This window comes from Pteropus medius, unplaced genomic scaffold (genome assembly GCF_902729225.1).
Source record: "Pteropus medius unplaced genomic scaffold, Ma_sr-lr_union100, whole genome shotgun sequence".
Taxonomy (NCBI): domain Eukaryota; kingdom Metazoa; phylum Chordata; class Mammalia; order Chiroptera; family Pteropodidae; genus Pteropus; species Pteropus medius.
Genome location: NW_024344378.1, coordinates 7,120,021 through 7,259,621, shown reverse-complemented (window position 1 = coordinate 7,259,621; position 139,601 = coordinate 7,120,021). Strand labels below are relative to the sequence as shown.

At 46.4% G+C, this 139,601-nt stretch overlaps 1 long non-coding RNA gene across 2 annotated transcripts; it reads right to left on the bottom strand.

The window, feature by feature from the left end:
• Window positions 1–71,333: 71,333 nt before the first annotated feature.
• LOC120609035 (uncharacterized) lies at window positions 71,334–134,099 on the bottom strand. Of its 2 annotated transcripts, XR_005654629.1 has the most exons (5): window positions 134,007–134,099; window positions 132,517–132,631; window positions 126,563–127,052; window positions 84,239–84,302; window positions 71,334–72,328 (listed from the first exon to the last, which is right to left on the bottom strand). It is a non-coding gene; the product is annotated as an uncharacterized LOC120609035 (long non-coding RNA). The 2 variants fall into 2 exon arrangements; XR_005654628.1 differs by lacking the exon at window positions 132,517–132,631 and having other exon boundaries at window positions 71,337–72,328.
• Between the last annotated feature and the right edge of the window lie 5,502 nt (window positions 134,100–139,601).

The window sequence follows — 139,601 nt, the reverse complement described above, 5'->3', positions numbered from 1 at the left end:
GTTTTATAATTGGGAAAAAAAAAATCTCAAACCTTAAAATTTTAAAAATAAACACAAACAACATTAAGAAGGTATAAATTTGGATTCTAAATGTTAAAATGGTTGTCTTGGCTTCCAGAAACAGAAATCTCAAGCAAAAATTGCATTGAAATCAAGGCTATTCATTGGCTAACAGTCTAATAAGGTCTAAGAAGGGCAAAGGTGAGGCATAGTTCAGTCAGGGCTCCGGCTCTGTTCTCTGCCATGTTCTTTGTCCTGATCTCATTTGCAGACATTATCCTCTAGCTGCCAGCAAAATGGCTGCCACAGCCCTGGGCCTCGTATAGACGACAATGTCAAGATGAAGAGGGCCCATTACTTCTGGTAGCTCTTTACTATGAGCAAGCAAGTTCTTTCCCAGAAGCTCTCAGAAAAGTTCCTCTCAATGTCTCATTGGCCCATTTCTAAACCAATCCATGTGGCATTTAATCCTGTGTTCCAGAGCCATTTGCTAGACAGGGTTTGGATTTATCCCTAGAAAATAAGGCCCACCCCTGGAATTCAGAGTGGGATCGGCTTCTGCTTAAGTACATTGGCTGAGAAGGGAAGGGGTGGACACAAGAACAAAAACTGGGGTCGAGTTGGGAGGTTTAAGTGGGTGCTAGATAAGCAATAATGCCCACTGTAGGCCCAAGTACCTAATCCCCCAGAACCCATCCATTGCAATAACCTCATCCCAACTTCTCCACTCCCTCCCCTTCATAAATACCTCCCTAATCAATATATTCATGTGAAATTAGGTGTCATACTGATTAAAATCAAGAGAGACATAACTTGTGTTTAATGTCACCTATCCCACAGAATATTTCATTGCAATCGTTCAGCATTTTGAATTAATACTAACTTAAATCTACTTTAAGTCTTATTTCATATCGACAGTCTTTTTTTCTTTTGTCAATTCTTAAAACAGCCTGCACTATGAGATATATTTTTCCCTAAGAAAAAATAAAGTTTATTATTGTTATTTTTTCATCTTTTTACATAATCCTTGCATTCTTAGTAAGGATGAAATTGCTCAGAGGCAAGCAAGAAGAAGAAAGATAAAACGTATATCAAAAGATCTAAAAACTACATGCCTCTTCTAGGTAGTCAAGTAAGAACTAATTGAATCAGAGAATATTGTGATAGACATATAGATGATTTATTTTCATTGTTATTTCATTTTAAATTTATTATTAATTTCATAAATGTATTGGCATGGAAAACTTAAAAATATAACTTTGATAGAGATAAACTATATTAGAATAAAGAAGAATGAATACTTTTTTAATCCCTAGGAGATTATAATGGTACCAATACAGCATTTGGCAAAAAAAAATGACTTGTGAATGCATAACACAATTGAAAGTCTAAACACAAAACCATTGGAATGATCTTGATTTGAAGGTAAGAGGATTAGAGACATGTAAATAACTCAAGCCTCAATAGTTGAACACTGAGATTACTGCTTATGGTGAAGATGTGTAGCCACTCGAGGGATTATTCTCTATTTGGAATTTCTTTCCATGTTGGATTTAGTTCCTTACTTTTACATCTTAGCATCTGAATCCTAAATTCCATCCTAGCAGGGGGAACAGAGATAATGATGCAGATGTTCTCCGTAAACCTGATGAATTTAGTTGCCAAAGGAGGCTGTAGAAAGACAGCTTTTCCTGCCAGCACCTTGGTGCAGGCCTATCCCTTCCACTCAGTCATTTGCTGATATTTGTGTTCAAGCACTGTGCTGGGGCTACAAGAGTAAACAGATGAAAAAGGTCTTCTGACCTTCATGGAGTTGCCACTCCACTGAGGTGCCAAGTATTAAGCTTGTAACCACATGAGCCAAACCATGACAAGTACTATGAAGGAAAATACTAGGCTCTCTGGGAAGGCATAACAGAGGAAATTATTTTACTTAGATGGTCAAGGAGAAACTTTCTGAAAAAGTATATATCTGCTAAGATGAAAAGATGGGTAGAAATTAGTCAACAAGTTAGGGAGAGAACATTCCAGGCAGAAGAAATAACATGACAAAAGGCATTTGACATCATCTAGGAACTGAAAGAAAGGGAATAAGACTAGAGCGGAATGAAGGAGAGGAGAAGGGATATGGCCTATGGAAGAAAGACGAGAAACAGCCAGGTTATGCATGTCCCTTTAAGACCTGCTGAGGATTTTTTGTTTCTGTTTGAACAGAAGAAAAAGGTAAGGAAGAGGTGATGAACATTTTATAAGGGCAACTAACTGCTCAAAGGGGAGTAAGTTGTAGGAAAGGAAAGAGTTCAAGAGAGACCAATTAGAGAGTTATGGCAATGCTTCAGTCGAGAGATGATGCTGGCTTGGATAGGGGGATTCTGGTAGGCGTAGAAAGAAGAGGCAGACAGCAAGGGTTTGGGGGTTTTTTGTTTGTCTGGTTTTTGTTTTTGTTTTTTTTCTGAGTTAGGATGAATAGAACTTGTATTAAATTATGAAGGTGAGGAAAAGAAAAGTTTAAAGGATAAGTCAGCTGGATTATGTTCATCCAAAGCTGAGATTTTATCAGACACATGCAATGGAAGGAGAGTTGGGTAAGTGATGGAAATGATGAATCAGCCATGGACTCTAAGCTGGATAGGAAAATAAAGACAGACGGGACAGATGGCTATAGAGAAGGCTGAGTTGTTTATGGATGAGTCTCCATGAGGTTGAAGAGCTACTGCAAAGATGGCTGTCCCTAATCAAGAAACCAGCAGAATAAGTCATAACTAAAAGGTAGAATGTGTGAATTAGCAATTCAGTATTGCTTTTCTGCTCCCCATGTCCTCAAAATAACAAGAAAATGCTTCTGGATGCCTTGAAGGTTTCTGGGCAGTGTCTGCCACCTACACACAAGACAGTGACATATCAGAGTGCAGGGAGGATTTAAACAAGAGAAGCACTTAAGTGAAAGAGAAGACAAATCAACTTCTAAAATCCTTTCCACAGGCATTAGTGCAATAGATTCTTGCATAACAAGGCCTCGTTTCCCAGTTGTGCCAAGTGTCCATTGGCATGCTCTAACTCATGATCTTGGAGCTACTCTTTGCGTTAAAGCAATTTGATTTAATTTAAACAAAATACATGAAATGTACTTGAAGAGTAGTGAAACAATAGAAGACCCTCAGATATAAGTAAACTATAGTATTTAGTGAAAAATGAAATTAGTTTTATATTTGCACTATCCACAACAACTTGGTACAGTTGCTTACAAAAGAAAACCATATAGAGTTAAGTTTGTCTATTTCATTTTTTAAAGCATTAGCTTTTTAATTTTTAAAGAAAATCTTTAAGGAAACAAATATTTGTATGACTATGAAGAAGATTCATAAAAAATTTCCAAAAACTAATTTCTATAGAGACTATTTTTGGCCAGTATTGATCAAAATGTAATCTAGAGAAAGATTTAACTAATTAAAAACATGCTGCTGTTGTCAATTTTCTTATTATATCTCGGCATTGAAAGAATTTGAAAGGAAAATACTTTAAAATACTGTACACAGAGAAGAAAGCATAGGAACTAAACTCATGGACTTTGGACTTAAAAAGGATTTCATGAATTTGACCTCAAAGGCAAGGGAAGTAAAAGCAAAAAATAAATGAATGGGACTACATCAAACTAAAAAGCTTCTGCACAGCAAAAGAAACCATCAACAAGGTAAAGAGACAATTATTGGAATGGGAAAATATATTGGCAAGCAACGCCTCTGATAAGGGCCTAATATCCAAATTATACAAAAAACTCATACAACTCAATAACAACAACAAAAACAAAAAACAATCCAGTTAAAAAATGGGCAGAGAACCTGAACAGACATTTCTCCCAAGAAGACACACAAATGGCCAACAAACATATGAAAGGATGCTCGACATCGCTAGCTATTAGGGAAATGCAAATCAAAACCACAATGAGATACCATCTCACACCTGTTAGAATAGCTATTATCAAGAGGACAAGTAAAAACAAGTGTTAGATACAATGGAGAGGAAAAGGAACCCTCATACACTGCTGGTGGGACTGCAAATTGGTGCAGCCACTATGGAAAACAATATGGAGGTTCCTCAAAAAACTAAGAATTGATCTACCATATGATCCAACAATCCCTCTACTGGATTTTACACCCAAATACTTGAAAACATGTATCCAAAAAGTTATTTGCACACCAATGATGATAGCATTATTCATGGTGGCCAGGACATGGAAGCAACTGAAGTGTCCTACGATAGATGATTGGAAAAAGAAGCTGTGGTACATATGTACAATGGAATATTACTCAGCCATAAGAAGAGATGAAATACTGCCATTTGCAACAACAGGGATGGACCTTGAGATAATCATGTTAAGCAAAATAAGCCAGACAGGAAAAGTTGAAAACCACATGATATCACTTATATGTGGGATATAAAACTGAAAGCAACAAACAAATAGAGACTAATGGACATGGACAATAGACTAGTGGTTACCAGAGGCTGGAGGGGAGGGAGGAGGCAGTTAGGGTAAAAGAGTGACAGAAAGAAATCTAACTATGGGTGGTCACAATATGTACATGACTTATTGTTGAACTGTGCACTTGAAACTTACTGGATTTCATTAACAAATATCACCATAATAAATAAATACATTAAATACTGTATGAATCTTGATAGTACTTTTAAGAGACAGTGAAACTCATGATATTGGTGATAGCAATTTACATAATGAAATAAAATATACTATTTTCTATGACAATAATTGATCCTATACAACCTAATCCTATCAAAATGCTATCTATGAAACACGATACGTTAAACTCATGTTAGATCGTGATTGCATGAACATGATATATTAAATTCATGGTTCATTTCCAATCTAAGTATTGCTTTAAGAATTTAATTGGCACTATCGGTTGCTTCAACCTCAGCCAAACGTAATGTTTCCATTTTGAAATTAATTGAAAAACGTCCTAAGAACTACAATGTCCCCAGAAGTTTCTCTAATTAGTCATTACTCTCCAAAGAACACAAATTATGTGACTGTCTTGATTATAACAACATAATTAGTAATTTACTTAAATGGATCCAAGAACATTAACTTATGGACTAAACATAATTTATAAATTATGTATGACTTCATTACTTATCCTAATCATAAGCTCATGGAAAGAGCACCCGGACATACACAAAAACAGTTTAATTCAGTCATCTTTTATATTTTACCATAACTTTACATACATATAGATATTTTGTCATCATATAGAGGTGTATTTATCAAGGAAGGAGAAGAGGCTATGTGTTAATAGTTTGTTAGCTGGATGTATAACATTTAAATAATACTCGGACATACAGATGAACCTCCATTGGGACTCTTGCTGCAAATATGAGAATTGTGCCTGGTGAGGAGACTGGAAACGTAAGAGTTCAGAGGACTGAAGGCCCATCCATGTAGATGTTGAAGTTTCCCTCATGTGAATAATAGTAGGAGTGACATAATGGTAAATGTGATCCAGAAACTAACGTGACAGGTGGTAATGACCAGGAGATGTGACCTGGTAATGACCAGGTCACTGTGAGACAGTGGGGTGGAAAAATCTACAGGTGTGAGCCTCCGTGGAGCCCAAGGGGGAAGAGGAGGGGTGGACATTAACCAGGAGGACACCAACACCACCTTCCTATAGGAGGTATACAGGGTATAAAAATACATGTCTCCTTGAGGGGGTCACAGGAAAGCTAAGTTTGGGTTAAGGCAAAGACTTGAGAGCAATATTTGAAGAAAAATACATAAAAGAATGTGCCGGTCACAGAGCAAGTGCTCCAGAAGGCACAGTGAAAGGGACTGCCAAGGAAGAAAGGGATGAAGGCTTGCGTCGGGGGAGAAGGGTACAGAGAAGCTTGGAAATAAGAATTCAGTTTATTAAAAGTGATTATTTCCGCTTTGAATGACGCAACCGCACTGACAGATCCAGCGCATCCAGTCCCAATGGAGTCTTAGGGGAAGGGAACACCTGGACCTAACACAGCTGTGGCCTGGAAGCGAAGCCCTTCCTGGGACTGAAATTTAAGACTGGCCCTCTGCCAGCAGCCAGCACTGGCAGGGGCCACGAGCATATCCGTGGTTGGCAGCAGTGAGCACAAAACACCTGGTTCTTCGTGGCCAGTTAATCCAGGCAGTTCTCATTGGCATCCCAGGAGGTGGGAGCAAGCCGCCTCGTGACCTGAGGACAGCACTCTGGGTGGATTAGCCCTGGGCAGAGGCCACAGCCTTTTAAAGACCATGCTGATTATCTGGTGGGAGTTGGTATCTATCTCGTCATGTTTAAGAAGGGGCAGAAACCAGCTCCATGTTTCACACGCAATTGTCATTTTCATACCAATTTTCATATCCAGAGCTGCCTCTCGCGCTCTAAACCCTAACATTTCCAGCTCTGGCACCGCCAGGAGATCAGTTTTGGCAGCTTCCTTTCACTATCTGGTCAACAGTATATGTTGATGAAAATTGCACGTTTTTGCCTTATTGTTTTGTAAAAATGAGTAGAAAATGGAAAACTGGATGAACTGATACCAGTGATTTTAAAAAGTTAATCCCATTTAGACACAGATGGAAACCATTAAAAGCACAGCAAACAGAATCTCTGATCTCTATCGGCCGTTCACTGGACTTTAACCAGTTACTCATGTGTTTAGTTGCAAAATAAAAGAACAAAATTAAGTTTAAAAGGCGGCAAAATACCACCAAGGACTGTCGGAAAAAATGATTGTGATCGAGGATTTTGTAACATTTTTAGCTTTCTGAGAACAGAACAGCCCTTTATAACATTGGATACATTGTTCAACTTCCAAGCATTCAGTCATCTCAATGTTTTGAGGTGCATGTCTTACAAGGAGGTGGAGGCTGCCTGCGCAGAGATTCCGAATGGAAACCTCTCTCCTGGAGCACAATGACTCCAAGGCGACAGCAGAGGAAAACGGCAGAGAAGGCAACCGACAGTTGCTGTGCATTTACTGTGTGCGACGCCCATACCAGGGGCTTTTTTCCTATGGACTCCAAACTACCCTTCAAACCAATCGTTAAAAAGAGTCTTAGCCAGCTTTTCTACATGGCCGGCATACCATGAATAATAATAATAATATTAGTAATAATAAGGCTACTAATAATAATGATAAAAATAGCACGTATTCATTGCATGTGAACTCTGTGCTCGACGCATGCTAAGCATTTTCTATGGCTGACCTCACTGAATCCTCACAAGAACCCTACAAGTTAGAGTTTTACAGATGAGCCAGCTGAAGCTAAAAGAGCTTAAAGAAATCCCCAAGATCAGGGGTGGGAAGCACTGGAATGGAAGCACAGGAAGTCTGACCCCATGTCCACATGTCCACACCCTATGTCCACACCCCATGGTCCAGAAGTGGGTTACACATGGCAACAGAGGAAAACAGGAGCTTCAGGTGGCTGGCCAGCAAGAGGATGGTCACTTCTGGAGGCAGCTTGGTACAGCAGAACAGTAGAGCTTGAGTCAGATAATACCCATCTCGGAGTACTGTTGGAAGCATTATTTGACGCTGAGGCCCAATCACCATTCTCTCTTTCCAAAGCAGATTTCTCGATATTTTCCAGAGACAACTGGGGTGGTTTGGCCACTCCCACAGACATTTGCGCTTCTCTCTCATCTTCCAGTCAGCTTGCCTCCTCCACCATGTCCTACAAGGTCCTCTCTTTTTCATTCTTTTCCCCTGCTTAGCTGTGCCTTATACTGCCAACACCACCTACAAACAATGCTAAAGCTTAGCCCTCAGGAATACAGAGGTGGCAGATATCTGATGGGGAGTTAAGAAGCAGTTATTTGCAGCTGGATTCCTTTGGTCATGATATAGCAGATCTGGGCTAGGTTCAGCCAGATATGCCTCGGGTGTGTCCACACTGGCTCCACACATAGACCATTGGTAGCCTAACCTACAGCCACACCCTGGCCCTACTAATTTGCTGGCAGGTATCGGGCAATCATGGGCTTTAGGAAAGACTCTACAGGATGAACCTCGATTTCCCCAAGCTCGGTGTGATTGACTTAGGAACGGGCATGTACTGCAAGCCTGGTCAAGGAGTCATGAGAAGTCCGCTGGAGGCTCCAGGGATGCAAGGAAGAAATGTCCACTACTGGGGACAGAGGAAAGCTTGGGGTTGCAGCAACCATCATACACCCCTTAGTGACAAGTATGAGGTTAGAAGCCAACATGCTGAAGTTGATAGAGCAAGAAGATGAAATGAGCCTGGGTCCTCAAGAAAGTTTTGGAAGTAGATTAACCAACCCTGGAACTCCTTATAACCATATTTCTTATTGTGTGAGACTTAAAGTCCTTTTGAGGCTCCATCCAACGTTCTTCAGTCGTATCCAGTATCACATGCAGCTGAAAGCACCCCGATACAACAGCCCGGGAGCATCTGGTGGTCCTGGTCCACAACGGGATTGTACCAGGTCCAAATCTACACCAGACTGGGGTGTCCTGGGAGTCTCAGTTACTAACGCCCCAGACCTGTGGGCAAAATGAAAGTGACTAAGGAGAAAGTTATATCATGAACTAACCCTGGGGCTGGAAAAAGTGTCAAAGCGCTCTCCAATCAAACCTAATTGAAGACAACAGCTATTTAATCTAAATTTACAATATAATCAGCCTTCTGGTTAGCTAATTATAATTAAATTAGATTGGCAGTGTATTTCATAAATGCTGATTAAAAGCACCAAAAGAGAAGGCTGCATTGTGAAACTGCCGTGTCTGTTCACTCCCTGTGAGAGCCGAGTGTGAAAGGCAGCTCCCTGGGCTCTAAATTTGGAGACCTAGGTTTTAGTCCTGCCTCTGCTCAAACTGGCTGTGTGACTTCAGGCAAGTCATTTAGCCCCTCTGAGTCTCTCTGTCTTTCTGTCTGTAGGAATCCAAACAAATACGAAGCAACATCATTGATTCATTTTGCCCCTTCTTGAACATCATGTAACTAAAATCATATACAATTCATGTCTTGTGTATCTACTTAGAAAACTACTACAATTTTTAGGGTGTTTTATCGCTCCCCAAATGAGCCCTAGCTAAAAAAGATTTTGACCGTTCAAGAATTAAACAACCCTGGGGGCACCAGGATCGCACGGGCAGGAGGTTGGCTTCTGCAAGCCGTACAGCCTCTAAGTAGGTGCAGCCTCTAAATAGGACACACTTCCCAACATTCAATTTACATGCAGCCCAGGAGATGACGCTTGGCAGTCAAGGAGAAATCTCCAAGGGCGTGGAGTCAAGGCCCTAAAGAACAATGGGCAGGGACCTCCTTCCAGAAGTCAGAATGAGGTCTCTTTTAGAAACGCTCTGCCCGTGGTTCCACTGCCTCAGTGCCTGCCCCGCAGAAGCTCACGACTGCCAGGAGCCAGGAGCTGCTCTATCTGCCATTCTTACCCTTTCTGAACACAAGTTTCTATCGTGGTCATGCTGTTTCTGCTCTACCTCTCGTACTAAGTTTGGAGGTGGGGGGAGTTACATAACTTTTCCTTTGAGTTTATATGTCACCAAAACAAGAGCAGCCATATGCGAACTCGAGAGAGGACAGCACGTCCTCGGCTTTGAGCTGGACACAATGACCTGAGAGGTCTTTGGGTTATCTCTGGGGGTGGAGAGGAAGAAAGGTGCACACAGATATCTAGCCTGTCACCAAGGATTCATGACCCGCTTCAGGAGTGTGGAGTTGTCAGTAGGGAGCAGCAGCTGCCCTACCAGGGGCCATACTTCCCAGCCCACCTGCATTTTTTTAAATTGAGGCGAAATTCATATAACACAAAATTGATGTTTTAAAGTGTACCATTCAGTGGCATTTAGTATATTCACAATGTTGTACAGCCACCCCCTAGAACAAATCCCAAAACATATTCATTACCCTAAAGAAAATTCTATACCTATTCATCAATTTCTCCCCATTCCCCACTTTTCCTAGCCTCTGGCACCCACCCATCTGTTTTCTGTCTCTATGGATTTACCTATGATGGATATTTCTTATAAAAGGAATCACTCATATGTGGCCTTTTATGCTTGGCTTCTTTCACTCAGTGTAATGTTTTCCAAGTTCATTTGTGTTGTAACATAGAACAGTTCTTCATTCCTTTTTGATGACTGAATAATATTCTGTTGTATGAATATTCCACAACTTGTTTATTCATTTTTCTGTTGATGGACATTGAGCCGTTTCCACTTTTTTGGCTATTGGGAATAATGCTGCTATGAACATTCGTGTGTAAGCATTTGTTTGAACATATGTTTTCCATTCTTTTGGGTATACACCACTAGGAGTGGAAGTGCTGGGTCATACAGTAATTCTATGTTTAACTTTTTGGGGAACCACTACATTGTTTTCCACAGCATCAGCCCCCATGCATTTTAGGGATTAAAACACATTCTCACCAATAGCAAGTGAGTGGAAGGAACCTTTGTCACATCTGGGCAGACATGCTTCCCACGATCTCTGACCACTTGTGGCTGAGCGTGGGGAATTCAGAGGTCATATGAGAGAAGGACCCACGAGATGGTTTCTGGATGAAGGCTGCCTGACCAGGGACACCCACACGCCGTGACGTGAACAAGAAATAAACTTCTGCTGTGTGAAGCCACTAAGGTTTCAGGGCTTATCTGTCACAGCGGCTGGCAGTATCTTCACGAATACATCGCTCGAGTTCCATCTTTCACTTCCAGCCTCCTCGTAGAGTTCAGCCTGTACGATGCACTCTACATGTCCACTGGCCTATATCAAAAACCAGACTCATCTAGACAGGGCTATGGTGATTGCAGGGATCAGAAACCACTCAAACTAACTGAAGCAAAATAAGTGTCTATTCCAAGGCTACTGAGATCTCATAGACTTTGGAGAGAGGAAACAAAGTACATCCAAGTTCATGCAAACAATCAGAGACATAGCAGAAGGGGTGGGAGACAAGAGTCCCTAGTAGCACCAGTCAATGGGGGCATCACAAAGATGCAAGTAGAGAACTTTTTTTGTTTCAGTTTTTTCCTGAGTTACTGTTTTTAGGTACATTGGACATGAAACCTCCAGTTTTGCTACGTGTTTGATACTTGTTTCCAGGCAAACTCTAGCCCCCGGGCTCCATTCATCTTTCGATTTCCATGAGAAGCCAAAGCAAGTTCTATCTCCACCTCTCCATCCAGGGCCCCTGGGGTGTCTGGTGTCTGCTTCTCTCTGGTGACCGTGCCATGCTCGGCACCACAGACTGCCATCTTCTGCTTGCTTCTCCTCTCCCGGGCTTGGCTTCCCACGGGAGATGGTCCGGCCCTCATTCCTGCATATCCAGACCTCACTGGCTTCCTTGTTGCCTCTGAAATATGAGGTTGCACATGGTCCACCCCCATCTGCCACCTGGAAACATTGCTTGTGTGGCTGGTTCTCTTTTCAGTGACCGTTTATCTCATCTCTGCAGGGAGAAGGCGGGGCCACCGTTTCATGCCTGGGTCAGAACCTGGCTCTCCTACCTATCAGTCTGTCATCTCAAGCAAGTGATTGAATATCCTTGAACCTCAGCTTCCCCATCTATCAAATGGGTAGAATCTACCTCAGTGATTTTGCAAATATTATATATACATTTACATATATATTATATATATATGTATAATATTTAAAGACAATGGAAGCAAAGTGCCTAGTAGGGTTCCTGATACACAGTAAAAGCTCTCAATTCTTATGGTCCTAACTCCCTCCTCAGGCCAGCAGGTGCTTGGTGAGCAGCAGATGGGATCAGTGTGTCAGTCTCGTTCCCAGAGCTTCAGGGGCTCAGGATCAGATGAGAAGCTTTGGGAAATCGTCCTGGTCCCTCTCCTATGCAACTGGATCAGAATCCCAGGATGGTGCGTGGGAATCTGAGATTCTAATAATCGGTCAGCTTTGACACCCTCGGGGAGACCCCACCAGGCTGGTAGGCCACCTCCAGGAGGAAAAAGGGAGAAAATACCAATCTACTAAAGCGGTCATCCCCCTCCAGTCACGAGAGTCCCCCCTCTCTCGCTGAAGCCCTTGCTCAGGAGCCTGTCCACGGATCGGCAGCTGTCTCCTTCCAAGCCCTCTTCACTACCAGACTCTGGAGTGTGTTCATTTGTCACCATCTGTCTCCCCAACTCCTTGATACCCCTGGTAGTGCCAAGCACATAGTAGGTGGTAAGTACATCTGGTGAATAAAGGAATGAACCAGCCTCTGTTGAATCTCCTTTTCCCATTTCTTAACAAGATCTTGGGCAGATTCCAGAACTTTTGGATCTCTTTCCTTATTAAAACTCAGTCCAGTCCGGTTTAGAACTCTAATCTCTTATCTGATTCCAAGGTCACCTCTTCCCCATCACAGTCAGGCTTGCGGCTCTGGGGACTTGAGTGGGAATGGGCAGTCTGCTTCCCACCTCCTTCCCTCACCTGCAGCTGAAAGTGAAGGGGCGCTGGGTCTGCCTTCGAGAAAACCTCTCCTTCTCCAGCTTGCCAGGGGTTGGGGCTGGGGGTCAGGGGAGAGGGCAGAGGTCTCTGAATGTAGCTGGTGCATGACAGTCCTCTCTGTTTGCCTAGCTAATTCTTACTGAGGGTTACTTCCAGATGATAGTGCCTTGTGGGTGCAGGCATGAGCTCCCCTGGCTCCAAGGGGGCCTCCACTCCATTTCCCTGAATGAGTGATCTGGTTCCACTCCATCACACATCTAAGATGCCCCTGCTGGCAGTTCAGTTCACAGCTTCTTGCTGCTGGGGACCTTTTGCCTGGGGGCAGCCACCTCCCACCTTGTCCCCTGGACACCTGAGAAACTCACGCACATGGGTATTCAGGGCACACATGGGTAGATAGGTGCCTGCCTTAGCCCTGCCACTTCTCTCCAGCCCTCTTCTCCCCAGCTCAGTGAGGCCCCTCTGGAGATCAACACGTCCAGGGCCTGGGCACTACCTGATCGGGATGGAGTACCAGGCTCCCCTTCTCTACGGGTTTCTTTGGCAGGCACCCCAATCCCTCTCTACAGGTTTCTTTTGCAACCTTTCCCCATTGCTGGGCTGGGCGGCACAATGAGGGGAGCAGCACAAAGCAGCAGGCCCCCCTTCTCACATATCCACATGGAGGAAGAAAAGAAATAGTCCGCCCTCACACGGTCCAGAGTGACGCCCTGTCCTCATCAGCCTCAGGCCCAGAGGGCAAGTTCTACGTTACAGCCTGTCCAACAACCAAGCACTTTGTGATCTGATCAAAGCTTCCAGGACTGGAGGCTCTGCCAAGTGCAATGAGCCCACGGACCTTGTGAAAGCCAGGCTCCTAACAGGGCAATAAAAAGAACATTATTAATTCCTCCCTCCCTAGCTTCCTTCTTTACTCCTCCAGGGGCTGGAAGAAAGAGGCCCTTAAGAAGGGGGCAGCATCTTCCCTTCTCCAGGTGGCTAGAAGGTCAACATGATGGACATGATGGCTGAAGTAGACTCTACATGATAAAGATGCCAGAGCAACAGATCAGGAGTCTGCGTTCCTGACAATCACAGAACTGCCTTTCCAACCCTGGGCTATTTGTCTCTGGTTCATTTACATGAGGGAGAAACATCTTATCTTGTTCAACCAATCCTTTCAAGCCTTCGGCCTCTCACAGCCAAACTGCATGCTGATAATCTGGCTCTAAAGCTTGAGGCCTAATCTTTTTTGGAAAAATTATTTTCTTGAGATAATCAATATTGAAAGATGAGTAGAAGGGAAATAAATGACTTTGGCATTATGATTTGATATTCATCAAACATGCTTGTGTACTACTTAAATGATCTCTCTGACCACGGGTGGTGCCATCTCATGCTTCAGAGAAACCTCGGAGGTGTCAACGTCAGTAGAACTCAGGGAAGAATTTGATTTCCAAGATCCACTAGCTGTGTAGCCTTGAGCAAGCTACCCAACCTTTCTGAACTTTAGTTTCCTGTTTTATTAGATAAGGATAATGATGTCTGTCCTCAGAAGTTCACCTAACAAATTTTTATTGTGCATCTACTATCTGCATGACATATGCTGGAGATGCCATGGAGAAGAAGATAGACAAGGCCTTGACCTTCATGGGGCTTGAAGTCCAGTGATGGAGAGATGATAAAGAAAGCAAATAAACAAGCAAACAAAAGAAGCACAGTAAACGGTTCACCGTAACAGAGGATAACAGAGTGTGGGAGCACTGAGAACTGGGGAATCATCCCCTCTGAGGCCTGAAAGAATAACCCTATGTAAAGCTCTGCGTACACTCACCTCACCGGAAGCTGCCACACCTGCTCCCCTCAGAGGGGAGGGAGCCTGTCATTAGTGAAGCTCAAGTGCCCCCCGCACCTCCCAAAGCAGTTTGTGCACGGCTCCTACCAAGGTAATCCAATCTGTGTACTTCCTGCCCATTTGATGATGGAAGGAGGAGGATGGACAGACAGAAAGCCTCATACCAACTGCCAGCAGAGAAAGTTATTGGCTGCAGACCCTGCCTGGCACAGACCCTCTATGGAGCTGGCTTTGTCCCTTTACATAACGGGCACCACCTGGGTCCCAGGAAAGGCAATTGGCATCAATTAGTTCTCACTGAGCCCAAGCTGGCATGGCACCCTGGCTCCCCTCCCAGGTAGTGGCGCTGGAAGCCGCCAGCTCCTGAGCTGTGTGTCTTTTACTCCTAACGACCTTCATTGGTGACCTCTTCCCAGTCAGGAAGGGCCTACCAGGCCCACAGCTGCCACCATCGTGAGAAAACCATTCTCGGAGCTAAGTGACCAGACCCTATCTGCTGCTATGTGTCTGGAGGGGCCAAATATGTGCACTGAGGACAAGGTGAGCAACAGAAGGACTCTGAAAAGTCCATTTCTGGCTTTTGTCCTTCAACTTTCATTCAGTATAGAAAAATAAGCAGTCTAGAATTGGCGGTATTGCATAGTACCTAAGTGGGTCTCATGAAGGCAGACATATCGAAGAGATCAAATCCCTCCTTAGCTGTTTGCAATTGCCTGGCCTTTGGCAAGATACTTAATCTCCCTAAGCCTTGGCTACCCCATCTTTATGGGCTCAGTAATCATGGTATCTACCTCAGATTTGGGGAAAGGAGCAAATAAAATGTAAACACATTTAGGAAATGTTCAATGTATGTTTGCTATGACCCATCTTCTTCACTCAACAAATGTCTTTGAGCATCTAATATATGTGAGGCCCTGTTCCAGGCTCTATAAATGCAAAGACAAAAACAAAGCTGAAAGGACTTTCGAAAGTCATCTTATCTGGTGACCATCCATTTTTTTGAACTGCAACGCATCTACACTGAGCAGAAGACCCTGTAATCTACCTACCCCCCTGTAGCACTTATCCTTTGCCATGTAACAAACTACCCTGAAACCTAGTGACTTTTAGTGATAAACATTTCTACTTTCTCATGACTCGATATGTTGTCTGGGCAATTCTTCTCTTCTGGGCCAGCCTGCCCAGAGCTGGTGGGCCAGGTTGGCCCCATGCACAGGTCCTGGGCCTTGGCTGAATGTCTGCAGCTACTCTCCATGGTCTCTCAACCTCTAAGAGGCTGTAGTGTGCTTGTTCACTAGGTACCAGAAGGTCCCACAGTAAGAGAAGGCAAGTTCCAACTCACAAGCTCTTTCCCAGACTCTGCCTGTGACACATTAGCTATCGTTCCATTGGCCAAAGCAAGTCACAAGGCCAAGGCCAGAGTGTGAATGTGAAGGGATCATCGAAGGTCATGGAACAAGGGAAGCAAGAACAAATGGTAGCCACCACTGCCACAGTCAGCCCGCTGAGCCATTCCCACTTTCCAGAGGACAAAGAATTTGATGATAAAGAATTAGGGAAGGAATATATGGAAACCACATAGTATGTACTTCAGCGGTCTCCAAATGTGTTTGATCACATAATATCCTTGTATTAGTCAGCTTGGACTGCCATAACAGAATATCACAGACTGGGGGGCTTAAACAACAGAAATTTATTTCTCATAGTCCTGGAGGCAGGAAGTCCAAGATTGGGGTGCCAGCATGACGGAGTTCTAGTGAGACCTCTCTTCCTGGCTTTCAGATGGCCACCTTCCCCATGTGGGCTCATATGGCCTTTCCTCTGTGTGTCCACAGGGAGAGAGGCAGACAGAGAGGCAGGCAGACAGACAGACAGACAGACAGACAGATGGAGAACTCTCTCTCTTTCTTCCTAAAAGCCCTAATTCCAAATACAGTCACAGTGGGGTTAGGGCTTCGACATATAAATTTGTTAGGAGACTAGGGGCACAAATCAGTCCATTGCAATTCCTAATTTTTTAAAAATTTTGTGTCTCCAATATAAGCATATATATGTACACATTATATACATGTCCCATTAAATAGAAATTTTAAGTACATGGGTTAAGATGAAAAGTAATACTTAAATGTTAATTTGACATTTCTTTACTAGTCATAACTAATATTCCAAGGTACAGTATACACAAAGAGTGAGCTTCATTGTTAATGACAGTGGATGTAAATCCGTTTTTCAAGGGACCTTCTTAATAATTTTAATTTGGGGAAGCAAAGGGACTGACTTCTTGTCAGAGCTCATTTTTACCTCATAATGTGCCAATACAGAGTTCATACTAGCCACGTCAGCTCTGCTCATTTCTTGTGTTTTACTGGGACTTGCACTATTAGTGTTATTATCTTTAATTCTTATTCTCCCCACAATAATCTACTGAAACCATTTTTCCATTTTGTAAGAACTGGAAAACTAGATTGTGTAATTTGTAAATCTATTAACCAAGCGCACATAGACCATACTACCTCAGATTCCCCTGAGAGTTGATACGTAGGTGATGCTACCACCATTGGCCCTCACATTATAGAGCCCTTGAGGGCCCACCTGGGCCATGGGTGACATAGGACCCTCTGACATACCCCGCTAGTGAAGCTACTCGTGCCGAATCTGCCCATCTGAATTGTAAAAAACTAGGAAAGTATAATTGCTTTCTTATATTTTGGGCCCTAAAATTCCACTATTTTCCTCACAGCCCAGGAGTCTGTTAGGCAGCCCACTTAGAGAGCACTGATTTGCTTTGTCAAAGACAAATATGAGGTTTTGCATGTGACGTGAAAATTTAAAACAATCCTTATATCCAACGTCAGTAACAGCTGAACAGCTCACGTGAAGTATCTGGAGAGGGCGGTTTGGTCTTATATAAAATTGAGAATGCATGGGATCGTGGGCCTTCTGCCTGTAAGAAACTAAGAAAGGGTTCATATTTGCAGCAGTGTGTGGCCCTCCAGGAGCACATGGGCCCCTCGCCACTCCCTCCCCAGACCGTGCACTGGGCTTTAGGACTCCAGCTCTATGTGGTATTAGTTTCCTGCAGCTGTCATAACAGATTACCACAAACTTGGTGGCTCAAAACAACAGAAGCTTATTCTCTCATAGTTCTGGAGGCCAGACGTCCAAAATCAAGGTGTCAGCAGGACCACGCTCCCTTTGAAGGTTCTACGGGAGGATCCTTCCTTGACTAGTTTCTGGTGTTGTCAGTATTCCTTGGCTTGTGTCACTCTGCAACGCGTTTACATTGCCCTTTCCTCCACGTGTCTGTCTTCCCTGTGTGTCCTTTATCCGGACATTTGTCATCGGATTTAGGGCCTACTCAAATAACTCAGGATGATGTCCTCATTTCAAAACTCTTAATTACGTCTGCAAAGACCCCATTTCCAAATAAGTTCATGTTTGTAGATTTAAGGGTCACCATTCTACCCGCTGCACACATCCTCTGCACGATGTTAATGGGTGAAATGGGGCCCAGAAGGAGACTCGGGGCCACGGGGTGAAGCAGCTTCTGTCTTTCCTTCTCGCATGGCCGTGCAGGGCTTCTCCGAACACCATGCGTCACCACAGAAGACTTCCTCCTGCAAAGAAGCACTTCCTCATCGCCTTTCACAATCAACTCATGTTTTCTGATGTGAAGGAAATAGGTCTAAGACTCGAAAAAGCAATTTCCTGCCTTTTAAGGACCATTAATGCTCCTCCCTCCCGTCTTTCCACTATCTTTCCATGCGTTTCTTCTCCTCTAGGACTCGTCCAAGCATTCTCTAGATAACTAGCAGCCTGGTTTCTGATCTCAGGGGAAGGAAGAGACCATCTGGGGTTTTACCAGCGGGCACAATAGCGCAAAGCCGGGCCAGCCCCAGAGGTAGAGAGCTCTTGCCTAAAAAGGAAGAGTGGACTGTGGAGATTTCTTCCCGGCCTCACAGTCAAACCACTTTCAAGTTTAACTGGGTATTTACTGTCCTTTCAGGGTTGTAGTATTTAGCAAATAAGAATGTAGGATGCCCAACTGAATTTGTATTTTGGAAAGAATGAGTAGTTTTTAAGTATATGTATGTCCCATGCAATCTCTTAAAATCTACTCAAAATGCAAAACAGTATTTCAAACATGCTTACATTTTTTAAATATTCACTGTTTACCTGAAATTCAAATTTAACTGAATACCCTGCATTTTACCTGTGAACCCTACCTATGAGCTTCCCTCTCTTCCTTCTTTCCTTCCAAAAAACCTTTGTTATGAACCTACTCTCTGCACAGTCCTATAATAAAAAGGCACCAATAAAGCATAATGCTTTCCCTGAAGGTAGTCACAGCACGGGGAACAAATGCCTTTCACACAATGCGATCTATCCCCACCCTGATAAATGTTTGGCTTGTTTGAGGAACATGAAGGAAGAAACCATCTTGAATGGGGTAGAGCTGGATGGTGAAGGAAAAGAGTTTGGGGGAAGCACAGGTGTGGGGGGCTCTTGAGCGCCACCTCCATGGACAGGTGCGAAGCAATGGAAAGGGGTTCAGGCTGGGGACAGCGTGCAGGAAGGCAGAGCAAGAGGAAGACAGGCGCTGCTTTGGGAGTGTAGAAGTTCCGCTGCGGCCAGGTTGGTGACGCAGGAGCTGTGTCCGTAGGGGTGCTGGTGGCGCTGATGTCAGGAGGGAAGGCCCAAAAGCTTGTTTGGAGTCGAGTGTGAAGGTCGCTGTACACTCTGCAGAGGAGTTGGGGCTTCCTTCGATGGGTCTTGGGAGGCTGAATATACAAATGGACAATGCCAGACCAAAGATGACGGTAAAACTGCCCACAGGCTCTGCAGCAACCTGCCCAAGAAGCCAAACCACAGCCTCTGCAGCAATCTGGCCACAAAGGTCAATGTCAGCCAGCTTCCCTATTTTTTGCCCCTGCTTCTAGCTCAGGACCAAGCACATAAAATGACCCACTTCTAGTTATGGGCCTCCAGCTCCCCACCAACCACCTCCAACCAGGACACACCTGGAAGTCCTCCTTTTGCTGCCTGTAAACTTCTCCACTCTCCTGCCTGCCTTTGAGTTTTGGCTCTGAATAAATATCTTGTTTGTTCTCATTCAAGTTGCCTTCATTTATTTACTCAGTATAGACTATATGTATTGCTTTTTAAGAAAAAGAGAAGCCATTGGGAGTAGTTAGGCCTGTGGAAACTGATACCTGGTTATTGGTGCTAATATAACCACAAATAGCAGTGGCATCCTGAGCTAGAAACAACTGCTTTGTGAGATCCTTTGCAATATACGCGTGCGTGCGCGCACATGCACCCACCCACCCACCCACACACACACACACACACACACACACACAAGCAATTTTTTAATGTTTATATTCACCTGAACAACCCAAATTCTTATATACTCTAAAAAAAGACTTTGAATCTTTACAGTTTAAAAACGAGAATATTGTGTCGTTAAAGTTGCCCTTAAATTTTCTTTTTGGTTTAATATTTCATTTTCCCTTGTGGTAGACTGCATCATTGACTTCAATTTGTCACCCTTGCCTGTATCCACACCCTCAGCCATGTGACTCTGCGGCACCTCTCACCAAATGGGTGAGGCCCCTAATGTTGAATTTAGCCATGTGACCTGCTTTGGCCAATGGGATATTAGTAGATGTGACTCAAGACTTGAAACAAGCTACTCTCTGGGGCTTTAGGCTCTTGTGTGTTGAGCTCTCCACAAGGACATGCTCAATCTATCCTGCTCGTCACAAGAGGATGAGAGTGAGGTGCAGCTGAGCCACCCCCAGCCAAGCACAGTCTAAATTAGACAACCCCCAGCTGGCCCATAGACAGAGAGTTAAATAAATGGTTATTTTTCGATGCCTCTGGGATTTCATTTGCCGCATAGTACTTTTGTACCAATACTTGACTATCACACTCCTTGATTTCAGAATTTCAAGAAATTTTTCATTTCCATGAAAATGTCATTCTTAATAGCAAATCCTATTGGTCGCCTACCCAAATCCATGCCCCCTGCCATTCTTTCCTGTTGTTAGAGCTTTGATTTATATTTTCAGGAGTTCACCTTCTGTGCAACCCAGAGAAGTGCTCAGAAGAGGTATCCTCTTCAGTCTCGGGGGGCAAATCTGGATTAATCTAAGCCAATTGTACTTTGGTGGCAATTTGTTTCGGAGAGAGCATATAACAGTTATGACCAATCAAATGTGAGAAGTTTGCGAAGGGCTTTCTGGAAAGGCTTCTCCCTTCTGCAAAAGAAACTTATGAGATGATGCGTCATTTTTTTGTATGCCAATAGACTTTTGGAACTGCCGCCACCATCTTGAGAGTATGAGAGTGATGAGGACAAATCAACCTTCTGAGACCAGATTGAGAAGGGCGTGAATCCCAGATGTCACTGAGGAGCCACCCTACAGAGAGCCTTTGAGTTGCCCTAATTCAGGGCTACTTGTTACGTGCCCTCGTCATTTAGGCCGAGGGTCCCCAATCCCTGGGCTGTGGACGAGTACTGGTCCTTGGCCTGTTAGGAACCGGGCCGCACAGTAGGAGGTGAGCGGCAGGTGAGCAAGTGAAGCTTCATCTGTATCTGCAGCCGCTCCCCAGCGCTAGCTAGCAGCACCGCCTCAGCTCACCTCAGATCGTCAGGCATTAGATGCTCATAGGAGCACCAGTCCCTGGTGCCAGAAAGGTTGGAGACCACTGGTTTAGGCCACATTTTCTCAGTTTCTGTTCCTTACAGCTACATTCTTCTTGATTCAGATACTTCCTCAAAAGAAGGAAATTCAAGCTAAGGAGGTAGATATGTTGATTTCTTTTTCTTCACTCTGTTTGCATCATTGGGGTAAGGCCTCTCACAAAATAAAAACAGGCTTAAAAATGTTAGCTCCCGTGGATGCCTCCCAGATCTGATATTGGCTACAACATGACCTGAAATGACTTCTGACTTCATCACCGTGCCTCCGTGATGTCTTGCAAAGTGATGTGAGGACCCTTTGCAGACAACATCAGAACCTGGGCTGATTGGTAAATGCAAGAATAACCTCAGCAAGCATCAGGTTCCTTAGTGGGGACCACTCCTTCCAGAGAGAGGCTCCCAGGGTCTACTACCCTTATGTGACCAGGGTGAAATGGGCCTTTTGTAGGTAGGGGCAGCTAAGTTATAAAAAGCAAATTCAATCCACAAGAAAGATCTTTCGCCAGCAGGAGTATGTGTTAACATTTGCTCTGTTGATACATTTCACTTTGGTCGGTAGGTAGCATCTTCAGAAAACATATTAAATTGTCATTAGAATATTTAATTTTAATTAAGTGAAATAAATTAGATTTTATTTTAAATTATTTTATTTTTTATTTTAAATTATGCTGATAATTTAGGTTATTTGACAATTCCATCCCACCCCCTTCCTCCCACGCTGTGCTCAGCAGAAAATAGCTCATGCCAAATTATCACTCGCTTTGTTAAAACAAAATTTCAGGCCACTCTCTGGACTTGCCAAAATTTCTCCTGAGCCTGGGCCACTGTGCTCGTGCTAGTGCGCTCGCTCGCGCGCTCTCTCTCTCTCTCTCTCTCTCAATCTCTTCTCTCTCTCTCTTCGTTCCCTCTCTCTTCCTCCTGGTAATGACTTCATTTGTCTGTAGCTAGATGAGGCAAACTTCTCATCATCCAGCGAAGCAAAATCCGAGTGTCCATCCCTCTCCAAAGCCTTGCCTGGGTCCCCGAGGCAACCCTGCACCAGAGGTGGCTGAAGTCAGACGTGGACCGGGATCCGGCTCTGTCTCTCATCGCTAGGTGACTTCAGCAGAGGAGCCAGCTTTTCTGAGCCAAGTCTCAGCTTTCTCGCACGGAGAATGTGCTCACAGTTGCCCCGGCTCAAGCTTGTGGGAGAATGAGAGGCGCTCGCGTGAGAGGCCCTGGCACCAAGTAAGGGCTCAACGCCGTCGGGCGCTTGCTCCCGGAAACCTCCCTGCAGAATCACAATGCTCTGTAGCCAGAAGGGGCTTCAAAATGGCTCCCCTTGACCTGCATACAAACGAATCACCTGGGAACCCTGTCAAAACGCAGGCTCTGACTCAGGAGTTCAGGGCGGCGCCTGAGACTTTTGTGCGCTTCTTCCAAGTTCCACAGTGTTGCAGAGGCTGCTGGCCCCAGAACGAAGCTTTGAACAGCAAGGCTGTGCGAGACACTGAGCTCCTGCTTGCTCTGCAGAAGGGGGTGGGGGACAGGGCAGGCCTGGGAAGGGGTGTGCCCAGCTCAAGGAGATTCAGAAAGCTGTTGAGAGAGGCAGCACAGGACACAGACCTCCGGGCGGAGTTTTAAGGAGAGAATGACTTTTTAAAGCAATCCTCGTCTGAGATCACCGTATGAAGTTTATGCACTGTGACTCCATTTTCCCTGCCGAGAGCCAATGGTCTGTTTCCTGAGTGAAGGAAGCTTTATTCCTGACTCTGACAGGAGTGCGGGTGAGATGGACATTGTCAAGAGCAAAAGCACTGGGCTGAACCGAGTGCTGTTCGACGGGGGGGGTGGGGGGTGGGGACAATAATAGAAACATGCTGTCACCTCAGGGCCTCGGGCATAAAACATGGCTCAGAAGGAACGGCCATGGGTTTTTACTCTTCTCATTACAGCCTAAAAAAAGTCAAAGTTTTCAGGAAATGGGGAGAGGGTGCAGGAAGAGTAAATTGCTTTTCCAACATAAGACAATTACCAGGTTTCCAACATTGGAGGAATAACCACGACTCACTCCTCTTGGGGAGACATCCAGGCTGATGCAACTCCACTGTGTGGCAAGCTGAGATGGATCCCGTAGCTTTCCTAAGGATAGTCCAGAGTTCCTCCTTAAGAGGACGTGTCCATCATATCCCGCCATTTATAGCACTACCCAAATGCCTATCGACTGCCACTGTACGCTCTACTTCTTTGCCCCAACACCTGACCTTCTCTCTCCTTTGACTCATCCAAAGCTCATCCCATGATCCTCGGTACAGCTAGAAAGGAACCAGCTCAAGAAGACTACAGCACCCCTATTCACGGAAAGTGCTAGAATCTACTGTACCCTGAATGCAATCCTTCTGAGAAGGCATGACTCCGTCCTAAGGTCTGATACTTAATCTTCCATGTTCCATGAGCCCTACCAACCAGGGCTTTCCATCAGCTGCTGGGAGGAAGAAGAAATGGAAACAATCTGCCAGATGTCACTTATGTCCAAAAGGCTACAAGAGCCCAGAGGTACAAGTACCTGAGAAAAATAGATCAATTCTTCAGCATTATAACCACCACTATTCCAGCAATTCTTTTCATTTTCTATCAAAGCTCAACCAGCAAACTCCCACGGGTCTCTGTGCCGTCTGCTGGAAATAAAGAGACAAATAAGACAGATAGCCCTTGTCCTCGGAAAGTTGATAATCTAGTAGGAGGAAAAAGGGATGATACAACTAACTAAGACACAAGGTGAAGAACGCCTCCAGCTCTACAAAGGGCAGGAAAATTTCTAAAGAAGGGGAACCTGGGCCTAGAAGCAGAGGATCGCCCTTCAGGCAATTTTTCAGACTTCATTTCATGGTCTTGCATTCTCAGCTTTCCCAGGGATGTCTCAAATATGAGACATGTCATCTAGCTTAAATAGTAAATGCACAGGGAACACTTAATCTTCCATGTATCTAGGCAGTCCTCTGCTTTTATAAATATGACATGTATATAGAAGTAGAGCACAAGACTTACATATTGTACGTAGTTTTTCCATACCAAACTGCACTGTACGGTTGGTCAGGTTGTGCACTATACAAGGGCACCTGGTCAAGGGGGTAAGTGGAGGCTGAAACCCACCCATGCATTCTGGTACAGAGTTGTTACATATCCCCCCAAAAAAAAAAAAAAAAAAAAAAGTGAAGTCCTTTTTTTCTGCTTTGTATAAGACAGCATATTGGCTAGTAGTGCCCCTGATCCCGAGAGGTTAAAAAATATTTTAAAATTCCAATCAAAACACTTATAGCATTTTCTTTCATGTTGTTCTTTTCCTTTACCATTGAGTCTACAGTAGACCCACTTAAATTCAATGAACATGCAACTGAGACCAAAGATTGGCCACTTTGGCCAATGATTTTCGTCTTCGAAGCAAGTGTATTAAGCACCCAAGAACTATGCTGATGGCGATCTCAGCTATTAGCGCTATCTCTTACTTTTTTTCTTTTCCATTCATTTTTTTTAAAAGAACATGGGCAAAATGCAATCAAATTTTCAAATAGTTACACATGCACTATTGAACAAAAATGGCGACCGCTAACAACGAACTATTGGCTTGCAGGGAGCGTCATCTTGGGGCCGCTCAAATGATTTTTTCAGTAGCTGGTATGTGACAGTCTAAATTTGTTCTAAAAAGGCACATTAGCGGTGTCAATGTATACTATACTTATCTGATCACACAGTAAGGACAGCTTCTAATACTCGTATTAAACATTAGGTGGACAGACTCCTGCTTAATGCTAAGAATTCTTGCAACCTCCCCATCAGGTACAACCCCTAACACTTCAGTCCCTTCTCTGCCTTCTCAGGTGGCCTCCTGTGTCTACCTCCTATACTTCCTACTTCTCCAGACTTTGATATAGTGTAGAGTTCCAAACCAGCCTGGGCCGTCAGTCCGGCTAAATCAATTCCAGTCCATCCATTCAATAGACTACTCTGCAGTGACTAGAAATAAGGCTGAGAGTAAAAGACTTCAAAGACTAGAAGACACTACAGATTGTCAGCTGAGTCTAATAACCCATCTACTGAACACCTACTATGTGCAGACACTACGCCAGGCCTAAGGAAAGAGCAAATAGAAATGCAATTTTGTCCCTGGCCCTGGCCCCAAGAACGAGACAAACATAAATATTCTAACAACTGCAGAGGAGAAGGAAGTGCCGAGAGAAGCAGAAGCAACGTGGCTGGGAATAAAGACAGAGATTCTCTGTGGCCAGAGGGACGGGGTAGGCTTCCTGGAGGAGGTGGCAATTAATCTGGGGCAGTCCAGAGGGGCCGTTCCAGACCAGGAGAACGGCTTGAGCAAAGATGGAGAAGCAAACGAAAAACAGGCTTGTGTGCGGAGAGAGGAGAAGCTGGCACCCAGAATGCCGGGGTGGAGGGGCGGGTAGAGGGAGAGGTGGGCAGGAGAGCTGGGAGGTTGGAGCTGGCAGGGGAGACAGCAGTTGGGCCTGAGAGTGCTGAGTGCCAGGTGGAGAGGTCCACTTAATTCTGTGGACACTGAAAGGTTTTGAGTCGGGGCAAAAGTCTCAGAGCTATGTCTGAGACTCGTGTTGATGACTATCTAGTTTGTAAAGGTCCGTGTCACCTCCCCAAAACATCAAAGGGCCTGTGGAGTAGGAGCTGGCATGAAAGGCAGAGAAGCGCTTGGTGACAAAGCCGTTGACACTGGCTTTACGGAGGATATAGCAGGACAGCAAGGCTGGACACTGGGGAATGTGGTCTGCTGGGGTCTGACGTGGCCTTTCTCTCAAAGAATCGGCTCCCTGCTCACCCTGAGCCTGGATGAGAATTTCCACCTCCTTGGCCTGGACCCTCTGCGCTTGTCCACTGGGAATTAATTGTTCTAGATGACTCAGCTCAGCTGCCCCAAAACCAACCCCAGAATCAGCCCTCTAGTCATCCTGTGACAGGTAACATGGAAAAGGCAGTCCAGGACTTCAGGCAGAAACATTAAGAGGCACACGAAAGAGCTTCGGCATCGCTCGCTTAAAAACAACAACAGAAAGCAGACTTCCTGTTGCCTTGCTGAAGAGGAAGTTTTCTGGAACTTTCATTCTTTCTGGCCCCAGTGCTGGCTCCTCTCTCCCCCAGGAACTTGCAACTTCGCTCCTGGGTGAAAGTGTCCCTGTGCACAGTTGGCACCAGCCACATCCAGCTTTTTAATAGCTGATGCCAGCCAACCTTCTCTCCCCGTTTCCAGCCCCGAGAGGACTGCAGAGATTAATTAGAGAGAAGCTGTCTGCAAGAAGGCAGCCACATTAGGAGTCTCCTGAGAGCAAGGCCCTGTCTAATTCAGCCACTCATCCCATAAATACTCGTCGAGTGTGCCAGAAGCTCTTCCGGGTAACAGGGCAGCGTGCATGTGGCATGGGCTCTGGGGCAAGACTGCCCGGCTTCCTCTCTGGGCTCCACAGCTTACAAGCTGTGTGACCTTGGGCCAGTTACTTAGCCTCTCTGAGTCTTAAAGATAATAATATTACCTACGTCATAGTGGTTTGAGGATTAAATTATACATAAATTTCCGAAAACAAAGAATGAGAACATATACCCACACAAAACTGAAACACAAATGTTCATAACAGCCCCAAAGTAGAAACAACCCGAATGTTCACCAGCTGATGATGGATAAATAAAATGTGATACAACCATACAACAAAAGGTTCTTCGGCAATAAAAAGGAATGAAGAACTGACAAATGCCACAATAAGGAGGAGCCTCGAGAGTGTTACGCTACATGAAGCCAGTCATGAAGAACCACCTGTTGTATAATTTCGTTTATATGAAATATCCAGAACAGGGAAATCTATAGAGAAGGAAAGCAAATCAGTAGTTGTCTGGGGCTGGGGAAGGGGCGTGTGGGAGCGACTGCGAATGGGCACAGTACGGTTTTCCTTTCAGAGAAACGAAAATGTTCTAAAATTGTGATGACGGTTATACAAATCCGTGACTATGCTCAAATGTATTGACTTGTACACTTTGAATGGAATGGTATGTAAATTGTATCTCAATAAAGCTGTTTCTAAAATGTCAGAACAATGCCTGGTATTATTCGGTGCTGGAAAAATAGGAATAAAGAAGACGAGCAGACTCTCTGCTTCAGGGAGCTGGCGTTCAGGGAACTCACTCTGCCGCCCACACCACCTGGCCCTCTGCTGGTACGGGGCTGACGTTCGCCATCGCCTGTTAGGCTGGACGTCTCTACGAAGTCCGCCCATGTCACTCTGCGTGAAGGTGGGACTTGCGATGTCTGGCCGGGGCTGTCTGCCTGTCCATTCCTGTCTCTTAACAAAGTTCACCCATTCATGGCCCACGTGGCCAAACTACCAGTTTTGCTTCCACATTTTCTCAACTGCTGACCTGGCTTTGCCTCAGGCTCTCAGAGGTCCTTGACCCCCTCAATTTTCATCTCCACCCTCAGACTTGACATTGCATTTGCTTCTCTGGCGTGGACCTTCCGCTCTCGGGAACAGGTCCTGGGCTCCCACCCTGGGGATAGGATGGTGCCAGCGGAACGGGGCCATCTCGTTCTCAGGTCATTGCCAAGGTTCCAAGTGCACCAGTTCTTGGAACTCAGAAGTCACCAGAGGGACTCTGAGTGCAGAGGCAAGTGAAGAAGAGACCTTATTCCCCGGGAGTCACACCCAGGTTCACATGACAGGGCGACAAAGATGCATTTCCAGAGAGGCTCCGGGGAGCTGGGGTGGCAGGACTGCTCTTCCAGGACAGCAAGGCACTGCTTCCGGCCCCATCCAACCCAGCTTCGCATGCAGGATGACCAACGTAGCCCAGCTTGCCAGGGACATCCTCAGCTTCAAAACTCCAGGTCCCACCTCCTGGGAAGCCCCTCGGTCCCAGGCAAACGGAAACGCTCTGTCACTCTGGTTCCACAGCTCAGTAGAAGGGGAGATCTCCCACCAGTGTCCCACAGGAACCCCAGGAACCACGTCCCCTCTTCCCCTCTTCCCTCTCCGCCTCCTCCTCTGTTTACAGACAGGGTGGAAACCATCAGATTAAAGATAGAAGGCAAGAGCTGGGACTCAGGTCACAATCACCCGGGACTGGGGAGCCCCTGTTACAGCCATGGGCTGCAGGACAGCCCACGGCGCCCACGCCGCCAGCCCAGCAGTCCTGAGGGGAGAGGGCGCTGGCTTCAGGAATGAGGTGAAGAGGGAGAGGCCAGAGTGGCAACTGCATTCTGAGGGAGGGCCTGGGAGAGGGTGTCCAACCTCGCCAGAGCCCCTGGCCAGCTCCCAGCCCGTCTGCAACTGCCACCTGTGCCCTTGTGGCCCCTGGTCTGTGCCTCTGTGTCACATACTTGCCTGGGTGACAGCAGACATCTACCTCCCTGCACAGGAGGCCAGAGGCTGGAAAGAAGCTGGTAGAACAGAGATAGGCAGCCATAGCTGTGGACAGAGGCCATCGCGGCCATCACGGCCATCACTGCTGACCCCCAGCACTGTGGGTTTGGGAATCAAAAACAACACACACGAGAGCTAGACAGCAAAGAGCCACCAAGGAGTAGCCTCTTCCATCTCTCCCTGTGGCTGTTTACGTGGCCAGTCTCTCCACTTGGGAGAGCCAGGTCACAGAGTGTGAATTCACATGAGCCAGAACTACAGGACCCGCACCCAGGAGAGGATCAGGGTTCCAGGTGCCAAGGAGCAGAAAGGCCACCTCTGTGACTACTGGGTGGGGTCTTTGTCATCACTCGGAAGAGGGGTCAGGCAGGAGGAAGGGGAGCTTTCCTAGCTCCCGAAGGGTCACACGGCCTCTGTCACTTCCTTCTCTGTCCCTCCTTCCTCCCTACAGTCCAACAGGGGAGGCTGGACACACTGAGTGCAGCTGACTGGCACCATGGGCCTGGGATGGAGCCCTTCTCATTGGTGCTTCAGACATGAGGGTGGGGTGGGGAGCAAATGCCAGACATCGGGTCCCAGGCAGTGTGCCAGAGACAAGAGGAGGGCCTGGTTCTCACAGCGAGTGAGAGAGAGGGAAGATGAAAAGTTGGGGGGTCAAAACAGGAGTGAAGAGAGTCAGGACCCAAAAGATCTGAGAGCAGATGTGGGGGTGGGGGGTGTATGGAGGGAGGCAGGTAGGCTCTAACTAGATTGCTGGTGTGTATGGCACCCCCAGCTTAGTCAACAGCACCACACACCAAGGAGGGGCTTCTTTGAGGTTCTCGGAACTTTTCTTTAGTAATTAACTAGTCATCGACACTATAGTATAAAGTCCCACAATCGGGTTACCAGGTCCTTTCCTCCGAAGCTGTAGGTGTCACCAACCCTAAGTGCTTTTGGAGAGCAGGTCTTTGGGGCCTAGGGCCTCTGGGTGGTATGTTAGGGATGGGGAGCTCTGGGCAGCCAGGACATGTGGTGGGAGAGATGGGCTGCTGAGAGGTGCCATCTTCACCTCTTCTCATCCGATTGTCCCTCCCTGCTCCCGAAGCTGGAATGCCTGTGCCCAGCACTTCCTGGCCCTGAGACCACCCTAACAAGGATGAAGTGTCTCGACAGCCTGAGTAACGCCAGCCCCCAGGGCTGGGGTGGAGTCCTGCTGTCCACAGGCTTACGGCTGTACCACCAGGTTACTCTAGGAGTCAGAACCCTCATGTGGACCCCCAGTTGGCCCAGCATGGAGGACAAGGTTCCTGCCTCAGTTTCCCTGCCCAGCGCTTCATTGCTTCACAAACCCTGAGCCCAGCTCTGATTCCCATCTGCTTAGTTGGAGACTTAATACTCTGCTTGAGTTTTTCCAGCCCCTTCCCTAGAGTCTGGAGCTTGTTTCCCAGGTCGCCTAGAGCTTGCTGTTGGAGCCTGGGCAGAAGGCCATTCGGTCGGCACACCCACCCCATTCCCCTGGGTCCTGGAGCCTTCGCCCTTGCTGTGAGCCTGTCGGCCAGTATGGCTATGGCCCCAGTTGGTCTCACACTTGAGCTTGTGTTTCTTTCCCTTTTCTTTCCGTAGTCATTCAATTGACTGGAAGGTGTGGTCCAGTGGCTAAACACATGGTCATGGCCTTACTGAGGGCAGAGAGGAGCCAAAGAGAACAGAGGCAAGACATGTCCCATGACCCCAGGGAGGCAGGCGCCGCTGCTCAAAGGAGCCAGGGCATGAAGAGAGGTGGGAAGGGCATCTGGGAAGAGGCTCCACGCAAATACAAACACAAATAGAAAACAAAAAGCATTGCATGTCGGTTAAGTGTCCAAGCTACGGAGTCAGACTGTCCAAGTTCAAATAACCTGTGGGATCTTCAGATAAGGAACAGGAACAAGCATGCATTTTTCCCCTCCCTGGGGCCAGGTCCTATACTAGATCTTCATATACCATACCTCATCCTACCCACCCAGCAGCCTAAAAAAGGGAGCATGCGATTCGACCCAACAAAACAATAACCAAGCCTCAGTCACTGGCCATGAGCTCTTCCTGAGCATTTGGTATAGGGACACGCAAGGCCCAGAAGGAAAACTAGATCAGGATTGGCATTCGGCGACAGCTCCAACACAAGGACCCAGGCCCATCAGCATGGACAGGTGTCGCCCTTTTCTAAGGCTGAGGGGTTGTGAGCATCTGAAGACTACTGCGCTTTCTCCCTCCAGAACAAGGGAAGCTACTTCCAGGTACGAAGCAGGAGCATCCATCCTCGTTTGCCATCAACGGGGAGGCCAAACGCTGAGCTCAGATTCGGGTTAGAGACTCCACATCCTTATTTTCTAAATGCAGCCCATTCACTGCTCAGTCACAATAACCAGTGGGGTGGGGTTCTGGAATGATCTGCTTGGCTCTCTACAAATGGCCGTTTGCCATGGCAACGTGTACTGCAGAGACTCTGAGTCTGCTCAGATGGGAATCGGCTCTGCAGGGACAGTCCGGGCTTCCCTCCCCTCACTGTGTGGGAGCAGGCTACTCCTGCGACGTGTGCGGGCGGGGCGGGGCGAACCCCAGCGCTCCCCCATTTCCCTCCTTCGTGGGAGCTCACATTTCCCTGCTTTCTTTCTCCAAGAGGTTCAGATCGAGGACCGATGGATGTGAAAACAAAACACAGCAGAGCCTTTCTGAGAATTCGCCTGCCACAGAGTCTTTCTCTGTCCCGCCCCCAACAGTGGTTCCTACAAAGATAAAAACAGACACAGCCCTGCCCCCCAGAGCCCCAGGGAGGCCAGGGCTGTGGCAGCTCAGCTGAGTGTGGCCCCAAAGAGCAGGCGCAGGGCGAGGCGGAGGCCTGGGAAGCTAAGGGGGTGGAGTCCACCCCCACCCCAAACTCGTTTCTCTGCAGTTCTCCCCAACTCACAATGGCCAAGCCCATTCTTCCGCTGCTTCGGGCCAAACCTTGGACCCACACTCGTCTCTTTCTCTCGCACCTCACTTGTCAGTAATTCCTCTGGACTCTAACCTTCAAAACAGGGTCACTTCCTACCTCTTCCTACCACCCCTACTGCCTCTTAACCGACCTCCCTGTGTCCCCCTCATCCAAACCCCTTCCTGCATCCCAGACCTGTCCATGGAGCAACAAGATCAAGTCACTGAGTTTAAATGAAACTTTGTCCTCCTCTGCTCCAAACGCGTCAGAGCTCCTCCTCTTACTCGGAGGTGAGGTCACCTCCTCGGCTTCCGAGGCCCAGTGTAGTCCTGGTCCCTGCTTCCACTAGACCCCTGCCACCGCCAGCCCCCCACCCGGTCAGTCATCCTACCACTCTTACTGTCCCTCCTCTGATGTCCCCTCTTCTGAGAGGTCTTCCCCAAAACACAAAGGACAGCCCTCAGCAGTTGGCGCCCTCCAGAGGTGGCTCATCTGCCTCACCCGAGGTCACGCCTCCTCCCCAACCAAAATTGTGGGGACATAAAGACCTGGCCCTCTCGCCCCATCCCATCTCAGAACGTCCCGTGGGATCGGGGAAGGCCTCGATTGAGCCGGCATCACAGCTCAGCTGCTCCCTCTACCCGATCCTGCTTCCTCCCCTTCCCTCTGGCAGGCCCAGAGCAAATCACCTGACAAGACCCAGGGCAGCATCAGGCCTCGTGGAACTGCTTTAACATCCCTCCACGTGGGACTCTTTCGCCACACTGACGGCGTTCCGATCCCAGTGTCAGCCTTCACCAGCCATATAACTCTGGGCACATTGTACAGATGGGTTTCCCCATCTGTACAATTGGGTGATGATAGTATCTTCCTCGACATTTCTGCAAACCCCTCCGGCATCCCAGCCCCAGGCCTCCCCACACGTTGTATTCCCAACCTCACCCCCGCTCTGATCCCGCCCCTGAATTCCTGTTTTCTGCTCTGCCTTCTGTGGCTGGTTCTTTGTGCTCACATGGTCCCTGCCCAACCATAGGGGCACAGATGCCACCCCAGTCCTGAGCAGGCAGCAGTTTGCACTGGTGGTTTGGAAACACAAAAGGTAGATGGATCCACAAAACAGGTTTAAAATTAAATCTTGGATGTGTCCACTTGCAAAAGAACCCAGCCCCGTCACCTGCTCCTACCAGGCTGCTCAGGTTTCTCTTTTGTTCCTGGCTGCTTTAAAACTTCAAAAAGATCTCCTCATTTTATTGTGCAGAGTAGCTCAGCTGTCTCCAGAACCCCTCTGCGGGTCCACCACGGCGCATTCTCATAAAGCACCCCATGTGCCGTGGTTCCACTCCCTTGTCCCTCAGTAATAACACACATCCGCTTCCTCCTGCCGGTGGTCTGCATGCCACGCCCTCCCCCCTAGAAAGGCAGGCATCCTAGAGTCGGCTTGGCATTTTTTACAACAGTATTTTTTTCCTTTATGTGGAGCTGGATCTGCCTTGATCAGCCCTGTTCTCTCACCTGGCCTCCTCTACCTGCTCCTCTAGCCCACGGGGGTTGGAGGCGGGTCTGGAAGGAGGACATGCTGGCCCAAGTGGGGACTGGACTTGTTTCTGAACTGGCCTCTCTAACACAATGCTTAAGACCATTCCAGGGACGACAGTCACAGCCCCGACGAGTTAAGTCAACTGTTTCACCTGAACAACCCGGCATGCGGCGTGGGGGTGCAGGATGGACTGCAGAGTTCCCAGAGGTGTGACATTCCTGATCCTTCACTCCAGGATACAGAAAGCATTGGGTCTGCTGGAAGCACAGGCCACATAGCAGCTGCCCTCCCAGAACGCCGTGGCCCGGCCCTGGGGATTGCACACACCTTCTGACACCTTGCCTTGCTTTTTCCTTTGAAATAGGTTAAGTGCCCAGCTGGCAAGCCCCTGGGGAGTGACAAGGAGAGGAACGGAAGGGCGGCTGGCAAGGGGTCAGGAATAAAAGCTGACTGGCCCAAGCAAAGACAGGCCACACGTGGCGCCCTCCCCACGGCCACCATCAGGCCGCCTTCTGTTCGGCGGGCTTCCTCCTGCTGCTCTGGGTCCTGGCTTCCCCGGGAGCTTTTCACCCTCCGTTAGCCACCATCTGGCGGTGCCATTGAGAGCCTGGAGGGTGGCCAGGAGCTGGCACAGGCTAAGCATGGAGATTTGCTGGCCTCTGTGCTAGGCCTGGCTCTGGGGACCTCAGCTTTCTCCTGATTCGATGACGGGGGAGGGTTCCAGCTGCACCGAGAGTGGCCTCCCAGGACCCACATATGGGCGGCTGAGGGAGGAAGCCACGTGGCCGGGCAGTGTTGTTAAACGTAGCGCATTAGGGTTTATCAGTAAGATGCTGCTTGGCTGGCAAGAACACGCCTGCCCCCACAGGAGCAGCCACCAGAAGTACCAATGGCTCTGGGAAGACTCTTAGAGCCCGGCACCCTTTCTCAGACCTCAGAGGCCCCCTCTGTGCTTGAGGGGCCTCTGGGAAAATCTGGAGGGTGTGTCGGCCACTGAACCCGAGGCCTTGCATCCCAGCCTCCCCAGGGCCAAGACACAGGCGAGGCCAGGTCACTCCACTGGCAGGCAGCTGTCCCCAAAGCTGGATTCTGAAAACAGACCACACTAAGGGCAAACTTTGTAAAGGCCTAAAGAGTAAGTAGTTTAGGCTCCACAGGCCAAGAGGCAAGGTTGAGGATATTGTGTAGATACTTGTATAAATATTTAAAATTTAGTGACTTAAAATGTAAAAACAAAACAAAACAAAAAAAACATTTTTAATTCACAGGCCACACAAAAACAGGTGGTGGGCCAGATTTGGGGGATCCCTGGACCAAAGTCCCCTAGGCAGGAAGCCAGGAGAAGAGGCCGCCTACAGCTCTCCTCCAAGGCAGAGCTCTCGCATGTGGAACCTACGCAGGCTGGGGGGTAGCCAAGCCCACCTGTGCACACCTACCACTGTCATGACACCTTTCTTGGGGAACTAGACCTGCCCATGTGTGTCAGTCTCTCCACTGCCCTGCTACCTGTGACATGCTGAGACTTCTCTCCCCGTTTAGATCCCACTTGGTCCCACAGACCTCTGAGATGCAATGTGGGCATCCTGACACCTAAAGGCCCTTACTTGCGATGTTGCTCCCTACCCTATAGATTGCTGAGGCCTCGAGCTCTGCTTAGGGGCCTAATGCCCCCTTTCCCCGTGCCATGTGCCGGGCTTAGTTTGTCTCCCCAACACTCTCTCCCTTAGTTGATTCTCTCCCTGTAAACTCCTCAGTCCACCAGGCAAACACTCTTCTGATGGGCACCTGTGCCAAGCCCAGCCACATCTGAATCTACAGAGGTGCATGCTGGGACCCTCACCTACTACACTGTATCACCAACCCCACCCCATCTTACAGGGAAAACTAGCAGGCGGCAGCCTACTAGTTTTGGAACACCTGGCTTGGGTTAGACACCTCACCACAGGACCTTGGAGCCTGTCACTCAGCCTTACTCCACCCCACCTTCCCACCTGTAAAATTCAGTGAGCACTACACCCAGCTTGGGTGCCCGTAAAGCAGGCACTGCACGTGGCATACAGCACGTAGAGCATGGCACGTGTATCATCCTCCTTAGCTGCTTAGTGGATCTGCACATGAAATTGAAGCCAGGAAACGGGATGATGATAAGCCGTGGAGATGATGGTGGAGAGGTTCCAGCTGCACCGAGAGTGGCCACAGGAGGCAGACTGCGGCCGCTCCGAGCTGCCGAGGAGGGAGGACGAGTAAGGCTGGGGTGAGGACGACCTCACCTCTTTTCTCGGGGCAGTGCCCACAGGTCTGTTGCACAAAGCTGGGGGCGGATGGGGGGACCATCAGACTGCCTGTCACGAGGTGAGACATCAAGACTGAGCTCTGTATCCAGTGTCCTCGTGACCTCCTCCGCCTCTGAGTGGGGACACACTTTCCTGTAGCTGCACCTGGCCAACGGCTTCCCACCAACCTATCTTTGGCTGAGATGGCTTTGGCTGCAAGTGACACCTGAGTCAACCTGGCTTAAATGATACAGGTTTACATTCTACATAATGAGAAGCCTAGAGAGAGAATGCTCCAGCGTGGGTTCCCAGCTCCGTAATGTCTGTCACATCCTCTGAGGGTCTGTCGTGGGCCTTCCCTCATTTGCTGCAGGACAGCTGCTGCAGGCATCGCTCCCCAAACAGCTGTATCCCCACGTTTGCGGGGAGGGACTACTTACCTAAATCAAGTCCCCAGGAGACTTTCCTCAAGTCCCATTGGCCAGAACTGGGTCACGTGCCCTGCCTACAGGTAGTGGTTGGCAAAGGGGAGCGAGCTGGGCTGCCGGCAGATCCCCCATTGAGTACACGGCACCCCATACCTGAGCACAGTGGGGGTTCTGCTGGAAGGAAGATGGTGGGAGTGGACGTTCAGTTGGAAACCCACCAAGCTGCCAGGCCTCGGAAGTTTTGTTTTGTTTTGTTTTGTTTTGTTTTGTTTTGTTTTGTTTTTTAGCTTCTGCACTATTTTTAACTAGAAATATTATACTGTCAAAACCAATGAGTCACCGTGCCCTTCTGACTGAAGCCTGGTGGATTATCAGTACTCCCGTCCAAATTCCCAGGGAGACACAGATGCCTGGAAGAGGTAAGGCAAGGAAACGTGAGGCTGCCCTTGGAAGGGTTTGGTGTCGTCACGCCAGGAGCTGGGACACTGGGTTTATGGAGAGGGGCTGGGCTGGGGACGCATGTGTAGGAATATGGTAATTAATGGCTTCTGTTCATTTGCAATATGAAAGGTACTCCATTAATACATGGGAGAAACAGTTCATAGAACATTAAGGGAAAAACAGTTTGAATTGTCCAGATACTTCAGGGGCAGCCCCGACAGGGAGAGGAGCCTTCTCTTGACCCCTACTGGTTACTGAAATAGTTCAAAAAACATGGGAACATCTGGCCAGGGACAGGTTGGTAGCATTCCAACACTAGATGAGCCCATAGCTCAGCCTCGGTTTCCTCATTTGTTAAATCGGCAATTGGCATCCACGGTCAAGATCCTTGCCACTCTGATCCCATGTGACTTCAACCTTGAGCCACGAGTGACAAAATGATAAACAGGACCCAGAGGCCTGAAACCAGCAGCTCCCCAGATACTGGTAATTTCCTACGAAATGACAGAAATGGTGCAGCGGTGGCGACGGTGATGATGATGGTGACACATAGCACGCCGAGCACTTGCGATAAGCCCATGCCTCATCCTCTTGTGTTACCTTATTTAATTTCCTCAAAAAATCCATGGAATACTCATATTATCCCCATGTACCAAATGAAGAAACGGAGGCGTAGGGAGTCTCCTGCCTGTGTTCACCTATTATGGACAGAACTGTATCTCTAGAATTCCTATGTTAGTATCCTAACCCCCAGTGTGAGTATATTTGGACACGGGGCCTTTAAAGAGGTAACTAAGCTTAAAGGAGGTCACAAAGAGTGAGGCCCTAATCGGACATGACTGGTGTCCTTGTAAGAAGAGGAAGAGCCATCAGGGATGCACTTAACACAGAGGAGAGGCCATGTGCGGACTATGAGAAGGTGGCCATCTGCAAGCCAAAGAGAGGAGCCCCAAGAGAAACTACACCCGCTGACACCTTGATCTTGGATGTTCAGCCTCCAGAACTGTGAGAGAATAAATAAAACACCAAGCCTCCCAGTCTTGGTATTTTGTTACGGCCGCCTGAGCTAGATAACGTATCACCCAATGGCAAAGCCGACCTGGGAACCAGACCCATGTTCTTAAGGGTCTTGTCATCTATGATTCGACCCTTTAATTGGAGAGGCAGGCGGCAAACACCCTGATGGTTGGGTCTGTGTGAGCAAAGTGCGCAGATGGCCAGATCCACTCCCTCCCTCCTTACTCTACACGATGAAAGACAGTCCATTTGGAACTCACCAAGACCCATATTTGGGGTGGGAATGGTCCCAGGGAAATATGGGCCAGAGTTCAGTAGGTGGCCAGAACCATCTGGGTTATACGCAGAGCTGGGTCATGCCTAAAATGGCTGTGGGCACCAGAGAGATTTTGGTCAAAGATTTTAAATGGTATCACCATCTGCTTCCCAGGGAACAGTCTTGCAAGCTGCCCAAATCAAACAGACCTGGTTGTAAATCCTGCTTTCCCCAGGTATGGGTCCTTGGGCCCGTCGCTTCACCCTCTGAACCTTAGTTTCCCCATATGTCACATGGAGATAATTATTCTGACTGCAGCAGTGCTGTGAGGATGAACAAGTTAATGCGTGGGAAACTGCTTCACAGATGGTCTTAATTCAGTAACATCTACCCCGAGGGACCACCTGAAACCCCCTTAGCTTCATCAAAGCAAAACCCGCTGTTACAAGTGTCCTGGCAGGCAGCCGCCAGGCCTTTCGGAAAGGAGCCGGGCATAAATTATAGATCACAGCCATCATCGGATCAGCTGCTGTTCTGGTTCTTGCCTCCCTGTGGGACGGGTTCCAGGCTAGCTCATGCCCCTGGGACTCTGCTACCCCCACAGTGCCTACCTCTTGCCCCCAGCATTCCTTCTCCCCAAAGACTAAATGCTCCTTGGGCTGGGGTTGAGGGGACCCAGAAGGACTCCCTGAAAGCTGCCCTCCCATTGGCCTCTAAGTCTTGGAGCTGGCCACCGCCCAAGTCCCAACCCCAGCCCCGATGAGCACACCCACTCCATCCTGCATCCCCCAGGAAAGGCTCCATCTCAGAAGGCCCCAGAAGAGGGGCAGAATGCCCTGGGGGAATTTCGTGTTTAAGATCGGGAGGCTACAAGAAGCCAAAGTAAAAGCATCCCTGTTTTCATCAGTGGGGTCTGCCTGCCTGACGGAACTCGGTGAGATTCCTTTGCTCCTGTGGCCTCCCGCCCTCCCCACCACCACTCACACACATTTCACCCACTTGCGCACTGGGCTTTCTCTCCCTTCCCCAGTCCCTCCCCAAGGAACCCCCAGCCAAGGCAGGCTGAGCAAACAGCCCATGGGTAGGTGACATCCAGGTCCAAGTGATTCTCTACCTGGGAAATCATTCTCCTACTGGAAGAGTATGGGCCCTGGAGCCAGATGGCCAGGACTCCAAACAAGCAAGCTCTGCCGGGTGACTTTGAACAAGTTACTCTCTCCCTAAGCTCCATCATCCACGTCTGTAAAAATGGAGATGACGATAATACTCACGCCACTGGGGTTGTTGTGGGGATTAAATGAGATAATGCATAAAACAAGTAGCACAGAGCTGGCAGGGAGCAAGCTCGAAATAGGTTAGTGAGCCATGATGCAGAGCAGGGCACGAAATGCAGGGGGCTGGGAGCGAGGGCTCCTACAAGTCTGTGGCCTGGCACCTTGCTTCCCTCACCGATAATATGGGCGGGAAAAACGGACACATATAAGAAGCCCTGACCACCCAACATTGGCAGTAGTCTTCATAAAAGAAAGGAAGATGCAGGGTCCAGCCTGCAGAGGGCGCAGTTGCTGGTTTGGCTCCACTTCCTCAATTCATTCTCATTCTCATCGGAAACGCTGAGGCTCCTCAGTGGGTTCCTGCATGGCATCCCCATCACAGAGCTGTGCGGGGACCAGATGAGATGCGGAAGAGAGAAGGCTTTGTAAACTCCAGTGGACCGGACCGCTCAAAAGATGCTGCTCACGATCAGGATGGTTATTATTAAGACCTGTGTGTCTTTCTCTACATTTCCCACCCCAGTTCACTCCTAACAAGCTGAAAAAGCTCTCCAGGTATTTAAAGTCTCTATTACACATGCTCAGTTGCCACTTGATTGTCTGGCTTCATATTTTTGTATTTGAGAAAAAGAAAGCAAAATTATCTAAAACTTGCATTGGTAATAAAGTACTCTGTAGCAAGACCCATTCACTTCGCGTCCATTTTAATTTTTTAAACGGAGATCACGAATCACCAACCACCGCCTTCAGTGAATTCAATTGTGAGGAAAATTAGGAAACGGCTTGAATTTTAATCAATATTTGCCTTGGCCATGAGAAAAAAAGGTTCCTTCTTCGGCCTGTCTCTAATCAAGACCGTTAATTATCTTGGTTACATGCTAGCAAATTAATTATGAACTAATGAAGTTAAAGGAGGTCATTTGTTAAGGAAAACTGATTCCATATTGTTAGCTCTGGGGGATTAAATGGAAAACCACTGTCGTGAAAACAGCTTTAGAAATTAGACTTGATAGTTGATTTGTGAGGTTGCCAGGCTGAAAGGATGAACAACAAAGGCGCCCGCAGCATCCCACGGGGGGCCCACAGGACTCCGGCTCGCGGACACCATCAGGCCTCGCAAAGATCAGAAGGCAGGATCCTCGGGCTTGGTCAGGAGTTGGTTATCAAAGTCAGAGCAGACAAGCCTCACGGGCTGAGTGACCGACTTCCGTGCCCTCCTATCCTCAAGCCAGGCCTGCAATGCAGGGAAAAAGACCAGAATGAGCTTCTGGTGTGAAAGTGCATTCAGGGCCTTCACTGCTGCGCTAAGTGACACAGAAACTACTAGTCGCCTACCGACATCCATTCCCTCTTTCTTCCCTAAACACGGAACCCTTGTTTAATTCAAGGTGGCAATGTGCCCAGGTAGAAAATGGCATTTCCCAGCCTCCCCTGAGCCTGCGTGACTAAATTCTGGTCAATGAAACGAGAGCAGAGGTTGCTGGGTATGATTTCTAAAGAGACTTACAGCCATGCCACCCTGAACGTGCCTGATCCCAGAAGCTAAGCAGGGTCAGGTCTGGTTAGTACTTGGATGGGAGACCTAGGAAGACAGGTGCTGTAGGTGTTAAAAAAAAAAAAAGATTTCTGAAGAGAAAGTTGGAGAGCACATTTTCGTCCCTTCCTTCTTCCTCTTTTTCCTGACTGGAATGCAGATGTGACGACTAGAGCTCCCACAGGCTTGGAGCAGAGGATGAAGCTTGAGGATGAAAGCCACTCACTAACGATGACAAAGCAGAAAGGCAGCAGGAACCGGGCCCTCCCCCCCGCCCCCCCGATTGCTGTGGAGGCCCCACGAGCCCCATAACACCTCCCCCTGGACATCTACGTAAGAAGGAAAACAAAACACCTGAGGTGACATGTCTGAGCCACCTCAGACACTGGGGGAGGCTGTCTCTTTGCTCAGAATTTAATAGTACTTCTAACTCATGCAGCGAGAGATATGGCTGCTTCAGTATTAATGGTGGGTAGCCCCAAAGGTTTGATTCTCCTGAAGTTTGTCAGGCTGGAAGAAGAAACAACTATTTATGAAGGGGAAACCCCCTGTGGGCAGGGGGAGCAGACATCTGGCCATGATGACTCCTCCCAACACATTCTGGGCACACTGACCCTGCTCACCCTCCTCTCACTGGCTTAGAACATTCCAGTTCCCCTGAGGTTCAAGCCCATTTTACCTATGTGTTCAGACAGACAGGACCCACGAAGCCTTGAGCTTAGGTGGGAGTTTAGCTTCCAGGGCCTGCACCTCCTGTACGTCTCATCCTTGTCCTGCTCTGCTGGGAAGGTCTCCCTCTGAGGCCACTGACCAGTGAGGTGACCTCTTTCTAAGTCCCAGAAGTCTGTCCGTCTGCCTCTTAGAGAGTCAGGCCAGAAATGGCTGCTGTCAGGACACCCTCTACCCACCGCAGTGCTGGGAGCCTGGGGGCACACCAAGTCCCCATCTCCCAGGTAACAGCCACACTCAACAGGGAGGGCGGAAGAGAAGCCAGAGTGGAGCCTGGGAGCTCAGGCCCGGAGCCCTTTGGGCCTCTCACCAACCCCACCGCCACCTGCTCCGATTCCCAGGCAGAGTTTCTAATCCCTTGGAACCTCAGTTCACCCTCTCAAAAACGAGTATATCAGTGCCTTGTAGCATCGTTGTGGGGCTTAAATAGCCCCCCTGTGGCTCCATTTCCTCCTTTCTAAAGGGGATAAGAATGTCTCTCCTCCTAGATTTTCAGTGAGGATAAAATCAGCTACCATCCGGAGGCTTGCAGCAACAGCTTACACCATCTTTCATGGTTTAGTGAGTGGACTAGGCTCAGCAGGGCGGTTCTCTCTTGGAGTCTCATGTCCTCACAGTCAGGTATCAGCTAGAGCTGCAGCCACCTGAAGGCCTGGCTGAGCCAGGTGCTGAAATAGCCGACTGTGGGTGGGCTTGCTGGTGAGGGTGGGGCTGCTTTAGACAAGTGGTCAGGGAGGGCTTTTCTGAAGAGGTGACATTTTCGCTGAGGCCTCAATGGTGCAGAGACAGCCATGCCAATGCCTGGGAGAAACCTGTCTCCAGGTGAGGAAACAGTGATTATGAAGGCCATGATTCTAGAAGGATCTCTGCTGGAAGATCTGAGTCCCCTGGGCAGGTAAACCAAACTGGCCAGTGAGTGAATGAGGCAGCCGACGCTCTCTGCCTTGGGAGTGAGCTCTGCAGAACGAAAAGGAAACGCAGCGATGAGGTGAGTGTGTGGAAAGCCGGCCTCGCACGAGGCTCGGGAAAATGGGACTGGGGCCCGGATCCCCCTGCATCCGGAAAGCCGCCTCACTTGGGCAGGGCCTTCTAACTGAATTAGGCTATTTCCCCAGTCTTCAAGTTTTATTATCTCCAGCAGCGACAAGTCAGTGACAGCTTACTCCAGCATAAATAGCGCCCTACCGCAGACAGAATGCAAGATGACAAGCCGCCTTTCGTGAAGCCAGCCCGGCAGGTGCCCAAAACACCCCTCTTTTTGACATGAACAGCTGCGCTGATGTGAGTTTACCTATCAGATTAAAAATAATTTGCTAAATATCACAGTTAAGTTATTTCTAAGTGGCTTCAGTTACTGTGATAAGATGCAGGGCTGAGTTAACAGTGAGGTGCGTCTAGATAGCAAAGCAGGTATCTGAAGCAGAATTCCAGGTAAATTAGACATGTATTCATATTTAAATTAGGTGGTACTGTACCCTGCGTTATGCACGTATTTGTCCACAATTCTCTGCTTTATTTCAGTATACATATATGACTGAAGATTGGAAAGGACCATCAGTCCAATTTTATTTCTTTTCAACAAAGACTGGTGATGAAGCTGTCCTGCACTGGGCACTGAGCTGAGCTTTGCGAGGAAATCACAGTTTAATTAAGACCCAGTCCCCGCCCTCAGGTAGCTCACAGCCTGATGAGAAGGGAAACACAGATGTATAAACAACTAATTCTTAAGAAAAAGTAGAATACAATAAGAGCCGATAGAGGGAGATTTCATATAGGATAAGTACACAGAGAAAATGAATTAATTCTGCCGAGGAGAGAGGGAATGTGGCTAGGCTTATAGAAGATGTACTTATTGAATTGGGTCTTCACCTGAAAGTTTGTGTTTGTTTCTAATAAAAAGTCAGGAAGCCATGTGCAAAGGTCCAAACTTCAGAGCCGGGGGCATGCACGTACTCAAGGAGAAATTCTGACTCAAGCATTCAGGTTGGTTCTCCACCCTGAATGCACATTAGAATCCCCTGGGGAGCTTCTGAACCACCCCACCTGAGCCACACTCTGCAAAGATCCTGACCTAACTGGTTGGGGCCTGGAGGTGGGGGGTGGGGGCAGGGGATGTCCAGGGTAGAGCTTGAATTGCTCCCCAGGTAATTCCAATGTGCAGCCAGGTTGCCTTCTCTTCACTTCTGGAGAGAAACAAAGCTACACAAAGCCAGTGGTTCTCAAAGTGAAGTTGCCAGACCAGAGTCACCTGGGAACTTGTTAGAAATGCAAATTCTCCAGGCCCACCCCAGACTTGCTGAACCAGAAACTCCTGGGACCAAGGAGCCTGTGTTTTAACAGGCCCTCCAGGTGACACAGATGCAGTGAGAAAGATGACTTTTTCTGCCATAGGTATATCCTGACATCTTTCTCTAATCCTGCAATAATACGCATCGCCATTGATTGTATACTTCCTGTTTACCTGGTGAATCAATCATGGATATATATACATATGGAGGAATTATGAAGAATTGGCTTATGTGACATGGGAGCTGAGAAGTCCCACAATCTGCCATCTGTAAGGAAAGCCAGTGGTGTAATTCAGTCTGAGACCAAAGCCCTAAGAACCAAGGGAGCCAGTGGTGTAAATGCCTGTCCACAGGCTGCAGAAGACCCATGTCCCAGCTAAGCAGTCAAGCAGAAGAAAGGGTGAATTGTCATTTCTTCTGCCTTTCGCTCTATTCAGGCCCTCAGTAGACTGTATAATGCCCACCCGCATTGGGGAGGGCCATCTGCTTTCTGACTCTATCAATTTAAATGCTAATTTCATCCAGAAATACCCTCACAGACGCACCCAGAAATAATGTTTAGCCAAATATCTGTGCACCTCCTGACCCAGTCAATTCACAATACAATTAATCACCACACCGGTCCATATACAAACAAACTTCATTGAAACCCTTTCAGGTAGGTCTTATTAGTACCCCATTATCTAGACGACGAATTTGAGGCTCAAAGCTTCTAAACTTGCCGAAATCAAACAGCTAATAGTGTGCAGTTCCAGATCCAAAGCCAGGTCTCTTGGACTTAACATCTGTGTTAGTTCATTTTTCCCTGGCATCCAGCTGTGGTATGGCTTATAAATACTGTGCAGGTGCAGATACTGGTTGGAGGAGTCTGGGAACCCCACGCCTGGAGTTAGGAAAAAAATTCCATCTGTGCCTGGAGCTTTCTCTTTATAGAAAGAGCATAATTGCCCAGGAAGGGGATGCTGGCCTAGAACCTGGTTAAGTCTCTCCCAGCTCTTTGAACTTTAGGGTACTACTGTCTCCTGGGGCCAATTTGTGTGAGTTGCAGAGTAAGGGCCTCAAAGGAAATAAGCAAGAAATAAACTGCCCCTTTAACAGCCTGCTTTCACCTCTTCTATAGTTTTGGCCCATTAGGACCATCAGCTCAGAGATCCCTGTCCTACTGACAAGGAATCCGGAAGCTTTTTGAGAAATGGTCTCCTAGAAATGCAGAAGCAAAGCCTCCAAAGGTAAGTATGGAGGTGATCTGTCCAGCTGTTTCATGGCCTGTCTCTGGCATGGCTGAGCTGGAGGGCTGGGGAGAGGAGCAGGCAATGCCGCAGTGACTCCCAGCGAAGCTGAGCCAGTCCTGCAGAAAAGGCACCACAGCCAGCTCTCCTCCTCACTACCGTCCACTTCCTCTCCCCTCCCCTCCCCCGGAGGCCTTTCTGGCTCCTTCTCTCAGAGTTCAGCCCACTGGCCTCCAGCCACGCCAGCACCTGGCAGGTGAATGAAGGCAGGGTGAATCATGGCTTCCTGGAAAACCATGGTCTAGACAAATTCCCAGAAGGCAGAGGCCAGTCCAACTGGCTTCTCCAGGAGCCTTCTCCAGGGTGGGGTGGGCTGTACAGGCACATGAACTGCCTTTGGAAGAGAGGTGGACCTACAGGCTCACACTGGGTGTGGGAACTGGTTTTAGGCTGTGCCTCCTCTCAGTCCAGCTCAGTTCTGTGTTTCCAGGGCCCAGAAGATCAAGGGCTCAGGAGATCAAGGTCCAGGAACTATTTTCTAACTTAATGCATGTCAAGCTGTAATGCCCACAGAAAGTCAGCTAAGATCTCACTAACATATAGGTTCTGACTCAGCAGCTCTAGGATGGGGCCAAGCCTCTGCATTACTAACAAGTTCCTGGTGATGCTGATGGTTCTGGCCCCTGAGTTAGTACTTGTGTCCAATCAGAATATCAGAGACCAATAGATCTGCATGTTCGACCAAGATGGAGTAACGATTTACAATACCACTGGACGTCATGTAATAATGGACCGTGATCCTGAGACACAGAAAATAAAATAAGACCTATAAATGCCTTAGCTTGCTGCTTACAGGAAGTATCCAAATGTGGTGCAGGAAAGAGAAACCTAAGAGGAGCCCAGTGGACTTTGAGTTGAAGAAAAGGAGCTGAGAGCTCAGGGGAGACTCATGTGACTAGAAGTTGAAGAACAGAGTGCTGGAAATGAGAGATCTGCACAGAGAAAACTCCAGAGACCTGCAGAGGACCCCCTTTGAGGATTTAGCAGAGACTGAGAAGCACACGCATGTGAGGAAACAGCCCACAGTCATGGAGAGCCAGGAATATTCCCACCAGCCAGGCAGGAAAACTTTATGCACCTTGAATATTCAGAAAGATCTTGCTTAGGAGGTGGAGCATAATTAATCCCATACAGCGCTGCTCTGGTCCTGCCTACTAAATCTTAAGAGCAAGACTCAAAAAAATCAAACTATAATTTAACTGCATCCTAGATAAAAAGCTCAAGAATTCAAAAAAATATCTAGCACTCAACAAGGTAAAGTCACAATATCTGACATCCAATCAAAGATTACTAGACATGCAACAAAGCAGAAAAACATGACTGTAATGAGGGGGGAAATCAATCAATTGAAATCAATACAGAACTGACACAAATGTTAGAATTAGCATATGGGGACAGTAAAACAATTATTATAATTATATTCCATATGTTTAACAGTTACATAGAAACATGGAAGATATTTTTTAAAAGACCAAAATCAAACCTCTAGAGATAAACACTACAATGTCTCATACGAAAAAAAGCAATACTAGATGGGGTTCACAGATTACTTATTGCAAAAGAAAGGATTATTGAACTTGAAGACATAGCAATAGAAATTATCCAAAATGAAACAAAGAGGAGAAAAAAATATTTTCTTAAAAAATCAAAAGAGCATCAGTAAGCTCTCAGACAACTTCAGGCAGCATAATATATGTGTAATTGGAGTCTCAGAAGGAAGTGGTTCAGATGATGACTCATATCTGAAAACATTCTTCAGCCAGTTTCTGTGGCTCCTCCCAGCCACGCAAATAACTTGAAGTACACATGTGGCTTCTGACAACAGGTTCTTAGGGGCAGCCATCTTGTGAGACAGGTCATGTTATATACCCATCTCACAGATTAGGAAACCAGCCCACACTAAGACCAGCTAGTTCATCTCTTGTTTCACTTGGCCTTAGTTCCACTCAGAACTCAAATTGTTTCAAACCCGTGCTTCACACCTGTGCGCCCCAAACTAATCTACAAATGGGCAAACTTTTTCTGTAAAGGGCTTGGTAGTAAATATCTTGGGCTCTGGGGTCCACACAGCCCCTGTTGCAGTGGCTTAACTCTGCCATGGCAGCACAAAAGCAGCCTGAGATGTGTAAACGAGCGAGTGCAGCTGTGTTCTGATAAAACTTTATAGACACTGAAATTTGAATTTCATTTTTCTTCTTTAGATTTTGTTCCAACCATTTAAAAATGTAAAAAACCATTTTTAGTTCACAGGCTGTATAAAAACAAGTGTCATGTTAGATTTGGCCCACAGGCCATAGTTTGCATACTCCTGCACTAATCCATCCACTTATCAGACAAGCAATTCTCCATAGCAAGGAGCTGGGGCATCTGGGCCCCGCTGGCAGTTTTGGTCTCGGACTCATCACTTCACTATGCCCCACCCCTGCCCCAGATTTCCTCTTTGTCCTTGGGCCAGCCCAGCCTGGTCTCTTTGACTCCCAGATTTGCACTCAGCATTTGGATCAAACAGAGTCAGCACTATCCATTCCACTACCCTGCCTTAATGAGCTCACTGACCATTGTACTTTCCAGAGACCAGACACTTCATTGGCATGCTACTTGGAAATTCAAGGTAGGGACACATATTTATTTTCAAAGAAAATCCTATCCTCTCAGCTAGTTTGCAACCCACAGCCTTAGGTGAGGAAGCATCCCCAGCTCAGGGTAAGACTGTTGTCAGAATCAAATGAAGCAGAAGTCACATTGGTTCCATGCTTTCCACAAACAGCCCCTTCTGCATTTTATCCTGAAGTTCTACTTGTGACACTGAATTCTTTTTTAGCTACCAGCCAGTTCAGTAATCTCCATCCCCTGGGGTCAAGTTCAAAGAGAATTCCAATGTGATTAGGTAAACTTATGCGAGTTGTAGATCTACGTGCTACTGTGCTATTCTTTGTGATGTTGGCTTTGCGGGTAGAGAATGATAACAGCTCCTGTGTGCTCAGTTTATTTCCTAAGAAATTAACCCATTAGTTCCCACTGTGGATGAAAGCACTTCTTGGGACATTTGAAATTCAAAACGAACCACATTCATGGCTCTCAGTTGAAGAGGAGGAGGGGGAGAATGATCGGGAGGAGATGATTTCAACAAGAAAGGACCAGTAAAGAGAGAGCCGATAAATCTCCGCTATTTGTGGATGTATGTGGTTCGTGGAGAGGAACGGCAGTGAGTCAGGTATTTCAGTCCATCACAACTGAGAAATTGAACTGTAAACCGCACCTGGAGCGGTGGGCTAGAAATGCCCCATGCAGGGAGTTAATGGAAACGTAGAGAGCTTTTCTCTTTTAACAAAGTACTTGAGCGATTATCTCAGCACACCCACTGTGCGGGGGACCAGCAGGCTGCTGGGTTACCAAGGCAGTTAGAGGCAAAATAAATTCCTTGACAGTCTTGGCCAGCAGAGATGCTCTCATCCTGATTTGCCACCAGCAACAAATGATGTTTGGGACCCAAATCCCTCCCCAGTCACCCCTTCTGCATCCCAGGGTACAAAGGCCCTTTAGTAAAATGATTGGCAAACAGATTCAAGTCACAGCTCTATTCCTATACATGATTCTATTGAATCCTTACAGTCACCCTGCAAGGAGGTTTTAGCATCATGCCTTGTACATATGAGAATCCCATTTTACAATGGAGACCACTGAGGCTCATGGAGATTATCGAGGTAGAGCAAGGGCTGGAAATCAAGTCAGCTAACTCCAAATCCTGTGCTCTTTTCAGGATGCCATCCACTGTGATAGGACCCTGGGTATCCTGAAATACCTCATGCCTCAGCCCTCACATCAAACCCGAGCAAACTTTGAAGTCAAGTTAAGACTTATTGGGGATGGGGAAGTGGATGGCCCTGGTCTTGAACAAGAAAAAAGACAAAATGGGGAAGGGGGCATATATATGAAACTGGAGCCCCACTCAGATCTGAGAGAGAGCAGACCTGCACGGGTATATCTGAGAAACTCATAGACAGAGGGTGAGGAGGTGTCCACTAGACCTGTATTTGCACGATGGTCAAGGTGCATCTTGAGAGAGCCCATTCCATGGGAAAAGGCATCTAGGTGGAAGCTATTGGCTCAGTAGATGGATTTGTTGGAGGAGAGAGAATCTCTGACTTCAGTGTAGGATTCGTTGTTTGCATTGTTAATCCCTCAGCCAGCTCCATGGATTCATGATGAAATTCAACAGAGAGCAGAGCTGGTAAGAGAAAAGTAGATATGTGTGTATGTGCTCATGAGTCAGGTTCTGAGGCAGGCAGCCAGTGCCAAGTCCTACTGTCCCCTCTTAGTACTCATGTGGCCTGTGTAAGTTATGTGACTTACCTCGGTGTGTTGTAAAGAAAATGAATGATTTTGATTTTCTAATTTCATCATTCTTGTACGCTTAGCATGGGAGGAAGGACACACATAAGTAAAATAGAAGAAATCTGGTAAAAATCCTGTAGTTGAATTTTAATAAGGAGTATTAATAAATATTCATAATGTATTTTATCTTTAACGAAATAACTGGTTCTAAGATTTATTCACTGAAAAGGCCTAGAGACAACCACCAGCCCAAGAGAAACAAACATCCCTCACACCCAGATAGTGCTTTTGAAATATAATTTCCTACAGAAAGGAACCAGGGCTACTTGGAGAAATGATTGGTTCCAGGACTGGTGAAGGAAACATACAAGATGAGACAAGCCAGGAGCCTATCAAAGACGCAGGGTCATGACAAAGGACTCAGGGGCCAGTGGGGAAGAAGCTCCCATTGGCCAAAGTTTGGAAAATCTAAACATCGATAAGGGCAATAACTGCCATGGATCGAAACATTCTAAATATACTTAAGTCCATGAAGTGTATGGAAGTACTAAAACCAACTGACTTCCGTTGGAGGATGCTACGAGAACCCATTCACGATTTTGAAAACTGATAAAAGTAAAAGCAAAGGAATCGAGCATTGAACCTGTCTTTCCTGAAAGGACAGTGCTGCTGAAGAACCAGAGCTGATAGAGGGAAGTGTCTCATTACCGAAATACCCCAGCTAATAAAGAACAATGATAGAATTAGAACTAGAATCATTTTGCATTCCTTAATACGTGAATGGACCTAAACATTGGTCCTCATGACTGCTAATATCACAGAGACAGAGACAGAGAACCAGACACTATGTGCCTTCTGATTGAAGAACACAACGCCACCTATGAAGTAGTATTAGCCCCCCAAAAAGGACTTGAATCTGATCAAGCTTCTAGATTCAACTACCAATTTATAGGAAATGCAGCAGAGAAACATGTTCAAGGACACCAAGAGGATGGAATCAGCAAAACCCAGACTGGGGAAGCCCCGTAGGGCGAACAGCCTGATTTCTTGCATGAATAAGTTGCAAGAGGGAAAAAGGAGATAGAAGGAGAAATTACGGGATATAAGAAACTGGAGAGACAAATCGACCAATCACAGCATACGGACTTTTTGTAGATCCCGATTCAGATAAACAAAATGTTTAAAAATTATGACAACTGAAAAATTTGAACACTGACTTGATATTTGATGATATTAAGAAAGACTTAATTTCTTTTAGGGGTGATAATTCTATTATGAATGTTTTTTACAAATAGAGCCATCTGATGCATCCTTATCTCAGATGCATATTGAAATTTTTACCACTCTGTAGTTAAACTTTGGATAGTGTTGTCCACTGGAAGGCCTCAGGGACTGGGTTTCAGTGGGGGTGATGGTGCCTGGACAATATTGGGGAATCCAGAATATTCCTGGTCAAAGATGGCGGATGCCTAGCAGAACTCTGGGTAGCCGATGGCGCCACCTGGTGGAAGAGAGTTTGATCCCTAGCAGGTTCTAGTTACTTCATGGGAACTAAAATGCCTGGGTAGTATCTTAAGGGTGCTAGAGATCCTGTATTTACAGCTGGGATACGACCAGGTGAATTGGGGTTATTACTTGTAACATGACTCTTCTGTGCTCAGGCTGGTAAGGGCTACAGAAAGTCAGGCAACTTACTACTTACAGAAAGATAACAATTTCTTTTCTAGATACTCAAGTTTCTTGGCAGTTTCCCAAGGGAAGAAAGAACCCAAAGGCTTCTTCTATTCAAGAATATTTGGGTTTAAATACACAGCCCCTTCCTTTTCCTTAGCAAAATTATCTTTAACCAGTAGTGCTCAAGCTCTGGAAGGCATCGACTTACTTGTTAAAAATACAAGTTCTGGGATCATCCACCACCCCAGAATTTTGTGGGTAAGTCTAGGAGAAGCAGAGCCCTTGGTCAGAAAAGGCTGTTCTCTGCTTTGAAACAAGAAAGAAAAAAAAGAGAGAGACCTCTCCCTCCTCTTCCCATTGTTTCCAACTCAGGTCATTCAAGGCTGCTGTGTTTCTGTCCTATAAAGCAGATGCTCACTGTGTTTTGACAGTGCTGGAGCCTCACAGAGTGGGCCCAAATGACAGGCGCACGGTCAAAACCAGCTGACGGTCATGACCCTTTCTCACTGTCCTCATCAGCTAATTCCAGGATTTCCAAACTACCCAGCTGCTTGCTTGAACTTCCTGTTGATCCAAGAAGGGGCTGAGGGCTTGGGGGTTCCTGGCATAAAGATGATTTGGGGTGGGGATGACTGATCACTGAGGATGAAGCAGGCCCCTTCTGCGTGCCTCAGACCCTATGCAGGAAACACCAACGCTAGTGAAGACCCGGCCCCTGCCCCAAAGGGACTCACGGTCTAATCATCTCCACTCCATATTCTCTTCAACACCCACCCTGCACTCCATCTTCATCTGGCCTGCCCTGGACCAGGCCCTCCTGTCTCCCCTAGACCATCCCAATAATCTCCATTCTGCCATCACCCCCACTGAAGGCCAAGCCCTGAGGCCTTCCGGTGGCCAACACTATCTAGGGTTCCACTATAGAGTCATTGTAAATAATTCAGTATGCATGTGAAATAAGAATGCATCAGATAAGAATTCTCCTTGTCAAAAACATATGTGTAATAGAAATATCATCCCCTAAAAGATACTCAAATCAGTAGTCATTGGAGAAATGCAAATCAAAACCACAATGAAATACCAATTCACACCTACTGGGATGGCTATAATCAGAAAGACAGATAATAAGTGTTCTTGAGATATAGAGAAATTGGAACCTTTATACATTGCTGCTGGAAATGTAAAATGGCGCAGCCACTTTGGCAAACAGTCTGGCAGTTCCTCAAAAAGTTAAATATAGAAATATCATATAACTCAGCAATTCCGGACTTCAGTATATACGCAAGAGAATGCAGAACACGTTCACACAAAAATTTGTGCACATTCAGAGCAGCATTATTCCTAACTGCCAAAAAGGAGAAACAACGCAAATGTCCATCAACTGATGAATGGAAAAGTAAAATGTGGTATATCTATAAAATGAAGTATTATGCAGGCATACAAAGAAATGAAGTATTGAGTCATGCTACAATATGGATGAACCTTGAGAACATGATGCTAAGTAAAATAATGCAAAGAGCCACATAGAGCATGACTCCATTTATATGAAATGTCCAGAACAGTCAAACCCATGGAGACAGAACAGGTCAGGGGTTGTCTGGGGTGGGGGAGTGGTGGGGGTGGATGACCAGAATGGGTACAGAGCTCCTTTTAGGGGCGGTGAAAATGTTCTGAGATTTAATAGTGGTGATGATGGCAAAGCCCGTGAGATAATAAAAAACACTGAATTGAGTACTTTGAAAGGGTGTAGGTGAATTACATCTCGAAAACAAAACAAAACAAAACAAAACAAAAACAGCTGACGAAAGGCCATCCCAGAGTCTAACCCAAGCAATCAGGCCCTCGTGCCCGGCTCCCACAGCACGCGTGTCCATCCCAGCCTAAAGCAGCCAGGCTCTCAGGACAGGCATTTCATCACTCACAGCTACTGCTGGGGGGACACCTGTCATTTTTCTACCATGTGACTCTGGGGACGGAGCCTCCCTCTCCCTCTCCTTCTCCCTCTCCCTCTCAAAGTAGGGAGGAGAACTGATGAGCTGAGCCCTTAGAGACGTGCTGAAAGGACGTGAGGGAGGTTGCAGAGCAGAAGTAGGAGGAATCGGGAGGACGCAGCAAGGATATAAAGGCCAAGGTGGACGGAAGAGAGTGGAAAGGGTGGGCAGCAGAGGCTGCTGTCCTTCCTTCCTTCCTCTGCCAGCTTCGCAAGCTGTACTCAGTCCTCCTCTCGAATTCCCATGGGTCCCCTGGGTATCTTTACAGTGACTGCCTGCCCTTCACCTGAGCTCATTGAGTGAGGTCTGTTCTTCGCACTAAAAAGAACCTGATAATGGCCCAGGAGGCATCTGTAGACCAAAGCTGGGTAGACCAGCTCCCTCGCTTCCTGGCCTGAGGGATTGGTTCTTTGATAAAGCATCCCTTATGAAGAAAACAGCAGATCTCAAAAGGGCACAGGGCATCTGCCTGAAATTCTCTATGTAGAACTCCTAGACCCATTTTAGATACCGGCCTCAGAAGCACTTAGATCTGCCCAGCAAAAAGAAGGTCCTGCTCGTGTGACAGTATGTGAGGTGCCAGTTTCCACGGCACTGACCAGTTACCATTTTGGTGCCTTTCTTTATTTCCCTTTGTCTTTTGACTTATTTGATATGATTTAGCTGCACTCCTCAAGTGAGCCCAATTTATATAGGATAAAAACTGGTATGGAATAATAAAGGTAATCAGATCAGATATATTATCTGGGGTGACCTTGAACTTATCAGTATTCTTCAAAGTAAGAAAAAGACATTTCACATCTCACTTTTAATGAGGGGGAAAAAAACTGTTACTGGAAATATTTACCTTTCATCTACTGTGCTGAGAGATGGGGAGATTTGTCAGCTTTGATCTCCACTTGTTTAATTACTGGGAAATGTGTGCTCGAGCCGGCGGGATCATGAAGTTTCACTCTTGCTGCAAAAGATGGCAGCAGGGGACCCAGCAGCCTGGCCTTTCATTTTTCCCAGATCAAAGCTGAGTCAGAACCAAGGTGGAAGACGTATCGTGATGAAATGTGCCCGAAGGACCAGGTGACAGGATCCTGACTAAAGGTCACTGGACCAACATTTTTCCATTGGGTCTCCCTTTCTTCCCTCCCAACCAAAGGGAAGTACAGGGCATAGTCCAGGGCCCCGTGTGGCCTGCCAAGTGTCTGCCCACACACTGCATGTCAGACCCCAACTCAAGGCGAGCCCAGAACTCCCGTACACCCACAGCCTTAGTGCCGCCCACTGTTCTCAAGGCGCTCCTTGTACCTGATTCTACCTGTTTGGACCTCCCAGCCACAACCTCAGGCTGGTCTTTTTCTGAGCCTCACCTGCACAGCCAAGTGGGTGGACACCATCCCAAGGATAGACCAGGAGTTGGAAAATGAGACAAAAACTGGCCTTCTCCAAGGACAAGCTGCGCGTGACATGGAAGCTGGGATTTGGCCTCTGGGCATGCAAGAGCTGATGGTAACCATGGGAACAAGGGTGGGCAACATCTGGGGGAGGGCACTGTCAGCTGTGATTGATAGCATCTATCCCTCCCTAACATAGGGGCAACTCCATGATAATCGTCTCTGAAATGAGGGTGTTGAATTAAACGTTCTTTAAGGACCCTTCCCATTTTACCGGCATCTGTCTTTATCATGTTATTTATGGAGCCACTTCTGTAACCAGAACTGCTAGTTAGTGAAGACACGTGAGATGACAACCATCAGGGTAATGATGATGGCCACTAACATTTACTGAGCACTATGTGCCAGAGGCAGTACAAAGATTAACCCATTTACCTTATCACATATACTTTTGGGGTCAGTACCATTATTATCCCCATTTGACAGATGAGGAAATTGAGGCCAGAAAGATTAAGTAACTTACTCAAATTCATGCAGCTATAAGGTAACAGAGCATGATGTCAGGATATTAAACTTCCCTTACCTCCCAATCAAGGAGACAAAACTAATCCACGTAAAACTACATAAGAGGAAAATATGATTAGGATTAAATGCAAACATAGCCCACTGCCTGACTTTGTAAATTGTTTTACTAGAACATAGCCACACCCATTCGGCACATATTGTTTATGTCTGCTTTCACACTGCAGTGACATAGCTGAGTAGTTGTGACAGAGACTGTGTGGTCCACAAAGCCTAAAATATTCACCATCTGACCCTTTAAAACTTGCCGAATCCCTCTTTTATGGTGACCAACTGGCTGGGTTTGCCCGGTGCTGAGGGAGTTCCTGAGACGTGGGACTTTGTTTTAAACCAGTAAAATCCTAGGCAAACTGAGACAGATTGGTCACCCTACCTGCTTTAGAGATGCTCAGAGGAAAGGAGGCTCCATGAGAGTCACAAAGGTGATAGGCATGAGCCTTGAAAAATGTGCAGGATTTGAAGATAAGGTGAGTGGGACATGGGTAGGGTCGCGAGGGGAAAAACATTTGAGATAGGAGTGATCAGCAGGAGCCTGGAAGAAGACAGCATGAGATGTCTGTGGGAAAGTGAGGAGAGACATGGGTTCTGTTGAGCAGAGGTTGCCTGTCGGGAAGGAGAAGTAAAGTCCATCGACCAGAAACTCCACAGAAGATATGCTCATTCATCATCGGTGACAGTGTCAACTAGTCCCATCTGCGGACAGTTTGTAAATATGCACCAAAATGTTAAATGTGCATGTGCTTTGACTGCCTATGGGAGAATGATTACCTCAATGACCCAAATCTACACCCACCCTATATCCAAGCCTTTCGAAACATGACTTTGTAGCTCTTCCCATCTTTACTTTTTGCGCGTGAGTTCAGCCAGGTGACCTGCTTTGGCTCATGGGAAGTTAGTAGGCTTGAAACTTGAAAAAGCCCTCGCGTATTTCTGCTTTGTCTCTTGTCCTTTTGCTTTTGCCCTGAGAACATGTCTGGCCCATGCGGCAAAGCTGAACCACCCCAGCTATTCCAGCCAAGGCCATCTGAGCTCACTCAACCCACAGTCAACCCACGGACATGTGAGTGCTCCCAGCCAAGCCCAGAAGAACAGCCCAGTCAAGCTCCGCCTAAACTGCCAACCCAAAGACTCACGAGCTAGAAAAAATGCGTATTGTCTTAACCGACTGAGTTTGGGGTTGTTTGTTACACAGCAATATTGTGCAAATAGATAACTGACGCTGCCTGATACATTTCTAGGACTTTATCCTATGGAGCTAATCACACAAACATGCAAAGAAGTGCAAACAAGGCTACCGCTTACAGTGCTGTTTACGATTACTTTTAAAACTGCTCTTGTGGAATGATCTGAATGCTCAATAATGGGGGATTGGTTTAAAAAATAATTAAGTCCATACAACGGAATGCCATTAGCCATTAGAAAAGTAATGCATGTCAATATTTAATGACATGGAAAGACGTCGACTTTCACATTCAATGAAGAAAACAGATGGAAAAACAGCTTTTAAGGAATATTCTATTATTTTTGTCAAATCCGAAAGACAGGTAGAAACAGACATGCCTCAGCATCAAAATATTAAGTGATTATCTTGGAATGCTTGGATATTTTACTTGTTTATCTTATTCCGTATCTTATTCTGAATTTTAAAATGGCAATGTATTAACTTTACAGACAGAAAAAAAAATGGAAATGTCACCAAGAGGAAATGTCTATATATAAAAGCATGGCCTTCCAGTCCTTAGGAAACCGCCACCCTCTCCCGCAGCTTTCCTGCTACCAACTTCTAAAATGGAATCCGATTCACCTTGAGGTTGCCCTTCCCACTAGCCCAGGAGCACGGAATCCACACTGCGGCATTGGTGGGGTAGCGGCGGGGGGCGGGGACCAAGTCTCAGGGAGGCCTTCTGGGGAGATGCCAAGAAAAAGATTTCTCTTCCTAACCATTTGCAAACGGAACAAGGAAATAACCCATGAAACCGACTCCAACCATGTTTTTTAAAAAATCTTTCCATCCAACTCATGATATTTTTGGAGTAAGATTTACTTTACAATATTTTAATAACTGCAGCATTGCAAGTGGAAGTCCTTTGTAGCTGGTCTCAGGGGCCTTCCTGGGACATTGCACTTAATGAGGTTTATAATTCAATATAACTACATCTGCATCTTTAATTATGCCTAACATTTAATCTTCATTGCTCCACTTGAATTGGAGGAGCTTAAATTAGGCCTGCTGTAGTTTAATCTGATAATAAACATCCATGACATTTAGAGCAAAAATGTACTCATTTCATTAGAGTGGCCAACGCATTTACCATTTGCCTGAACTGAACAAATATTCTCAACGGTCCTTCCAACTGTAACAGAGAACATTGTTTTAAACAGTCCCCCTGTTGACTCCGGGAAGTCTAGAGCTGATGAAGTCACCAGAGGTTAAGTAGTCCAACATCACTATTTTTCAAGGGAGGGCACAGAGGCCAGAGAGGTTAAGTCACTCGTCCAAAGTCACACAACTGATCAGAAGGTAGAGAATATTGCAAAACACAAACCCTGGATTCTTGGATTCCTGCCCAGTGGTCTATTTTTCATTCCTCTATCGCCACCCCTGTACGAGTAGCTAAAGTAGGACATCATTTTTTGTTAGCCGTGCATCTCTCTGGGGTACCACCACCTCTCTTTCTTTTTATTATTTTTTTTATAGAATCCAGACAAGATGTCATTCAAGTACCTATACTGAGCCCAACTCCAAACTCGAAACAATAACAAATAAAATATAAAAAGAAAAATTTAAAGACACACCCTATTAGGAACAAGGTAAATATCTGCATGGACCAAAACCCAAGAAAATGAAACATTAAATGGGCTGAAGCTTGGGGCTGTTTGGCTGCAGGTCTGGAAGGAGGCAGGGAAGATCACAATGGCTGAAAAAAAATCGGGAATAATAGAGTTAGACAATCACAATTGGGTAAGCGTAATAGTAATGATCGACTCAGGCAAGAATCATTAATAAATGCTAAAACTTGTGGATAAAAACTTGAGGATGAACGAGATATGTACATAGTCTCAAAGAGTCATCTACAAAATGCTAAGTACTTACAAAGGAGAATATATTAACGGGGAAAATGCAGAAGCCCACTAGACGCTCCCTTAACCGCGGAATCAAAGTTAACCTCACTAGCAGTGGCCCAAGGATGAGCACAGCAGCATTTCTTGGACTCTTTCCACTTCCCTAGGCTTCTTATTCTGCCGGTAACTCATTCTCATCTGCAGACCACCCGCTCTCTGCTGTTGCATTCTCCTGGACCACCACCTCCCAGGAAGCAGGGGTCGGTCTCCTTACTCATCTGGAGGGAATCAGTTGAAAGACTAATGTACCTGACACCTCACATGTGCGCCTTCAAAGGGCTTCTGCACTCAATTCTTCATCTGATGAAAATTAAGTAAAATGTTTTTTCTCCCAATTTTAAAAATGCAAAAACAAAGGCTCAGAGGGGTAAAGCCATTTATCCAAAGTCACACATCTAACAAGTGGTTGAACCCAGGTCTGGTTCCAACGATAAGATGCTGTAGCAGACACAGTGGTCGACCCCCAGACATCCATCCCTCTCCCATTGTGTGGCCACCATTCGGTTCTGCGGGGGGACTGAGCCCGCCTCCAAGGGGTCCTGCTTAGTCCGTGGGAATCATGGGATCCCATCTCCTTTCTTCAGCGGTGGTTGCAAGAGCCCAGGCTTGGGCTGATCAGCAGGGGCCACTCCCCAGTGCCTGGGCACTCGTTCTACTTATTCTAGCCAATGAGACAGGTAAGAAGACTGCCAGGGGCTCCTAGGAAACGCCTCCTTACTTTTAAGAGCAAGACTAGGAAGTTCTCTTTCTTCCTAAAATAAATGAGGAAAAAAGAAGCCTCATTTGCTATTCGTAGTAAACCTACAAAGATGGAAACCGGCCCTGAAACGAAGCTGACACTGGATGGCAGGAGAGAGAGGTAGAAAGGACGTGGCATCTGTGATGACATCACGAAGTGCAGTGTGGCACAACCCTGAAGCCACATTAAGTTGGCTCGTCTGTTCACTGGGGTCAAAACACCCCTGTTGGATGCAGGCCTCTCATCCCCCAAGGTGGTCAGGCAAGCAGGGAGCCCAAAAGCCTGAGTGCCCCCTTGAGCACCCCTCACCAGCCCCCACCCCCTCCTCCCCGCCATCCTCAAATAGCTGTTTGTCAACTTTATTGCGTTGTGAGCTTTGTGAACTTCACAGGGAAGGCTACTCTACTGTGCTGAGTCAGCCTTCCAAGGAGCAGCCCTAGGGCTGAGGCAGGATAAAGATAAGTCTGTTCCCAGTACCCACCTCCCCTCTCTCCTCCCTCGCAAAGGGCAGCTTTCCTCGGATTCCATGCACATGCAATTTCTCTCTAACTGCACCAGCCGGTCCCGATCCTGTTGCTTGCTGTTTCTAGTTATTCATTTGGAATCAGAGCCGCTGGGAAGTCAAAATTAGCTTCATTCTACCAGCATGAAAAAGAAATGCAGAAGCAGTCCTTTGGCTTCACAGAGGCAAGAATCTGGGATTTTTCTCCCCTTCCTGTGAACACCAGGGCTCAGAGTTACATGGGTCTATTATTATACAGTCATTTGGAAATTCTGTGAGTTGGAAGCAGCAGTGTCATCAACTTCCTATAAAGAAGAGGCAGCAGGAGAAGTCTTCCAGAGGAGGGACATAGGGGCAGCCATCTGGTTGGAAGTCACCACATTTACATAAGTTGCCTCTTCACTTGAGGTGGCAAGGAGCAATTTGCAGGGGAGGGGATGTAAACAGCCCTAAGCCATGCTTGACACCATGTATGAATCATTTCTTATTTTCTGTATTTCAATGTTTTGACATCTTGGGGTCTTGCTGATCCTGGAGAGACTGCCCCTCCCAGGGCTAGCTAATTCCTAAAGACAGCAAACATCCTTGGAGCACGCCAATCACACGCAAACTAACAAATCTGAAGCCCATACACCCAACCACCTCCCTTATCTAACTCTTACACACCAGCCAATATTTCCCTCACCCTAAAGCACCCCAGGACCAGGTCCCAGACAGCTAGAGACCACCCTCATGGCCCAGAGCCCACTGACGTGATTTAAACATCCAACTCTACATTTGCTCAAACTTGCCTACTCTGCTTCAGCCATTCCTTCCCATGGAAACCACAATCAGGGCTCCGGCCATGCTTTCCTCTTGTTCCTTCTGACCCACCGGGAGCTTCCCCTGTGTGGCCCTGCGTAACATGGTGTGTCCCCTCCTCTGGGGAACTGTGAGTAATAAACTTTTTTTTCCAAGGCAGCTGTCTCCCTGTCTGTCGTCGTACCATATCTGATTAAAACAGATTAGGTGGGAAAAGAAAGCCTATGCCATCTTAGATCACATTTACCACACTGTCCTTGCAAAGTGGGACTTATTAGCTCCGTGTTGTACGTGAGGAAAGTAAAGGTAGGAGGGCTGAGTAACTCGAGGATGCTGGTTGACAGGGAATATTGATCATGAGTTAAGGGTGCTGTAGTAGACATCTTTTTACAGAGATATAAGAAATTTTAAAGATATTGTTATGTGGTGGGAGAGATAGGTAGTCATCGTCAAAATTAAAATGTTTTATTTCAGGAGAGAAATGTAGTAGACTTAGTGGAAATGAAATATGTTACATGAGTCTATTCAGAGGAGATATTGGGGAAAACTGATGAAATAACTAGGTGGAACCAGCCAGCATTACTGCATCAAATCTCCTGAGCTTTTAGTCTGTATTCCTACACCTCGAGTGGAGGTGAGCCAAGATGGAATTCAGCCAGTGGTGCAGAGGGTCCAGCTGAGATGGAATTCATCAGCCCCTCTTTAGGGCAACCCAGTTACAAAACAGGCCGACCTCAGCATGTTAGTGATATAATGAAGAAAGCCACATGCAAGAAGTAGACAGGAATTAGGGAAAGAGATACTCGTGGTCTTACTTCCTGCTACTCCAAGTCCGGTCTGTGGACCAGCGGGAACTTGTTAGAAATGCAGAGTAGAGCCCCATCCTAGACTCATTGAATCAAAATCTGCATATGAACAAGATCCCTGAATGATTCACATGCATGTCACAGTTTGGAAAGCTCTGGTCTTCATAGTTCCACACTGGGGAACGAGGGAAGCTGGGGAAATGATTAGGATGTGGGTGAAGGATGAAATCAGACAGAGATGGACTCAAGCTGTAAATTAAAGGGCTTGTAGTGAGCCTGCAGGCTTGGTGCCTCTTGGATACTACACACCTGATATAGCTCCCATTCTTCGGTCATAGTTAGCTTATCAGGATACTGCCAATTCAGACTGAATAATTCTTTGTTGAGTGGGGCTGTCTTGTGCAGTGTAGAATGTTTAGCAGGATTCCTAACTGCTACCCACTAGATGCCAAAGTGTTCTCCAATCCCTCCCCTAATCCCACCCCTTGTTGTGACAACTAAAATTGTCACCAGGCATTGCTAAATATTCCTGGGCGAACAGAGGGGAGGGAGTATGTAACCTTCCATTGAGAGACACTGGGTTAGATAAAGCATTTTTATGAATTCGTGTTGCTTTATCTATCCTACCTGGGACCATCAGTAATAAAAGGAAATCCCAGGAGATAATAGAGTTTGTTTTTACGGTCAGGGGTGAATTTGCTGCTGCAACTACATTCCATCTTTCTGTTGCCACCAAGAAGAGCAAAGCCTCCAAAGGGATGGAAGGAAAATCAACAAGAATTTGGGGAGAAGCCAGGATAAAGTCAGTCTGTCTGGCTTCTAAGCCCATGCTATTTCATTGTATCATGCCACCTCGACTCAGGGAGAGCAGAAAGTGCTCTGGACCATGAGCTACGAGACGCAGGTCTAATGCCAGCTCAGTCCCCACTGGCTATATGCCTTTGGATGAGTCGCTTCCCCTCTGTGGGCCCCAGTTCCCTCTTCTGGGTCGGCCAGAGGAATCGCCCTCCATTTCAGTCATTTAATGAATATTCTAGAAACGACAAAAGTCATATTCATCAACTTCACAACGACAAATTCCCATTTGGGGAATGTAGATACCAACTATTTGTCAACCCGCCGCTAGGCTGAGAGGAGATGAGTCCCCAACAGGACCAAGAAGTCTAGATGGGAAGTCCCACCAGTAAATAACTTGATCCAAAGGAGCAAATAAGCAGTAACAGCAAGTTGCCTTTATCTGCAAACAGGAAATGTGAATGGACAGTTACCCAAGATCCTTCCAGACTGGATATTCTGTGACTCTAAGGCTGCTGAACCACCCCTCCTCAGGGAACTTTCAGTAACAAAACCATCCCCAGTCCTAGGGTTCTCTTCAGATTATTTGCTGGGACCTAACTAAAACTGGGTCTCTTCCAGGCCTGCCTCAGCACAGGGCTGCATCCAAAAAACCCAAATCCAACTCCTGAAAGCTTTGAAAAGAAACATAGATCTATACAGAAAGACTCTTAAGGAAGTAGCAGAAGGGAAGTTACATCACATGACACATAGCAAGGCTGCCTAAAAATAATTTACATTCTCTTCAACACATCTCCTAGCCTCCCTCTGCGACAGCCGACCCAGCCTTAGCACTAGTTTTCTTGGCCTCCTGCCCCCTCCCCAACTAGCTTGTCTTCATAGAGCCTTCTGGGTTGCTCCCAGCTCTGTCATTCTCCTCTCCCCTGCCTGCCCTGAATAGCCTCGCGAAATCCCAGTAGCCAGTTCTATTCTCTAGAAACAAGGCTGGCTGCACGGATCAGAAAATGGAAAGTATCAGTGGCTTAAACACTCAAGGTGTTAGATTCCCATATCGAGTTCTGGCAGTCAGCCATCCAGCGCAAGTGTAGCGATTCTCTCATTACTTCCAGTCTTCCCAGTGCCCCAGTTTGGGGATCTCTATTGCCAGGTCTAAGACAGCTTCTGTAGTACCGGACACAAGGTGTGTTCCCAGCCCCAGAAAAGAGAAAAAGGAATGAGAAGGGCCCACGCCTGCCCTTTAAGGACACTTTCTAGTTTTGCTGCTGTTTATGATATAGAAGGATGTAAAATACTTGATCCTGTGGGAACGACAAGAAAAATTTGGACAAAAAAAATTAAAACCATACTTTTCTATGGGTCTAGCAAAGAGTGAAGGTTGCAAGGAAGTCTTGATGACTGAATTACAGAAAGAAAAGAGCTTTTTATAGGTGGGCAGAGAGCCAAGGCAGTGTCCCTACCTGAGAAAGGGTGGGGAGCTGGTCTGGGTACATGTGGCATGTCCTGAGGGGAGAGATTTTCCAGGAACGAGGAGGAACCAGACTAGCCCTAGTCATCTGTATAGCAGTCAGAGTCGATCAGAGAAACAGAACTACGACCCTCAGTACAGAATCGGGGATTTATCTCATGGGTTTGACCTTACACAATATGGGGAGCTGGTGGAACAGTCCCCACAAGCTGTTGCCTCGGTAACTAGCATTAAGCCTGAAATCACTGGAGGTCAGCCAGACTAGACTGGTAGTCAGAAAGGAGAACTGAATGTGGATGAAGACAAGGACAAACTGGAATCGTAGGATGAACTAGAGCCTATGGAGACAGACTAGAATCTATATTTGTCATTCATACTTTTCAAACTTAATGCTATGGATGATCTACAGGAAAAGCTAACACCCTTCACCTCAGAGGTGCACATGAAGTTGACCCACAACTCAGAGAAAATGAAGATCTCACGAGATCTTTATTTACGGATGACCTAATTATTTATATAAAAACACCTAAGAAGCTTTAAAAAGATACTAAAATTAACAAGTGGATTTTGCAACATCACAGGATACAAGGACAATATATAAAAATCAGTTAAATTTCTATATACTAGCTACAAATAACTGTCAAATAAAATTTTTAAAAAGAGTGATGCTTACAATAGCATTTTAAAAGTACTTAGGGGAAAATTTAACAAAAGACATGTGTCACTTCTACAATGAAAATTACAAACATTGCTGAGAGGAATTAAAGAAGACCTAAAAGAGTGAAATGATATACCATATTCATGGATTATAAAGATTAGATATTGTTTGAATATCAATTCTTCCCATAGTCAAAACAATACCAATAAAAATCGCCCCCCTTTTTTTTTGTAGAAATTGAAAACTGACTCTAAAATTTATAGAGAAATAAATACAAAGGACCTACACTAGCCAAAATAATTTTGGGGGAAAATTTTTGGAAATTTCACACTACTGATACCAAAACTTACCATAAAACCACAGTAATCAAGTTAGTGTGGTATTTGCCTAAACACAAAGATATCGGTGAAACAGTATAGAGTCCAGAACTTGATCCAAATCCATGCTGACAACTTATTTTTAACAAGACACTAAGGCAATTCAATGTGTGTGTGGCAGCGGGCGTGGGGGGAATCTTTTCACCAAATTATGCTGGTACAGCTAGACATCCATGCAGAGCGGGTAAAATGAACCCTGGCCCTACCTTATCTCATACGCAAAGTTCAATAAAGCTTCTAAGAGAAATTATTTGACAATAGCTTCACAAACTTGAAGTAGGCAAAGATATTAAAGAGCACGCAAAAAGTATAGACCATTAAAAAGGATATTGATCACTTCCATTTTATCAAAATCAAAACGTCTTCTCTTTCGAAAAACACTGTTAAGCAAGCCATAGGCTGAAGAAAATAATGAAAAATATATATATCTGATAAAGAACTTGTATCCAGAATACATAAATAATTTTTCCAACTCGATAAAAAGAGAACCCAATAAAAAATGAAGGAGCAAAGGTTTAAAGAGCTATTTCATAAAATACGATATATGGATGGTAAATAAGTCCATGAAAATGTGCTTGACATTATTAGTCACAGGAAAATGCAAATTAAAACTACTACATATTCAGTAAAGTTGCTAACATTAAAATAATTGGCAATACCAAGTGTGGGCAAGAACATGGAACAATAGAACTCTCGCACATCGGTGGCGGTAAAATAAAATGGTACAGTCGCTTTGGAAAAAAGTATAGTAGTTTCTTATAAAATTAAGCATGTAACCTAGTAATTCAAGTCCTAGTTTTTGTGTAAGAAATGAAAACATATATCCACATAAAGACTTATATACAAATGTTCATAGACGCTTTATCGAAATAGCCCCAAACTGAGAATCAACCCACCACCCTTCAACTAGTGAATGTATAAACAAATTGTGGCATGTCCATTCAATGGAATGTTACCCAACTATAAAAAGAAAAATATATTAATGTATGCAATTACATGGATAAAACTCAAAAACAATAGACTGAGAAAAAAAATCAGACACAAAAGGGTAAAAATGTATGATTCCATTCATTTAAAGTTTTACAAAAGGGAAAACTAATCTTTAATGGCAAAATCACATCAGTGGCTGCCCAGGATGAAAGCGTAAAGGGAAGATGAAGATTGGTTGCAAAGAGGCACTTAGAGAACTTTGTGAGATGGTGGAAATATTCCACATCTTTCCTGTGGTGGTTATAGAGGTATATGCATTTGTGAAAACTATTTGAACCCTACACTAGAAATAGATGCATCTTATTATATGTAAATTATACCTCAATAAATTAGGTTTTTAAAAAAATACAAGCAGTACGATTTTTAAATAGGCAAAACACTTGAATAGATATCTCACAAAACAATGCATATGAATAGGCGATAAGCATGTGAAAAGGTGTTGAAAATCATTAGTCAACAGGGAAATGCAAATGAAAACCACAGTGAGATACCAATTTACCCCAATTAGAAGGGCTAAAATTAAAAATATGGATAATACCAAATGTCAGTGAAAACATGAAGCAACTGAAACGCTCATACATTGTTGGTAGAAGTGTGAAATAGGATAACCGTTTTTGGAAAACTCTGGCAATTTCTTATAAACACACCCCTAGCCACTGACCCAGTAATCCTGTTTCTAAGACAAATGGAAACATATGTGCACAGAAGGACTTGTACAAGAATGTTCACAACAGTCTTAATCTAATAATTCAAAATCAGAAACCTCTCAAAAGTCCATCAACAGGAGAATGGGCAAGTAAAATACGATACATCTATATAATAGGACACTACTCAGTGATAAAAAGGGATGAACCATTGATACAAGTAACAACATGGGTTGAATCTCAAACATTGTGTGAGTGAAAGAAGCAAGATACAAAAGGATACATACTGTATAACTGCATTCATATGAAGTTCAAGAACAGTTGGGTCAGGATGGGGAGCTTGTCTAAATTAAGGCATGGAGAGAGGAGTAATAGGAAAAGTGGATGTAGAAATTTTCATGGGTATTAAAAATGTTCTTTATCTCGATTGGAGTGTCAAATTTCATTGAACAATATAGTTAAGATCTGTATGTAAATGATACTTCAATTTTTTTTTTTAATAATGAAAGAAAAAGAAACAAGGAGGTTGAACGCACCACTTCTATTTGGATCTCAATGACAAGAGTCTAGTCACATGTCCAGATTTAACTGTAAGAGAGACTAGGAAAGGCAGTCTTTCTTCTAAGTGGTTTTGTGCTCAGTTAAAATTGGGGGTACTTTTACTGTAGGAGAAAGCAGACACTTGATTTAGAGGGATAATTAATGGTCCCTGCCATTGGCCAAGCAAGCAAATACTCTTTTTTTTTTTTTTTTGAGGGAAGTGAGCTCCCGGAAGATTTCAAATGCTTATAATTTAACAGTTCTTCTAATTTACATTGTCATGCTAGTTTCTACAATTTTTTAGTATTCTTCCTTACTGTAATCAGGCAAGGCCACTCTTCCTGCAGTGACCATAACCTTGAGTACCTGCCAAGGGCACACGGTGACAAATGAAAGGGGGACAAAGGAAGGAGGGTAGCAGGGCTGGGAAAGAAAATGAAACAGCCTTGAAAGTGTGAATGAAAACCTGCACAACAGACATGGCATGTGTGACATTTGCCACCTTCTAATTGGAAGAAACCACCTCCTTTGTGTTTAAAGCTTGGCTTGCCTTCCCTTTGGGGGCCACCCAGGATTTCACTGGTTTCAGCCTGTAATGAGAGACGCAGCTAGATTCCCAGACCCTGGAAGTCTTCGGTCCCTTCCTGGACAACGCTGGGGATGTCCACCACACACACACGGAAGATGGTCCTCTCAATAGATAGTCCAGTGTTGATGGTGCGAACGGGCTCGAATACTCCTACCGAGAATCTCACTCCATAAACAGGAACTAGAGAACAGGACTTCATTTCCCATGGGAACCATGCGTGACTGATTTCCTTACTGCATGTAATCTCATACCAGTGCTTTCTCAGTTAGATAATAAACATTTATTGAGCTCTTACTTTGCCTGGCTCTGAGCTCAAAGCTGGGAATACAGAGAAAACAGAGGACTGTGGCCTGAGCTGGGCGTCAACTACTATTCCCTGTCTACCCTCTGGATGGAGCTTCTTTGACACTGATGCCAGCCAGAACCTCGCCTAAGACCCCCCCGTACCAAGCACTCTGAAGACGAGCCCTGTTCTGTGTCCCCAGCCACCTCTCTATCCCCTCCCCTCTTCCCCTGCCCATGCTACCAGGATTTCAGCCTGTTCCTGCTTGAGCCAGACACAACCTCTTTCCCAACATAGCAGATGAGAGATGAGCAGGGTCTGCTTGATGAAATTGGTTCATGGGCTGCCTCCAAGATCTGGCTGCAAGGAAAATGAACTGGAAATTGCATGGTCATTATCTTTGCAGACAACCCTCTCTTGCCCATCTTTTCAACATAATGAATTGCATGGAGAGCTCAGCTGTCATGAAAGCTTTTGAATTCCAGCCCTACCATCTTTCAGGACATCCTCAGAGGTTATCTCAGCAAGGCAGGTAGAAGAGAAAAGAGAAAAGCTTAACCCTATAAGAATAATTATGATGTATTATTAGCAACTGATGGCAATCTAATGCAGGATTTTCAATATAGACACTGCTGGCTAGAATTTTTCTCTGTCATATACACGTAGAAAAAAAGGCTACATTTAATGACTCCAAGTTCAGGGCAGTTTCTCAAACTAAATTTAGTTCCTGAGAAGCAGTGTCTTAATACAGTGCGTTTTAATAAAATAGAAACACGGTTTGAATGTTGGAGACACTTTTCAGGATAGATGAAATGTTATGATTAGGATGTTTATAAGATAAGACCACTAGCTGGCATTAGTGTTGAGTTTATATGGCCGAGCTAACTGCATTGTGTGCAGGAAACAGAGTGGCACTCAAAATGGCAGAAGCACAGGTGCCGTAGGATCTAATCACACCTAGTGTAACGAGGCAGACAGTCTAATTAGTTTCTCTCTCCTCAAATGCTAGCACAATGCTGGGCGTGAGCAGAGGTTTGCTAAATGACTGCTGGCTGGCTAGCCGGATGAAGAGATGGATGCATGGATACACAACTCCAGTTCATTTTAATGTGTTAGGATACCAGTCTTGTTACTAAGAGGCTGAAAATGATGTGATTGCCTGGCATACGTTTGACTTGGTTAAAAAGTGTCAATATCTGGGTCTGTAAATTAGTCTTTCGTGCCTCTCTCTCCTAGTCAGATTTGGAACATACAAAAAAGTAATAAGAATAAACTACAATAGGTATTTATTGGCCTTGGCTTGAGTCAAAGGAGACCCTGGAGTAGGAGTTGAGGTGCAGGTGGTTTACTTGGGAGGTGACCTCATGAAATGCAAGTGAGGAAGTGGGGAAAATGACACAGAATAGGGAGAAAAATAAAGGGTGTAGTAACGAGTGGGCTCCACTGTGTGAGTCTCACTGGGGACCCTCTGAGAAATCATGTGGCACGTGTCCCGGAATCCTCCCCCAGGGACAGCAAGCTGGGCACTTGCCTGACGAATCCCACCGCCCACTGGCTGAAAGTCGCCCAGGACGTGAACGCCTTTCTCCCTGCGGACAGCCCCTGCCTGCACTTAGCAGAATGAATGAGGAACGGGAAAAGCCCTCAATCAGTGAACAAGGTGGGCCCAGGCACTTCAGCGGGGGAAGCTGGGAACTGTGCCTCAGCTGCAGGTGAGCCCAGGTGCTATGGGGATGGAGCTTCGGCAGCATCCCCTGTAGCATTTTACCTGGAAGAGATTTCCAGGAATTAGACCGGGAATTAGACCCTCACTTTAGGGGAAGGGCTAGAGGAGTCATTGGAGGCTGGCCTCCAGGAATGACTCCCACACAAACAGAACTGACCCACCAAGGAACCTTTGCCCTGTGAGGTCACCGCTGCTGTTGCTGTGGCCTCCGCAATGACCTCCGCAGAACCAGGAGGCTAGAGCATGGGCTTTGCAACACGACTGCAGAAATCCTCACATTTCCACGACCTCATCATCAGAAAACAGCCTAACGGGGCAAAAAGGAGGCCTCTGCCACGCTACTCCTGTCTAAATCTTGCACACCTGTGTCCAATTGACAGGCCCTGATTCGCGTCCAGAATGCTAGCTGTCAGGGAACCTGGTGTTCAGCTCTCCAACCTCCTGAACTGGAAAAAGGGTGGAAACGAGTTTGGGGAAGCCGGAGGACTGTGTGTAACGTGCTCTCCAATGACTCACCCTCCCAGCCTGGGCTTTTATCACCACCTGCGGCCCCTGCACTGCCTACCTCTGGAAGCCGGTACCGATGAGGACACCAGGCTGCCCGCTTTGCACGGCAGCCACACAAGCCTTCTCTCAGTTTCTCAAGTGTCAAGTTCTCCCCCAGCCACAGGGCCTTTGCACACACTCTTCCCCTTGCTAGAATGGTCTCCCCATCTCTCTCACCACTCTCTTCTAGTTAATGTTATCCTTTGAATTGCAGCTGAAACACCACCTCCTCCAGGAAGCCTTCCCTCACTCCCCAAACTAGGTAAACTTCACCAATTAGAGATTCACTTAGCACTATAGCACTTGCGAATTATTAGCTGATGCTGCACTGCCCTGGTCAGCCATATTCTGTGACGATGTGCCCATGAATCTTTTTCACCTCAGCTTGTAGGTCTAGACTGAATTTGGTCCAGGCTGACCCTCAGCCTGTCTCAGCCCCAGTCCTTGTTCTCAAAGATGCACTGAAGCTGACAATGACCTTCGTGGTATTTCCTTCATCCACACATAGCCTAACATCATAATTTTTTGTTTCTATAAAACAAGGTAGACCAAAATTCCGATTCTGGCTCTGACACCCGAAGCAAGTTACTTTCCTCTCTGAGACTCGGTTTTCTCATCTTTAAGCGGGGATAATAAATGCCAACCTTGGAGAGCTGTTATAAGAACTAAGCAGATAATGCAAGTGAGAGGCCAGCCAGTGCCTTGGGCCCAAGGGCATGTCATGGCCATCGCCATTCACCCTTTGGGAGCACTGCGGGTCTCTGTGAGGTAGCCTGTAACGCCAGGGTTTTTTGGTTGAAGATGTCATTTCTAACTCTTCCTCAAGAGGATAGAGATGATTTTTAAGAAGAGGGAGCTGGGGATCCTTATAGGCTGTTTTCTGCGCACGTGGGTCTAACAGGCTGCATAGCACCCAGTGGGATGGCAGAGTACACTGACTCACAGAGTACATTGCCCTTTTAGAAAGCAATGTAGAGATGCTTATCGAAAGCCAGAGGAACATCTTCACTGATTGGCCCAATACTTCTACTCCTGGACTACTTGGTTAGGGAGTATTAAATCAAAGCAAAAGTTTTCATCGTGAAGATGTTCATTACAGTACCCCAAGACTGGAATCCCCCTCAATTACCTCCAAGAAGTGGGGGTAATCAGCACACTGAGATTTTGCAGCCATTAAATGAACCACTGTGAAGTTGCTATAGAAACATGGAAAATCGTTTCTGATAGGATGTGAAGAGAAAAGGCCATGTTTGACATGGGGTCAGCCCAACAACACACACACACACACAAAAAAGGAAAGAGTTGCCTTGGAGGGAAGGGATTTTTCACATGTCCTTTTATGCTGTGTTTACAGGTCTAAACAACCAGCCCCCTGCACACCTTCTACCCGATGACTAAAGAAACCTTCGTCCCAACTACTGGAAACAAGGGGCCCCCCCTCGCCAGGATGGTGTCAATATGCTGAAGTCCACGCCTCCAGTAGGACTCTTGGGGGACAGGCAAGGCACATCACGTGGGAGAGACTAACTAGCTCATAGGAGAAATTGGTCCTCTTCCAGCCTAGAATGAGGGGGACATTTAAAGGGCCATAAATCATGACGTGAACAAGTTAGTTCTTCCCACTCTAATGTACCGGAAGTGAAGGACGCCCGCTTTGGGTACCACAGAAGGAGGGCAGAAACAGCCAGAAATGTGCCACCCGAACATTTTAGTGGCGAGGCTCTGAGAGCTATCTGCAACGTCACAACAGCATTTACCGTTGACCTACTGTGTTTGATTCGAGTTTCTCCCCCAGTTCTTGAACGATAAGCTGACTCGGGGCTGTTTGTGCTACGCAAACACGCAGAGACAAGCATCGCCCATGACATTCATACACACAGAAACATCCTCAAACTTAGAACGTGGGAACTCACGGATGCTCAGCACTGAGAAGCGTCAATTAACCAGACTTCTACGACTCGTACCCTGCGCTTTTAGATAAGAAGGCAAACACCACGAAATCTAAATGTATTCGTGTCCAGTGGAGGCCAGGACACATTCACCTCAGTCTCCTAACGCTTCTGTCCTTAAACGTACAACAAAAAATAAAAGTCGACATTCAGAACAGTGCTTCTTTGGCCTCGCGACCTGGCAACTGAATGGAAGATGGCCAGAAATGATGGCAAGAGAAAGCCTGAGTGGGCAAAGGGTCACTCTCAGGAACGTCCGAGAACAGGAAGTTGGCGCACAGCAACCAGAAGGTGTGTGGTGCCAAGCGTGGGATCCTCGGTTCTGAAGCAATAGAGGTGTAAGATGGAGAAGGGTCCTAAGAAACAAGGCCGGGACAGCGTCTCCTGGGACACAGGTGTGACGGCAGAGGGCAGACCACAGCGGGGCAGATGGTGGGGCCAACGGGGGCCCAGTTGCGAAAATCAAATGGTGCGGGGACAGCAGATACGGATTTATTTCTGTTCCTCTCGGGGCTGAGAAGGCCCCTCACAATATGGGGCTTGGTAGTTCCGGACCATGTTCTCCAGTCCCGATTTCAAATACGCCCCATTGTCAGGCCTCGTTGTCTAGAACAAACAGTCATTCTCTTAGTTGGGGCTCCCCCAGAAGCGGACCCTGAGATAAGACCATGCCGTGCATTTGGGACGTAAAGGACAGGAGAGGAGACGCCGGGGAAGGGAGACGGAGAAGGGAGCATCCCTAAGCCAGCACATGGTGCTTTAGGAGGCCAGCTACCTCTGTAGGTAACAGGAGCTTAACCCTGGGGAACCTTTGGGAGCCAATGGAGACACGAACCCCAGAGTTAGCCCACCCAAAGGCTGAGAGAGCCGGAGTATGTACACCCGCCAGTCACTGGTTGAAGGCCACAGGCGTCGGGGGCATTACTTCTCCAGCCTTTCCAGCAAGAACAGCATGAGCAAGTGGCACGAAAAAGCTCTCGGGCGCCAATGGCTAGAAGTCAGGTCTTCCTGCACGAACGTGATGAGGATGAGGGGATATGGGTGGGTCATGGTGTCACCATGGGTTGTGTGATTCGGTGATGCCAACTGATAAGCAGCCCTTCCAAGAGTTCGTCCAGCCCCATCAGTGGTTCCCCCGTGATGCAGGACTCATTACCCACCTCCCAAGCAGCCCAGCTTTTCTATTCCCGGGGAGCTCTTTGGGATAGGGAGGTCACCCCCTGGGGAACTGACATTAGGAACCCGGCAGCTCCCACCTGCTGATCTTAGTATGGCCCTCTCTGTCATGCAGAACCACAGGAAGCCTCTCGCCTTCAGGAATTCAAGTTGTCCATGATGGAATTCTTAACTCAGGCAACACAGCAAAGCAAGCAAATGCACTTCAGGAAGAATTCCGTAAAGGGCTGTTCAAACCAGAGAAAGATTTCAGTTAATTAATACCGAAGTCCAAGTCATCAGATGAGTCTGCTCCTAGCCCCGGTGGTGAATGAGACTTCCAGTGCGGGGGCAGTAGTCATTACCAGGTGGGCCAAGGGCTGCATGTACTCATCATAAAATATGAGGCTTAAATTCAATATCAAGATGAAAGTCAAACAGAGCGTTCCTGGGAGACGAGGAGCTCAGCTTTCACAAGCCTGGAGCGGAGAATATTGCCTTTAGCAAACAGTATTTCTAATTTGATCCCGCAAAGAGGACAGCGATGACATGTCAGGAGAATACGTGTGTGTGCGCTTCTAGATGTATTTTTTATCATGGCCACATTCTTTAGGATCTCGGTCATCAGTTATTTGTGACAGCCAGTCAATTGTTTATCTTTCAAGAATATTACTACTTACTTCCCTTTATATATCTTCCCTGTATTATTGTGGGGACAGGATCATCTATTTTCTCCTCCTTTCCAATCCCTGACATCACTTACTGCCCAGCGTGCTGGTGTAATGTCCTGGAATGATAGGCTTTATGAGACTGGAAACAAAATGATTTTGTGCTCCCCCGTCACTAAGCAATGCACAACAGGGCACCAAAGTGGGCATTTAATTCAGCCGAACGTCCCGGCCTAGCTAGTGGAAATTCACCTGTGTGTGTTAAAACAGGTGTTCCCAGGAGATGCCCAGAGAAAGAGGAACGACGAGAAGCAAAAAAATACCTCATCCCTGTTCGCAAAACAGAAGCAAGTTTCTGCCACGAAAACCATTTTTGCTTAAAACACGAGCCTGAAATAATTGCATATTTGTTGGCAATCGACAGTTGAGTTTTTCCATGAATTTTGCTCTCTTTTGACAGTAGCAAATAAGTACGTAGAAAAATGCACTTTCTCGGGGCTTTTAAGGACAAAAAAAAAAAAATTACAGTAGGAAAATTGCACCAAAGAGCACAGCGATATTTCCACACTTTGCTGAACTTAAGAGGAGAAAATGGTCATTAAAGGTAACAGGGTCATTAAAGGCAATAGGGTTGTTATAAAAACAGTGGTTCTATTTCCAAGTTTTTCACTTGCCGAGAGCATGGGTTCGCAGTCATAGACCGTGGGAGAATGCCAAACCTGCATTTCTATAATGTGCCTTGCAAACAATTGGATTTATTCTTAATGGGGCCTTGCTGCATTTTTACATTATGCAGCATGTAATTAGCTATTAAAGGACTAAGGAATAAACGGCTCAGATTTGTTGGGCTCGATGCCTGATAAATGATTTCATGCTGTTCTTTTAAATCAATGTTGGGCTGACTGTAATTTAGTGGTGGATTTGAGGGGGTTTTGAGGGGAGAGGGGGCTAAGGATCTCTCAGTTTTGGAACCCGAAATGACGATGCAGTGATAACTTAATTATAAACCTTTTAACCAACCCATAGTCTCTAAGACAGTTCTGGGCAGCACAAGTTGAATTCATTCTCTGTAAATAGCATTTCAGACTCTCAGGTCTTCCGCTCACCAAAACAAAACAAAATAACAACAACAACAAAACCACACACACACAAGGCTTCCTTTTTCTGTAATTTTAGAGGATTTTTTTTGGCGGGGGAGCCTGACTTATCAATCAACTGGCATGAATTTATGAAACTCCTATCATTATGTCCAGAATGCCTAATGCTGGGTTACAAAGCAATTTATGGAAACCTTAACCTGCATTTTGTTCTTGCTACACTTTTCTCACCGCGCCCCACCCCGCCACCCCCGCAAGCAAGAAGGTGGCCGGGGCCCGAATACACCCTTGGCTCAAAGGCAGCTTGTGTACCCAGGGCCTGAAATAGAGGTTGCTTGCAGAAACTCTCTGTCCTGGTTTCTATGGGAGCATCAGCTCATTAAGTGGCTGATCCTAGATGATGCAGGAGGTGAGAAGAGAGAGCTGAATCTCTTTGAAGAAAGGGAACTAGAACAGCCCGAATCAGGACAGAAGTCTTCACCAGCCCAGCAGGGTGGGGGTACGCAGGCATTGGGGCATTTCTTACACACCCGAGTTTGTAGGGGTAACAGTCACACCCACCAGTTATTGGTCCTGACAGATAGCCTGGGGGCCTTAGCCTTCTCCAGTCATCCTAGGGTCAAGGCTGAAACTATTATGACCATGACGGCGGTGACTCCAGGCCGCCAGCCAGCATGGCCTGGAATAACAACCTGCAAGCCTGCCAGAGACAGGAGCTGGGGCAGGACCATTTCCGGGCCCCAAGTCCCGCCTTGCCCTCCTCCCCTCTTCCCAGGACTGCAGGTAACTCCCAGGCCTGTATGTCCACTCTAAGATCTTCCTGGTTTCCTCACTCCCTCCAAAGCGAGCCCCACCCCAAAACCGGGCCTTTGACCAGGACCCCAGCTTCATGCTCAGAGCTATCGACAAAGATCTTGCCCTCAACACAGATCCACTAATTCTCACCTGACTCCACCCACAGCACCACCTGCCGCCCAGGCTCCATCTCCAAGTGCTTCGACAGCTAGGGCTTAAATCCTGACAGGCAGCCCCAACAATCAGGTTAGTCATCTGCATCATCTCCTTGCCCTTGCCCTGCTTCCCCCTCACTGCCATGGGTCCCATAATGCCTTGCAACACAATGCCTGGCAATGGGAGGGATCAAGCTTGGCTACCACCTTGAAATGGGATGGGAATGAAAGCAATCACAGTGAGAACAAAACATAAGTTAATATCTCCATAAATCATCGTAGCACAAAACAATTATAGAAAAATGCAGTGCCAACCAGCATGGGGCACACTCAAGGCAAGAGGGAGCTCTCTGGGCTGGGAGCGGAGGATAGAGCTGAGTGGGAATGGGTAGGTGGAGGATCCAAAAACCCAGAGAAGGAGGCCATCGTGATTTTCATCTTCTGAATTCTGTGCTTTGAATATGGCACACACTGCGCAGGAGACAGGAGAAAGCAACCAGCTGTTGCGCGGGTGTTGCTGACGGGAGGGAAAGAGGCACAATCTCTTCAAGAGCAATTTGTCAGAATATTTCAAGAGCCATAAAAACCTTCTAACCTTTGATCTAAAGGTTTTCTTACTTCTAGAAATATATTTGTAAGGAGTGAATTCAGAAGCACAATAAGAAGGAAAATAAATTACAGTAAGTGAGCACCTACGTACTCTACGCCAGACGCTGGTCGAAGCACCATTAGACTACATGTGTTTTCTCGTTTAATTCTCTACCCCTATAAGATGGATACCATCTTTATGCTCATTTTACAGATGATAAAACTGAGGCACTCAGAGTCTGACAACTTTTTATATAGCAATAGAGCCAGGATCCAAATCTAGAGCCAGTCTTCTTAACTACTACTCCACACCGCCTCCCAACGATCAAAATATCTATGCGGCATTACCTGTAATGTTGGAACAAAGGAAACACATTTTATGCCCAGTAATATACGACAGTGAACTGTAGGGACACCAGCCCATAGACTCCTGTGCAGGTGCAGGCAAGCAACTGATTATAGTGACGATTACACAGCAACATGGGGAGATGTGGAAGGCAGCAAGGAGGAAAGGATGTCTGGGCTGCATCCAGAGGAATCAGTAAAAATAACTCTAAGTTTGGTTAGAGAAATACTCAGCTCCAAGCAGAGGAACTCAGGCAGAGAAAGGAGCCTGGCGTAGCCTTGGAATGGCTGAGCTGTAGAGACCAAAGGGGAGCAGTTGGAGATGCAGCTGAAGCAGAGAGCAGAGGCCAGTGGCCCAGAAACCACAAGGAGGCAGCTGTGTCTCCAAGCAAGAGATGGTGGGAGGAACCCTGGAGCCTCTTGGGCAGTACAACCAACAGGGCTTGGTGGTGAATTACCTGTGCAAGCCCGGGTGTCTTTGTGAATTGATGGGCTGTTCCCAGAGAGAACTAATATAAGAGGAGGGGAGGGGAAGCCTTGTTGAAGAACCTGAACTTCTCTGAAGACCTGGCTTGTGTGACTACAGATATTTACATTGAGAGCATTGAGAGCTTACATAGTTTCCTTTTGCATACATATATGTGTATACATATATTTGTATATTTGGATATACAATAGTTAAACTTTGCCATTTGCAGCTACTGAGATAATACTTGTTGAGAGAGCCTAGATGAGGTGTAACACAGAAAAGGTTGAAACATGGCCAAGCGTGAGTTAAAGGAGGAAAACAGATCCTAAGATGGCCAGGGAAGGCATAAATGGCAGATCATTTGAGTCACTCAGCAATTCCAGGGACGAGCCCCTACGTCACCACTGGAACTACCTGCCCTCCATCCACTCTTGCAGAGCAGTTTGGGATTGACCCAGAAATTCCAAGTGGCCAAAGCCCTTCTAAGGGCCATGGTGGATACAAATCAGCCCATTAATGTCTGCTAGAATCCAGCTCCTCTCCCCAGAAGTGACCCTTGCCATAGGACCAGCAATGATGGCATTTGAAATGGTGACTTTAGTCTGTCATGTCCCAAGGTCAGCAACACGCCCCAGCTAGAATGTCATCGGCCTCAAGGCCATCACAGTCTACCTGATGACTTGGTCCTGCCCCCACACAGAGGCCCTTCTTCCTTGGGCAGCTGGGGATTGGTCCTGAGCTAATCCAGTGTCCTGTCCGAGACCCAGGCTGCTCTAGACTCTATTGCCTAGAAGTCTTTGGGAAGAAAATGGACACTGTCCCCCTTCCCCAGATCATCAGGATGAGAAGCCAGCACCACAGCCCATGCTCCCTGAGCCCTAGCCTTCACTGGAGTCCCCTAAGCTTCCTCAAGATGTTGGAGCTAGATGGGGCATGGGGACCACCTGGCCCAAACCCCTCCTTTTACTGAAGGGAAAACTAAGGAGAAGAAAAGAGATTTGACCATCAACACACAATGGGAACTAGAACCTGAGTTTCCTGACACCTAACCCAGTGCTGAAGTATATTCCTCACTCCCAGAACTTTGCCCAGCTACTCCAAACGTTCTGGTAAGGATGGCTTCCTTTAATGTCCCAAAATGACTCCTGTACATCCAGGTGTGGACTCTTTGTCTCAAGAACCAGCCATTTTGTCCCCGGTTACACTGACTTATTTAATACATCTTTATTGAGCATCTATCGAATATCAGGCCTCTTCTGGGCTCTAGAAATATAGAGATGAAGACAACATGGCCCTGCCTTTGAAGAGCTGAGGATCTAGTTACCATTTCTTCTCAGAAACATCACTGTTGCTCCAATTAGTTCTGTCAACAGACACCTACTGTGTGCCAGGCACTGTGCTTGTGCCCAAGAGCTATGTGACCGGGGGCTCGGGGAACAACAGAGGCCTTACCCACTCTCCCCACCGTGCATTTCTGGGTCCTCTATTCCCCCTCAGGACCCAGTTTCCCCATCTCGAGTGTTGACATGTGATCTAAGAAGCTGCATCACAATGTCACCGAGTCTTGCAGACCCCTCTCTTTTCCCATTTCTTTCTGCCCCTGGGCTTTTGACCCAGACAAACCTGACAGGTCTTCATAAAAGAGGCACCAACCCAGTGTCCATTTACCAGGTCCGACAGAAGGAACTGGTGACATGTAGCTTTTGCATCTGGTGGAGGAAGAAGCCCTCTCTCTTTCACTCCATCTCCACCAAGCAGCAGACGGAAAGGAGTCAGAACCTAAGCAAAAACCACACGAACAACCCCTTCTTTCCGGTCTGAGGGACGCCCCAAACACAGCACCGCCCACATAACTCCGAGGAGCACCGTTCACATTGGCTAGAAACAAACACTGCCCCCACACCCCAGAGTGAGGCTCAGCGGTGTGGCTGGACTTGGCTGTCCCTGCAAACACAGGGCACGCCTTGGCGTTTCTGACTTTGGGGGAGCCAGCATGGGGACCGCCAAACGGTGCAGCAGGTGGTGCGCGTAGCAGGAGCTGGCGTTTCAGGGTGCAGAGCGCACAGTTCAGAGCCAGCCATTTGAGTCCTGTCCAGGCTGTCTCGGCCACTAATGAAGACAATGCTGGGAAGAGGGTTTGCAGAACTGGCTGAGGATGAAGGGGAAAAAACCAGTTTAGACAGCTCGCTTTTGATTTAATTGTTCCATTTCGCAAATCCATCTGGCTACAGGGAGGTTGGACTGTGTGTCTGGGCCCAGCCCAGGCCAGGGATGCAGTGCTCCCCAGATTGAATTATCACATCCCCAGGCACTCGAGGCAGTGGCTCTGAGCTGGAGCTTGGGGGGAGCAAATGACAGCTCCAGAGTCCCGCCAGGTCCCCTGCGTCACCACCTCCCAGCCCACATGGAAAATCTTTACAGTTAATTTAATGACGATCTGTAGCCCAGAGCCCCAGAGCCGGAATGAGGCTGAGTGTCTGACTCGCCACCAATTTCAATTATCTGTTAAAGGGGACAGGAGGGAAGAGGAGAGAGAAGCTGACTGTGGGGAATGGGGGCCTGTCCGAAGGCCTCATTCAGGCTGTGGCCCCTTCCTGGCGACTCACCGGGACTCCACCGCACAAGGCCTTTCTCACCAAAACGAGGCGAAAAAGTAATTCCCCTCTGCTTTTTGCTTAGGGTCGCTGTGCGAATAAATGAGGACACACGCACACATCACACACACCGTACACACACACGTACACACCCTTAGTTTGGTTGTTGTTTTATCCCTGAGTGGGGCTGTTGGCAAGAGCACTTGATCAGGAGACAGGAGGCCAGAAGTCAGCATTGGATCTGCCATTTTTAGCTATTTGTTATTGGATGAACCACCTTCCTTCTCTGGGCCTCATTCTGAAGGGATTGGACGAAATCAGTGGTTTTCAAACATTTTCTTCAAATGAAACATTCCATGGAACCCCAACAGATACCAGAGACAAAAGAATAGCTTCTCATGACGGAAGGTGAATGAGCTTCAGAGCTGGCCCCTCCTCCCCACCCCCGAGAGCCACCTCAGAGACCCAAGACCTTGCAGATCACTCATTTGGAAAACATCGAGCCAGATCCCCACCGTGGTAGGCCGAATAACGGCGCCCCCAAAGATGCCTGTGTCCTACTCCGCAGAACCTGTGAATCTGTTACCTTACATGGCAAAAGGGACTTTGCAAATGTGATTAAGCGTCTTGAGATGAGGAGATTCAGCAGGTGGGCCCAGTGTCCTCACACAGATCTTTAGAAGGAGGCAGAAGGGTGAAGAAAGAGAAGGCGATGTGATGACGGAAGCTGAGAGAGAGGTTTGAAAACGCTGTCCTGCCGGCTTTGAAGATGGTGGCCGGGGCCCGAGCCAAGGAACGCAGCCCTGCCAACGCCCGATGTTAGGACTTCTGACCTCCAGGGCTGTACGAGAATAAATCTGTGTTGCGTGAGCCTCTCAGTTTGTGGCGATTCGTTACAGCAGAAATAAGAAACTATCGAACAATCGTCTCCCCTTAGCCACGGTTTCGCTTCCCATGGTTTCAGTTACCTGCAGGCAACCAGTTTGAAAACTGTAAGTGGAAAATTCCAGAAATAAACAATTCATAAGTTTTAAATTGTGTGCCATTCTGAGTGCCTCACTTCATCTCATCACATAGGCATTGTATCAGCTCACATCATCACAAAAAGGATGAGTACAGTACAATGAGATATTTTGAGAGAGAATAACTTTCATTACAGTATACTGTTATTGGTGTACTTTATTACTTGTTAATCTCTTACTGTGCCTAATTTATAAATTAAATTTTATGATAGTCACGTATATATAGGAAAAAATATGATATTAAAGGGTTCAGTACTATCTTTGGTTTCTGGTACCCACTGGGGCCTTGGAATGTATCCCCCAAGAATAAGGGGGGACTGCTGCATTCGCATTCTATAATCCTCTAGGGAGAGAAATAAACTAGAGAGAATTTCCCTCTTCCTCAGCCCCTATCCTGTCTCTCTGGCCTACCAATAGGAAATTTTCATCAGAACCATCTAATCAGAGCTGCACACCCCTGCCCCCCCCCCACACACACACACAGAGGAGCGGCCAGTGAGGCCAACTCCTGCTGCAAGCCAGGCCCAGGAAGAGCCCAGGGCTGCTCAGCTCCCAGCAGCAGGTTGACTCTGGGAGGAAACGTCCCCTCCCCTCACTGGTCCCTGAGACACAAGAGCTTTAACCCCTTCCCCCAGGGTTTAGTCCTCATTTACTGTTTTATGGGTTTTCCCTCTCTCTCTCTCGTCCCTTTCCTCAAATTCTTATTTGAGGGATAGTGGGGTAGTTGGAAAGGAGAACTTTCAATTTGGTTCAGGAATTAATTTGAGGACATGAATATTCATGAGTCCACTCCCTACTTCCTGCAAATCTACTGGTCATGCGATATTTCCCAGCCAGCCAAACCTGGGCTGTCCTTTGTGCCCTTCTTGTCAGGCCCACATGGATCCCAGTGGCCATTTTGACAGCTGGAAGCCCTTGGCATGCACTCAACCTCTGGGATGACACGGCAGGGGACTCCTGGGTCACACCGGGCCAACCACTGTACAGAGGGACAGCAGCACAGGCACTGGCATCCACTGACTCCAAGGAGGAAGGACGGGCCATGGAACCCGGAGGGCCTAATGACTAGAGGCCAAAGAGTGCAGGGCCAGGGGCCGGCAGATGGCCTTGCCCAGGGAAAGAATGGAGAGCGAGTGCTGGCCTGGTGGTGGTTTTAAAGGCGGAGGGCAAGACCCCCTTCGGATAATCAGGGAGGTAAACAACACACCTGTCACTCCTCTTCTTTGGGCTTCTTGCACAGGAACTGCATTTTACACATTGCTATCTCGCCAGCAAGTGGCACAGCAACCCGCACATTTGGAAGGAGGGACAGGGGGAGGGTTGGGAGGCGGAAGGCGGGAGACTGGCTCTCACACCCTGCTCCATCCGGTGTGAAGCTCTGACCTCAGCAAAGGAGGGAAGCACCCACAAGCTGACAGTGAAGCCCTGTCTCTGCTACATAGCATATACTTTAGAATTCTGCTTGGGGACTACTCTAGAACTTGAAACTGCTGTCTAAGGCCCTACCCCATATGCCATTGCTCAGGCCCTCACTTGTCAGCCTGCCTTTTGGGAGAGGCTGTAAAGCCATCTCACCCATGTCTGCCCCCATGAGTCAGGGAGTAGGCTGGTGAGTTACTGGGTGCACGACACCACCGATACCACTGCAAACCTGACACAGAGGCCCCGATCACACCCAGCTGATACCCGCTCTGCACCAGCGAAAGGCATTTTACAGTGTCTCATTAAAATTGGGAGGAGGATTAAGAGGCCCCTCTCTTGATTAATGACTTTCTCTGCCTGAGAAATATAATCCTATCCTACAACCCCAAATAACTAGAAACAAAATTAAATGTCTACCAAGAGGTCATTCAGGGCACAAGCTGCACGATGCCCCCGAGTCTTCTTTTCTTTACATATTTTATTCAGCTTAAAGGCACAAGATATCTGATCCCCAAACTAGACCTGTTCTGCTGTCGGTAGCAGAGACAACAGAAGAGAATTTCCCAGGCTTTTCTCAGACACTAAAGAGTTTATACTTTTAACGTTGGAGAGGATGTGGAGAAATAGGAACCCTCATACACTGCTGGTGGGACTGAAAATTGGTACAGCCACTAGGGAAAACAGTATGGAGGTTCCTCAAAAAACTAAGAATTGATCTACCACGTGATCCAGCAATCCCTCTACTGGGTATTTACCCCAAAAACTTGAAAACCCATATCTGAAAAAATATTTGCACACCGATGTTCATAGCAGCATTATTCACAGTGGCCAGGACATGGAAGCAACTGAAGTATCCTACGATAGATGATTGGCTAAAGAAGCTGTGGTACATATATACAATGAAATATTACTCAGCCATAAGAAGAGATGAAATACTGCTATTTGCGACAACATGGATGGACCTCAAGATAATCATGCTAAGTGAAATAAGCCAGACAGAAAAAGTTGAAAATCACATATCACTTATATGTGGGATATAAACCTAAAAGCAACAAATGAACAGGACAAACAAATGGAGACTCGTGGACATGGACTATAGACTAGTGGTTACCAGAGGGTGTGGGGTAGGTGGCGAGGGGAGGTAGATGGGGTAAAGGGGATCAAATATGTGGTGACAGAAAGAAATCTAACTATGGGAGGTGAACACACAGTGTAAATATATATATGCCTTACTGTTAAAGTGTACAGCTGAAACTTATTGGATTTCGTTAACCAATGTCACCATAAAAAAAAGAGATAGATAGATAGATAGATAGATAGATCAATTTATACTTTTAAAAGAACAGCCACTTTCCCTTAGGTAAATATATGCATGTGTATGTATATATAATGCAAAAACATCTAAAGGTAATCCATCTCCTCAGATATTTTTAGGGAAATAGGCATCAATAAATCACAAACAAAAGCTTCTTCACGGACTTCATTGATTTCCTTCTCTGCAGGAAAAGTCAGAGAATCCTTGACTATTCAAACTGCGAGGAACTTTTAGTCAAACCCTACAACCTGACAGGTGAAAAAAATGATGCCCAGATAGGTAAGAGGACTTAACCAGAATTAGTGTCTGGTGAGGGCTGCCTTCCTGGTTCATGAACAACCATTTCCTCACTGTGTCCTCACATGGCGGAAAGGGCAAGAGAGCCCCTGGGGTCTCTTTTATGAGGACACTAATCCCATTCAGGAGGGCTCCACTCCCATGATCTAGTCACTTATCATAGGTGCCCTTTGTGGGTTAGAGTTAGGATTTAACATATGAATTTAGGGAGACACAAGCATTCACTCTATAACACGTACTCACACACACATTTGAACCAACATTTACCAAGCATCATCTCTATGTGAGGCATTGTGGGGAATCCAAACAGAGAAGATGCTCATTCCATATCTGTTCCATCCCTCAACCCCCTTCTACTGCACAGAGGCTGAAAACTCACACACCGGCTTTCCTAAATGCCCCTGCAGCTAGAGTACTGGGCGCGAGGTAGGTCCAATAGTCATTCGTGCTTGCGCAAGACCTGGATTGAAAACTAAGTTGATGGCGAGAGAGGTTGACTTTGAGTCGAGAAGGAATAACATGGAGAGAAAGAGGTGCGATGTGTCCATTTTGCTGACAGATCCTAGCAAAGATGGGACAGTTCCAGAGTCAGGAGCTGGGGCAGGCAGCGTCCTCATTCAGCAGCTTTCTAACCATGGAGAGGCAGCAGCTCCCTTAGTGGCCCAGTTTGACAGTGCGGCTTTGGCAGTCATTCCTGGAGTACAGCCTCCAATCTGTCTCTTCAGCCATCCCGACCATTTGGTGGGCTAGCTGGGTTTCCTGATCAGTCATTCCTACCTAAACCACCCAGCGTCAATTTTGTTTGTAGTTAGAACCCTAATCAGTAACATGGACACCTGAGTTATTTAAAATATAAATCAGGAATCAGATGTTTTTCTAATCCAGACTGCCTTTCCGACAAGTAGTTCAAATTAGACATGATTGACCATATACATGGGAATTGCATGAAATGTACACGCAGAGATGTAACACCTTCATACAAGGAAGCAGAAGGGTGCTAATTTGTGTTCATGTAAAATGGGTCATATGATCACATTCATTTCAATGACTTCTAAAAGAGAATTTCAAAATGGTTAGAATCATACCTGAGCTTAAACAAAATAAGTGAGACTTAATGATCTGGAATTAGGTCAAAGTCCACAGAGACATCAATTCAAAGCTGAATCACCAGAAAGAGTAGCCATTTCCTGGATGCAGGAAGGAGTGGGCCCCAGTGCTATAGAACCTGATTGTTCATCTAATGCTCAAGCTTTCCAATCTCCCCTCTTCTGCTATTTAAATCCACACTTAGGACTTGTGACCCATCACAACATCCCATTCCCCTGGGTGGGCTGGTCCAGAGGAGGCCATGATCCCCAGGTTGGACCAATAAGTCTTCCCCTAAGACTTACCAATTTGGAGCTGAAGGTCCTAGAGCTGGAAGAACACAGGTGGATCTGCTAGTGGCCGCCCGCCCTGAAACATGGAGAAACGGGCCTGTTTTCAGTTGGAGAGAATACACCAAGCGTGAGATGAGACAGGGACGTACAGGGGAGAGAGCAAGTTGCAGCTGTTTTAAGTATAATTTCAGCCCAGAACCTGATCGCTGTAGCTCTTACCAACTCCACAAGCTGTCACAGGGATGAGAGCCATAAATCCCTTCTTGTCTAGGCCGGTTAAAGCTGGGTTTCTCCAACCCAGAGAATTCCAAAAACTAGTCATGAAAACTAGGCATCCAGCACCATCAAACACTATTTTCCCCAGAAGATGGAAAGAAAAAGGGTGCATTCGGCCTGCCGCAGCTCCCCTCGGAGACGAGCCCGCACCTCTGCTTCCCCGAGAGCCACACCTGCCTTGGCAATATCCTGGCACCCCGAACTCTACTCCAAGTTTATGCATTTCCATGAAAGCACCTGCTCGTCCACAATTCTCTTTCCCATATGCCAAAAGCCAGGCCCTGACGACACCTTCGAAGATGTGTCAGCACCCCGCCTGGACAGACCTTTCCATCTCTTACAAAGCCTCAGTGGGAGGTGTTTTGAAGAATGTTATTTATGAACCCCTATGCTTTGTAACCACCCAGGAGTGTGTCCCATAACTGGGGGACTCTGTTTTATTAAGTTTGGTTCTACTCACTGGAAGAGGTTGCCAGGGCAAAGTGACTTACTCTGAATAACACAAGACAAGAAATTTGAACTTCCCAGGAAACTAAGAAGGAAGACTGGATGCTGGGTATGGAAAGGGGTGAAGTAGGAATTGTAGGGGGGTGGGGCAAGGAGGTCTCTGTAGAGAAGAGATTATGATTAATGAGGATTTTTTAAGTAAAGGACCATGCATTGTGCAATGTGATCCCTTCCTAAGTCCATAGATCTTCAGTAAAAAAGGCCAAAAAGTGCTTGGTTGGCTCATATTTCTCATGGAAACCAGTGAAGGGACTAATCTATATTAATGGGAGGACCCAGGTGGGGGCCAAAACAGAGTCAGTTCCCCTGGACGAGGAGATCCTGATATCGGGTTTCATTTCTACAGGTTTGAATCCAATAAATCTTAATACAGCCTAGTAAGTTATGGTATTTCTACTTAATAGGATATTACAGTTACTTAAAATTATAAAACTAAATACAGGGGGAAATGTACAAGGGAGTACATTTGAAAAAAAGAACTTTGATTTGCATGTTCATTATGAATATAGCTCCGAAAATACAGACACAAAGACTGAACGGTGAAGAACAAAAATGAAATGCATTGTGTAGGGTACAGTTATTATGGTGGTTTTTCATTCTTTTCTAAAAATTCCTTCTAATGTCATTTTAAAATCCAGACCATTAAAAGAGACTTGAAAATTTTGATGTGGGCATTTTAGGTGAGCACCTAATATGCGCAAGGCTCTGTGAGGTTCACTTTCAAGGAGTCTGCAGGCTAAAAAGGAGACAGCAGTTCCCAGGTAATTACAAGAGAATGATATGTGTAATGACTAGGAGAGAAAACAAACTCCCTATGGGGCCACAGAGGTGAAAATATAACCAACTGGGAGATCGAAGAAGGCATTGTGGAAGAAATAATTAAAAAACTTTGAACACCACTTCTGAGGACGATGGGAGTCCCTGAAGGTGTATGAGAAGAGGTATGTGCCATGATCAGAAATACCGTGGCATCATGTGCAGAACAGAGGGTCTGGAAAGAAAAAGGCTATCACAAACCGGGATGAGGAGGCTTGGCCTAGGACAGTGCCAGCATTAAAAAGAGAAATAGACGTGAGTGTAGGTTATAGAATAGCCTGAAGGGAAGATAAACCCCAAGAGGGCGGCCTGAGTAGGAAGAGAGAGAGAGAGAGCAAATGTCTGCATAAAGACGGCAGGTCTGTTAGTTTGCACGGGCTGCCATAACAAAACACAATAGACTAGGTGGCTCAAACAACAGAAAGTTATTTTCTCACAGTTCTAGAGGCTGAAAAAATGGTCCACCAGAGTTCAGTCTATGCTGAGAGCTCTTCCTGGCTAGCAGATGGCCACCTTTTTAATATGTCCTCATATAGCCTGTCCTCTGTGTGTGCATGTGGAAACAGAGGGCTCTTCTTATACGGATACTAATCCCATCATGGGGTCTCACGCTCATCTAAACTTCATCACCTCCCGAAAGCCCACCTCCAAATGCCATCATATTGGGGGTTAGAGCTTCAATGTACGAATTGGGGAGCAGAGGGAGACACAAATCACTGCAGCCAGGCAGTCCTGCCATTCTTTGGTTGATAGGTGAGAGGGTGAAGAAGAAACATATTGTATGCCAGATAGTATTGGACAGAAGAGAAATTTATTGCATTAAAGGATAAAAGTCAATCAAGATTAGTGAGTAAAAATAGAATGCATTAAGTCACAGAATTCAGGAGAAAGCATCGAGGTCATCAAAACACTGTGGGAAAGGAGATTAGATAAGAAGAAGAAGATAGCAAAATGTTCTAATTCTTGAAATCACAACAGTGAGTTTAAACCAGAATGTAGGTGGAATCTGAGCATGTGAAACAGATTTGGACTTTAGCTTTCGGCCAAGGTGGAAGGAGAGAGACCAGACTTACCCTCCTGTCTGAAACAATTTAAAAAACTGGACAGAATGTTTGAAAAAACCGTTTTCAAGAAACTAAGCACTAGGCAATGAAAGACAAAGATCCTAGAGAGTCAGGAAAGAGACCAGGTGACCCCACGGCAGCCCCGCTTGCTGCCTTGGGAGAGTTTCCAAACTGTAAGACTAAGAAGGAGAATCTGGGAAGCACTCAGGAGAAGCCCTGAGTTGGAGACAGACCTGAGAGTCCAGGCAGACAGAGCAGCAACGGTTCACAGGACAAAGTACATGAGAAGAGAGAGCTTCACAGAGAGGAGACCCCCAGATACCTGCAGAAGGTCCCTAAGGAGCGTTCAGCAAAGAACTAATCAGCACAGAGTGCGAGGAAACCACCCAAGACTGAGGACTGGACAATCCACCAAGACCAGAGGGAACAGTACACAGCGCTCAGTAGGACCAGGAAGAGTGCCTGTCCCATCAGACCAGGAAACCTCACAATTCATAGGACTTCAGTCATGGAAAATAATTATCCCAAACTAAACAGAGCTCTGGTCCTGCCTAACAAATCTTAAAAGCAAGACTCAAAAAGATCAAATCTTTCCAAGTAATATCGCTGCAACATAGAACAATGCTCAATAATATTTATAGGAAAACAAAACATCCAGCACCTAAAAGGTAAACGTCAAATGTCCGAAATCCAACAAAAAATAACCAGGCATGCAAAAAAGCAGAAAAATAACAGTTGTGATGAGGGAAAAAGTCAATCAGTTATCACTTACTCAGAACTGACATGGATATAAGACTTATCAAACAAGAACACTAAGACAGTACTAAACTATTTCATGTTTTTAAAAGTTAAGTAGAGACTTGAAAGATATAAAAAGACCCAAATCAAGAGATTAAAACTATAATTTAAGATTAAAAATAGGATTAATGGCAAACTAAACATCACAGAAGAAAAGATTTGTAAACTTGAAGACATAGCAATAAAAACTATCCAAAATGAAAAATAGAAAAAATAAATTCTTTTAATTAAAATTAATTTTTAAAGCATCATTGAGCTGTGGGACAACTTAGAAAAACCTCATATATCTGTGACTGAGGCCCCAAAGGAGAACAGAAAGAAGGGCAAGCACCACAGAAAAAAATATTTAAAAGAAGCATAGCTGAATTTTTTTCCAAATTTAATGAAAACCATAAACCCACAAATCCAAGATGCTCAACTCATCTAAACACAAGACATATGAAGAAAATGATCCCAAGACACATTGTAGTCAAGTTATTCAAAATCAATTATAAAAAAAAAAAATCTTAAAGGTAACCAGAGTTTTAAAAAGACACATTACATACACAGGAAAAAAGGGATGGATGATGGTAGATATCTCCTCAGAAACAATTCCTCCTTAGCAAGCAAGAAGAGAGTGGGATCACATCTTTAAAGTAAAGTGAGAAAAATCTTCAACCTAGAACTCTGTACCCTGTGTATTGGTTTCGTATTGCTGCATAACTAATTATCACAAACTTGGAGATTTATAACAACCTTATCGTCTCACAGTTTCCACGGATCAGGTTGGCTATATTCACATTGGGTAAAGTACATTGAAGAGCAAAGAATATTAGTAGGAATGAAAGATATCATTTCATAATGATAAATGAATTAATTCATCAGGACAATATAACAATACTAAATGTTTTTGCCCCTAATAACAAAGTTTCAAAATATATAAAGAAAAAAAAAAGATAGAACTTAAAGGAGAAATAGAGAAATCTACAAATATAGTTAGATATGTCGATACCACCCCCCCTCAATAATTGATAGAACCAGTAGGCAGAAAATCGGCAAGGATATAAGAGACTAAACACAATCAACTACACCTAATACTTATAGATTTCACAGCAGCAGAACACACATTCTTTTTATGTTCACACAGAACATTTACCAAGATTCTGACCCATAAGACAAGCCTCAATAAATTTAAAATTCAAGTCATAAAAAGTATCTTCTCCTTCCGCAACAGAACTTAATTAGAAATCACTAACAGAAAGATCTCCGGAAAGTCTTCAAATGTTTGGAGACTAAATGACATGTTTCTAAATAACTCGTAAGTCAAAGAAAATATCATAAGGAAACAGAAAGTACTTGAAGTGAATTAAAATGAAAGACGACATGTAACAGTTTGTTAGGTACCACTAAAGCAGTGCATGGGGGGAATTTATAGCACTAAATACCTATATTATAAAAGAAAAAAGGTCTCAAATCAATGACCTCATCTTCCGTCTTAACGAGCTAGATAAAGAATAGCAAATTAAACCTAGTAAGTAGAAGGGAAATAAGAAAGATCAGAATTCATTGAAAGAATAGAAAAACAGAAAAATTTAAAGAAATCCAAAACTAATTCTTAAAGAACATTAATGAAATTGATAAATCTGAGTCAGACTGCTCAGGGCGGGGAAAAAAGCAGCTACAGCAACTATAGAAGGCAAATGACATATCCATTTGACACTAAAACAACATTCATTTCGGCCCTATATTTTGGGCTGTAGAATGGGTTCTATAATTTTCTTACAAACTTCTACACTCATCGCTGAAAATCAGAACTTTTCACATCCTGGGGAAGGATGTCTCAGGACACAAGATTTCAGTACTAAAACTGGGACAGTCCCAGGCACACACACATGGTTGGTTGGTCACCCTAAATCTGCCACCTCGTCCTAGACATAGCTGCAAGGCAGACATAGTGGTGGCCAGGCTAAGTCCAGCATGGCCCCCATTCTCAAGTGGTCACCAAAAGGGTGACAGAGAGCCTTAGTTCAGCACACCCCAGCTTGGGCTATGTAATATCAGCTCCTTCAGAGTCTTCACTGAATTTCATCTGACCCTTTCCTGCAAAAGTATGGGAGCTAGAAACCAGGCAGATCATTTGCAGCAATTTATAATTAATTTATGCTTGAAACTTCCCACTAAGTCAGTATCATTCTTCACCCAGTTAAAGAAAGGATTGATTTTTAAGGACACTTTTGATCATTAAAAGTATAATTAAGACTTCCTCCCTCTTACCCTTCTCAAGCAATGAGCCATGAGTCTTCCTGCAGCAGAGTGCCTTAGTTTTCCCAGCAAATGCGCTTGCTGCAGTCTTATGTCAATTAGTTTCTCTCTTCAGATGAAATAATTGTGTCCCTGCTCTGGATTTCATTCATAAGATCACTTACTTCACATATGGCAGGCTTTTTATTGACTCACTCATTTATTGAGGGGCCATATGGTACACACAGAGCAAAGCACTGATGCGTTAGGCTGAAACCCAGCAGGAACAGGGGAAAAGCCAACACAGTCTGACATCAGTCAGGTAGCCAGCTGACATTTAATTGACTGTCTACTATGTGCCACCAGGCTGGGAAGTTAAGAGATGAGCAAGAGGCACAGACCCTACCCCTAAAGCAGAGTTTTTTAACCTCAGCACTATTGACCTTCAAGGCCAAATAATTCTTAGTTGTGGGGATTGTTCTGTGCATTATAAGATCTTTAGCAGCATCTATGACCTCTACCCACTAGATACCATTAGCACTACTCCCCTACTCCCAGTGTGACAACAAGCAAAGCTTCAGACATTGCCAAATGCCCTTGGGAGGCAGAGCTGACCCAGGTTGAAAACCTTAAGGTGTCTGCAATCTAGAAGAGCAATGAAGACAAGTATATATTCATGATAAAGACCATCATGGGACAGTAATGGCAGGAGTATGGTGGTTGTAAACTTTAGTGCCCTTGGGGGCCAGGGATGGGAATGCCAAGAAGGCAGTGAGGACCAGAAGACAACCCTGCCTCAAGGCCACAGCCAGTGCTCAGCTCCAGCCAAGTGTTATCAGATATTCTGATGTGGATTCTGAAATCAGAACTTCCATGTGAAATCTCTCCATTTTTTAATGTTCTCAACCAGTTTAAAAATATTTTAAATACAATGTAAACTCAAAAAGGAAACAAAAAGATCAACGGACTTATTCAGCCACATGCCCTTCTGTGAGGAGTCCCAGCATGACCTCTAGCTCACCTCTACCTCTTAGCATTGGGGTCTGTTTCTGGAAAGTGGAAGGTGGCTCATATGATGGAGCCCATACAGTTGTTCTTAACTCTAGATGCCCATTGAAATCACCTGGAGATATTAAAAAGCCCATCAGTGCACAGACCCCACCCAGGCCAATTAAACCAGACTCTCAGAGGGTGGGGTCCAGGTGTTCATGTTCGTAAAACTCTCTCCAGGCAGGTGGATCTAACATTCAGCTAGGCTGGAGAACCATGCGTGTAGAAGAAAGACATGTGTCAAGGCCCACCTCAGGTAGTTTGCTGACTAAGGATTGGGACTCCAGACTCAGATCATCTGGATTCAAATCCTGTTCCACCACAGCAAACTATGGGGTCTAGGAGAAAATTAACCTGAGCCTGAGGGTCTCATCTGCTAAATCGTAACACTACCGACTTTATCAGGTTGATGTAAAAAGTCTGAATCTCTAGAGGTGGGGCCCAGGCATTAGTATTTTTTATTTTTCCAGATGTTTCTAAATAGACTTGAGAAGCAATAATTAGGTTTTGCCAGCTCCAACATTCTGTGAATTTCCCTTTGTGTGACTAGGAAATGAGTACTAGATATCCACTAAGTCTGGGACTGAGATGTCCCACTGGGATTCCCTTAAGAAGGATTGGAGATAAAGGGCCAGATGCTGGCTGAATGAAACATAAACTCCAAAGGAACACAATATAACCTCCTCCACATAATCATTAGCTGCTAGGAAGGAGTGCCTTGAATATCATTCTAAAAGGATTTGGCTTGTAAGGGCTGCTTACTGCTAACATGAAGGGTCTCCCACCAAAAATACTCAAAGGCCCCTAACATCCAAACACCGAGTACCATCAAGCATCCGATCCAGTGTCATGCTGCTAATATTTCCATTATTCACCTGAACTTCTATAACGAGGTAGCTAACTATGGAGCTTCTGTTTGGGACACACACATTTATCATTTGATTAGGAAAGATTATCTATTTTTAGATAAAACATATATCCCCTAACAGGGATAGACAGTTATAAATAACTTGGAAAACTCTAGCTGATGCCTAAAACAGCATGATTTAGGTTGAAAGAAAAAGTCTTTCTGATCATTGTCCTTTTATGTTCCCCAACACATTTTTCGTGTTTACTTGCTGTCACCCCAGATGAGCGATCACCTTGGCTATATCCCATTTCTTCGCAAGCTAAGGTGGGAGGAAGAATTGTCACAATCAAATAGGAAGGATCAAGGCTCCAAGAAGGAGAGGCAGGGGCTGGGGCCTTTGCCCTGCAATCAGCCCACCTCCAATGTATGTAGGACAGCCATGGGAGGAGCCACAGAAATGGCACCAACTTAGGCCTCTACTCAAGCTGTCGGATAGAAGACTGGCTTGAAAGAATCCAAGCCTCTCCTTGCACACTGACAGGGAGGCCTCGCCCTTCCCTGAGGGTCCTTCCTTCCCTGACCGTTAAAGCAGCTCAGGTGGATTTCCATGCAACAGTAAAGACATTCCCAGTGACTATAGCTGGAAATTTTTCAGCAAAAAAAGAAACAATGTAGTATTGGATTAGAACCTAAAGCATAAAATAAATAACCATGAGTCCAGAAGAACTTCCACTTCCAAAAAGATAGAATAAAACTACTTTTCCCTAATTCTTCCACTGGGTACAATAAAAACCCCAAACATTATATGTAAAACACACATAAGTGAACTGAAAGGTAAAGGGAAGAAGACAGACCAGCTAGGGACCTCTGCATCCAAGAAATGGCATCATGAGTTCCCTGAGTTTTCTTTTTGCTTCATATATCTCATATACGGAGTGGAAGAAGCCAACAACCCAGAAATGCCAACATACACAGATAAAAAATAAAAATAAAAAAAAAACCACCTAACGACAACAAAAGCCTGCTCTCTCTAGCCAAAGAGCCAGGAAGGAACCAGCCTAGCAAAGTAGAACACTTTTGGGCAATAACCACTCTACTCCAGTCAACACCACAGTAAAAACCGTGGTCTCATCTCTACCCATGCTAGCAAAGGCCAAGTGGGAAGCCTAGATCTCCATCCTCTCGAGGTTGTAACAAGGTGTCCCAATAGCCCTACCCAGGTGGTGTCAGAGAAGACCAAGTAAGGGGACAAGCCTTGTATCCCATCCGCGCATGGTAGTAATGAGACCCCTCCCCAACCCCTGTAGTGTCAGTAGAAGCCCAAACTCCTAACTAGCAGTAACAAGGAGCCCTCAGATGTCACCTCAGATGTCAACAAATACCAACTAGGAAACCTGGACTGCTACCTCCACCTGGCAGTAACAACACAGTACTGCAACTCCCCCTACTGAAGTGGTGTCCGAGGAATCCAGCCAAAACAAAATGTTTAAATAGAGTCTCATAACATAACATAAACATGCCCAAGTTTGAGTCAAAAATCACTCATCATACCAAGACCCAGGAAGAGTTCAAACTAAATGAAATAAAGACAGTCAACAGATATCAACAACAAGATAACAGGAATGTTAAAATTAAGTGACCAAGATTTAAAAGCGGCCATGATAAAAATGCATCGACAAGCAATTACAAATGTACCTGAAGCAAATGAAAAGCTAGAAAGCCTCGTCAAAGAAATAGGACATATAAAGAAGAACCAGAAGTTTTGGAACTGAATTATACACTAACTGAAATAAAATTTCAGTGGATGGGCTCAATAGCCAAGTGGGAGACAGAGGAAAAAATCAGTAACCTGGATTACAGAACGATAGAAATTATCCAGTCTGAATAACAAAGAAAAAAGACTTTTTTGTTGTTTTCGTTTTTAATCAATGTATTTGTTTGTTTCTCCTTACCCATAATACAGCACTAATAAGGTTCTAGAACAGTACTACTGATAAAAAAAAAGAAAAAAAAAAAAAGGAACTGAGTCTCAGGGACCTATAATACTACATAGGAGATCTAATGTTCATGTCATCATTGTTCTACAGGAGAGGAGAAAGAGGGTGAGGCTGAAAAGGTACTCAAAGAAATAATGGCTGAAAACTCCCTAAATTTAGCAAGAGATATAAACCTATCAATTTGAGATGAATAAACACCAAATAGAACAAACCCAAAGAAATCCACATGAAAGCACATCGTAATTAATATTCTAAAAACTAAAGACATAGAAAAAAATCTTAAAAGCAGCCAGAGAAAAATGACACCTTACCTTTAGGGGAAAACAGGATAAAAGTGAATTTCTCATCAGAAACCATGATGGTCAGCAAGAAATGGCACGATATTTTTCAGATGGTGAAAAAAAGAACTGTTAACCTAGAATCCCATACCCAGCAAAAATATCCTGCAGGAATGAAGGGGAAATAAGATACACCTCTAAATATGTCATAGGTAAAAGAGAGAGTTTCAAGAGAAATCAAAAAATATATGGAACTGAATGAAAATGAAAATGCACTATAGCCAGAGCTAAAGCAGTTTTGAGATGGAAATTTATAGTATTAAATGCATCTATGAGAAGATGAAAAGTCTCAAATCAATAATCCTAACTCTCACCTCAAGAACCTAGACAAAAAGAGCAAAATAAACCCAAAACAAGCAGAAGGAAGGAAATAATGAAGTGAGAAGTAGAGATAAATGAAGCCAAAAGAAGAAAAGCAATAGTGAAAATCAACAAAATGAAGAGCTGTTTCTTTGAAAAGATCAATAGAACTGACAAACCACTAACTATATTGACAAAGAAACAAAAGGAGAAGACACAAATTATCAATATCAGGATTGAAAGAGAGGATATTACTCAGACCCTGCAGACATCAAAAGGATAAAAGGGGAGTGATGCAAACAACACTACACAAGTAAATTTGACCACTTAGAAGAAATAGGCTACTTCCTCAAAAAAACATAGACTATCGCAATTCATCAGATAAGAAAGAGATCATTTGAATAGCCCTCTAACTATCAAGGAAATTTAATTTATAATTTAAACCCCCCTCAAAAAGAAGGAAGGGAAGGGAAGGGAGAATAAAAAGAGCCACAGCAATCTCTAGATCCAGATAATTTCACTGGCGAATTGTACAAAATGTTTCAATTTAACACTTATTCTACACAATCTCCCCAAGAAAATAGAAGTGAACAACTCCCTGTTTACTTTATGAAGCTATTATTACCTCAATACCGAAACCAGATTAAAGGCAATAGAAAAAGAAAAAACTACAGACCAATATTCCTCACGAATGTAGACACAAAAATCTTTAACAAAATGAATTCAGCAATATATAAGAATTCCACTCTAAGACCAAGTGATATTTATTACATGAATGAAAAGCTGGTTCGATATTGAAAAATCAATCAATATATTTCACCCTATTAACAAGCTAAAAAAGAACAACCACATGATCATCTCAATTGATGTAAAAAATCATTTTCAAAATTCAAATCATATTCATGTTAAAAATTCTCTGCAAAATAGGATAGAAAAAAAACTTCTTTAATTGCACAAAGAACATCCACAAAAAGCTACAGCTAACCTTATATTTAACGGTGAAAGATTGATGTTTTTTCTCTAAAACTGGGAATGAAGCAAGGATATTCACTCTTATCACTCTTATTCAACATAGCACTAGATATTCTAGCCGGGGCAATAAAGCAAGAAAAGAAAATTCATACAATAGGACAGTAAGAAATAAAACGGTCTCTATTTACAGATGGCATGATTATTCCATAGAAAATCTAAAGGGATCTATAAAAACTCCTAGAACTAATAACTGATTTTAGCAAGGTTTTGGACATGAGATAAACACACAAAAATCAATTGTATTTCTGGATACTACCGATGAACATGTAGACACTGAAATAAAAAATACAGTATCATTTTAAATTGCTCCAAAAATTTAAAATACTTAAGGAGAAATCTACTTTCATGTTCAAAACTACAAAATGCTGATGAAACAAATTTTAAATGTTCTAAATAAAAAGAAAGATGTACTATATTCAGGATGGAAGACTCAACACAATAAAGATGTCAATTCTCCCCAAATAGATATACAGATTTAATGCAATTATTTTCAAAATCCCAGCAAATATTTTAATAGATATAGACAAGGTTAGTCTAAAATTTGTATGAAAAGCTAAGGAAATGCAAGAGCTAAAACAATTCTGAAAAGAAAAAGAATAAAGCTGCTGTAATTAAGACTGTGTGGTATTGATGCAGAGATAGATACATAAATCAATAAACAAAATCGAAAACCCAGAAACATACTCATGCAAATATGTCCAACTGATTTTTGACAAAGGTGAAAAAGCGATTTGATGAAGGGAAGATAGTCTTTCAAACAAATCATGCTAGAGTAATTGTGGCAAAAAAAAAGGACATATAGTTAAGTCTCATACCTTATATAAAAATTAACTCAAAATGGAGCAGTGTAAAACAGAAAACTGTAAAACTTTTAGAAAAAGAACACATGAGAAAATCTTCAGGATCTAGGGCCAGTTCTTAGATTTAATACCAAAAGCATGATTTATAAAAGGAAAAACTGACGAACTGGAGTTCATCAAAATTAAAAACTTTTGCTCTATAAAAGACTCTGTTAAGAAGATAAAAGCACAAGCTATAGAGTAGGAGAAAATATTTGCAAAACACATATCCAACAAAGGATAAGTATCTAGAATCCATAATGAACCCAGGGTAAAAAAGAATATCTAATTTTTAAATAGGCAAAAGACATGAACAGACATTTCACCAAAGAGCATATGCAATGGCAAATAAGCACGTGAAAAAATGTTCGACATCCCTAGCCATTATGGTAATATAAATTAAAGTCACAATGAGACATCACTACAAACCTATCAAATAGCTAAAATAAAAAATAATGACAACACCAAATGCGGACAAAGATACAGAGAAACTGGATCACTCATCCATTGCCGTTGAGAATGTAAAATGGTAGAGTCACTCTGGAAAACACTTTTACAGTTTTTTTAAAAAATCTAAGCATGCAATTACCATATGACCCAACAATTGTACTATGGAATTTATCCTAGAGAAATTAAGGCTTACGTCCACACCTAAATCTGTACATAAATGTTTACAGCAGCTTTGCTGATAATCGCTAAGAAATAGAAATAACCCAGGTGTCCTTTATTGTATCGTTAAACAAACTATGGTACATGCTATGGGATACTACATAGTAATAAAAAGGAACAAACTATTAACATAAACAACATGGATGACTCTTCAAAGAATTATTCTGAGTGAAAAAAAGAAAGCCAACTCCCAAAGTTTAAATACGATAATAGTTCCATTTATATAACATTGTTAACATGACAAATATATACATAGAAATATAGAACAGAATAGTGGTTACTAAGGGTCAAGGAGGAGGTGGGGGTAGGAAGGTGACTGTACAAGGGCAACATGAGAGATCCCTATGGCGATAGGAATATTTTGTGTCTTGCCAGTATCAATGTTAATATTCTGGTTCTGACATTGTACTAGTCTGTTGTTGTTGCAAGATGTCATCATTGGGAGAAACTGCACAAAGGGTAGGAGAGATCACTCTGTATTAGTTCTTAAAACTGCATGTGAATCTACATTTATCTCAAAATTAAAATTTTAATTAAAAAAAAAAAATCACAGAGGTCTTTGAACTTTCCGAACAGGCTCAGAAAATAGAAGTCTTCATCTGACGCTGTCCTTGTGCAAATGGCACGGAGTTGGCTCTGCCAAGAGGTGTCAATACCTTCAATACACAACAGAGGGAAATGGTCATTCTGCACTATCGGCTTCAAAATATTGGAATAGATTTTGATGATTCTGGAATGGATGAGAACATTTGACAGCAGCAGCATTTTAGTTTTTAAATTTCCCTCTAAGGCACAAAGCAGCTTAACAATTTCCAGGTCATATTGCTTCACCAAGGCCTTTTATCCAACAATGCAGCAAGCAGGATGACTCAAGACAATGCCCTTGTGGTAGGGAAAATCCAATTTTGGTAAAGTTCCAACTTTTTCCAATTGAGCCTTTACTCCGACAAAAGAGGCAGACCATGTACTTTCAGGACATAAGGGACCACTTCAGCTTTGTTGGCTACATTCTTCCGTAGGTAAGAATCTTGCCATCGGAGATGCATTCTGACTTTTGTGTCACATCATGTTGAATGTGACAAGTAAAATATGAGATATAAATATTGTGACATACTCTGTATGATATTTTCCAGCATAAGCTGGCATCGAGGTATAAATATACAGATGTTCATAACCACAGTGACACCTCACTTTCTCAATTTATATCAAAGAAAACTATTTTAGACATAACATGTGAAGGATGACAATTATAAAATACCAAATGTTCATTGCTTTACTTGCTACCTTTTACTTATTTAGTATGAAAGGATAATTTAATAAGAATATAATTTGTATAAAAAGACATCTCATGTTCACGGACCAGGTTTATTACTGTTAAGATGCCAATACTCCCCCAAAGTTATTTACAGCTTCAATACCATCTCTATCAAAGTCCCAGCTGGCTTCTTTGCAGAAATTGACTATCCTAAAGCTTATCCTAAAACTCATACAGAAATTCACAGAATCCAGAAGAACTAAAATAATCTTAAAACATAAGAACAATATTGAAGGTGTCACACTTCTTGATTTTAAAAACTTACTACGAATCTACAGTAATCAAGACTGTGATACTGGCATAAGGACAGACATTTAGATCAATGGAATAGAATTGAGAGTTGAGAAAGCAAGCCTTTTGTTTACGGTCAATTGATTTTTGACAAGGCACCAAGACCATTCGATGGGGAAAGAATAGTGTCTTCAATTAATGGTGCTAGGACAACTGGATATTCACAAACAAAAGAATGGAATTAGATTCCTACCTCATACCATATCCAAAAATTAACTCAAAACAGATCAAAGAGCTAAACTTTAACATAAGAGCTAAAACTATAAAACTCGTAGAAGAAATATGGGCATAAGGCTTTATGACTTCAGATCAGTAATGATTTTGTGAGTGTGATACCAAAAGCACAAGCAACAAAAGGAAAAATAAATTAGACTTCATCGAAGTCAAAAATGTTGTACTTCAAAGCATAACATCAAGAAAATTAAAAGACCATCCACAGAATGGAAGAAAATATTTGCAAATTACATATCTGATAAGGGAATTGTATCTAGAATATATCAAAAAAAACTTTTACAACTCAATAATAAAATGATAATTGACCCCATTAATAATTTATAAAAGAATAAGAATAGACATTTCTCCAAAGACATACAAATGACCAAAAATCTCATGGAAAAAATGCTCGACATCATCAGACATCAGGGAAATGCAAATCATAACCACAGTGAGCTACCACTTCATACCCACCGCTCAGCAATGTGACTCCTACTTATACACTCAAGAAAAATTAAAAACATATGTCCACACACAAACTTATATATGAGTGTTTATAGCAGCGTTATTCATAATAGCCCCAAAGTGGCAACTACACCAATATCCATCAACTCATGCATAAAATAAAATGTGGTATATCCACACAGTAGAATACACTGGCAATCAAAAGAAATGAAGGACTGATAAAAGCTACATTATGGATGAAACTTGAAAACATTACGCTAAGTGAAAGAAGATTGTCCCAAAAGACCACAGAGTGTATGATTTCAATAACATGACACGTCCAGAATAAGCAACTCTATGGAGACAGAAAGGTAAGTAGTTGCTTAAGGCTTGGGGGATTACGAGGAAATGGAGGGTGACTGCTAATGGGTATGGGGTCTCCTTTCGTGGTGACAAAAATGTTCTGAAAATGATTGTGACTATGGTTGCACAACTCAGGATAACCTAAAAACTATTGGATTGCATAATTTAAATGGGTGAATTGTGTGGTACGTGTCAATAAAGTTGTTATACATGTATAATTTGAACCAAATAAATCCATGAGTCCACACTAACATAAATAAATGATTAAACAGATATATAAATAGGGGGAAATATACAAATCTTTAGGGCAAAAGAATTCCAAATAATTTATGTAAATACTTTGCCCTCAGGAAGAATGTTTCAACAATCAAATGACCACTACCATCACAAAAGTAGAGGCAAAGATAATTTTTTTAAAATCTGTATTTTTTTCTCAATCCTAGAGAAAAGGAGGTGAGTCAGCTTTCAGGAAAGTCTTCTGGCGTTGTATATCAAGAAATTTTCAAATGTCAGCCCTTGTAAACCAGTAATTTCACTTCTAGGAATCAAGCCTGAGGAAATAATCCAAAATGAGGTCGAAGCTCAGGAAATGTTCCTTATTGTTAATAATGGAAAATTGCTAATAATTTCAATACCCATCAGGGGAATGACTAAGTAAATTATGGTGCGTATAATTACAGCCATATGACAGAATCTCATGTCAGTGTGAAAAATATTCGTGAATAGTTCTTCATGACATGACGTGAGAAAAAGCAGACTATAAAATCAAAGTTAAGATATGACCTCAAAATTGGAAAGGGGAACATTTACATACAGTACTAATAATGGTTATTTCTAGGCAGCAAGACTAGTGCTCATGGACAGACCTTCTCTTTTTGAAAACTGTCAGTATTTTTCAGATTTTCATCAATGAGCATGTATGGAATTTTTAATTAAAAATAAACAAAAAAGAGTGTCTTGTCCAAAGTAAAGGGATGCTACAGCAGACTGCTAGTTACCTCCCTGTATCCTCCCAGTACTGTCTCCTTCCTGCTGAAGAAAGGCCTGATTTTTAGGTGGGCACAAGGACACTGGGTAAGAGAATCATTCCCCTGCCTCTCTTGCAGCTAGGAGAGTCATGTGACTGAACTGCCAAGAGATGCGAGCAGAGAAATTGCAAAGGATGACTTATAGGTAAAGTCTAAGGCTTAAAGTCTGATGAGTTTTGTCTGGGTCCTCGAGTCTGGGTGGGAGGAGGTTTATTGGGCAGAGTCAGCTGATGGGGTTTAGTGGCAGAGAGATCAGGAGACTAAGTGACAGCTTGAAGACCAGTCGGCCCCCAGCCTCAGACTCCAGGGAGCCTTATCTGTGCTCAAGCACTTCAGGAGGTGATGCTAGAAGCTACTCTGAATATTAGATTTGGCCCTCGAAGACCTGGAAGCAGAGAGAAATGAGAGCCTGCTTGGGGAGGATGAACCCCTGTCCTGGCTCTCCCCAACCCCTCCCATTCAGGCGACTGGCAGGTGGCCTGCAGGAATCTCTTACCAGTTGCCTTAAAGGTTACTTCTCCCAGGTTCAATGCCTAGTGTCTTTCCTTCTATACCTAAAGCCTTTTGATCAGCTGGTCATTTCATAACCAAAGTCATAGGACCGTGCAGCCAGACAGTTCTATCCAGGATTAGAGCCTTCCTAACACCTATAAGAATGTCTAGCATTTGATGGGGGACCACATTCATCAAAAATCATGGTGTGTTTTCCAGAGCTGTACTGTATGCAATGCTAGTTCCAAAAGGGATGGCTATGGGAGCTGGGGGTCAGTTTATGGCAAAATATATTTGGAAAATAGTTCATACTCTAACCTCATTTAGGAAATTCATACTACATGTGAACATATTAAAGGCTCTGAAAAGTCCTGCAATAATCTTTTATACTTGAGTATTTTTCCAAATTATTCAACCAAGAATGCTTTTCTCATAGAGTGTTTCCTATTAACTTCTTTAGAACACACACAATTGAAAATGCTACACTAGATGCTCAAAAAATACGTTATTTTGCTCCCTAATTATGTAAACTTCATGTGTTGGGATGACCACTGATGTTTGTCATTATTACTACTTCTTGATCTTGGAGTGAATTTCCCTTTGACTGAAAAATGCAGTTTCTTGCCTTGCAGGGCCGAGGAGAATCTTTCTTGAAACATTCTTTTCCGATTTCATCAGTGTGGTTTGGAGGCTATTATTTGCGTCTGAACTCTTCTCCTGTTTCGGCTGGAAGTGATATAAAGTTCAAACGAGTTCATACATCATTTATTCACCACGCACTTATATCTCTACTGCAAGCCAGGACTGTGCCTGACCCTTTACACATAGTGTTCCAAGTTCTCACAACACTAAAAGGAACTGTTGGTGTACCCATCTCAGTGTGAAACTGAGGCGAAGGCTGAGTTATTTACCCAAGATCACACAGGGATCAGAGAGGGAGCTGCCTGGTTTGCCTGATCTGGGCGCCTACACTCTCCCTCCCTGCCCTGTGTCACAGGGCTCTCAATTATCACCTGACTAGCATTTTTGATGCTGCATGGATTTCAATTTGGTGTCCCTAATTGGAATCAAATACTTCTGACTCTGGAAATAGATACTATTAACCAGTGGCTCATGCATAGAATAAATGAGTATGTCATAAAGAGACACTGAGAAGGAGACGGGAGAGCACAACGCAGATTCGAGCCTCACAGAGGCCCTGGGACCGCTCCACCTGAACTGAAGCAGGGCCAGGGCAGGTAAAAAACTGAGCAGGGCACCCAGGTGCCTGGAGAGGACATGTGCAAGGAAAGAGCTAACTACCCCTGCACCCCAGCCTATCGCAGGCCCACTGGGGCCAGCTGATTGTTCAAGAGAAGGCAGAAATCTATAGTTTGTGAAATCTACCAAGTTTTAATCTGAGCAACTGTAGTGTGTTGAATAGTGTCCTCCAAAAATTCATGTCCACCTGGAAACTGAGAAAGTAACCTTATCTGGAAATAGGGTCTTTGCTAATATACATAACCTAAGAATTGAGATGAGATCATACTGAGTTGGGGTAGATGGCAAATCCAGTGAGAGTATCCTTATGAGACAAATAAATTTTTCTAGTGTTAACTAATCTCATTTAATACACAGTCATTTCCAAGATCAGCTGAGAAGCCCCCTCTTCCAAGAAGGCTTCCCGGACTACCTGGGTGAAATTCATCTCTTCTTCTCCCCATGTTACTGTGGCACTCTGTTCCAGCCTCTGCTCTAGCTCTTGGTCCCGTCTGCTCATTCTAGAGACATCTGTACTTCACTCTCTCCCACTAGCCAAGGTCGGTCCCTAGGAAACTGACCATCATCTGGCTTTGGGTCCCCTGGAGCATCTAGCCCAGGGCAAAGCATACTGAATTCCCACTCGTTGAACTGAATGTGGGTGTGTCAGGTTTGTGAATCTGATACAGTAGTCTAGTGATGCACCTTCTGCCAATTACCGGATTTCTGTGAGCTACCTTGCATGGGTGGAGGTTACGACCTCCAGGGCCACAGTTCACAAAACCTACCCTTCTGGCCCAGAATGAATGCTGCCCCCCACAGACAAGCTCAGGTTCTTCCTCTGGCTCAGCTCTAAAAAATGACTAGGGACCAGCTCCAAAAACAACCGGGGACAACTTTCTCCTTCCCCAGGAATAGAGGTCCGAACCCTCCTTCAGTGGAAAAACCTCCAGAAGCTTCCCCCTATGGAGTGGCTGTGCCAAGTGGGTGTTTGGTCATTTCCAAGTGGGTGACTTTTTTGAACTTGACTCTGCTGGTGCCTCCAGCAAATTAGAGCCACAATTACACTGTGTCTTAACAGGATTAGTCATGCACACACATTCTGTGCCCTTACTTCTCATTCCCCTATTAAAGGAAGCACAGCCTGAGGCAGACAGAAGAGGTCAAAGAATTACCTCCCCATCCCCTCAGGTTCAAAGTCACAGATTTAATACGGGACACCCAGTTAAGTTTGAATTTCAGCATAAGTATATCTCATGCAATTCGGGGGACATACTTATGCTAAAAAAAAAACTATTGAAATGTAACTGGGCATCCTGCATTTTTATTGATAAATATGGTGATGCTACCCACGCAGAATCCTAAAATGCTAAAGCCCAGGATCCCTGAGGTGCTTCCAGGGAGAGTCCTTATAAGTGACACAAGGAAGATCAGAGAAACCGTAATATGGAATCATTTTGGCTATTTGAGGTTTACAAATGAAAGTCCAAATATGTGGCATAAAAAGCCTGATCAGACACTCAATGCAATTTACACGAAATATTTGTGTAAATTGCATGGGACGCACTTCCTAGGATCATTGTGAGGGTTGAAGAAAAGGGTATAATTGCTTGGATAAAACCCATTAGCATTAATTCTGTCCTCTCCTTACTTGTTCTTTCCAGAGGAAGTACTTGACCACTTCCGCCAAGTCACCTGCTTGAATGCCCCAGTCTTCCAATTGTGTGACGGTTATAGATTTTTGATAAATGACACGGCTCTCTCTTCCGAGCTATTATCTCTTTGTTTTCAAACCTTACTTAATTGTTTGATGATTTCTGATTTTTTTTTTCCTTTCCAGAGAAATAAATGCAAAGTGTTTATTCTCCAAAGGCCATAAACAGAGCTTGTGGGTCTGGTTTCTATGACAACCCCACTTGATACAGCAAACCTAGATTATCTCTAATGACAGACATGAAGTTTAAATTGCACATTCTGAACAAACAGTGCTCTGCTGACCTTTTATTGAAAAATGGAATACCGGGTGATTAGCATAATGTGTTATATAAAAGAGAAAACCATGTATTCGTGGGCATTATGCACCGGCAATTAGCTGCACTGCTAGTCTTTTAAAAACTGCTTGCGAGGATAGAGAGCTTGGGAAATTAAGATTTGCCATCTATCATTTTCAAATTCAGTAAAGTCTGCAGCGGTAATTGTACTCAACAGTTTTCAAATAACACACGCTACTGTTTCTCTTACTTATTCAATTGAGTCTTTTAGCAGAGGAGTAAGAGCGGAGAGGAAGATTTTACCCATTGTACAAAAAAAAAGAAAAAAATTGTTAGCCCCAACAGCTATTCCGAAACCATCTCTGCCTCTTAATCCTCTAACGTATTTCCTGGAGGAAGCCTGGGGTGTCGCGTATCCTGGAGGCAACCGCCTTCCTGGAAGCTGCTTGTTCGCAGTGCGGTACAGCAGGGGTCCTGGGTCGGTTACCCAGACGTGGGGTCTAACCGCCCGTTGATAACTGGGACCAAGTTCTGCGCTCGAATCGACTGTCAAATGAAGGGCTGGAGAGTCTGGGCTCTGGCTTTACCTCTTACCTCCTTATGACCCTGGGCAAGCTACCTATCCTCTCCAAGACTTGGTTTCCTTTCCACGCAGTGGGAATTGTACGCTATGGGTCCTAGTCATGGGACACACTTCCTAGGATCATTGTGAGGGTTGAAGAAAACAGTATGTACAAGCTGGCAGGGCCAGCCCTCGATGACCAATAGCCGCCTTCATTGCTTAGGGTTCAGATGCTGTCTTCTAACTCCACGGGACTGTGCTCACAACAGGACTTCTCCAGAGAGCACTCTGGTCTCTAACGAGACACTATGGAATAACGGAAACAGTTATTTGTTCCGCCCATCACGTTTACCATGTAGGGATACAGCACCGAACACAGGGCAGATGGAAGCTAGGACACTCCTAGCTGTGTGACTTTGTGCACGCCATTCAGTCTCTGAGAAGAACCGATATTTGGGTCATTGGATCCTCGTAGCAACCCTGGGCGAAGGGGCTCATTCTCATCACCCCCACCTCACGAATATGAAAACTGAGGCTCAGAGGGAAGAAAAGGTGGCTCAGTGGGCAGCGCTGGAGCGTGTTGTCGCCCTTTGCGTTGTCGGAATGCCTTCCCTCAGGTAGGTGCTCTCACCTAAGCCCCAGCCTTCCGAGGCAGGTATTAAAGTGAGTCACGTGTCCTCAGCCACCCCTGCAGGTGGGTGCTATCTGTGGGCCCCATGACCAGTGAGCCTGCATCTTGCCAGACTGAGGCCACCACCCTCTCGGCCTTGCTGACCCATGCTTGTGGGGCTCCCGTGGGCTTAGGAACAACCTATCACCTCCTCTCTCCACTCTGACCTCCTGGCTGCTGCCCATAAGCCACTCGGGGACTTTTCCTTCACCTGCCCCTTGCACTATGCCAGCGAGCCATGTGTCCTTAGCCCTCGCTATATTCCAGGCTCAGATGGCACAGGGGTTCCCCCAATCAGGGTTCTCTGTTGTCCTGAGGTCCCCAAGCAGCACTGCTTGAGCCCCAAGTCTCACAAGGGTTCTCCAAAACAGCTACTTCTGTTCCTTCTTCTGGAGGAGTTCAAGCCAGTTCTTGAGCCAAGAATGGGGGGAGATGGACACCATCCTACCTCCCCAGTGCCGCTCTCGGCCGCAGGCACGCTGTGCCCAAATCTTGTTCCCCCTCCTTGGGCCAAACAGAAATACCCTTCACGCATATATTTAATTCCCTGCCTGCCCAATGTCCTCGAGTCCAGACAGTCCCTGAGGTGCAAGTCGAGATGGCTGCACTCTCTTTATCCCCATTTCTCAGAGAGACACTAGGCTCAGGAGGCCAGGTGGCTTGCCCCAGGTCACATCAAGCTAATAAAAGGTGCAGCTGAGGCCTGAACCTCTCAGGGATGACACCAAACCCAAATCCAATGTCTTCCCAGCCTGTCCCTTGATGCCAGTAAGAAGTAAAGTGTCCGAATTCCGTAAGAGCACAGGAATTGTACAAACCTCCATTTTTTCTGGGTCATCAACTGCAGTTATTTTTATAGGCACAGGGTCTTACTTGCTCCAACAATTGATTATCTTTCAGAACATAAGTGCAAACAGGACCCGGATGAGTGAATCTGAAAAATGTTTCACTTCCAGCAAGAGCAGCGACAGGTCAGCAGAGACCCTGGCAAACAGACTATCGCAAATGGTTCCTTTGGTTAGGCCAGGGCCAGTCTCGCGGGCCCTGATCCCTCTCCCCGCTCTGCCAGCCCTCCACTCAGGTCACTAGGAGAACCACACCTCCACCTCCAAGTTTCCATAGAGACATCCATCTCCCCCCAGCAAGCAAGAGGCCACCAGTGCGGTCCTACGTAACTCAGTTATTTCTAGCATCTTCATGCAAACTCTCCTCCCTTCCCCGGAGTAAACTCTCTTCATCCTGAGAAAACGCCAGCTTTCTCCAGGAGGCAGGGGCAAACGGAATCTGGCTTTGGCCCATTTTCCCAATTAGAATCCAGACATGAGCAACCAGAGCCCCAAATGGGCTGCATCTGAAACTCGACAGTTCTAGGAAACGGCAAACAAGGTAAGATCGCTTTGAAATCCAGAGCCCTCGAGAAGAAGCCACTGCGGACCTTCCCAGAGACTGACAGAGGGCAAAGAACCAATGTCTTCCCCAGCATTTAGCCCCAGATATAAATGGAAGCCTGGCCTAGGAGGGCTCAGAGGGTGTTTGCTCTCCCTTCCTGGACAAAACTCATCCTAAATGCCTGCATTCCCAGTGGAGTATGGGAAGGAGAAAATACTATGGAGAAACCTGGCAGATAACGCCTAAACCAAGTAAGTGGCCACCGGTGAACAGCAGCAGTGATAAGTCACGTTGGTCTCCTGTGCCTTCTGATATAACGCACTGATACGTGATGCACTGAGAAGCCTTCACCTCTGCGATCGTCCCAAATCCATATGTCTACAGGTGAGAAAACAGCAGGTAAACCCAATCTATAAGACATCTGACCTGGTGCTGCTTCTCTTCAAGTGTCCAGGTAATAAAAGACAGGGAAAGGTGGAGAAAACTGTCACAGATTGGAGGAGACACGTGATCACAAAAATAAGATGACACAGGATAACCGTAAGGACACATAATGACTAAAAGTGATGTAGAATCCTGGATTCAACCCCAGGACAGAAACAGACATGCGTGGGGAAAACTGCAGGAAATCTGAATAAAGTCTGTAGGTTAGTTAGCAGTAACGCAGCAACGTCAATTTCTTAGTTTTGATAAGTCACCAGGGGTATGCAAGGTGTCACCACGAAACTAGATGAGGGCATACAGGAAAGCTGCAAATCTTAGGTAAACCTAAAATTATTTCAGAATAGAAAGTTTTAAAATAAACCCCTATTAAACAAAAAAAACTTGCCTTCTCATAACAGTGCCTTGGGGTGGGCATCCCACAGTCTTCCCTCTCTTTCCACCCTTGGCTCTATGCCACCCTCTCCGTTGTCCTGTTCTCTTTTGTCCCTCATCAGCCCAACCTGCTGATGCCTCATCTGTAAATTTCACTTCCCCGTCCCTTCTTCTACAGAGAACAGGACGCATCTTCTGGGGGACAGACAGTGCCCCCAATCTTAGGAAGCTGAGCCCATCTCTCTGGGTCACACCGCTGCCTGGACGCAGGGATTGGTTCAGACGTTGGTCCTTTTCCATGACAGTCCGGGCTGGGACGTTTTCTAAAACCACCGGAGGAGAGGCAGAGTCTTTCTACTGGGGTTGCTAAGCTAGTGGAATGGAAATCTGGAGCTAGGACAAGAGGCGCGCGCGCACACGCACTTCCAGAATGAAGCCAACAATGAGGAAAGCAGTGGGCAGAGATCTCATGACTTCTTTTGAGCCCCTGGACCCAGGCACGCAAGCTAGTGCCAGCATAAGGGCTTTTCGGTTCCAGAAGTCACTATTTCCCTCTTTTTGGTTAACCTACTTAGAGCTGCTTTTCTGTTGCTCACAACCTCCGATGCTGAGCCTTCCCTGGTGGCAGGCTCTGCAAGTCTCTCCCTCCTTCCCCACAGGTTCACACTCCCCTGCCCACCAAGCCCTGGGACCTGCTGTGCTTGAGCAGGAGGGACGGGAGGGGCTCCGACCAGCCCCCTGGGGCACTGATCTAACTCTGAATTTGAGTTTCCCCAGAAGTGGACCCTGAGATAAGCGAGTGCCAGGTGTTGATTTGGGAGGTGACCCCAGGAAGCACAGGCAGGGGATTGGGGAAATGGGAAGTGTGTTCATGAGCAGGTTATCGCCGTGGGCCACTGAGGCTCAACCCTGCTGGGGCGCTCTGGGAGAGGGCGTAGCCCACGGCTCGGTTGCCCACCTGAGGGGCAAGGAAGCTGGAGGTTTATACACCAAACTTCATCCGTCCTGGATTGAGGGCTGCTTCTGGAGACATGTTAGCTACCATTTCTGGCCTGCCTCGTGCACAAGGCGAGCACGCACCCCGGCAAAGTAGCAAGTGCTTCCAGGATGGACCCAACAGCGTGCACGGAAAGGTGAGTGCCCAGGGAGGTGGGCAAGGCATGACAGTAGCTGCTACGTCTGGGACCGCATCAGGGGACTGGGCTCCTGGGCTCCCACTTGGTTTCCCAGCCCCGAAGGAGTCCCCAGGCCTTATGCTCTACTTTGTTCAGCACCCCAGATCTCCAGCGGCAATCATTTGGGGCCACACCCTGTGGACATGGGCATACTCTGTCCATCCACGTCTCCCTGTGCCAACAGCTCTGAGCCCACCTTAGCTGGAAGTTCTAGTTTTGGGGGGGAGGTGCTCATCCTCCTGCAGGAGTTAATCTGGTGTTGCTTGGCCTTCTGACCCCATAATACCTGCCCCTTCTTCTCAACTAGAACCTTCTATCCCCAACTTCCTTCCCTTCTTCCAGAGTACCTCATCTCCACATTCCTGCAGCTCCTAAAATCCCACCTCCTCCATAATACCTTCCTAGCTTTATCCTCCCTGGATAAAAGCTTGTGAGTGGTAATTCAATGGGAAAGGACAGTTTATTTAATGAATGGTGCTAGCCCAAGTGGATCTCTTTCTGGAAGAAAAAAACATCAAACCATCACCTCAAAAACTATTTGCAAAAAAAAGTTCTAGATGTAAAGAGTAAAACAATAAAAATCATATGATTTAAAAGACAAGAAAATTTAAAAGTACTGGGAAACTTATTTTTAATGAGATAGGAAATTCGGTCTATAAAAGAAAGACATTTTAACCAAAAATATCAAACATTCTTGAATAGTAAAAGATATACTAAGTAAAAAGACAAGTTGTTGAGTGGAAAAATATTTACATTTGAGATAATAAAGAGTTACTATCTGTGCTACATGGAGTTCTCACAAATTGATAATAGAAAAACAGAAAAGTGGGCAAAATACATGGACATAAATTCACTAAAAATCAAATCGAAATCCCAATAAGTATATGAAGACCGGGGAAAGTGAGTGGCAAATGCATCTGACAAGGATAAGGACTTGATGTGGAGCAGACTATTTCTACCTAAACCCACACAGCACGGAACCTAAGAGCCAGGGCCAGGCAGACACACAGACAGGTTTAAACTACAGCTCAAAACTAACTAGCTGCGCCAACTCACTTAACCTGCTCCTCTATTAAACAGGGTAATAACAGAACCAGCTCTCAGGACTGCGGTAAAGACCAATGAGATGCTGTTTGTAACGCACTCAGCGCAGTGACTGGCAACAGTAAACCCTCAATATTTACTAACTACTGCACATGATAACACCATTGCCAAGTCCTACGAAGTGGAAAAAGCACCTATTCGGATGGTAATAGTTATCTCCCAAACCACAGCCAGCTGCCAAGGAAGGGCAAACGTGTTTTATATCGGGGACTCCAGGAAGCAGGGGTGCCTTTCCCCTTTACCTTTGTATTCTCTCTTGTTTTCCAAACTGCTCTGCAGAAGTGAGTTCCACCAGAGGTTCTGAGAAGAGGGTTTTGTGACCACATGACCCACTCCTATATCCCCTTCCTGTGCGTGCACAATGCACACTAGCGTGCTGAAGGCCCTGACAAGTCCTGCAACAAAGAAGCCCTTGCGATTTTGTTCATGGTTTTATCCAGACAATTTTCTGCTATCCGGCAGTTGGTGATTAACCTTGCTGAATATCTTTGGTTTGGTGGGGGAATGATCTGGCTTCTTTAAAAAGCAGCCAGATTTCCAAACGCTGAGTCATTCACCCCAGAGAGCAGTGCCTGAGGAAGAAGTAGGTCAGCCTGGGGCAGAGCCTCCCCACCCCTCCCCCAGGATGACAAGCACCCACTGGATAAGGATAGCTCACAGGTGACCCGGGTGCCTCTGAGCGCTTTGTGTCGGTTCACTCATTTAAGCCCCAAGACGATCCTACAAGGATGAACCATGATTCTCTCCATCTCCCAGATGAGGACCCGGCCCCCAAGCCCCCCTCACTCTGGCCTCTGATGCCAAACACCGACTCGTTCCTGTCTCGAGGCTATTGTCCCATTCTGTAACCAAGACAGCTCCCTGGATGCTTGCCTCATTTGCCTTGAGTCTCACATCTATCCCCTCCTGTCTGCCACAGGGTCCCCTCACTGGGGCCCCAAGCACCGCCTCACCTGGCCCAGCACAGCAGCCTCCTCTTAATCCGCCCTTTTGTTGAGATTAATTCCTATAAAGTGAGGGACACTTGCTGCCCCAACTCATGCCTCACGCTGGCATTCAAGAGCATCTGCTCCAGGGACCCAAACCCGTTACTGTCACTTTACTGTCTTCTAATGTTTACTGGCCATTGACCGGGTGCCACGGATGGTGCCAAGGCCTTTAGATAGATTGCCTAATTTTATCCTCAAAGCCACCTAATGAAGCAAATACTACTATTATTCCCATTTTCTTGATGAGGAAATAGAGGTCAAAGGGGTTAAAACACAAGTACAAGGTTATATATCTGGTTAGGGCCAAGCGGCTACAGCCAGGAGTCCCTGTGGCCACTGAACCCCACTGTTATCTCCAGCACTTTCTCTGAGCTAATTGAGTATTTCCTGCTCACTCTAGATTTATCCTCCCTTCCTTTTTGCCTTGTCCCATCACGATCCCCTTTCTGTCTGTCTGTCTGTCTCTCTAAAAATGCACTGAGGAAGGACCATGTTAGGATACAACGAGAAGTCGTCTGTCTGCAAGTCAGGAAGAGAGGTCTCACCAGAAACCAACCTGATGGCCCCTTGACCTTGTACTTCCAGCCTCCAGAACTGTGAGAAAATAAATGACTGTTGTTGAAGCCATCCAGTCTGTGGTATTCTGCCATGGCAGCCCGAGATAACACAGCATACAAACCAGGTACCGAAAGACACCTTGATCGCTTGCTTCCTGCTGTTCCCACCCCGGGAACGCAGGATGGAGTGCAAATCAATGAGGAATAAACAAGAGTATTCACGAACAGTAGGGCCCTGAAAATACGAAGGGCTGAAAGCTTCTTAGAAGAGTTGGCCCTTTAAAAAAAACAGGCAGCAGAAAGGGAACTACGCCAAGGACACTCGCTCTTTTAGATAAAGTTGTCCCTTTGTTCAACTTAGTGAGCAAGAATCTGGGCCTTGGTCTCAGAAACGCCTGTGTTTGATTTCCTGGCCCCCTTGTGCCTCAGTTTCCTCATCTGTAAAATGGGGATGTTAACACTGACCACAGCAAATTGTGATGTCAGGGTTATTTAATAATACGCGAGAAAATGAAAAAGTATTAAATTACACAATTTGCAGTCATCGATCTCCACACCCTATCCCCCGAAGAATCATTTCTTCACCCACCTCGGGGATGCTGAAACAAGGCAACACATCGAGAAGGACACAGCAGTAGGACGGAAATTTGCGTCTGGTTTAACTGGGGGGCGGGGCGGAGGGAAAAGAGGAGTCAGCAGGTTTTCAGGGAGAATTTGGCATTGAGAATGGAGTGCGAGGGAGAGTTTTAGGGAACGCAACCCTGTGAAACGCACTGGAGAGCAGAGATGTGGAGAAAAGTGTTTCTAAAGAAATTTTGCAGTACTGCACTGAGAACCTTCTTCCTGCCTTTAATTCTCCTCAGGAGATGGAGTCAGTTTTGAGCTACCTTTAATCACTTCTGAGATGCCACGTTACACTCTTTGAAAGCATCTCCCCATAGAGACGGGGACATATGGGACCCCGTAACCACCAGCTCACACATAGGAGGCACCTCGAGCTCAGGGTCTGACCGAGTCAATGCTAAATCAATCATCTTTCTTTTGCCCATTATTATTAATCATAACCTCTCGGACTGTTTGATCTGAGGTGGGAGATCCTGAAATACCAGCCTCAAAGCCCTGGTCCCTCGCCTCCTTTCCCACATAAAAACCCAGCTCAGCCCGTGCCTGGCACTTTTCCTTGAGCGTCCACGTACCTGGGGTTCAGCTATCCGCTGAAAAAGATGCCTCCTGGCCGGGCCACAGCACCCACGAGTGAACCAGCCCATTACAGCCCTGGCGTGTGTGAGCCATGGGCGGCAGGGGACGGGTCCTGAATGCTGACGGGTGGGTACAGCCTCATCCCAAGAAACAGAAGTGACTTAGAGTGATTGCCGCCCTGCTATTTCCCCAAAGAACCTGCAGTCCAGGACCAGCTGGCAACGGTTCACAGAGAGGCTGCCATTTTCCTCCATGGCGCTGCCTTGAGAACTTACAAGTGGAACCACCACGTATGCGGCTGAGACCCCGCAGGGGCGGGAGATCCGTGTGTCCGGGACTTCCTGCGCCTGGGTCTGTCCTGGGTTCTGTGAAAGCAGCAGTATTTGGAAACGCCTCCTGTATGTGAGTCTTGGAGATTAACTGAGTTTTGTTCTAAGAGCTTTCATTGCTGTTATTTTTCCTTCCGAAAAATATCCTCGTAGTTCCTGGGGCAGTGAACAAACAAGGTGACCCCGACCCCAACGCCCACGCCAGTTATGAAGGGCAAGAATGTGCCACACGCACACAGAGGCACAGAGGCAGCCCACCAGCGCAAAGTCCCAGACATACAGGAAGCCACGCTGACTTCTCTGCTTTCAGGAACGCGTGACCCCCATGGGTAATGGAGTCTCAGCTTAAGATCTGCCTCAACGAAACTGTTAGTGCCTGTCCCCAGGCAGGTCACTTCCACTGGCACTTTTTCTTTCTCGCCTGCCCTGAGTGCTTAGTTTGTACAGAGCGGCTTGGCACCAAGCTCACTGGATTCTCACGGCAGACTCCAGGGAGGTGCCTGTTATCCCCACTTCGCAGGTGGAGAAACTGAGGCTGGGGAAGTGGAGAAGTTCATCCAAGGCCACAGAAATGTGAGCTGGAGTGGGGGAATTCGAACCACGCTCTGGATAGTTCGAGAGTCCACACTCTTACCCTCCACCCAGTACCATAGGAGACAAGAACCAACATGCTCCGGGCGCCTCGGGACTGTCCTGCTGCCAGTGTGCACTGACGCCACCTGAGGACACTGAGCAGAGGGCAGCCTGGGCCTCAGGAAACACCTACCAGATGGGACCCGAAGCCCCCACTGCTCAGAGCTGCTCGGTCTGCTTTCCTCTGGCCACCTGTAGCTGCGTCGTCCCCAGACACAGGACGCTGGTGGGAGGAGGCCCTGCAGCCCCTTTGGGGCACCCCCCAACACCCATCCTGGTAGGGCTCTGGTTCTTTCACGCTGACTCCAGGGCCCAAGAAACCCCGGAAAACCAAAATCTCATGTGGAAGCAGCGATGCCCTGGTGCCTCTCCCAGGGACAGGTGTCACTCAGAGAGCCTGCATAACACACCTGGACCACACTCCAGAGTACGAAAGTCTCGCCCTTCCTACTCAGCAGCTTAGAAAGAATCTATACTCCCCAGCACACCTCACCCTCCCAACAACCCTCGACAATGAGTGAGGCATGTCAGATGACCCCTGCGTGACAGAAGAATCGAAACAGGCTCTGAGAGGCTTGGCTGCCATCCTCAGCTTGAGTGGAAGAGCTGGCTCTATGCCATCTGCTCTGCCCCACACCTCACCAGCTTTTCCCTCTACTCCTTACTGCTTTCTTCAGTGTTCCCAAGGGTCTGAGCCCTGGACTAATCCATGAACCAGTAGCCGGGCCAGGGCAGCCATGTGCGGCCACACAAGTTGCACACCACACCACTCCAGGTGACACCACTCACGTGGACTATGATGTCCTGAGTTGTGCCCTGAGCCCCGACCCCACACAGGCCTGGCCCAGCCTTGCCCCCCATTGCACAGAGTCTGACGTCCCCTGACCGTGTCTTTAGGGCTCCTTCCATTAAGCACAGTCACATCGACCTGGACAAAGCATCTCCCTCAGCGGCCTGTCCCAATCTGTCCTCACCCTGAACCAAGTCCCGCCCGAGGCTGGGGCATGACCCATGAGCACTGGCTTGAGAAGCCTGAGGGTCTCCAGAGCTGTGGGGCTGGTGAGAAATCCCCGCTCCACAGTCACAGCTGCTCCTCATCTGCCCACCTGTCGGCTTCATCTTCCAATGGGCCCCTCGGGGCCATGATTCAGTGTCTGCTGCATAAACATCTGCACTGAATAAGTATAGTCTGGGTCCCCAGCAAGAGGACTTGAACAGAGCACAGTGCTGTCGGCAACTAACAAAATCCCAACCCTGGCCTGGAACCCGGCTCACCCCAGTGATTATCTTGCTCAGCTAATTCTCCAGCACTGCTCATCCAACAAGAGGCTTGTCACTATGGGGCTTGTGAGCAAGAAGGGAGGAAAAACTAGTCCGTAGACCCACCATTTGGAAAAAGAGAAATTCAGCTTCAAGCCACAGAACAATCTTATATTCTTTTATAGTCCCCAAAACGTCTCACCACCATTGAGCACTAAGTATGTGTCAGGTGCTTTTTGAAATTCCTTTCACGTGTCACCTCCCTTAGACCTCACAAGGCAGGGAGGTGGGCACTGTCATCATGCCCATTTTAAAGATGGGAAATTGGAGGCAGAGGGAGGCAGGCTTGATGGCCCTAAGACGGCTGGGCAGGCTGACTGCAGAGACCCAGCTCCTGAGCGACATGAGTTTGCTGCTCCCATTGCATGTGTGCATTTGTCCCTCTGGTGCATCCTCTATGTCACCCATTTGCCAGGTAGCAGGGAATTTGGGGAGCAGAATCCATCACAGGCCTGCCCTTTGTAGAGGCCAGTGGGCAAGACAGGTGTTAATCACACAGATGATGTAAAATGCACCTGCGTAAGTGTCTGGGCGGGTGCAAAGTCTGTTAAATGGGGGCTGGGCTGGTCTGGGGGTCAGGGGAGGCTGCGAAAGGATTGATGGGAGCTGAGAGAAGTTAACAGAGGGTGAGGAGGCGGTAGGAAGAGGAAGATGTCAGGAGGGCAGCGGGAGTTCCAAACGACTGGAAAAATCAAAAAGAATACTTACTGGAAGATTCCACTTATACAAAATTCCAGAAAATGCGAACTGTACTGACAGTGGCTGCCCAGGCTGGGAGCAATCACCAAGGGTGACTGACCGTTCGCTACCTGGATACTGGTGCTGGTTGCACGGGCATAAACATATGTCAAAACTCATCAAAACCGTAAAGTAAAACACAGGGGAAACAGTCAACAATATAGTAATAAATATGTATAATGCCAGGTGGGTACTAGAGTCAGGGGGATCACTTTATAAATTATATAAATGTCTAACCACTGTGCTGTACCCCTAAAACTACTATAAAATAACACCGAATGTGTTATTTTTGCCCCAACTATAATTGAAAAATCAAAAAGGGCGGGGGGAAGGGGAAAGGGAATAACAGGTTCAAATTTCCAGGCATAAAACAAGTAAGTCCTGGCGATGTGGTGTGAGCACAGGGAATAGTCAGTAACACTGTGATAGCGTTGTGCAGTGTCAGATGGTTGCCAGACATACCACGGTGATCACTTCTTTAGGTATATAAAGAATATATATATGTTGAATAACTATAGTGTATGCCTGACACTGATACGATATTGTATATTAGCTATATTTTGATAAAAATCTTTTTAAAATTCATCAAAGTGTACATTTTACATGCAGCTTGTTGTACATACATCATACCTCAATGGAGCTCTTAAGAAATGAATATGCAGAAGGTCAGGGTGGCTGGAGCACATGGAGGGCGGGGAGGGAGAGGAGGCTGGAGGCCCAGGAGGGGCCAGCTCAGCCAGGCTTTATGAACCGCTGAGGACCAGGCCTCTATTTACACACAGTGACTTAGATTCCCAGGGCGGCCATAACCAAGCACCCCGCACTGGGAGGCTTAAACAACAGAATGTATTCTCTCACAGACGTGGAAGCTGGAAGTCCAAGACCATGGTATCAGCAGGTTTGCTGCCTTCTGGGGACTGTGAGGGAACACATGTCCCATGCCTCCCTCCTGCCTCTGGTGGGCTAGCAATCCTTGGTGTTGTTTGGCTCGTAGAAGCATCACCCCAGTCTCTGCCTTCATCTTCACATGGCCTTCTCTCTGGGTGTGTGTCTGTGTCCAAATTTCCCCTTTTGTAAGGACACCCCGTCACATTATAACAGGGGCCCACCCTACTCCAGTGTGACCTCATTCCATCCACAATGACCATATTTCTAAATTAGGACTTAAACATCTAAACTCATGGGGGCCACAATTTAACCCACAACAGGCAGTTTTAGGAATAAAGAATCACTGAGATGGGAAGAAGGCCTGAGAGGCTGGCAGGGAAGCCTGACTTAGAATTCTGCTCTATCACTTTGCCTGGAAGCCCGGCAGCCCTGACTTCTCAGAGGCTCTATTTCCTCCCCCTGTGAAACAGATTATCATCCGGGCTTCCTCTTCCCACCAAGATCATCCGAGGATCAAAGGAAAGGATCAGTGGACGTGTGCCAAGGGCAGCCCCTGTGAAGCGCTCCATCCTACCCAAGAGCTTATGAAGTTGCTCCTGAGACCAGTGCCGTATGCTCACTTGTCGTGCCCACACACAGGTGACCCAGAGAGAAGGTAAGGTCACTGTCCACACTTCCCCAGTTAGGGAGGGAGACCTGCTCACGAGCACTGCCACGTAAGTATGACAAAGAGCACGTTGGACCATAGGAGTGCAGACTTCAGAGCAGCCGCCTCTGCCTGGTGCAATCAGGGAGGGCTCCCAAGAGGAGGCATCCAACAGCACCTGAACCAGGACCCCAAAGGGAAACTGTCATGGCTCAAGCCCCAAGCCTTAGAGTAGGGTAGAGGGTAGGCAGAATAATGTCCCCCAAAGAAGTCCACACCCTACTTCCCAGAACCTATGAATATGTCACCTTACGCAGCCACAGGAGTTACAGGTATGAATAAGGTTAAAGACCTTGAGATGGGGAGACTATTCTGGGTTATCCAGATGGGCCAAATCTAATCACAAGTCCTTAAAAGCAGAAGAGGAGGCAGAGTGGGTCAGAGATGTGAGAAAGGGAGAAGAGGCAGGAGAGGTACAACGCGTGAAAGCGAGACCCACCTCAGTTGCTTTGAAGATGGAGGGCACGAGCCAGAGAATGCAGGCGGCCTCCAGAAGCCGGAAAAGGCAAGGAAACAGGTTCTCCCCTAGAGCTTCTAGAAGGAAAGTAGGCCTGCCCACACCCTGATTTTAGCTCACTGAAACGCATGTCAAACTTCTGGACCCACAGAACTGTAAGATAATAAAGGAGTGTGGTGTTAAGCCACTAGGGTTGTGGTGGTTTGTACAGCAGCACCAGAAACCTAGCATAGTGGGACTGTGCACGACAGTCCCCTGAAAGGCGCCAGGCCCAGGCAGGGCTCTAAGGCAGCAAAACAAGTGTGAGGTTTGTGTCAGAGGTGCTGACCTTGGTCCCTACCCTCCAACTAGGGGACCTTCAACAAGGCCAAAGTTCCTCACCGCATCTCCTCCAGTGAGGGAGGAGCTCACCATGACCACACTGAGGTCATGAGGTCACCAGCCTGGGGCTGGAACAGGAGCTAAGGGACCCCCTGATGGCAGCGAAGTTGGGCTATCAGAGCCAGAAGCGACCTCGCGTCACTACCCAAATCCTGGCTTTGCCGAGGAGAAACCTGAAGGAGAGAGGATGAGTATCTGTGGTCCCACAGGAAGTCAGAGGCCAGAGCCGGGATGAGAACCCAAAGTTGGGGACCTACTGTGGGTGCTGCAGCCCCAAAGGAGGGCCCACAGCTTGGCTCACAGCTTGGCTTTCTGAACGAGGTTTTCTGCTGAAGCATGGACCTCAAACCGCACAAAGACTCTGCATCCTGTGCTCTGGAGGCCTGGCTCAGAGGCACCTCACGACCCTGCTGGACGTCCCCCAGTGGGCCACCCCCATCCCAAGGAAGCCTCCTGCAGCTGCCGTACAGCACTTAGACAATCGCCAAGGCTGCCAGCCAAGCTGTCACCCAGGTCAGGTTCCAGAAGCTCATTCTGTACCAGGATGTGTTTCTACCCTCTGGCCAGGAAGGAAGAAGCAGGACCAGCCGAGGACACAGACATTGGGCCTCTAGACAAGGCCACAAGCTCTGAGGTGGGACTGGAGGGAAAGGACGAACATTCCTGAGAGCCCAGAGACCCAGCATCCTACTTAAAGGAATCTGTCAGGTCTCAGCAAACTCACTGAGCACTGAGCACTCCAAATGCGTCCACTGGCGGGTCCTCCCCACTCAGTTGCCGACAAGGACCCCCAGCCTCGGCTCTCAGCGTGTGTTCATTTGTCCTTAGAAGGCTGTAAAAACGAGGGGCAGCTGTTGGCCATTAAGGGGAGACGGCCATTACTCAGCACAGGGAGGTGGAGCTTGCGCAGACAGTCAAGGGTTATTAAAGGTAGCGTCATTTCCAGCATGAGGGGCCAAATCAAAAGGGGCAAAGGCACATGGGGGCGTGGCTGGGGAGCCATCATTCTGGCTTTTGTAAGAGGGCACTGAGGAACCCGAAGGGTGGCTCCAAGTGGCTTCTGCCTTCTTTTTCTCCCGGAGCTGGGACATCACCATGTGAAGGCCCATTAGCAACAGTCCCAGGAAAAGGCTCTTTCAAGGTCAGGGAGATGCGAGAGCAAAGGAGCAGCAGGAGCCATCACTCCAGCGTGGGGTGCTCGGGCGCTCTGCGTCAGAGAGAGGGAGGCGTCCCGTCAGGAATAAAACTGCACGGCAAGCCCCGGGACTGGCACGTTTTCTGGTTAAACAGGGACAGTATGATGGTGCAAACAGACCTTAACGCCAATGAGAACACGGGCTGGGATCCCCGAAAGCTTAGATGTCTCCTTACTGGGCCTCCCCACCCTGCCCCGCGGCTCAGCTTCCAGTTGGGGCTCATTCAGTGGAAGGCCCCAGCAAGAGGCTGGGGTGTGGGAGGATAGGGAAGGGCTAACTGAGTCAGCCACAGGTGAGCAGGGCCTAGTTCCTTGCCCTCTGGCCAATGGCTTATCTGCTCCAGTTCCAGGCTCTGGTACCACTCCCTGTCCTTGACCCTTCCCGCAGGGGTTGTAAGCACCCCATTCCAGAGGGATTTCTTTCATCCACACCCTCCCCTTTGTGAGTAGTCCCTGAGCCCTCTCTCCTCAGGGACCCCACTTAGGTGTCCCCTCTACTCCCTGCCAGGACCTAAATGATTTCCCCGTGTTCTCCAGAAATTCTCCTGGGCTCCAGCCTCCTTCCCTGAGCCACTACAAGCACAGTCGTGCTCTGGATGCTGGTCTGCTTTACCAAGCCAGTTGTAGACCTCCAGGGCAGGCGCTACAGTGTGCACACCACTCACATCCACTTGTAGCCTGCTAAGCAGTTGTCTGGCTAAGCTGGTCACGCCTTCAGCCAAACCCCCTTATGCCTTCCAGGTTCGTGGAACCTAAGCACAGTGGTCAAGATGACAAGTGGGCCTGGGAGAGAGAATCCAAGCATGAATGACAGAGGCAAGGCCAAAGGGTGGCATCCCCAAGTCCTCCTCCCCACCGTCTAACCCTTTCTTGTCCTCTTTAGCCAACAGCCTTCATGGAGGCAAGAGGCACAGTTCTTCACAAGCTCAGGATTCTTGCTTCCCAGAAGAAAACACATCCAGCCAGCAAACGTCTGTTGAAAGGTTATCTGGGCCGCACTGAAATCAGGCGTCAGAGCCGGAAACAAGTAGGACCTAGACCACAGCTAGACTTCTGGCCTCAACCGTCCAAGCCTCCACGCACCCATCACCACGAACACGAGAGGGTATCAGAGTCGGCCTGACCTGGTCACGTCTTGGCTTTACTACTTCGTAAGTGTGGGTTTCCCCAAACCAGACCGTGATGCACGGATTGGGTGCAAGTAGTTTGTCTGGGACGTGATCCCAGGAAGTGGAGAGGTGTGGCAGCGAAGGGAGGAAAACCAAGAACAGGTGCGTTCATGAGCATCGACCACCCTGGGTGGCTGGGACTTAATCCACAGCAAGTCCCCGGGACACCGGGCAGAGCTCCCTGCAGTGGTCCCAGGGAGGGCGTGGGAGCTGAGCACTTATCTACCAACCCTCCTTCCCCTGCTGGCTGGGGACTTGGGGAATGCTCTGGGGTGTCACTCCCTGGCACACGCCCTGGCCAAAGAACACGCTCAGGAAGAGGGGTGGAGAGTCACCCATGCTCAGGACCTGTCTGCAGGGGTGGGCTGCAGAGCACACCCTCAGCCACGGGCTCTGCCTCACTGAGCCTCATGGGGCACTGGGCACGACAAGACTGCTGGGCAGGCTGAGCAGCAGAGAGCGGCAGGTGCTCTCTCGACACGGTGCCTGGCACTCGGAGACGGCTCTGTACAGACAGCCTCGTCGCTCTAGAACGACAGCGGTGCCGTGTGCACAATGTGCCAGAGGGCTCGGGGTCCCACAGAGCGATTCTGACTTAGAGCCCAGGAGACTCCCAGAGGAGGAGGTAGTTAAAGAGTGGGTAGTATTAGATCAGCAGGTAAAGCATCCGATTCGAAAACCCAACACTTCTTTCATGGAATCGCTGACATTTTACCTCTGGAGGGGACCTCAAAGGGAACCCAGAGATCAGTCCTTTCTGAGGAATCTCGCCAGGGCCCAGGGAGGTGAGGGACTCCTGGTGTGAGGCTCATGAAGCTTTGCCTCCTCTAAATCACCCGCCTCCTGCAGATGGCCACCATGGTCTGGGCACCATTAGGACACATGCCAGTTCTTGAAGAACCAGCTGCCTGGGGCTGCCATCCAATTCTCTCAACATGCAAGAGCCTCACAAAAATACCCACATGCAACTGTGATGAAGCCAAGTGTCAAAACCCAGGAGAGGAAATGTCATATCAATCCCAGGCTCGTGGTCCCTGAAATCTGCCACCTGAGTCTCATTCTTTTGATTTAAATCCCTTTCATTCTGTAAACATTTACTGAGGCTTTTAGGAGCCAGGCATTGAGGACCTGAGTCCAAGAGGGGAGACGAACCCAAGTCAGTGATAATTCCATAGAGGTATGACGGAGAAGAGTTCAGTGCTCTGGGACTGCAGATAAAGGAGCAATTAGGTGTGCCTAGGGGATAGAAGAGTTGGGCATTAAAGGATGCTTAGGAGTTTGCCGGGCAAAAGAAAATAAGTTTGGGGATGGACACTCCAGGTGGAAAAACAGCATGAACACAGGTGGGAGGCATGAAACGCTCATGCTCAGGTGGAGAATAGTTAGGGCAAGGCTAAAGCGGGCGGAGAGAGCATCTGTACGTGTCGCCATGGCAGCTCCAGTTGTCTGCAGCCAGCATCTGTCCTGATTGGTCAGTGCCTGTGCTTGTGCCAGTTGTTGAATAATTTGACTATCACACCTATTTGGACAAGGGCCGGAGCAGCAAACTGTCAGAGGATTGGTAGGATCAGGTTGGTTTTTACAGAAACATCCCGCTTTGAGCATAGGCAAGACAGGCCTGAGGCCACGGAGAGATGCGGGCAAGAGCCAGTCCTCAGCTCATAAGGCCTGTCCGCTTTACCTCTACCTGCTGGGATGTCTGGAGATTCCACACACAGCTATAATAAAAACCCAAGTCCCACACTGCTCAGTGAATTAGAATCTCAGAACTTGAACTCTGGAAGGTCCCTCAGAGATCACCCAGTTCACATCCCTTGTTTCACAGATGAGTTACCAGAGATAAAATTAAAACTAATAACCCATTCAATCATTCGGCCAACACTGGGGTGCCCCTCTGTGCCAGGCTCTGCACTAGGCTTTAAGGACAGAACAGAGAATAAAGCAGCCATGGCTGTGGCCCCTGTGGCATTCACATACCAGTAGAGAAAACAAAATAATTCAGAACGTGGGAGGTTTTTACGAGGGAAATGAACACAGCCGTGTGATGCAGGGGTTGGCAATCTATGGCCCACGGGCCAAATCCCGCCCTTAGACTCTTTCTGGATACCAGCAAGCTAAGAACCATTTTACATTTGTAAAGGGTTGTAAAAAAATAAATAAATAAAAGCAAAAGAATACACAGCAGAGACCTGACAGCCCCCATAGCCCAAGACGTTTGCTATCTGGCCCTGTATAGACAAAGTTTGCCAACACCCACAGTGTTAGTGGGAGCGGGGCTCTCTACACTGGCAAGGTCTGCCTTCCTGCCTTGTAATACGGCCTCTTTCTGATCCCCAGAAGTTTTGACTGAAATGGTTCGTCAAAAGTTCACCAGAGTTGGCAACCTGCCTGTAGCCAAGAGTCCGGATTTCCGGACACCTCCTTCCCCACCTGCTGTCTGGAGTCTTACGCCCCCTCCCCAGAGATCAGACAGGAGCCACTCAGACAGCAGATTCTCCCATGGACCCTTGACCCCTTTGCTCACCTCCAACTGCTGCCTGAACTATCTAGTCAAAAATAGAAGCACATGATGTCAACTGTCATTGAAAACTTTTAAAAAAAAAAAATTTTTTTTAAATAGAACCACATGAATCCCTATTTCAAGACATCTCCGTGGAGATCCAATACCCAGAAGCTTTGACTTCTTTTATTTCAGTCAAATGCATTTCTCAGCGAATGGCTCGGGGTTCAACTTTACAGATCTTGGCATTTATGTCCAAAATAAAATTAAATGTATAACTCCAGCCTTCAGGGAAAGGAAGTCCCAGGACATATTCCGGAAGCAACTGTGAATGGAAACCCACACGAAGAAGGATGGCATAAATCCCTGAGCTCGTCACTCTGCAGCACCAGTGGTACATTCCACCGCATTTCTGTGCAGAATGGGAACCAATTTGTCAATTAAAAAACATCTGTCCCATCAGTGCTCAACACAGAGCCCTTCCTCTCACACAGCCCGTCACCCTGCTGGTTTCCAAAAGATCATTTTGTTCACAGTAAAGTCTGTGCCTCGTGGAAAATATATTACACCTGAACAGTTAACTTCGCAATTGTCAACGAGCCACTTACTAAAGTTGAAGTAACTCTCATGTCCATACAAAGTGATACCATAGATCCTTACTATGTGATAGGGAAGACATCGATGAAAGACAATGGACTGAACACAGCCACCTGTGATCCCTCGTTGAATCCCATTAAAAAGCATAGTAAAGGAATATTTTAAAGGAATAAATTCATAAGAACAAAACGAATGAAAAACAGCAAGAACAAAATTTCAGAAGCTGGAAAGTTGTAATGGATAAGTTGTAACTGATGGAGTAGAACCCAGAAAGCTGAGTGGAGAAAGCTGAGATTCAACCTGATTACACTAAGGGATCTGCCACCAGGGACCAGTAGCACCAGTGCCCTGGCAGTCGGACCGAAGTGGGTTCGCAACATGATGATTCTCTGAAGGTCTACCTAAGTTGTATTTAGACTCTGCTTACCTCCCACGCCCCACAGATGGCCGGATGCCCCTTCTGCCCCAGCAAAGACTGGAAGCTGAGTCTCTGGATCTCTGCACTGGGGGACACCAAGGAACTATGAGGAGGGAGGACTGAAAACAGGAAATTAAATCAAAGCTTACGTTTTAGACATGGAGACCCATAGTCCTCTTCCCCCACTCAGATCTCAGAATGCTGGCAAAGAAGCAGGAGATTGGAAAATTCTTCACGGGGGCGTTTGACCAAGTCAAAAGAGCTCCGGGTGCCAACATATTTGTTTTGTCCTCTAAGGACAAATGATAGACAAGTAAAAATGGTTTCCCGGCTTTTCTTTCAGGAATACTTGATCTAGAATTGACTTCTGTCAGAGGAAACACACTCTCCTGCTTTATTTCCCACCATTTCTATTTTAGACGGGGGAAATAGTATGCTACGTTTCACATGCATGACTACAAGTTCACAGATTCTACTCGTGTTGCTGTTGTTTCTCTGGACAGCTGAACTAGATTGCCCTACAGAGGGCTCTGAACTTTACCTGCAGTTAGAATCACTTGGGAAGCTTAGAAAACATACCAACCCCAGAGCCCCACCTCCCAGAGCTCCTGATGTAATTAATCGGGAAGGGGTCAGGCATGCTAGTTGTAAGAGCTCCCCGGGTGATTCTAATATGCAGCAAAAGCTGAAAAATCACTGAAATGAAAAACACTGAAAACGTGAAGCCTGCAGTTGACAAGCCCATTCATTCAATCAGAGCAGCCAATTTAGTATCTATTTTTAAATATGACTACACAGGCCAGAGTCACCAGATATCTGAGGAAAACTTCTAACAGGAAAGATAGACCAAAATAATCAAGTATATAAAGGAAGTGGGAGGAAACAGACTCTGCAGGAAGAGAAAATCTTTGGGAGAAGGGGAGATTCATTAATTTCTCAGATCTTAGATTATCAAAGAAATTAGCCAGAATAGTAAATCCACGAAATTAGAACAAAATTGTATTTAAAAAAGAAACGCCCAGAACCAATTATAATTTTATGATAGCAGAAACAAAAACCTCAGTAAAGGTTTGGAAGTTAAAGACGAGGGCATCTCCCAACAGTAGAGCAAATGCGAAGAAAGAAAAATCGAAAGTTAGGGATGGCTTCAAGGGTCCAACATCAAAATAATAGGCATCCCAGAAAGAGAGCAGAGAAAACAGAGGGGAGAAAAACATCGAAGAAATAATTCAAGACGAAGGCCCTGCATTTCCCGATCGAAAGGCTTTCCAGGTAACAAAAAGTAGATGAAAACAAACCTACACGAAAGCATGTGACGATTAAATTTCAGAGAGAAGATTCTACAAGCTTCGATAGAGGAGAGGAAAAAATGTCTACGTACAAAGGATCAAAAATTATGATGGTATTGAGTTTCTCTCTATTAGATGCTAGAAGACAGTGAACAGCTCAAAATTCTGCAGGAATAGTATTTTCAACCTAGAACCCTATCACCTCGCTAAACTGTCAATTAACTGTAAGAATAGAATTGACATTTTCAGACTTCAAAGAATCAAAAATTTTCCCTCACGTACCCTTCTTCGCAACGTTACTGGAGGAGATACACCACCCAAATGAGAAAGAGGAAGACATGGGATCCCATCACAGGAGAGGGACGAAGAAAAATCTGGAAAGATGTTGAAGGGAGATCCGAGGACCACCATCATGCAGCAGGTCTAGAGAGCAACTAGGCTGTGACTAAATATCTTAAGGCTGCAAAGTATACAGAAAGATGAACTTAGATCTTTCCCAGTCTCCCCTGCAGCTAGGGGGTGAACATGTGCCCTCAGCCCCAGGTGTCAATGAAAAACACCTGCTTTTCAGGGGAATGTACAAGGGACAGCAGCAGTGGAAGATTGACATCTCTGCCATCCAGCCCTATGGCCTAAGCACTGTCCCTGGCTGTGATGTCTCCAAGCCTGACCCTCCTTCTGCCTGGAGATACTGGAGCTAGGCAACATCCTGTAATGAATTCCTCTTCTAGCTAGAGTATGTTCTGGTTTTGGGTTTTTTTTGTTTTTTTTTTGGTAACTAAGCATGTGATAGACTGTGACCAAATATCTAGAGCTGAATTCATAAGTATACGGAAAATTAAGCAAACAAAAGAGGCCATTATTAATTCTAAGGAAAACAACACACAAAAAATGTGTAAGAACAGAATGTAATGATGGTACACGACATGAATTAGCTGAGAACAATATTTGTTTGACCTTAATGTAAACATTGAAACCTCACATAAAGCTATAAATACATCAAGAGAAGGGATAGGGCACATGTGTGTGTCAGGGTAGGAGGTGTAATTAGTTTTCTATTGCTGTTGTAACAAATTACCACCGACACAGTAGCTTAAAACAATACAAACTTATTTTTCTTACCATTCTGAAGGTCGGAAATGGGTCTCACAGGGCTAAAGTCGAGGTGCACGCAGGGCTGCATTCCTTGTGGATGCTCTAGGAGAGAATCCATTGCCTCGCTCATTTCAGATGTTGGCAGAAGGGTAAGGACAAAGTCCCATTCCCTCGCTGGCTGTCAGCAGAAGGCTGTTCCTGCTCCTGGAGGCTGCATATTCCTTGACTCAGTCCCCTTCCTCCATCCACAAAGCCAGCAACAGAGGCCTCTTCTTTGTCACGTCTCTTACTCACTCAGCTGTTGAGACGAGCCCACCCAAATATTCCATAATAATCTCCCTGTTTTAAGGTTCTTAATTCGAATCACATCTGCAAAGTCCATTTTTCCACATAAGGTAACATATTCACAAGTTAGGGGAATTAGGGCATGGACATCTGGGGAGGGGTGGAGGATATTATTTTGCAGACCAGGGCAGGGGAGAAATTCCCAGCTTCCAGAGTAGGAAGTCATCAGTGTCTGAAATGGAAAAATAAAGAAAGAGCAGTATAAACATTGGAATATGGAAAGAGAAACCAGAAGACAGTTCTAGAAAAGCAGAAAAATCGTTGCCACAGAGCAGCCGGGTGGGGGTGGGGATAGGGTTTTGTAGTTTTTACATTATAAGCCTCAGAGCACTGCTTCAACTTTTAAAACTATTTACCTTTTCAAACCACAGTCACACGCCACATAACGATGTGGCGTCGATGACAGACCGCCCGTACGTGGGGTGGTCCCATAAGATTATAATGGAGCTGAAAAATTCCTATCACCCAGTGATGGCGTCGCCGACGTCACACGCTGCCAACGTCACGCACAGCCGACGTCACACGCGGCCGACAGCCTGGAGCGGTGGAGCACGATGCATTCGTTACTCACGTGTTTGTGTTGCTGCAGTTGTATAAAGTATAGCACGTACAATTATGTAAAGTACATAATACCCGAGAATGGTAAAAGCGACTGTTACTGGTTTATGCATGTACGATACCATGCTCTTTCGACCTACAAAGGTTTGCTGTAAAACAGGACACCGTGTCACCGGCAGCAGCCTCACACATCAGTTTCCCACGTCTCCTGATTACATCATTTTCTCCTTGCTTGATTTACTCTCAAAAACGAGCTTGGCAAATTCAATAGTCTTATAACTTGTTTTATAAATTGAGTGTCGCCTAAATGTACAGAGTTTATAAAGTCTACAGTAGTCTACAATCATGTCCTAGGCCTTCACATTCACTCACCCTCAGTCACTCAACTCACCCAGAGCGACTTCTAGTCGTGCAAGCTCCATTCATGGTAAGTGCCCTATACAGGTGTGCCATTTTTTAATCTTTTATGCCATATTTATTGTACCTTTTCTATGTTTAGATGTGTTTAAATACACAAATACCACTGTGTTATAGTTGCCTACGGTATGCAGTACAGTAACATGCCGTATAGGTTTGTACCTAGGAACACGAGGCTACACCACACAGCCTAGGTGTGTGGTGGGCTATACCACCTAGGTTTGTGTAAGTGCACCCTATACTATTCGCACAAGGAAATTGCTTAACGATGCACTTCTCGGAACGTATCCCCGAGCAGCATGTGACTGTATGTGTATGTACTACCTCCTGCACAGGAAACATTCCTGTGTTCTGTCTACTCTCAAGACTCTACTCAAAGAAGACCTCGCTTCAGGCATTTCTGACCACCATGCACGGGGTGTTTCACCACACCACCAAGCAATGCTCCAACACCAGCTTGGTGTCCTACAGTTTAATTCAAGTCTGACACTATCGACCTGGAGTTAGCAACAGATCCCACAGGTTAAGGGCTAAATACCATGGACTGCTCCCCACACTTCAGATGCCAGTTGCAAGCCAGTTGCTTCTGACCGAACAGCCAAAAATTGGAGATTCCCATAGAGCAGCTCAAAACTCAACAAAAGTTTACTTCCAAGATTACAGTTTATTACGAAAGATACTCAAGGATATGAATGAACAGCCAGATAAATGACACGGGGCAAGGTCCAGAAGGTTCCCTAGTACAGGAACTTCTGTCTCTGTGGAATTTGGGGTGTGCCACAGATGTCTTCTCAATCACTAGCCCGACGCTCTGAGAATCCTCTCCTTTTGGGGTTTTACGGCGGCTTCATTACATAAGCATGATTGATTATATCATTGGCCACTGAAGATCGATTCAACCTCCAGCCCCTCTTCCCTCCCCCAAGTTGGGGGTGGAACTGAAAGTTCCAACCCTCTCATCACTTGTTTGGTTTCCATGGCAACCAGCCCCAGCGTTAGGGGCTTTCCAAAAAGCAGCCATCCACATAAACTCAGGTGCGGTTGAAAGGGGCTTGTTATAAATAATAAAAGACACCTTTACCCTCTTACTCCTTAGGGAAATTCCAAGGGTTTAAGGAGGTGTGAGGAACAGGAGGAAGCCCAGATATGTATTTCTCATCATCAATCACAGTTCACACCTCCCCAGCCCCACCTGATGGCCACAGGATCTTGGTGGCTCCTGAATTCTCCCAATTGCGCCCTAGCCTTCTTCTGCTGGCCTTTTCTCTCGGGTTCTCCTTAGCTATCCCTGACCCCTCTCCCAGCCAGTGACCCCACTCTGTGCTCCCATAGCACCTCATACGTCCCCTATTACAACCGTCTGCCACGACCCCAAACTGAAATTGCACCAGTCCAACTGCTGGCAAAAGCTTATAGGTAGAATGAAAACAAGTAGAAAGGAGCCAGCCAGAGGTAGAGAGGGCAAGCACCAATGACACAGTGAGTCATCAGCTGGACATTGTCACCTAAGAAATGTCCAAACCTGTAGAGGATCTTATAAGAGTTTATTTGAGCCAAACTGACAATAGTTGCCAAGGAGCAAGATCTAAAATGCTCTGGAGAATGACCGTCTGCAGCTTCTTTTATGCATGTGGAATTAAGGGCGGAATATATAAGAGTCCATGAAGGCAGAAGAAAGCAAGGTGGGGACCGAATTACAGGATCCTTGACCAGGTCGTGTGCTCCCTCGAGGGTGGTTATACCTTCCAGGGGTCTGGAAAAGAGGATTATTTCTGGCATTTAAAAGGTGTGTTAACTTAGCCGCACAAGAACAATGGGCAGGGCTGAGCTTAAAAACCTTTTCCTAAAGAAGTTATAGGCCTGGGGCGCGACTACCTTCCGTGACCTGCCCAGGTAGGGATTTATGTCCAGGTCACCCTGTGAGGTTACTTTCAGTTAGATTTATTACAGCCCCCCTTTTATGTCCACAATGTTCTTTCCAGAGGACTTGAAGCTGAGGGGATATGAATCCTGGAGCTGCTGCAGCCATCTTGTGACTCTGAGGTGAGGGCTTAAAATAGGAGCCAGGATAAAGGACAATAGGAAAAAGGAGAGGCATGCCATGTCCCGTTGACATCACTAGCTACCGCTGTTCCCCTACAGCGGCTATGGCCTCTGGGATTTCTGGTCCTAATAACAACTATTACCCCGGGGCAGTGGCTCTCAGCCCTGGCTGCCCATTAGAATCACCTGGGACACCTGGAAAAAACAACACAACACAACACCCAGGCCTGGCACCCCCCCCAGAGATTCTGAGTCACTTGGACTGGGGTGGATCAGCCCTCCTGGAAGGATGGGGAGGAGAGGAGGAAAAGGACAGAAAGAGAAAAATAGCGTTTTGGCCAGATCTTCTCATTTTGATAAGGATGATCTGATAAAGCTCGCCCCCATGCTGGTCATGCAAAACAAACGCCAGATGAATTTCCTTTCCCCTCTCCTCCCCATTCTCCTGAGAAAATAGGAACTCCTTGACATTTTGGTGGAAAGCAGTAGCAGAGACTGTAACAGGAAAGACCATTCTAGAAAGCAAACATAGGGCACCTTTGGCTTTGGGGAGGAGGAGGAGCATTCGTCCATTCACGGAGTCGGCAGAGCGCCTGGAAAGGAGAGATGCTGAACCAGCAAGGAGCCCACAGCCTCCAGGAGGAGGTCAGTGAGTGGATGGAAAGCGCCCGCCCGCAAGGCAGGAAGACGCGCCTGAGACCCGTGGGCCCCACGGCGGACTGGCAGGAGGAATCAGCCAGGAGGAAAGGGGGTGGAAATGGCTTGCTGGGTGGGAAGACCAGCTCACCCGAACATCTGGAGACGAGCATGGCACTGCTGCGGTGAGCTGGGAGAGGCCAGGATGCCAGGACAAGGAGGCCTGAGTGCCAGGCCCTGGAAGGACGCAGGCACTGCTCAGCGGAGTCTGGACTTGGCCCGCACCGGCTGGGCTACGGGGGGTCTGAGAAACCCCCGACAGGTGGCAGACAGAGACTGCGCCATCCACAAGTCCCAGCTGACATCCTGAATGCATTTAAAACTGTTTTGGATCAAGCCCCTGGGCAGCCTCACTGCCCATCACCTGCACACACTGACCAGCCGGGAACTGGAAGGTGTGAAGAAACTAAAGATTTCCTTCGGGCTTAACAAAGGGCTTCTTAAAACACCCCTGACTCTTGCCATCAGTTTCCAAATACCCCCTGGGGCAAAAGGAAAGAAGCACCCCATGTCTGGCCAGGCAGGTGCCTGGGAGGTTTGTAACTCACAGAGGAGCCCTATGACCTCCCCCTGGCTCCGAAGGCGGCTGCAAACCCCTCAAACGGGGAAGGAGGGGCAGGTGGGGGTGCAGTACATGAAGGTCTCATTTCCAGCTGTTTGGAGGAACCCCATTCACTGCCTAAGGGGAAGCCTGAGGGGCAGCCCTTGCCCAGGCTTGCCCTGGCTTGGGGGTGACCATTCCTGGGTCCTCTCTCGCAGGTTCTTTTCAAGCACCTGACTCCTCTGTGCAGGCAGGAAATGCTCCCCGAACTAAATCACTGAGCCAATGAGGGAGGAAGTCACAGAGGAATAAGAGCGAGTGATACAAACGAAAGGCATTACTATTATTTTTATTATTGAGAACTGATAACATTTATGCTCTAAACAACCCTACAGGTAGATAATATTCTCATGAACTTCATCTTACAGTTAAGGAAACTAAGGCCCAAAGAGGTAAACCCACTTGCCCAGGGTCACACAGCTCATCGGTGGCATTGGTTAGAATGAGAATCCTGGTCCCCTGGTCCTGAGTCCACAGCTATGGCTGCTTTTGCTCTTATTCAGCCACCCCTGTGGCCCAGAGTCACAAATCCCCAGCTCTCTGGGCTCCAACAGGCCAGCATCTTTGCATGGTTTAGATTCTGGTGGTAAGATGGGGAGTCAGCACATGTCGCCCCATCCCAACCCACCTCCAAGGGACCTAAAGTAGGTCACCCTCCTGGCCACAAACCAACTGCATTTTTAGCCACCATCTTACGTGAAGTGTAAGGGTCTCTGGCCTTGCAAAGAAAACCAGACTTTCCAGGACTGGGCGTCAGGCAGATGCAGTGGTGACATGGATGATGGCTGAGAAGTTTCAGAGGGGACGACCACGAAGGCTCAGAGGTGGTTCTTTCCATCTGCACCAGTGACTCGAGGCTTTGCAGGGAGGATAATGGGGCTGAAACTGCTCAGTTCCCTCCTGGCTTTGAATTATGGGGCTGGGGCCAAATGCGCAAGGGAGTAGGAGGTATGACCCTCCCCTCAGGGGGCGCGAGTACTAAGTGAACTAATACAGTGAAGAACTCGGGACAGAAGCCACCCTGTAAGTGCCACATAGGCCACTTCTGACACCTGCAGGCTGGCTCCCTCACCTCCTCTAAGTCTTTCTACAAATGTCACCTTAATGACACCTCTGACCATCTGCTCCAAACTCTCCCCTCCCTCACACTCTCCAACCCCCTCTTCTGCTTTATTTCTCTCCTGAGCACTTTTCTCCATCTAAATACTATCAGATTATCTTGTCAGCAAGATCACACCCAGCTCGCCTCCCTGATAGTCCTCATGCCTCTGACAAGGCCACTCCAAGCCCCAGACCCTTTAGGCCACTTTACATCCCTTACCTGATGAGCTCCAAATCAGGGCTTCTCACACTTGAACATGCAGAGTGATCACCGGGGGAGCTTGTTAAATGCAGAGATGAAAAGAGCTGGGCTGGCTGGGCCGGAAAACCAGCATCTGGAATGAGGTCCCAGGTGATGCTGATGATTCCAGCCCAGACCAGAATTCACGCTCTAGAATGTAGCTTAAAGTTAATGTTCTTTCTCTTTCTCCCTCTCCCTGCTCCTTTTCTCTCTAGCTCTCCCTCTCGCTTTCTTCTCTCCCCCTACCTACCTCCTTCCCTGTCCCCCTCCCTCCCTGCTCACTCTCTCTCCATTCCCGTCTCTCTCCCTCTTTCTCTTCCTTACCCTCTCTCTTGCCATCTCTCTCCTTCATCCCATCTTTCTTGATGTGCAGACCTAACTCTTCTCACGCTGCCTTTCCGTTTCTTCCCTGCCTTCCCATTTGCTACCCCAGAAATTCATAAGCACCTTCAAGCTGGCCTTAAAACTCCTAATTCGGGGGAGGGGGGGCGGGTTCCAGAGAAAGTGCCTGGCTCCCTATTTGCAGAGGAAAAAACAACATTAAACCAGGAGACCCTTGAACTTAGCTCTTCAGAGCTGGGCTCATCGCATTCCCTTCTTAATAACCACATAATGACTCCTATTAACAGCCCATCCAAGGCAATTAGTCCTGAAGGAACAAAGGCTCCTACAAGCTATTTTTCTCACCCTCTGTAGCAAACCCTCTCCTTCCACACCTGCATCCTGATCACTCCCCAGTTCTGAAGGCAAAACTGAGAAATTTGTCTTCCTCCTCCTGGCCTTCCTCCAGCTTCTCAGCTGACAGCTCCTCCCCAATCTAGTCCCACGAGAAGGGCGAGGAACCTGGGGAAACATCACAGTCCTCTCTTCCATTTCACTTAGTGGGGGCATTTGATGGGGGCACAGGAATCACTAAGAATAGATACGCTCTGTCCTGCGAAATACTTCTAAGTGCCTGCATTTATGAGCATATTTATGCTGTGTGGGTTGTAAGGGAGGAAAATGGAAATTACCTCCTTGACCATCACTGTCAAACAGAACCCAGATGGCCATAAAAACAATTAGGTGGGTCCGGATCAATAACGAGAGCCTATGTCGAGTTTTACGCAGTGCGCGCCCGCCCCTACTCTGAGCACTTTACTTGTATTATCTCTTTAATGTCGTGACAAACCCTATGACAATTATCCCCATTTCCCAGCTAAAGAAACTAAATCTTAGGTGTTTTTACCTATTTTTGCCCCAAACTGGATTTCATTCCCCAGCAACCAATCTTTAAGCAAAATTTAGGGTTCTGTTTTTTGTTTTTTGTTTTTGTTTTTTTAAGTATAGACCATGAAAAGTAAAACAAAAGCCTCTAGAAAGGAATTAGGAAACTATTCATGATCTCGGGGTAGGCAAAGATTTCGCAAACAGGACATAGAAAGTGTAAGCTCCCCCGGGGTTGAGAACAAGCAATGGGTGGTATTTACCATTCGCTCCTGTGCCGACTGCATCTTGGTGCATAAGTAGGAGGGCGGCACACCAGACCTGGCTCCGCATATAATGTCCTGCTTCGCGCTGTGGAGAAGAGGTTACGAACTCAGGAAAGGGGGAACACATCCGCGTGTCATTCATTCCCAACCAAGGCCGGACGATCTGCAGTGATGGACAGCAGGGGGCGCTCTGCAGACAGCGCGTCCAGGCCCTGGGGCAGCAGCTCTGGCTGGGAGTAAACCAGGCCGTTTGTTTCCACGGCTGCCCCATCCCAGCTTGTCTCTGGCAGCGGGGTGACAAAGGATCAGAACTCCCGGGAGAGGTCAGTACTAGGGGAAAAGGCTGAGGGGCCGGCTCACTTTATTCTCACACTGGCCTGCTGGGGAGCCCTACCCGCCCCGCCCCCCAGTATTGATAACGCGACTGAGATTTGGCAAAAGTAAAACCACCTGCCTGAGGCCTCTCCGCAAGTGAACAGCAAAGCCCAGCTCCCAAGCCTGGTACCAGGAGGCCCCTCTTGGCCCCTCCTGCCCGGTCACTGCACTGTCACCTTCTCCAAGGCAATTCGTTTGATTCCAGCTGCCAAGACACTCTTTGAGAGCATTATTACATTGTTTATAGAAGCGGGGGCAAATATATGGACCTAGGTGCAGCGCAGTGGACAGGAATATGCCGCCCCAAAATATGCCACTTTGGCACCTCTTGGCATAAAACTTTGAGCTGAAGGCAGTCGAGCCGCAAACACAGAGCTGTCCCCCATCTGCCTAAAAGCAGGACATAAACTTCCCTTTGTAAAGGTGTCCCCTTTCTCCACGCCCATACCAGGAGAATGACCCTTATCACAGGTAACAGAGAGTCAACAGTGAGGTGGTTCTGCACACACCAACCTTCCTAAAATAACCCTCATCTTCTATCAACTTCCCCCATATATTGGGCTCCCACGCTCCGTCACCCCTAGAAGCCCAAATGGTTCTAAATGGACTTAGATGATATACAAGTCTCCAAGTCTGTTTCTTTGGGTCTTCACTTTTCTGTGAAGGCCTCCGTGCACAGAAAAAAAAAAAATTAAAATATTAGTATCAAATAACATTTGTATGCCTTTTCTCCTGTTATTTTTCAGTTTAATCTGTTGTTAGTTAATTTTGGGCCTCTGATGCAGAACCTAAGAGTAAACGTTTTCCCCTCCCCTACAGCAGTGATGTATTCCAGAAAAGACATCAACAGGGCACATAGTTGATGTCTGAAGAGGAGACGCCTAGCCGGCCAGAGTGAGGGAGGACAGAGGCTCAGCCAACATCACTGTGTAACTCTGGGGACACGTGGCCAAGAAGGCCTCCTCAGACACTTTAGGAGCCTCTAATCTCCCCTGCAGCTGAAGCTCCTGCCTCTTTGCAGTGCCATAGCAAGGTCCCCAATGAGTTCCTGGGTAGGGCAAGGGGAAGCCCAGGCCAGAGTGTGGATCTGGAGCTGCTACCGCGCCCCCTCCCCGCCTCCCCCCTCCCCCGCTCCCCGCCAATATATAGCCCCACACTCTGGAGATGTCCTGTGTAGCACAAAGGAGGCCACAGACTCCTGACGATACCGCAGCAGTCTGTCTCCTTGGAGGAGATAAGGGCCAGGCTCAGACACAAGGCCTCGGCAAAGGGTGAGCCCAGGAAACAGCAATGATTCTGGCGTTCCCACCCCAGGGGGTTTTCAGACTAGGGTCAGTGAGGCACCGCTGTAGGCTGGGCCACCTGGCTCCAAGGTTTGTCCTGGAAGAACTGAGGCTCAGAGTTTGGGGCCCCTCACAAATCTATCCACGAACAGAAACACCTGCAGGGCGTACTGTCCCGCACTCAGGCCCACCTGGGTTCAAATCCCAACAACGATGACCAGCTGAGACCTCGGGTGTGTCGCTTCCCTACTCTGAGCCTCCTAAAATCCCCTAAAATTAGAGGGTAATAATCCAACTATCGATGAGACTAAATGGGATGATGCACGCAGCGTTCGGCCAGGGCTCACGGCAACAACAGGTCTGCTTCTCAGACCCACAATTGAACTTTTTTGTCAAACTTAATTCCTATTGCAAGCCCCTTTTTTACCTGATGGTAGAAACTTAATCGATTGGGGGTCCCCATCCCCTCATTTCTCCTTGTTGGCTTCTAAATTCTACATGGTGCTAAGGCCTGGTAGGGAATGGGCAGAGGTGGGCCCTCAGCTGCTCTCGTCCAGCCGACAGCTCCTGAGAGGTCCTCATTCTGCCTGGTCACTGAGTCACACCGGTCTCTGCTACATCCTCTAAGGTCCCCTCACACTGAGGCTCTTCACTTCAGTGCTCACTTTGCACCTAGGTCTCACCTTGTCACTAATAGTGACTTTTGGGGCCAGAACAACAAAGAACGATGTGAGGAGCAGCTCTATTCACGGAGGGATGTTTAGCAGCATTCCTGGCCCCTACCCACGAGATGCAAGGAGCATCTCCAACAGTCGTGACAATTAAAAACGTCCCCCAACGTGGCCAAATGTCCCGTGTGGGGTAATATTTCCCCCAACTGAGAATCACAGTATTGGACCACTCGGGACTTCCTGCCCCTTGTCAGGAGCAGGGGTCCTGGTGGGGGTCTCTCAGCGCGTGGGCCCTGACCCCACCCACCAGCTCTTCTGCTCAGACCAGCCCTAGGCCTCACCCTGCTCCCTGAGCAGCCCCGAGACTCCGGGGCTCTGTGAGGACCTGGACACCAGGTGCAGGATGAAGGTGGCTGACAAATGAGAGCTGGCATCCCCAAAACGGACATCTAAATAATGCGGCCACACGCACTCAGGAGAAACAGGTGGTGAAGGTGGCGGAGGTGGAGAAGGGGCCCCACCGATGGGAGACGGGCTCCCCCATCTGCCTCCCAAGACAGATTTGCAGCCCAGCAGCCCCAGCGGAACTGCCCCGCCCTGCAGACCCCACGGGGTAACCTCAGGTGCCCGCAGCCTATCCCTGTGGGGCACGCATGCTGCCCGTTCCCATGGTTCAGGCTGGCCCCCCTCCACTGCCCGTTTCCATGGTAGGTGGTCACCAACAACATCACTGACATTCCTTCAAGTCCTTTCCTCACTGTGTCCTGGAGAGGACATGCTCACTTGAAGCAGACCCACCGTGTAAGGGCTCAGCCGTCATTTGTCGTTGTCGACAAGGACACCAGCTACGATGGAGTGCCTGGGGGATCATACTCATGATCCCATGGTGGTGGGGGTTACCTGGCCCCCCTCAAAGATCTCTACAGAGGTTATTCTCTACAGACCAAGAATGGTGGTGGCATCACACTGAATTCTCTGAATTCAATAGGGAAGAGGAAATCCTAGGAAGCAGAGGCCAAGTGATGGTAGTCGATCACCAGAGACGAGTTTGGCATGGTGTCTGTGACGAGCAACAGAACCAGTGTTCCTGGTCTGACAAGCAGATGCCTTTGGTATTGGCTAAAGATCACAGTGTCCCTACAACTGAAAGAGACGGGCAACCGACTTGACTTGAACAGGAAAACACTAGGTCAGGTGAGCAGATGTTGACTTGTATGACAGCAGCAGAGTCATAGCCCCTCGACCCTTCCCGGACAAGCCAGTCCAGAGGCCCAAAAGCCCATATGCGGTGCTGTCTACCAAACCCAGAACTTAGTGCTCAAAACATCATTCGTTCTGCTCATAAAGCTGCATTTGGGGCAGAGCTCAAGGGGAACAGCTCATGTCTATTCCACTCGGCATCAGTTCGGCAACTCAAAAGCTGGTGCCTGGAACCATCCGAAGGCTCATCCAGATGTCTGTGGTTAAGGGACTCAAACAGCCGGTGCTGGAGCAGCCGGGGCCCCTCGATCGCCTCTCTCCATCTCTACATGGCCTCTATCCAGGGTAACCAGACTTATTACATGTTGGCTCAGAATTCCCAAGGCACATGTTGGAGGGAAAGAGGGAGAGAGAGGGAGGGAGAGAGGGAGGGAAGGAGGTGAGAGAGAGGGAGTGGAGGAGGGAGGGAGAGAGAGCTTGTGCCAGGCAACGACTTGAAACCAGATCGTTTGTTATAGCTCAACAGGAGCTGATAAGCAGCACTCATTAGTCAGGGTTCTCCCAAAGAAACAGAACCAATGGGTTATAGATAGATAGATATAAGGGGAGATGTATTATAGAATTGTCTCACTGCTATAGAGGCCAGGAAGTCCAATGGTCTGCTTTCGCAAAGTAGGGAACCCATAGGCAAGTTTTGGGTATGGTGGTGTCATTGCTGGAAATGATAATTTTCATCTGTATGACCTTGGGTAGGAATTAACCTCTAGACCTCAGTTTTCTCTTCTGTAAAATGGGGATAACTTATTAGGGTTATATGAGAAATTAATGGGATAATGGACATGAGGGTCCTAACACAGCAGCTGTTATGTAGTGAGTGCTCAGTAAAGGTTAAGTGGTGACAGCAGTATTACTACTGCAGCTTCTGTGTGCCAGATGCAGTGTTGGGTCCAAAACTGACCAAGCAGGCTCTGCTGTTGGAGAACTAATAAAGCTTTCAAGTGTGCAGAGAGTGAATATCAAGTTCAGACCTGGGTGGCTAAAATCACACACAGGATTTCCAATAAACTATTGCCCAGGAAAAAATGTGCCTCAATAGCGGTGGGAATGCCACCCTTCTGGTGACTCTGGCCTGGATCAAATCCCATGTCCTTGTCAAATAGAGAAATAATGTCTTCATTTCCCCAGAGACCACTGGCTATTTAGATTCAGGCGTAAACCTTGTATTTTCTCATGAAATTTTTTTTATGTCTCTTTCTTCTCCAATAATGGAGTTGGTGGTTGACTTGAATATTAAGGAGAAATACATGGTGGTCCTAGTTCATGACTCTAAAAGTGTGACAGCTTCTGAGTCCTCCAACGTCCCCAGACATGAGTAGGCTGTTGGGTCAGACCACCTGAGTGTTTTTCTGAGATGTATCATGGTCGGGGGTCAGAGTGACAAAACCCCAAGGTGCCGTTTGGAACGCCGGGAATCCTCAAAACGGTACAGGCTGGTGACTTTTCTTTGAGCAGAGTGAGCCAGGAAAATGCTCCAGTGTCATCCTGAAACCGAAGTGGGTTTTTCTGGGGGCCTTGAAAGGACATTGACAAAGAATAGGAAGTGAAGGGAGCCAAACAGAACGCAGTTTTGAAATGAGAAAGCAGAGTTGTTCCTCAGTTTAATCAGTTCCAACCACCCACTTACATGTGTAGCACAAGGGCCTGCGGGAGTTGTTTTTCAAATCATTGAACCCACGTTTACCAGGACTTCTGTGTGCTCAGGGGCCATTGATTAAACATTGAGACTATGAGGAATTATAGGGAATGACCCAAATCCTTCAGTAATTTATAATCTTGTTCAAAGCCGCATGCGGAATGTGTACCCTCCCGCGTCAGCACAGGACCAGCTCCTTCGCCGCCCCGTCCCGTGATTCCGGTGTGGTGGAGGGTGCTGGCTGCGAACTAGACAGAGCCAACTGCGGTCCTGGTCCTGCCACCCACTGGGTAAGTTTCTTAACCTAAGCCTCATCCAACTCATTTGTACCATGACAAATTACGAATTTTCCAGGGTGGTCGTGAAAATC